At 40.8% G+C, this 122,007-nt stretch overlaps 3 protein-coding genes and 2 long non-coding RNA genes across 19 annotated transcripts; 2 read left to right on the top strand and 3 right to left on the bottom strand.

Moving 5' to 3' along the window:
* Nucleotides 1-2,102: 2,102 nt before the first annotated feature.
* On the bottom strand, nt 2,103-5,931 carry LOC309629494. 2 transcript variants are annotated; one of them, XR_014245103.1, is made up of 4 exons: nt 5,470-5,931; nt 4,412-4,518; nt 3,742-3,803; nt 2,103-2,366 (listed from the first exon to the last, which is right to left on the bottom strand). It is a non-coding gene; the product is annotated as an uncharacterized lncRNA (long non-coding RNA). The 2 variants fall into 2 exon arrangements; XR_014245104.1 differs by having other exon boundaries at nt 5,515-5,931.
* A 138-nt stretch (nt 5,932-6,069) lies between these two features.
* Nucleotides 6,070-12,424, top strand: EIF4A2 (eukaryotic translation initiation factor 4A2). 8 transcript variants are annotated; one of them, XR_014245099.1, is made up of 12 exons: nt 6,070-6,200; nt 7,015-7,060; nt 7,153-7,285; nt 7,577-7,716; nt 8,466-8,634; nt 8,733-8,842; nt 9,090-9,233; nt 9,550-9,687; nt 9,935-10,024; nt 10,247-10,326; nt 10,778-10,884; nt 11,638-12,424. XR_014245099.1 is itself a non-coding variant. In XM_082393582.1 (11 exons), exons 1-11 carry the CDS (start codon nt 6,172-6,174, stop codon nt 11,780-11,782), a joined length of 1,224 nt encoding a protein of 407 aa, XP_082249708.1. In that variant the 5' UTR covers nt 6,070-6,171; the 3' UTR covers nt 11,783-12,424. The 8 variants fall into 8 exon arrangements, 4 of the variants coding, with proteins under 4 accessions (XP_082249708.1, XP_082249707.1, XP_082249709.1 ...); XR_014245100.1 differs by having other exon boundaries at nt 10,778-10,888; XR_014245101.1 differs by having other exon boundaries at nt 6,103-6,200; nt 7,012-7,060; nt 11,638-11,728.
* Nucleotide 12,425: 1 nt separating this feature from the next.
* RFC4 (replication factor C subunit 4) lies at nt 12,426-36,340 on the bottom strand. 7 transcript variants are annotated; one of them, XM_082393585.1, is made up of 12 exons: nt 24,887-25,175; nt 24,347-24,560; nt 23,390-23,532; nt 21,800-21,878; nt 18,468-18,547; nt 16,444-16,563; nt 14,882-15,025; nt 14,568-14,688; nt 13,861-14,010; nt 12,850-12,930; nt 12,654-12,770; nt 12,426-12,575 (listed from the first exon to the last, which is right to left on the bottom strand). In XM_082393585.1, the coding sequence occupies exons 2-12, from the start codon at nt 24,368-24,370 to the stop codon at nt 12,480-12,482; spliced, it is 1,155 nt and encodes a 384-aa protein (XP_082249711.1). In that variant the 5' UTR covers nt 24,371-24,560; nt 24,887-25,175; the 3' UTR covers nt 12,426-12,479. The 7 variants fall into 7 exon arrangements, with proteins under 7 accessions (XP_082249711.1, XP_082249712.1, XP_082249713.1 ...); XM_082393586.1 differs by having other exon boundaries at nt 24,347-24,548; XM_082393587.1 differs by having other exon boundaries at nt 24,347-24,479.
* Nucleotides 36,341-44,683: 8,343 nt separating this feature from the next.
* Nucleotides 44,684-46,428, bottom strand: LOC309629479. The gene is made up of 2 exons (XR_014245091.1): nt 46,124-46,428; nt 44,684-46,085 (listed from the first exon to the last, which is right to left on the bottom strand). It is a non-coding gene; the product is annotated as an uncharacterized lncRNA (long non-coding RNA).
* A 7,152-nt stretch (nt 46,429-53,580) lies between these two features.
* Nucleotides 53,581-65,254, top strand: ADIPOQ (adiponectin, C1Q and collagen domain containing). Its single transcript, XM_082393551.1, has 4 exons — nt 53,581-53,639; nt 61,337-61,390; nt 61,520-61,738; nt 62,643-65,254. Exons 3-4 carry the CDS (start codon nt 61,528-61,530, stop codon nt 63,161-63,163), a joined length of 732 nt encoding a protein of 243 aa, XP_082249677.1. The 5' UTR covers nt 53,581-53,639; nt 61,337-61,390; nt 61,520-61,527; the 3' UTR covers nt 63,164-65,254.
* Nucleotides 65,255-122,007: the final 56,753 nt, after the last annotated feature.

The following is a 122,007-nucleotide window of genomic DNA, read 5'->3' as shown; positions in this document are numbered from 1 at the left end:
ACCTGGGTTCGGCAACACAGGCACTTACTCTGGCATGCTGGAATTCAGCAGAGCCTGGACGTGCCCGAGTATAGAAATGTGTTTGCTCCTCTCTGCTCTGGCAGTTTCTAACTGCTTTTTCAACAGACTTTCAACCGGTGTTCATGTTTTAATCTCACATCCCTACATCCAAAAAAACATGGTCCTACCAATTTCTGACTCTTTTGGTTGTTCTGCAATACAAATGAGGTTGCTTATCAGCTTTCCCCACTCTGAATTTAGGACTAAGCTTTCTCCCATCTGCTAATTTTCTCATCATTTTCTCATTTGCTTTCCAATTTAAGTTTTGTGAGCTGTTGTCTCTTTTCCAATTTTCTTGAGTGTTTAAGTCTTTTCAGCAAGACTTTTTACCATTATTTTAGTGGGCTTTCAAGAGATGGCAGAGGTTTAATATCAACCTTCTAACTTTAACCAAAATCAAGACTTTAATACATAGGGACAAAGGTCCCTATTTGAAGGAGGAGGGTGGGATGGAGCAAAGGCGGGGCCACTGATACCCTTAGGAACCTAACAATCCACCTAGATCCACAAACTATTCAGAGTTGCCTGGGAAGCTTTGAAACCTCAGTTCACACTAGTTAGCCCAGGGGGAATTCTCATCACAATTCTCTCAAGGAATGCATTCAAATGCAAGCATTTTGAAGTAAATCATTTAATCTCTATACAATCTCTGTACAATCTGTACAAATCTCTGTATAACCCCTCCACAGTTTTTTACCTCTAGGAACCAGGGTCACTGCAAAGAAGGAAGGCAACCCAAATTGGAAAATAGGTGCCCCAAAGGAAGATGTAGTACCTATTCCTCAATCTGTATTCTGTTGAGAGTCTAGCCCCTCAGTGATTCCCACCATCCACAAGTATCCATCTATCTTATCAGACAGCCTTTGGGCTGATTAATCTAAACTCATATAGAAATGCACTCCCTGACTCTACTTTTTAGCCTCAGAACTTCATTTAGTTCGTTTGATAGATTTTCCTTTCTTTGTCTGCTTCAGTGAGTCTAACAGATTGAACAGCTAATTCCAAATTCGAGAGAGCAGGAAAAACAGGAAGCTTCCCATTCAAGGCCCCAAAGGATCTTCTGCCTTTCCCCTCCTTGGGCAAGACAGGGAGTTCAGTCCCAAGCGTCTCCTTGCCTTCTGGAAGGAGTTTGCCAGCTGGCTTTACCATAGCACCACCTTGTCCAGGAACCAAGTTTTGAGGTGTGTTTAGAGTTAAATCTATTAGAATCATCTTTTGTGTTTTTGTTTTTTTTTACTTGCAGAGCCAGCAGAAAGACAGCTAAACACAGGGTCTGGGGTTTTTTCATCAACTAACAGACATCACCTTATAGAGAAAGATAGGTCATATAAAATCAAGGCTGTTAAAGTCAACTACAATTTAAGTGAACAAATTACATTTTCTACTGCAAACTCATTCTGCAGATTAAAGAAATACTGCAAAGTTATATTTGTTTTGCAATAGAAGGGAGTTTAAACATGAATGATCAGCTCAGGAAAAACAGCTAGTAGCAGTGGACATCTCAGGAAAATTTTCGGTGTTTCTATTGAACATCACAAGAGACAGAGCCTTACAAATTATAATTAAATTTATTTATTTATTTATTTATTTTTGGCTGTGTTGGGTCTTTGTTTCTGTGCGAGGGCTTTCTCTAGATGCGGCGAGCGGGGGCCACTCTTCATCGCGGTGCGCAGGCCTCTCACTATCGCGGCCTCTCTTGTTGCGGAGCACAGGCTCCAGACGCGCAGGCTCAGTAGTTGTGGCTCACGGGCCCAGTTGCTCCGCGGCATGTGGGATCTTCCCAGACCAGGGCTCGAACCCGTGTCCCCTGCATTGGCAGGCAGATTCTCAACCACTGCGCCACCAGGGAAGCCCTACAAATTATAATTAAATAAGACTTTTCCTCCACTGGTCTGGGTTGCTTATTCCTGATATCACCAGAGTGTACATATTCCTGGTTCTTGACTTCTGAGCTTACTGTGGAGGATAATACTTTGAAAATTTCAAGTATTTAACGTAATAGGTTTCTTGACCACCGCCCCCCGCCAAAAAATGACATTACAGCCCATATAATTTCTTTTATTTGGGTCAATTGTGAGTATAAAATTTTAAAGTTACTTTTCAAAGGAATTTTAAAGGAAAATAAAAATAGAAGCCTCTAGCAAGCAAAGGGGCACTATGCCTTGACCATCTTCTCTCTTCAGACACGAAGGCTTTCCCAAACAGAGGCAGTCTCAGGGAACACCAGCTAGTTATGCATCACCTCAGCCTTTCTACGGGAGTCAGGAAGATGGCAGAGTGCCCACCCCCTTTATTTTTTCGAAGTCCTATTAATATAATAAAAAAAAAGTTTTCATCAGAAACAACTGACAATATTTAGTTGGTTATTCACAGACTTTAGTTGGCCTATCATTCAGAATTCAGAACTGGAAACCAAGATCTAATTTGCCTCTGCCCTGGTCTGGCTAATGACTACAGATTTAGTAGGCCTACAATCCATCTGAAACAGTGTATCCCAAACAGAAAAGTTCAGATGAGCTATATTGACACACAGTATTTATTTTCATTTTTTTCGGTAATTACTTTAATCAGTATTAGAAAATACAAGAAATTAAACCTACGATTTCACTCAAGCGAAGTAAATGCAAATTGACTAAAAAATTAGGTAAATAATTCAGGTGGTACGATTTAGGTATGGCAAAAATCATGAAGCCTGAATAGTTGAAGAATGGCTGGATTTATTCCAAGGAAATGAGGTCCATAAACTGCCACTTCACTTCTACGTCTACTGCACCCCAGTTTCAGATGCAAGGAGTGGACCTAAGGACCACCACCACCCAGCCTATGCTCCAGGCCCACTTTCAAATGTGGGCAAATTCACCAAACAAAATTCACAAACAGCAACAGCAGAAGTAACAATACCAAAGCAACTGATGGAGCAGTGAAGAGGAGGAAAATGCTGAGCTTTTTTCCTTAATGTAGTAGGGTTAGGAGAAATTTTATTTTTAAAATGCTCTTTATTGTTTTTAAAGTATTGTTTGTGCAACAAAAAAGATAAAATCTTGCAAGTAGAACTCATTTTGTTTTACAGTCCAGACAGTCTAAAACAGCTTCTTCTTAAAAGTAGTACCTTTATGTAAATCGTCACCGTTTCAGTAAGTAAATGCAGGCCTACAAGTCCAGGGGATAAAAATGGTCACATAGGGCTTCCCTGGTGGCGCAGTGGTTGAGAATCTGCCTGCCAATGCAGGGGACACGGGTTCGAGCCCTGGTCTGGGAAGATCCCACATGCCGCGGAGCAACTAGGCCCGTGAGCCACAACTACTGAGCCTGCGCGTCTGGAGCCTGTGCCCCGCAGCAAGAGAGGCCGCGATGGTGAGAGGCCCGCGCACCGCGATGAAGAGTGGCCCCCACTTGCCGCAACTGGAGAAAGCCCTCGCACAGAAACGAAGACCCAACACAGCCGTAATTAATTAATTAATTTAAAAAAAAAAAATGGTCACATAAGCTGAAGGGGACATCGGGATGTGTCCTTTTTTGAATATGAATAGCAGGAGTAGTTTTACTCTTTAAAAGAAATTAAAACAGCATATCAACAGTACAACTCACTGTAGGAAATAGATAATATCCCTTCATCTTCGTAGTTTTACTATTTATTCTTCTAGTTATTCACTCATTCATTCAAAACATTTAAGGGCTTACTATATGTCTAAGGAATTACTGCCAGCAGTGAAAAAATTCTTTTCCTCATCAGTCTGTTTGACCTAAGAATAAAAGAAGCAAAAACATCATTTTGCCATTTTTGGATTAAAATTCACAACTTCCTAGAAGCTATTCTGGATCAACTCTACTCTATGCTAACAATGCCTTTACTGTCTCTTCTTGGTTCTTATTTTATACACTATTCAACAAAGTTGATTGGTTGCTGTGGCAGGCAGAATAATGTTCCCCCCAAATAGGTTGGCTTACAATCGCTAGATGGCTTTACAATTGTCAGCGGAGGCTACTGGAGAGTAAAACTAAACTAGGTGGTCACACAGGGAAAGAAGCAGAGTTTTAGCATCATTTGCAGTATAAATGGCCTCACATGTTCCAGGTTAGCAAAGAAGCATTGTAGTTGACTTAGAGATGGCCATCTAATTTTAGATCTCAGGTAAGTGGAAAAGTTTCACAGTATGCTCTGTGTTGATATGCAAAACTTTGTTAATGTGTATGTTTTGTTTGGATCTTTATCTCATTTTTTACTTACTAATGCTATTTAGTAAGCACTTGAGAATGTGGTAAGCACAGCATTTATTAGAAATACATGGTAGAGTTGCTGGCAATGTGGGTCTGGATTTTTGCTGAATTTTGGATTAGGAAACTTTCTTACCTTGAAACCCCTTGAGCAATTGTGACTTCAACCAGAGTTTAGCCCTTGATTATTTCCTGTTAAGGGACTCTGGAAATCCTCCACAGCATGTAACAGTAGTGCTAAACCTAAAGAAAACACTCAACAATTAGGTGATGTTGATTGATTTCACCCTATGGTTCATTGATTTCACCCTGTAGACTCAAGTGAGACTAAATTGTTGGCCATTTTTCTCATTTAGTATTTTCTTCAGTTTCCTGGATCCCGGGAGATTTTTAGTAGGTTTTGGACGAGCCAACAAGGATCTCTGACCTCCATTCTCAGAAAATGTCTGGCATTACCGCAAATCTGGATTTGAACATTATAAAGGGTAAATAGGGAGCATCATCACTAGACTGAGGGCCAAGTACACTGTCATCTTGGTATTAGTTTTTGTCACAGTTCCTAGCGTGATCATTTTCAAATAAATAAATGATTTTTGGAAAAAAATGTAGTATTTAGAACCAGATATCATGTTGAATACACAAATATAGAAAATTAAGTCATTTTTTCCCCGTTATCAGACTTTAGGTTGGCCTTCTGAATTAAGGAGAAAATGTTTTCTTGAGTATTCGTGTTATCTTGCAGGGTGGGTAGGACTGTATTTTAAAGTTAAATGACTAAAAATACTATTTTTGATTTTTATTAACGAGCCTGGGTTAGGGCTACAGTTGAAAACCTCTGGAGCTTTACGAATCATGCAGTTTATTTAAGCAGCAAGGGTTGTATTGCTCTCAATTTCAATAAATCAACATTCATTATGTATAAACAATTAAAGCGCAAAAAGCCTTTAAAAAAAAAAAAAAGACCATAACCCAAACCTGTGTAGTCCCAAAGCAGCATGGAGCTGTACAGGCCGGAAGCATCCATTTAAATTCCTGAGTTACAAGGCACATTAGCAAAAGTTTACAATGATTTTATCAGGCATTTCTCACACCTGTTAAAATTATAAGCATTAATTTAAAAAGAGAGCGAGAGAAGACCAGAAGCAACATGAGAATGGAGTTGGCTACTCCAGAGACATCTGCAGAGGACATTACATATTTCTTCTCGCCCTGCACGTTGGACGGTAAACCGGATCTTACGGGACTTGCTGGGTAGCCGACATTTTCCGTAGCAGGAGTTTCACTGTCAAGGTCTGAAGGATGTTAAACGCTCGTGCCAAAGGCCAGGCGGCTCTCTACCGTCAAGATAAGTAGCGGTGGGAACGAGCGGAACAGACCGATTCCCCTCCAGTGCAGAGTGTGGACGTGCCTACCCCTCCGGCACCGAGCACTGCGGGACCGGCGAGCCTGGTCCCACTCGCCGGCGGGAAAGCCAGAGCTGCCAACCGTCCGGCGCGCCCCAACCTTCCGCCTCCCGGTCCAGCCCGGCGGCCCGGCCGCCTCTGCTTCGGGGACGCGGAAACCCCGTAGGAGCAGGGCGGGCGGGGAACGCGGGTCTGCCCACCGCTTGCTGCAATATTCTTCCGCCGCAGAGCAAAGAGTCCCAACATCCCCCCCCCAGGGTCTTGGGATGTTCAGCAACGCTGTAAGATCGACAGATAACTAAATTTGGGTTTTCCCACCGATTTGCTTAGGATATTTTCTGAGATAAGCACCCCACGATCACAATTTTGTGGCTGGTCGTAGAACGACGGGAAAATTCCTCCGCAGAAAACGGGTCCCGGCCGCGAGGCTATAAAAAACGGGTGGTGCGGCTCCTCTGTCTTTCCAGTCGGGCACTGAGTGGTTTTTCGGATCATGTCTGGTAGCTCCGCGGATTATAACAGGTATGCCGCTTTTTCGGTGGTGGTGGTGCTCTGTGGCACAGGTTCTAAGGCGCCGGAGGAGGTTGTAATAGATGGAGAGGAGGCAGGGAACCCCGGGTTCATAGGCGTGGCTTTGGGGTACAGTACTCCTGTGTTTTTCGAGAATCTTCCATGATAGGTAGGGCCCGGATTGTGGGGAGACGGGTAAGAAAACGGGCTGGTGAAAGAGTGTGTTTTCCCGAAGACGCCTTGAAATCGCGGCCGCTTCTCCTGCCCGTACGGAGCCCGGCATTTAGTGGCAGCCGTGGCGCAGTCCGCAGTCGGTACGGTGTAACTGGGTTGTCTAAAGCTTTATTCGCGGCCAGCGGCGCGGTTTGGGAGCGCTAGGCAGTAGGTTGGGTGGGGGCAGGACGGCAGCGGCGGCCGGAGGCCGGATGGGGCCGGGCCGGCAACGGGGTCCCGGTGAACCGTTGGCAAGGCCTCGCCGGGCCTAGGCCCGCGTCAATCACTACGGCTTGCGCATTGTTAGGGGCGGAGCTCGGCGCGTGGAGTTCTCGCGAGACGGTGCACTGCCGAGAGGGGAGCGCCTGGCGCTCAGGCTTGGGGGGAAGGGCCGGCATCCGTGAGGTCTTTCCGGGCGTCCCCGGTTCCTAACCTTTGAGCGGCGGCGCAGTACATCGTGTGCCCTGCGGCACCAGCTGCCTTTGCTCGTTTGGGAAGTGTACACGTGCGGGGGAGAGCGACCGGATGAGAAAGGGCTTCTCTCCCCCTCAATGTGCAGTTGCAGGGGTTTGGGGAAGGGACGTTCTCCTAACAGCAGTATTTTTGTCAGCAGAGAACATGGCGGCCCAGAGGGAATGGAGCCCGATGGTGTCATCGAGGTAAGAAATGGGAGTGGAATTTGGAACTTTGGAAAGGTGAGTTTGTTCATCCGTTTATTCCTTTTTTTTTTTTTTTTTTTTTAAACTTTCAGAGCAACTGGAATGAAATTGTTGATAACTTTGATGATATGAATTTAAAGGAGTCTCTTCTTCGAGGCATCTATGCTTATGGTTTTGAGAAGCCATCAGCTATTCAGCAGAGAGCTATTATCCCGTGTATTAAAGGTAAAAGAACTCGTTGGCGCCTCTTAAAAGTGAATTCCCTGTTCTGCATAGACCTGCCCCCTTTTCTCTTTAATATGGGAAAATTACCTTCTGGGGGACTAGTACCTATTTGTATTCCTTAAAGTGAAATGATGGCAATCATCTTTCGGGACTGACCTGAAATGAAGAGAATACTCATTGCTGATCACTTGATTATTTGGGCGTAATTCATGTTCCAAATGGAATACGTGGTGTAAACTAGAAGTGGCGGTTTGATGTGGGATCGGTAAATGTGTATCCTACTTTTTTTAGGGTATGATGTGATTGCTCAAGCTCAGTCAGGTACTGGCAAGACAGCCACATTTGCTATTTCCATCCTGCAACAGTTGGAGATTGAGTTCAAGGAGACCCAAGCACTAGTATTGGCCCCCACCAGAGAACTGGCTCAACAGGTATTGATAGTGTAGTTCACAAAAACTGCTTGCGTGTTGTACAGGTTTCAGGTTTCACAATTGTGAAGAATTTAAAGCTTAGTATAAATTTGTCCTACAGAGCCTTCTTTTTAACTGTCCGTGCATGCAGGGAGTTTCTGTTGAAAGCTAAACAGTCAAACGGGAACTGGGTGTGCAGGTATGGTTTGCAGGGTTGTGTAACAGATTGAGAAACTGAAGTTTTTGTTCAGGGTGGACTAGACCTGTTCTCATTTTCAAGTTTGAATGCAGTTGTGCAACATGAAAACTGCAGTGACATCTTATTTGACTGTCTTAGTAGTTTGTGCTGTATCTGTTGCATGCTGTGTTTTCAGAGCTCACTGCCATATTGGTTTGAAGGAAAACCTTGCTAATACATCTGTAGGGTTTATTAAAGCCAAGATTATATACGTCGCAGCACTGCGGGAAAAATTACTGTTTTACCACTGTTTACACTTTTCTACACAATGAAGAATAACAGTAGGAAATGTTTTTAGTTACGTAGCTGGTACCTGGGGCAATAGGATCTCAAGTTTGATAAGGCACAAGATGTTTTCAGGGAAGTTTATCTTGAGGCATTTAGATTGGTCTGCATTTTAAGCTCGGAAGTAGTTAAGTGCTCTGCATGCATTGAAGCTGTTTGTAGACCAGATATTTGCCATTATGCTTTGGAAGTTAAGTCACAGAACCAGTAATTCTGCTGGATAATAATTAAGGCTTTTGGCTTTCAGATCCAAAAGGTAATTCTGGCGCTTGGAGACTATATGGGGGCAACTTGTCATGCCTGCATTGGTGGAACCAATGTTCGAAATGAAATGCAAAAACTTCAGGCTGAAGCACCACATATTGTTGTTGGTACACCAGGGAGAGTGTTTGATATGTTAAACAGAAGATACCTGTGTAAGTATTGCTGTTGAGTATAGTTTGGTTTTACTATTATAAATAAAGTAGCATGCCTGCGAACCTAGAGATGATAGTATGACTTTATTTTTAAACAGCTCCAAAATGGATCAAAATGTTTGTTTTGGATGAAGCAGATGAAATGCTGAGCCGAGGGTTTAAGGATCAAATCTATGAGATTTTCCAAAAATTAAATACAAGTATTCAGGTGAGCTTTGTTTCACTCCCACTCTTAAAATAGCTGGAGGTTAGGTTTAATGCAGGTAATATTACAACACAACTGAAGTGTTCTATTGCCGTTCCCCCTGCTTAAATCAAAAGCAACTGATGCATAACTCTCTGTCACAATTCCATGCTCAGACAGAGACGCTTGGTCTCAAAGGTTTTTTGTCCTCGAGTATTGTGCAGGTTGTGCTGTGTGATGTGTGACACCATAATCAATTTTTTTTTTTAAGGTGGTGTTGCTTTCTGCCACAATGCCAACGGATGTGTTGGAAGTGACCAAAAAATTCATGAGAGATCCCATTCGAATTCTGGTGAAAAAGGAAGAATTGACCCTTGAAGGAATTAAACAGTTTTATATTAATGTTGAAAGAGAGGTAATTTGTCTAATTGTCAAACCTAAAAATGTAGCCAGGTTTTTTTACCTTCTTGTATAAGCACTGTGCTAAAATTACAGAAACTAGGATCACATCTTGGTTTTTGTAATAATGCTAGCAGAGTACACACAAGAAGAAGAGTAACTGCACTAGGTTGTAAAGGACTGGGGTGGACCTCTTTCTTAATGTCCAATGTCCTTTGTCTTAAGACTTGGTGCAATATGTCTTTAGACCAATCTTATAATAAGTTTCTAATGAATGTAAGTTGGAAACAATCATGTTAATTACTGTTACCTTTCTCTTTGAAATACTGTAGGAATGGAAGTTGGATACACTTTGTGACTTGTATGAGACACTGACGATTACACAGGCTGTTATTTTTCTCAATACAAGGCGTAAGGTGGACTGGCTCACTGAGAAAATGCATGCCAGGGATTTCACAGTTTCTGCTCTGGTAAGAGGTATTCTAACCTAGTAATGGTAACTGAAGTTTGTACCTTAATTAAAGCAGGATTTAGACTACAATATAGCTGCTAAGTGCTGTGTTGTCGTTCCCCCTGCTCAAAATAAAGTTGTTTCTTAACTATACCTGTCTGCTGTACTCCTGTAGCAGCCAGGGACGCTTGGTCTCATACATGCTGATAAAATTAAATGTTGATTTGATTGGTGATTCTTGAATTAATAGGTTTGTTCCTTCGCAGCATGGTGACATGGACCAGAAGGAAAGAGATGTTATCATGAGGGAATTCCGATCAGGGTCAAGCCGTGTTCTGATCACTACTGACTTGTTGGTGAGTCTCTCACTGCTCTTCTTAATTCACCAAAAGTTTGTTTGGGGGGAAGGTTTTTTAATAACCTTTACCAATTTTGGGCTATTTGGGAGAATAAAGAAAAGACCACACTCCACAGTGAGCTATACCACTTAGTATAGTTCATTACTATTTTGTGGCCTACATTACATAGGTGTCTAGTTTTTCAATTAGAATTTGAACATCGTTGTCATTGTATTTCAGGCTCGTGGGATTGATGTGCAACAAGTGTCATTGGTTATAAACTATGATCTACCTACCAATCGTGAAAACTATATTCACAGGTAAGTAGATGGCATCTTGACTTTACTGGACTGGTAAAATTCATATTTTGCTTTTCTACTGACTGATTTGTCTGAAAGGTAACCTCAAATCAGGGAATTGAGTAATATGACATAGTAACTTGGTAGGGTGTAATTAAAATTGTACTTGGGAAGATTGGTCATACACAGTGGGAAAACAGTTGTGAATGTTGCCCAAATTGTGGACTCTATACATACAGATATGGTTGTTTTAGATCGGTTGGTCTTAGCTTATTGTTGAGCTGTATTTTTTAGTGATGCTCGTGTCCGTGTCCATGCGCTTTCTTGGTGATTCCTCTATAGTTGGGATTTTCTTGGTGTCATCTGGTAGCAATTTGAGCAGTCCCTGGTTTAGTTATAGTGGCTTTATCCCTAAATAAATTGAATTGTACTTTGTTATATGATGTAAAAAAAGACTTTTTAAAAAATACAGGGGTCGATAGCAGCAGTTGATGACGAGATGGCGCTCAGAAACGGCGTTGACGTTATTTAGGACGTGGAATCATAAGCGAAACAGCACACTGTTTGAATAAAGAGCGAGTCGGTATTTATATTTGTTTTTCTTTTGTCATGATTATTTGATATTTTAAGATGCTCCAGCCAAGGCATTTTGTATACTAGCCTATTAGGTGGTTTGTATTGTCTGGTTTCTATCAGGAAGGTTAGAAAGCTGTTTTTGGAGGTAAACACGTTTGAGTAATTTGAGTTATATAACGTGTGAAACTGAGCAAAAAAGCAGTGATGAGTTTGGGTCACCATACCAAATATTTGTTTTCCCACTGGAAAAAGTTGTAAGTTTTAGACAATAGTTAACCTTGCAGCATTTGTATTTGCAGTTTACAGTTCCAGAAGTGCGTCGAAATGGATTACATAACTGTTCTTTTTGTTTTATCCCTGGTGTTTTACATCTGTCCCAGGCTGACATCTGCTCTTGGCTGGCCCACTTTGGTATGGGCTTTAAATTCACTACCCCAAACACAATACTGTCATCTGCTTTAAGAAAACAAAACAAAAAAAAACACAATACTGTCATCTGCTTTAAAAAAAAGAAAATAAATAATGCTCAAGATACTTGATAAAATCTCATTTTGCAGCCAGACAAGCCTTGAATCCTTTTGGCACTAACTGCAAAGGAAGATTTTTTTCTCTAGATATTGATTAGCAGCTAGTGCTCCAATTAGAAGCACGAACTATAACCTTGATAAGTAAACAGCAGCTGATGGTTAACAAGTGGATCATCATGCAGCATGTGAAGTAGTATATTCTAATTGCTGATTTCTTTTTCTTACACAGAATTGGCAGAGGGGGTCGATTTGGGAGGAAAGGTGTGGCTATAAACTTTGTTACTGAAGAAGACAAGAGGATTCTTCGTGACATTGAGACTTTCTACAATACTACAGTGGAGGAAATGCCAATGAATGTGGCTGACCTTATTTAATTCCTGGGATGAGATAGTTTTGAATGCAGTGCTCGCTGTTGCTGAATAGGCGATCACAACGTGCATTGTGCTTCTTTCTTTGGGAATATTTGAATCTTGTCTCAATGCTCATAACGGATCAGAAATACAGATTTTGATAGCAGAGCGACATTAGTCGTGAGCTCTTGTGAGGAAAGTCGTTGGCTTTATCCTCTTTAGAGTTAGACTGTTGGGGTGGGTATAAAAGATGGGGTCTGTAAAATCTTTCTTTCTTAGAAATTTATTTCCTAGTTCTGTAGAAATGGTTGTATTAGATGTTCTCTATCATTTAATAATATACTTGTGGACTAAAAGATATAAGTGCTGTATAAAATCAGCCAATTATGTTAAACTAGCATATCTGCCTTTATTGTGTTTGTCATTAGCCTGAATAGAAAGGCCTTTAAAATTGATTTTTTTAGAAAGCATTTGAATGCATTTTGTTTGGTATTATATTTATTCAATAAAGTATTTAATTAGTGCTAAGTGTGAACTGGACCCTGTTGCTAAGCCCCAGCAAGCAATCATCCTAGATAGGGTTAAACGTTTACCCCAGTAAAATTGCCATATTGCACATGTCTTAATGAAGTTTGAATGTTAAATAAATTGTATATTCACTTTAAAGGTGCTTTAGTCATTTTATTTTAAATTGTTCACAAAAATACATACTGAATATATTTTAACAGTTCTGAGTTAACTGCTGCATGACAGTTGCACAGAGGCCGATCAGCTGTAGATGTTCATCAGCACCATCTGCTAAGCATTTATCAACTTCCTACGAGAAAATGAAAGATTAGTAAGTAATTTCCCTTTCAGCTGTGTATGCTGTGCTGAAATGTAGATGTCTACTTACAGCAAGTTTTTCTGTAATAACAGACTTCTGTTTATCAGAAAGGTTATCATTTTCTACAACCCCATCATGAAGTTGATTTACAAGCTGAGTTGCTGCATGACCCTCATCTATTAAGTCCTGTAGCAGAAAAAAAAAAAAAGATTTTGGTATGATTTCCATCCCTCCCCGCCACCCCAGGTTAGTAAAGTGTCTTTACCTTTACCACAGCTTCTAGTTTGTCAAAAGAGCCACTCTGACATGCAGCAAATACTCCATCAATTGTTTCAGCTGGTATTACCTAAAATAAAGAATTAAAGAATTAATAAAGAATAAAAATAAAGTTTCTGGGTGAAGACGGTTGACTTGTTTCTCTGCCAAGCCTGTGCAAACTCCCTGGTGGTCTGTGCTACAGGACATGTGCCACTTCAAGTGTGGAACTGTTACCTGATGCTGAATCCACACATACAGAGTTGGGAGGGCAAAGAACTGAAAAAGGGTCAGCTTTAAGCCTTATGCTCATCTGGTCTCCAGATACGTGATGCAGAAAGCTACTGGACCTGAAACAAACTCTGGAAACATCCTATTTCTAAGATGCCACTAACAAAATGCAGAGATTGGTTGGTTTATGTTTCATTACAATACAAAATGAAATCTGAAGACAAGGGTGTGGCACAAGAGAATTCCTTTAATGATTTAATTATAAGTTGGATATGACCCTTTTTCCTTTATAAGAAAAGGGATATCTTACCTATTTTAACTGCCACATCCCTGCCTGCCTGAAGCATTCTGATACTCCCAGAATGGTGTAAATGTTTATATTCCCTCAAAATTCATGTTAAAAATCCCTAATGTATTTGGAGGTGGCACCTTTGGCAGGTGATAGGAGAGTGGAGCCCTCATGAATGGGATTAGTGCCCTTATAAAAGGCTCAGAAAGCTTTTTGCCACAGGACGGTGCAGGGAGGTAAAGGCCATCCGTGAACTAGGAGTCTACTCAACTAGGAAGTGTGTCCTCAGGCACTGAATCTGGGGGCACCTTGATCTTGGATTCCCAGCCTCTACAACTGTGATATTTTTGTTTATAAGCCACGCAGCCTATGGCATTTGTTAACAGCAGCCTGAATGGGACTAAGCACATAATAAGCATTTCATATATATATCTGAATTAAAAATTTTCTAGAAGCCACAAAAGAGCCAACTAAAAATTTAAGAATATCCAGTGCTCTTACCCCAGCAATGTCTGTGATCACCTTTCCTGTGACCTCCTTTCCACCTGTTAATCGAGTAGCACTTTGAAGAAATGTAATGGCTTTCCTTAAGTCTCCTTCTGACACTTTAACAAGATGAGCTAGTCCCTGAAGAGAGAAAAGTTCTTTAACCTGTTATGGCCAATTAAGGCTGACTTTAATAAAAATGAAAAGCACTGTGTTAGCCTAGAGTTATGGGGAAAAACAAAATCTATTTCCATTTTTGAGGGAATGTCAGTTCTATAGTGGCAGAATTCATGGAGACAGCCTTGATTACATACAGCAAGGAGAATTCAAATTAGTTAAGTTCTGTTATAATGAATAAGGGCCTATACATTCTATCACTGTGCCAGAATTTCATCATACCAAGTTAGTCCTTGCAGTGGAGTATGGGTAATGACAAGTGGAGTACACTGTCGTGCAGAGATTGGCTGTTGCAGAATTTGCATCCTAACATGAAATCTGCCTCAGCTTTGGGTCTCTGAAGTATTGACAGATAATAAACTTCTAATAGCAACAGAAAGGCTGAACCAGTAATTCCTAGACATTCTGTTTATTTAGCTTAACTTTGCCTGAAGAATCGGCATCAGAAATTGAAGCAACACAAATTTGACTTTCAGGAAGGGCCTCTTCATAGGCATTCATCAAAGGAATTAGTAATTTACAATAATTGTAATAATAGTGATTACCTCATTGCTGATTTTGATATGTTCTTTATCAGCGATGTCTAGTAATCGCTGCTGTTGAACTTTATCTGACAGAGGTTTGAAGCGGAATTTAGAACATCTAGAGGTCAGAGGTTCAATTATTCTGTAAAATATTGGAAAAAACAAGTCAGTGGCTAAAGAAGAAACTCCCCCGAAGAACTCATTTTTGTCAAGGACAAATCAAGATTTTGATGGAGAAACTAATGTAGCCTTGAAACATTAAAATTTTTTCTCTCCCTATTTGGGGCTATCAAAATAAGGGTGCCTAGCATCCACCTTCAGGGCGTTACACATACCGACTGACGTAGTTACAGATGAGACAGAATCGGGTGGCTTTAGACTCTTTCTCCATGGTACGTCTTAAAGCTGCCTGAGCAGCTGAGGTCATAGAATCTGCTTCATCCAGGATCACAATTTTAAAAGGAGGACATGGCTTCCCGCTGATTCAGAGAAACACAAAGGAGTTATAATTCACACATCATTATCACAATCTAATTTTTAGAACATTCTCATCACCCCAAAAGGAAGCCCTGTGACCCTTAGGAGTCATTTCTTTTTTCTCTCCCAACTGTCCCAGCCGTAGGCAATCAGGAATCTACTTTCTGTTTCCACAGATTTGTCTATTCTGGACACTTCATATAAATGGAACCACATGTTGTCAACTTAATACATTGTCTTTTGTGATTGGCTTCTTTCGCTTAATGTAATGTTTTTAAGGTTCATCCATGTTGTAGTATATCATTACTTCATTTCTTTTTATTGTCAAATACTATGGCAAATGGATGGATATAATACGTTTCATCCATTCTTTAGTTGATGGATGTTGGGTTGTTTCCATGTTTTGACTACTATGAATAATGCTGCTATGAACATTTGTGTACATGTATATATGTTTTCATTTCTTGTCAGTATACTAGGACTGGAATTGCTGGGTCATATGGTAACTCATAGGGGAACTGCCAAACTGTTTTCAAGATGGCTGCACCATTTTACATTCCAACCAGCGATGTATAAGGGTTCCAATTTCTCCACATCCGTGCTAATACTTATTTTCTGTCTTTTTGCATCCTAGTGGGTATAAAGTGGTATTTTCATCATGGGTTTGATTTGCGTTTCTCTAATGGCTCATGATGTTGATGAGCATGTTTTGATATGCTTATTGACCACTTGTGTATTTTCCTTAGAGTAATGTCTATTCAGATCCTTTGCCCATTTTTAAATTGGGTTGTCTTATTATTATTGAGTTGTAAGGGTTCTTTATTCTTGATCTAAGTCCCTTATCATGTATGTGATTTATATACATTGTCAATCCAAGGTGGATATCAAAAATTGAATTATTCACTTTCTACAAATCCCTAAGTGTGCTCTGATATAAATTTAAATATATGCCAGGTACCAAAAATTTAACCTTGGAACTTTGCCACCTAAGGAGTATACACAGTTGCGTAAACATCCTTATTGAATTATTATTAGTAACAACTCCTTTTTCACTCTAAAAGTGTCCCAGTTTGGATAAGGTTTTACATTGTCACCAACTATGAAATATACTGAAGCTTAAGATATATGATAGGACTTCTAAAAAATAATATAATAGCAAAAATCAGGATTTTTATTATGAGTGTACGACCAAACCGTCACATTTGATTAATAAATACTCCTTAGACAAATATCGATTAAAAACCCTTGACAGCTAAACAACTTAAAATTAGTTACTATAATGGAAAGGTCATTTCTAGGTTTAAATAATTTAGATAAAAATACAATCTAACATGAAAAAGAAGTTGAAAATCTGGCAGAAACATGTTTTTTAAACAAATACAATGACATGGTATAGAGAAGGGAAGGTGAGCTTACTTACTCTGAACGGCTTCCTGTCACAGTTAACTGGGCAAAATTCTTCACTTTCTCTCTAACTACTTGTATTCCACGTTCATCAGATGCATTTAACTCAAGAACTCTTAATCGAAAAAGTTCAGGCCTATGTCAAAATGGAAAAAAATTATGAAACATCATAGAGCATAAAGTCACCCAGGTTTAAACCATATTTTAACATTTGTACATTTTTCAGTAGTTTAAAATACACCTAGTAAACAATATGAATAGAAGGTATACAATTCATTCTGTATTTTCTCTTTTGCAAAGGCATACAGTTAACATTCTGGCTTTTTTCCATGCATTTAAAAAAAAAGGTAGATGATACCACATAATGTACTAAATTTTAAATCAATTTTCCACTTTGGACTGTATCATAAGCATCTTGCCATGTCATGATAAACACTGTAAAAAACCATTTTAATAGCTATATGACTTTCTAACCTAAGATTGTACCATCATTTACTTAGCATCCTTCTGTTGTTAGACATTTAGATAGTTTTAGAGATGTTACAATTTTAAATAATGCTGCAATGTAGCATATTTTGAATTATTTCCATAAAGTAGTTTGCTATAAGGAAAATTACTGGATCAAAAATGAACAGTTAATTTTTAAGTGAGTTTTTTAAAAAAATTATTAAAAGTAACTCTCTGTAGGAAAATCTGAGAACTCAAAAGAAAATAAAAATACCTGGCACACACTGCCAAACCCTGTTTTGAAGACTTCCTTCTAGTTATTTTTTTATATATGTGTGTATATTTTTTTTAATAGAAAAAAAACAAGAGTTGGGATTTCGTCTTTATTTTTCCTAAATAGCATGATATCCTACACATTTTTCTATGGGCATAAACATCTAGAAAGCTCTGTGCATGTATTTTCTATTTTAAAACCACATATACTATTAAAGGTGGAATTTATAGTTAAGTCCTTTTAGGTCTATCAAGACAAACATTATTTAAAAAAAATATTTTACAAGTTATATAATTTGGACTAACCTACTGTAGAACAACTAATAATAAACTATACTTAACAGTTTCATGATGACTACATCGCTAAGGATGATTCAGACTGGATCTGATTGAGTTGTAAAATAATCAAAAAAGCTCTCTTAAAATTTCCTTGGGAAAATGAAAGTTGCTGTCAAATAAAATCCTCGGTTCAGAGCAGCTTCCTCTTTTGTCCTCCACATTTCAACAGAACTGATTATCCTCATATATTTGGTGGTTTCAGAGGCATCTAATTATCTTCATGTGTAGGATTTCAGATGTACCCTTAGGCCATATGCCTGATATTAAAATTCTGGATTAATTAAAGATAGCCTTTGTTATGTTGGTGCATGTTGCATAGATATCAGACATGGCTGATACGTATTTTTTAACCTTAGGTAAAGGGTTCCTCTACTACAACAGTTGGCTAAGCAGAGACAGTCAGTCTAGGACTGACTAAGAAGGTGGCTCACAGAGATTTTCTGCTGTACCTGGAATCATACTGCCTCAACTACTACACACTCTGTTTATACTCAGGATACTTGAGGGCAAGGAGCTGGCCCAGCCACTCCAGAGGCAGGCCCTGGCAAGTCCAGAGCAAGAAGGAACTCAAGAAGGGGTGGTGTGCGTCAGTAGCATCAAACAGCAAATTCTATGACAGATGTGAACACGACCATTAAAAGTCATGAAACTATCAGCATGACCGGAGATAGGGTCTTCTGGTTTCCAAAATCATAATGAAAGAGTTAAAAGTGATGAAAAAAAATCACAAGGCTCCTTGTAGTACATTCAAACATTTGAACAAGGTTCAGAATAAAGGTTACAAAAGATAACAGGCAAGCTAATTTATTAGAGGGGAGGAACTGGAAATGGGCCAGCTGGATTATTAAAAAATTCAGAACAAAAATAAACCCAACAACCTCACAGAAAAACCAAATGCAAAGTTTTAGAGAATGAAAAGCAGTACCAGAGATTCTTAGTGTCAAGTCTTTAAAAAAGAGAGAGAGAGAGGTTTCAACTTACCCAAAGAGTTCCCTAGCTGCTGCCAAAATAGTGGATGTTTTTCCAGTTCCAGGTGGCCCGTAAAACAAGAGATTAGGGAGCTGTAGAAGTTAAATTTTATTTTTTTAAAAATTGTATTCTGGCACAAATAGGTGAAAGTGACTGAAAATGTCTATGGAATAGTGCAATGACTTCCCTAATAGGGCATATATATCTGAATACAAGGATTTCTTAATATAACTGGTATCATAGTAATAACAGTAGTAAATCCTGCTTTTTCACAAACACTATCATTTTTCCCTAAGAGGTCTTTCTAATATCTTAAGCTGAATCAATATTTATGATTGTTCTACACCTAATCTAATACTTAGGTGGGATTTTCAAAGCTGGAATTAAAACCCTCTTATTTCTGAAGGGAATACTAGGCTTCTGTCAGTTCCCTATCCCACACCTAGGCTCAGGACTGGGCAAGATTTTATATTTTATAAAGATGTCAGTTGCTTCAAAAGGGACACAGACCAAATTGGATTTGGCCAATACTGAGGAAAAAGGAGTGAAAATGGCATACTGGGGCTTTGCATGAGCTAAAGTTCTAAGAACAGAAATATTAAAAAAACCAAGCATCTTTTAAGTGCCAGGCCGTGGTCCACATCATGATTACGTACCCTGCCTGTAGGGATACCCGCATGTATCAGGGAGATTTCATCAGTGGAAGACAGGATAAGATTAAATACCTAGTTATCTTCTTTTATACCTTAAGTCTAGCTGGCTTGGTGCCTACCAAATAGGCAACTGATCTGTGGTACAGATTAACAAATGTACTAAACTCTAATGAGCACTGTTATGAAACTGTACATTCTTTTTTCTTTTAATTTTATTTCATATTGGAGTACAGCTGATTTACAATGTTGTGTTAATTTCAGGTGTACAGCAGAGTGATTCAGTTATACATATATCTATTCTTTTTCAAATTCTTTTCCCATTTAGGTTATTACAGAGTATTGAGCAGAGTTCCTTATGCTATACAGCACGTCCTTGTTGGTTATCTATTTTAAACATAGCAATGTGTACATGTCAACCCTAAACTCCCAATCTATCCCCCCACCAACGCTTCCCCCCTGGTAACCATTAAGTTTGTTCACTAATTCTGTGAGTCTGTTTCTGTTTTGTAAATAAGTTCATTTGTATCATTTTCTTTCAGATAACGAATATAAGCGATATATATTTGTCTTTCTCCGTGAAACTATACATTTCTTTCATGTACGGAAATCACTGCACATAGGAAACTAAGCAGTATGATTTATTTGCTTCCACTCTTGCCTAACCTTCCCCCTTCCCATCCATTCATTCTTCACCCAAATCAGATGCCACTCTGCTTGCTACTTAAAGCTATTCACTGTATTCATACTCCACTTAGAAAAACAAAACAGACAAAAAAAATCACCCTGCTTACCATAACCTACAAGGATGTCCATGATCTGCTCACCACCTCTCTCACTTTCTAGGTTCCAACTTAGAATGGCCTCCAACAGCTAAGAACTTTCTGGCCTGCACATATGCTGTCCCCCATGAGCTGGGGTCTGACTCCATTCTTCTGTTTGGCAACTCCTACTGCATTACAAGTCAGAAGCCTTCCCTGACCACCCAATCTAAAGAGGGTCTCCTCTGTTATCCTCTCACTGGTCTTTGTTGCACTTGATATAATTTCCAATTATTTATTGTTATTTATGTAACTGTTGGGTTTAATTGTAAAATACCCATTCACCTCACTATATGAGAAGCTTGAGAAGATCAAGAACCTTATTTGTTCTATTCACATCTATATTCTCAGCATCTCCCACAGTACTCAGTATGCACCAAGTAAATAAACCAACATATAAATGTATTAGTTAAAAGACTACTACTGTTACACTGGTAACATACAGCTTAAGATACAAACTATGAGATACACTATTTAAAAACAAAAGCAAAAGCAAAACCTCCTAGGCTTCTTCATTTTTAAGGTTGTAACTGTTATTTTGATCCAACTACCTCAGTAGTTGTAATGATTCATCCAGTCAACTATTACAATAATTTAAATTCTTTAAAACATGGTTAAATTACTCAACCCTACATTATGTAACAGTCTGATATATATATATATATATATATATGCATTCAAGAACTGTACATGGACCAGCAGTTCTAAAAATTGATTTCTGAAAAATCTCTTATAATTCTACTGTAAAACCCTTTAATATAAATGAAGGAATGAACTTTTTCCTTTACTCTTTAGAGTTAAAAAAATTACTTCAACTTTAAGTTTCAAAAAGCTTAAGTCTGAAAAGAAACAAGTCATTAAACAAGTGGATAAATAAGAAAGTTCTTAGTTCAGCCTCATAAATTAGATGGTATAAAGTAAAGAACTGGATCATTATCCCACTACATTTGCCTAAAGAGTTGAGAATCCCAGCAATTAAAATACATCATGTCCTGCAATCTGTGTAAATATTACCATGCAATTTAAATTGTATAGTATTATAAAATTAAAAGCTAAAGATATTTGGATCAAATCAAAACAAATACTGGTAAAGAAAAAGATTTTCAACACTTTTATAAATATAACTTCTTTCAAACTATATACTGTTTCAGTGTAATTCCAGGAAGAGACCAATGGCAGCAAAAACCAAAGAACCTCTAATTCAAAGCAGCCAGGTTGAGAGGAGGGAAGAAAATCTTGGGAATAAAGTAAAAACCACATCCCACTTTCACCTGCAACTGTTTCCTTTCCTCCACTAAGCTCTTAAAACACTTTATCATATACAATTTTAAATTGCTAATTCTTCATATGGTTTGTCTCTGAATTAATCTAAAATGCAAGTCACTCAAGGACATTTTATCCCACATATCACAGCAGGCGACATGATGCCAAAAGCAGAACTAAAGGCTCAATTTTTTTTTTGTATTGTAGTTCAAACCACATCCTAAAATTAGGTGAGCAATCATACGGTCAAAGAATCTTTGACTCTCCCTTATAGTGCCTATCATTATCTATAATTCTCATATTTATTTTGCTTACATGTTTATTCTTCTGTGTCTCTCCCCACCAAAATAAAAGCTCACGAGCAAAGGGACCTAGCCTGTCTTGCTCAATGATCTCCACTTGAGTACCATATAACAATCCCATAGGACAGAAAAGGAGATGCACAACAAATATTTGTTGAACTAATCATCCATTGTACAAATAGTAATCAAGAGCCTACTGTATATACAGGATAGTATTTAAAGGGGGCCGGAGGCTATAAAGGAAGGAAGAGGGTGAATAAATTAAGTCTTAAATCTCCCAATGACTTTAGACAGCATCTGCTACTCACATCAGCTCCTTCTAAAGACTTTTTTAGCACTGCAACCACTTCTTCCTGGAAAGCAACTTCATCCACATATTTTGGGCGACTGGAGAAAAAGAAAAGAGAGAAGTTATTCAGTGTATTATAGTAGCCACAGAAGTCTCTCCCTTTGCTAAAATACCAATGATAACTCTCTCATATCAGTAATGAAATGAGAAACTTTCATAATTGGATGTGGAAACCCCATCTATATTTACTTTAGGCAAATATATACTGAGGAATGAATAATTTTTCACTTTTCCAGATGTACTGCTTGTATCTGTTGTGCTTACAAAAACTATGCAAAAGGATTTTCTAACATCACAGATGCCAACTGGTTCAAAATGTAAAATGAACATTTGCCTAGAAAGTAATATTATGTTTTGACAACATGCCCCTAAACTGAAAAGGGAGACCTATTTAGCAACCTCAAGATAGGTAACAAAGTTACATATATGTTACATGTTGTTAATTGGTTAATATCAATTTCTCCTATCACCTAACTGCACAAAAAAATGCATACCTATTCACTTCATTGAGGGTTAACAAAATAACAAGCTTAACCAATATGGAGTATAATTTTTGTCTTACACTGTTAACTAATGATGTTAAACGAAGTTATACTCCCAACCCTAAGTTAGGCTCTGTGCTTAGCTAACTAAACAGAAGTTTTTCTTTGATTTATACTTTTCTAACTAATCAGGCCAACACCAGGCAGATATTTTATGTCAGATAATGTTATCTTGGAAAACCAGTGTATATTATAAACCAGGGTTTCATATTCAAATACCTGCAGAGTCCAGGCAGATAACAAGAGTGAAGAATTCGAGTGTAAGACAAGAGACACTAGTAGGGACTATGGTGAAGTGAGGAACATATGACCTTTCCAAAATGAGTAGTACACACATCCATCTAAGTGTTTTCAGGTGAGAACTTGAATCTAGTGCTGCCTAGTCTCCTGAGTCTGAAAATCTAGATTTTCCCCCTTGTCTAATTTATTTAATGAAAAGTTTCTAGACTTTTATGTGAAATTTCCCATTTTTAAAAGCATTGTTGGTGCCAAACAAAACTTATGAGGGCCTTACTTGGCTTATAAGTAATCTGCAATCCTTTGGTAATAACTGAGGGTACACCAGGGGTACCGACTACTTGTTATAATATCACTTAGCTGACTGAAATTCAAGAGCCACTTCAGGTGCTGTTTTTGCCAAAAATGTATAAACAAAAACTCAACAATTTTCAGCTATCAGTAATGAAAAGAGGAACAGATTATTTGGACTTAAGTCGAACTCCTAAGAGCTTATAGAAACTCTGTTTTCTTCACTGCTGTATTCCAGCCCCCAAAACCGTAGACCTGAGTTACAGAGAAGGCTGTAGTTCATTCAGAAAATACGTGAATTCAACTAGATTATTCTAGGTACATTTCAGTTCCAAGGTTCTATGACTTATATAATTGGGTGATTTTTAAGGCAACATTTAAACAGGCAAATCATCCCCCTCTTAAAAAAAAAAAGGTGATCAAAACTGGTCAGAGAGATAATTTATTAACTATTTCAACAAAAACAAAAGCATTCTTACTATTTTTCCACCCACGGAACAGGTTTGGCTTTCTTGTTCTCTCCACTACTTCTGGCAGTGGCGGCTACTCCTCGATCCTTAGTCAATGGTGGTTTACTGCTGATAGATGTGCCTTTTAGAAATGCCTGCATGGTTACTTCACCCTGACCAGGTGCAAGACAGAAACGGAAAAGCTCTTTTGAAACCATCATGAGGAAGTACAGCCTGAAAGCACACTTAACCTTATGCAAAGACGTTCAAAAAATATTAAATGAAGGACATCACCCCATGGCCTAGCATCCTCTGAATGCATTCTACTGAGGCCTACAGGGACATAAAAGAGGCCAAAGTGCTGAAGGAGCTTAAAATGTACTTATAGGGACTTCCCTGGTGGCACAGTGGGTAAGACTCCGAGCTCCCAATGCAGGGGGCCCGGGTTCGAACCCTGGTCGGGGAATTCGATCCCGCATGCATGCCACGAGCCAAAGATCCTGTGCGCTGCAACGAAGATCCTGCGTGCTGCAAATAAGACCCGGCACAGCCAAAATCTATAAATAAATATTTTTTAAAAATCTACTTATAGTGAGGGACTTACAGAACAAAGTTCTATAACTTTAACAAGCTTTTTGATAAATATGATGGCATTAATGCCCAAACTGTACATGGGTCTCAACAGTCTCTTCTGTCATGGGCCTAACTCTAGCTCAGACCCTGGAATGGACTCAGCAATTAGGAGGAGTACTAGGACCACAAATGAGAACCTCCACTTCTCTTGGGCCTAGAGCTCCACTGGAGAGCCTATTTTATGGGCAGAGCCCGTGCCTGCCTTCAGACAGAAGCTTCTGTGGGGAGGGGAAGGCGGGGGGAGGCGAGACACTTGTTAAAATGGAAACAACTGTTTTTCTCATAGCATGCTCATTTGAAGAAACCAAAACAATTCGGAAAAGCATGAGTAGTTTTAAAAATTCAAAATCTCACCCAGAAGATAAGCACTATTAACATTCACGTAAACATTCTCCCAGGCAAGAAAAGGCTGTTTTTAGGGATAGTTTGTCTGAAAATCCCCAGCATTAATGGCAATTCTATTTTTTCACTGCTGTGTCTCCAGTGCCTGGTACAGGATAGATGCTCCATAAGATTTGGTGACTGAATTACCACTTATCAGACTCAGTTTCGCCTTCTGTAAAAGAAGCTAAGGCCCATTTCATAAGGCAACTGGGTCAAATAAAAGAATCGTGCAAACACACAGCTCTGTGCTTGGCATATGGGTATAATCAATAAATAAAATAAACTGTTAACGTCTGTAAACAACTAAGGTTTTTAACGTTATTGGATTACTCAATCCCTGCCACAGGCTGCCAAACAATAATACCGCCCAAAGCAGGACTCTGAAGGATGCTGGATTGAGCCACCCGTACACCAAGGGGTGCGCAAGAGGTGAAAGACATCACAGGGGCATCGAGGGCACAGGAGGAGAGGAAAGCGAAGGCAGCCCTCGCAATTTCTCCGGCTGGTCACCTGTTCTCCCCGGCTCCCCGCGTGTGTCCCCGGGCACTGCCTGGGCCTTTTAGCCGCTCGTCTTGAGAGCTAGGACGCCACCGGCTCGTTCCTGAGGTTTCCGCGGCAGGGAAAGGGCGAGGTGGTCGCAAAGTCTTAGCCCCGTTCCCCAAGCGGAGACTCTCAGGCCCACGAAGCCCCGAGCCGCCAAAAGGGGAGGGAACCGTTAAGGTAGCCGCGGTCAACAAGCAACCCGAGTTCCCGCCACCGAACAGCGGCGAAGGGCAGGGCGGGAACACGCCGCACGTCAAACGTCACTTCCGCTCCGCTGCGCGCGCCCCGCCTTAAGGGAGCCGTATCCTCCTATTCTGTGGTGTTTAAGCTGATGAGACACGCGGACTTTCGGGGATGCTGGGGCTGGATGGGAATGAGTCCGGAGGTGTAAATAAAGCTCCATCCTGTCCCGACGTAGCCCTCCGACTAGAGGCTGCGGAGCAAGGGAACTTGAGAGCGGCCGTCTGTAGGAGAGGCTGGGGCCGAGGACACGCGTGCTCAGCGGACAGGGGCGGGGAGGGCTCCGCGAGCGCTGACCCGCTAGGGAGGTTGAGGAGGGGCTTGTGGGCCTCGAATCGCGGAGGTCCACTCTCTTTTGTAGGTACGAGCCTGCAGAACCTGTAATTCATTGGCAGTCATGGGCATGTCACTGGCATTTCTGCGGCGACACAATTCGGCTTGTAACCTGCTTCACCCCAAAGAAGGCCGGGGATTGGGGAGGGTGGAGTCTATCCTTCGCCAGAAGAGGGCGCCGTGAAGATCCCTGTCCTTTCCCTGCGGCTTGGTCGTCGCGGAGCAAACCGTGTGTGCTTTAAGGGCGGAGACGTCGGAAGAAGATGACTTTCCTTGCCCTTTTGGGTGCATGTGGCTTATATCTCTATTAGTGTCTGCCCGTTGGTGAGAGGGAGGGCCTTGCCGCGCAGCTATGGTCAGCTAATCTCAGGGCCCTGTCCAGAAATCTGGTGGTGCAGACGCTCAATAAAAGTTACAAGATTGATAATGTTAACGCCACCAGGGTACATGCAATGTGTGCTCTAGGCAAGTGTTTGAGGCCACCCTTTTAATCTTTACCCACTGCTTGTCTTAGCTCTGGATTTTTCCTAAATGTTATTGAAATCTGAGCCTTTTGAAATGCTGCCTTCGCTGCAGACCTTTACTAATTACCCTAACCCACAGGGTTGATCTGGGTCTTCTCCAGATGAATGACTTTGATTTGGCACATACTCATCATGATACTCATTGTTAACTTTACATGTTCATTTGTCTTTCAACGAATGCTTATGGAGTGCCCATACCTACACTGCGAGGTGCTGGGGATACGGCAGAGAACAAGCTGGAAGGTCTTGCCCTCAGGAGAGTGACAGTGTGATTTGTTATGCAGAGGAAGTAGGGGCTCTGAATATATACATCCCAGGCCTAAACTAATCCAGGGGTTAATCAGATTAAGGGTGCTTTGTGCTACTTTGTAACTCCCACAGGCAGGGCCTGGTACAATCTCTGGACAGTATAAAAAGCACACAGTTTACCTATCTGGTCACTGGTTTACATTGTCAAAACTCATCACAGTGTACATTTAATGTTTGTACATTTTATGTAAATTATACCTAAATAAAGTTGATAAAACAAAGATCTGTGAAGGTAGGTGGCATTCATTTGCTACCTGAACACCACAACCACACAGAGGGAGATATAATCCCATTTTACAAAGGAGACTCAACCTTAGATGGATAAGGTTAACAGCAAATAAGCAGCAAAGCCAGAATCCACATCTAGGACTGTCTGACTCTGGAGTTAAAGCTTGTAATTAGTCACGAGGCAGGTCCAAGGCTGGCATAGAGGTGCCTTTATCCTAAGTAGAAAAAAAGAGACCTGAATGGTAGCCTGTTAGGGCAATTGGTTTAGAAAAAGTCCCACGTTCCTTCAGTATAGTCAGCCTTATGATGGGGTGAAAGTCTTGGTGATTAGAGGTTGGGCTGGATTTCGGCCTCCACTTGCTGTTCCATTCAGCTGGCCGTTCCATTCTTTTTTTTTTTTTTTCTTTTTTTTTTTTTTCTAATTTAGGGAAGGCTCTTTTATTTATTTATTTATTTTTATATTTATTTTTGGCTGTGTTGGGTCCTCGTTTCTGTGCGAGGGCTTCCTCTAGTTGCGGCAAGCGGGGGCCACTCTTCATCGCGGTGCGCGGGCCTCTTCACTATCGCGGCCTCTCTTGTTGCGGAGCACAGGCTCCAGACGCGCAGGCTCAGTAGTTGTGGCTCACGGGCCCAGTTGCTCCGCGGCATGTGGGATCCTCCCAGACCAGGGCTCGAACCCGTGTCCCCTGCATTAGCAGGCAGATTCTCAACCACTGCGCCACCAGGGAAGCCCCCGTTCCATTCTTGAACACAACTATAGGTAGCATCCTAATCCAGGTATTTCGTGAGTTTATGTGTGCACCAAGTACTGTCTCTGTCACCAGAACAAGAAATGTCATTATATAAATACATAACATTTTTTTGTATTATACATGGGTGCTCATGTGATCAAACCAGTTACTAAATTTATAATAGCTTTTATTATTTTTAAATGGATATTCATTTAGTTACTATTATGGTACTATAATGTGGAAATTTGTGAAGTTTTTCAATGTTAAAAGAGGGCTTTCAAAATTTGAGTACAACTCTACTTAGTATGTTGCCAAGACAGTACTGTACCTGGATTATGATTTATGGGTCCATTAGAAAAGGAAAAGACTTGGATGGAAATTAAGATTGCTGTCAGGTGTGGGAAGAACTAGACAGTGGATGGCCGTGTCAATTTTAAAATCAGGAAATGCAGGTGTAGTGGATGTTCTGGTGTGCCACCTTTCAGGACTGAGACACTCACTCCTGTAGTTGCTTTGAGTGTCAACAGCTGACAGCTCTCAGCTGAGTCCTCTCCAGCAATTGTCCTCAGCCAAACACAGCCACTTTGCCCAGAGTCACTTTCCTTCCTTGGGGCAGCCCACCTCCAAGGACAAATCTAGGAGAGTTATAAAGGCTAAGCCATTTTGCCTTATGTGGCACAACTCATGGATTGTCCCAGCCCCAGATCTCTGTGCACTTGCATCACAGTACAGCCTCTGCCCAGTCCTGCTTCCCTGACCCCTCTCAGGTGTTGGTCTCTAGAGTACCACTTAATTAAAAACCTACATGCAAGTCTCAGAATCTGTCTTCCTAAGGAATTCAACCCATATGGTTGCTACAAAAAGTAGTCCTAGAAAAAGATCCTAAGGTGAAATTTTGAAGTTGGATCACCTTCCAGCCTTCTGGTAATGAGAACCCCATCTCCAGTGATAGTGGGGACTGATAGCCCCTGGAATGGTATGGCAATTGTTAAAATTTTCACCAGTGGAAGACTGGAATGGGATGCCAGTGGAAGGGAATGTACCAACAGAGGCAAAATCCCAGATGTTTTAGGGAAAAGCAATTATAAGAACTTTGGAGTTGGATGGCCACTGGGCGATGGGGGGCTCGTTAATTTATTAAATGAAAGACTGATGGTGATTAATTGCCAATTTCAGCCCAAGTGAGAAAGCCAGAGGATCTATTTGACAGCTTATAAAATGATTCACATATCCTGCAGCCAGAGGGCAAAAAAATCTGGGGCCGGACCAAAAAACTAAATTTTAGGAGTATCAGAGTTCCAGAGAAGTTTAAATTCTCAGCCTCACCAAGTCTGCTACACTAAGGTCAAGGCCTTGACTGGGAGAAAAATGGGATGCTGATACTTGAAATGAAGTCACCTGGGTTGATGCATTTGAAAATCTTAAATTTCCCTATTTCCCTGAATGTTTTTGATCTATAGAAGTAGCTCATTCTTCCCTGTTAGAGGCTGATGCTAGTCTCTTGGGGATGTCTGTATATGCTTGATGATGTAGAGGCTTCTGCCTTGTACACGTCTGCCCTTACCCCCAACCATCTATTCCACTTTCCACTCGCAACCACCAGAATGATAGCCAGGATTAAGTCACAGTGTAGCCCACCTGGGGAAATGCTGTGACGGCTCAAGGTAGAAAAGGACCATATGGAGGAGCTGCAGGACTGCAACGTGAACTGGCAAAGCAGGAGAGCATATATGGGACCGCGCTGGATGAAGAGGAACAGAATACACAGTTGGAAAAGGGAGATAAACCTACAACACAGGATTTAATAGCTTGGCAAAGACCCCAGGTAATAGTATTTGGTTGGCCCTTGGAAGCTTGGAAAAAGAAACAGCCCACACTAAATAGGTAGAAATGCCAGAACTACAGTGGGAAACACTGGGGGAAGAGGTCAAAAGACTCACAGAAGTAGGATATACTATGTAAGGCCAAAAAACCACTAGCCAACTCAGTTCTTGGGATATAGTGTTCTTGTCCAAAGTGATAAGGATCGTGCTGATGAGGAGGCCTCCAGCGTCGTAAAGAAGCTCAGTGGTGGGCTGTCCTCTGTAGGCCAAGGCTGCTGGTAGCAGATGCTGGGACAGAGCAGGATTTTCTGATAGCCATGGAGACAATAGACTTCCAAAATAACAGAGGCCAGATGGCAATGCTTAACTCTCAAAAACAAGATAAGTGCAATTGTCATCATGAGTGGCGAGGTCAGAGGCAGTCAGGGAGTTCTGACTCACAGAGAGCTCGGGAGGTGGTTGATACAGCACCACATCCCAAGGGACATGACAGATGGGCAGCAAATGAGACTATTGCTCAGTCTATACAACCAAAGCAAGGAGGCTGAATGCAGCCACGATAATAAAAAGTCATGATCACTTTCTAAGTTTCCAGACCTGAGCCAGTTCTCTGACCCAAATTCCACTGACTGATGGAGAAACAAGGTCCTTATGAATCGCGGCATGCATGTAACTGAGCAGGACCGTTTGAGGTCTTCCCAGAATAGACCCCCACCCATGTCCTCCGCCTGCATTTTGTCTGCAGAAAAACTTTAGTTAAAGAATAAATTTAATCAAAGAAGTGAGGAAATGCAGAAAGAAAGGAAAACAGTCAAGCAAGACAAAATAATAATACTTTAGCCATTAAACAAAGTCAAGGACTTTAGTTCTTAAGGACTATAGATAATATTCTGAGCCATGTCCTTTGAGCTGTTTTGCAAATACTGAAACCCCTACCAGGTGGAAGAAGTTAACTGTATGCTGCCCACAAGCATGTAGACCCCAGACCGGTTGGAAAGAGAAGGTTGATGTTGGCTCCCAAATACTTCACCTCCAGCCAATCAGCAGAATGTCCACGAGCTGATCGTGCCCTGCTTCTTGAACACTATGAGACTGCCCACTATCCCCTCCAGGGTGGGACACACAGTCCTGAGGGCATTAGTCCATTGTGGCCCCCTTTGCCTGGCAAAGCAATAAAGCTATTTCTTTCTACTTCACCCAAAACTCTGTCTCCAAGATTTAATCCACCGCCTGTGTACGGAGGCCGAATTTCGGCAACCTGAGTAGAGGTTTCTTCAGTCCTTGCCCAAAGCCATATATTCATGAGACTATACACTGGGGGGGAAAGAAGGATACAAAAACCTTTCAAGGACAGTTGGATACAAGGTGTGAGTTGAGGAATCCAGGGACCCAACGCATCCTCATAACTCCCTTGTTGGAATGGGTGGATAAGGGGTCAGGTAGTAAATGGAGTTTGGACTCAGGTCTGGCTCATGGTAGGTCACTGGCTCCACAGACACACTCACTGATCATTTCCTTGGTTCTCAAAGGAATAACTGGACTAGCCATACTTAGGTACTGGCAATAACCACATCGGTTCCTTGTCCTGTGCAGTACGGGCTAGTAGCGAAAACCAAGTAGAAGCCTTTGAAACCCCCTTACCCTCCCCAGCCAAGATGGTAAATCCAAAACAATACCATATGAAGTATATGGCAAATATTAGCGCCACCCCACCCCCACTTAAACACCAGAGTCGGCAGGAATGGTGGTCCTCATCACACGCCTTTTCTATTCATCAGTATGGCCCCTATAAAAACTAGATATATCCTGGAGGATAGCAGTGGGTTACCATAAACTCAACCAAGTAGTAGTCTCCCAATTACAGCTGTGAGCTAGATATTGTATCTTTGCTAGATCAGGTTAAAATGGCCTTAAATATATAGTATACGGCCATCAATCTGATAAACGTATTCTTTTCCATCCTTATCAGAGGACCGAAGCAGTTCACATCCTCATAGGACAGGACACAGTATCAACTCACAGTGTTGCCTGGAAGCTAAATCTGCCCTTTGCCCTAATATAGTCTTAAGGACCTGGGCCATCTGGACACTCTGCAGAAGATCACATTGTTTACTATATTAAATGGTCAAATGAGTAAGAAGTGGCAAATGCACTGGAAGACTGGATAAGACACATGCATTCCGGAGGGCAGAATAAAGGCTAGATGAAGATTCAGGGGGTCACGACTTCAGTGAAGTTTTTAGAGATCCAGTGGTTTGGGGCAAGCTGGAACATATCCTCCCATCCCCACCGCATTAGGACAAATCGTTATCTCATATCTCACACAACTAAGAAGAAAGCACGATGCCTGGCAGGCCTTTTGGATTCTGGAGGCAGCATGTTCCATATTTAGAAATACTGCTCTCACTTATTTCCTTAGTGACAAGGAAAAGTGCCAACAGGAACGGGTTGTGTAGCAGATCTAGGCTGAGATGCAAGCATCCCTGCTCCTGGGGAATTCAACCAGTGGGCTACACAACCAGGTAGACTCTATGGGACTAGAGTTATCTGGGGTGAGAAAAGATGCCATGTGGAGGAGAGCAGAATCACAGCATAAGGCCCTGGGGTCCTGACGCAAATCTATGCCATCTGCGGCGAAGAATCATTCAGAAAAGAGATGCTTCTCTGCTAATGGGCCCTGGTAGAGATTATGCACCTAACCATGGGACATGAAGTGACCGAGTGTCCAGATTTGCCATCAGGAGCTGGGTTCTGTCACATTCACCAGGCTTTAAGGCCCAGGAGGAGTCTGCAGCATTCCATCACAAGGTGGAGGTGGAGGTGGAGGTGGAGGTCTGGGAACAGCCATGCATAGGACCAGAGAATACAAGCAAGCTGCATGAGCAGGTGGCCCAGGCTCCCGTGTCACCTACACTTTGTACCAGTGCCTGTCTCTCAGCTCATATGTATGATTGTGTATTGGTTTTCTATTGCTGCATAGCAATATTATAAACTTAGCAGCTTACATTAGTACGTACTTACTACTTCCCAGTTTTTGTGGGTCAGGACTCGGGCATGACTTAGTTGGCTCCTCTTCTTCAGGTTCTCACAAAGCTGCAATTGAGACATTGACTGGGGCTGTGATATTATCTGAGGATCACCTGGGGAGCTATTCACTCCCAGCCTCATGTGCTTATTGTCAGAATCCAGTTCCTTGCCCATGGCCACATTGAGGGGTTTAGTTTCTTGTAGTCTGTTGGAGAGATGCCCCCTTCAGCTCCTGGTTCCCGGTTCCTTTCCATATGGCAGCTCATAACACAGTCACTTGGTTCTTCAAAGCAAACAAGTCACGGGGAGTGCCCTTGTGAGATGGGCCCTACCATCTTATGTCATGTATCATGTACACATTCTCATGTTCATCCCATCACCTTTGCCATATTCCACTGATGAGAAGCAAGTCAGAGAACCTTCCCACACTGAAGAGGAGGGGATTACCTAAGAGAGTGAACACCAGGAGGCAGGGGTCCTGGGGGCCGCTCTAGAATCTGCCTGCCTCAGACCGCATGAAGACAAGCTGACAGAGGAGGAAAAGCTAAGCTTGGTTCACGGATGGGTCAGTTGGTATGTGGGTGCAAGACAAAAATGGATTGCAACTGCTCTGCACCCTCACTTGGGGTGGCTCCTTTGGCCTGCAGGAGACAGTTTCCTCCTAACGACAGCTACAGGCAGTGCCTCTGGTCATCCACTTGGTGAAGAAAGAGACGATGCCTGGGGCAAGGATGCCCAGAGACTCATGGGCGGTGGTCATGCTGGCTGGTTGGCCAGAGACTTGAAAGGAGAAAGACGGAAAGACTGGGGATGAAGGTGTCTGGGGAAGAGGTGTGTGGCAATGTGGACCAAAGCAGTGGGCTTGGAATGTGAACATCTTTGTAATATATGTTAACACCCAGCAGGGAGCATCTCCCACGGGAGAGGCACTAATCAACCAAACAGAGTGACTTCCAGGGGTCCTGAGCCAGCCTCTGCCCTTGGCCACCCTAGCGTTGGCACAATAATTTCATGAACAGAGAGGACACGGTGGCAGAGATGGAGGCTATGCATGAGTCCAGCAGCATGGGCTGTTCTAGCTTCTGCACTGCTCGAAGTCCAGCCTGACGTTTACAGAAACCAACGCGCACGCCTCTCCGCTCAAGCACCGCCTCTCAAGGATGCCTACCACCCTGTTCCTCATAAAGAAAGAAAACGTCACAGAAACAAATTTCTACTCTCTAGATTGTCCTGGAGATCCTTTCTCCCTAGAGTAATGTTTCTCAGGACCATAGCTTCAGAATTACTTGGGCTTGTCACTACTGTGGATTTCCAGACCCCACCCAACCTACTGAAACAGAATCTCTAGATTGGGTGCCTGGGAATCTGCATTTGTGGAATATGGAGGGTTTAGTCAGTGGCCTTTGACTACAATTCAGTATCCTAGCTAAATTTCTCCCAGAAAACAATCCAGTTGTTATGAGATGGGGAAAGAAAATATAAGCTTAGGAGTGTCAAATTGAAAAATCACTTCACCATATTAGTAGGACAAACCCGTTATTCAGTCGCCAATTTAGAAACACATTTATAGGGTCCCTCTGAGCCTGGAACTGTGCTCTAGGTTGTGGTGGGAACGAAGAGCATAAAGTTCAGATAAGAAGGAAAACGTCTACACACATAAAACCTCAGAATTGGAGGACAGCCCCAGAGGTGTGGTCCCAGCCCCTTCCTTTCACAGGCAGGCCAACTGAGGGTCAATTTCACACAGCTTTCCTGCAGCAGGACCAGGTCTCCTGAGCCTGGCTCACCAAGCAGGGTCTGATGAAATGTCACTGCGAGTGATGCCCACAGCAAGGGCTCTAGGAATTCAGAAGGGCCTCCGCGCCCTGTGGGTGAGTGAGCGGGAGCGGGGCCTTGGGCTGGTCCCCGAGAGATGAGACTCCAGGGCAGAACGCAGACTCAGGGGCATCAGGCGACAGGGGAGGGAGGCTTCAGAGGTTGCCAGATCAGGAGCATCAGGACCTCACCCCTGCCCAGCACTCACACAGCTCTGACACCCACGCATTATCGCCCCAGTTCATTCCTACACCGCCCGACCCCACCTTCAGCCACCGGCACTGCTGGGCACGATAACTCCGGGACCTCTGGGAAAGGCCTCCGAGCCCCCAGCGACGAGGGCCTCTAAGGCGACAGGACGGGCCCTGGGAGCCGCTGAGGGGGTGGAGACAGGGCCTCTGGAGACAGCCAGGCAGAAGGGGCCTGTGCCCAGAGGCAGTTACAGAGTCAGAGAGGCTCTGGGCTGGGAAGAGAAGAGCGTAACCCGACGCGTGGGACATGGCAGTGCAAGTCAAGGAGGGCGGCAGGCCCTGTGGCTTGGGACAGCCTCCTCCCGTGTGGCCTGACCCCGTGTGACAGGGAGGCCTAGGGACACTGGGAGATGAGGCTCACCGGGCAGGGGCTCTGGCGGCAGGCGGCTTCGCAGGGGCAGCACGGCGCGTGGTACAAGGCAAAGCCCCTTTGTGGCACAAGGCATCGTACAAGGCCGCAGGCCCATCCTAGCAACTGGGCAGCTCGTGCTGTCACATGCGTAATAAAGGTGGACCCACGAACCTTTGAAATCACCGAGCTGCCGTCAAGGGAGCATGTTCAGTGATGACTTGGAGCCTGGCTTGAGAGGTTCATGGGTAGAGTGGAAGGAAATGAGGTTGAGAGAGAAGGAGGTAAGCCTCGAGCATCAGGCTGAGGTGGACAACACCTGAACAGAGAACGTGATCACTGACCCAGGGATGTGTAAGTTTGCCCCACCAACTTACACAGTTTGGGCTCATCTATGTTCTCTTTTGGTACACATAGGGAAGAATGGAGCATGGTGGGAGCACTGCTATTACTTATTCAGTATTAACAGAGCTAACTGTCACAACTTGGAAGGACCGAGAGTCAAGGCATGCAGGGAACACAGCAGGATGGGCTGAGAAGTGGGAGAGGATGCCAGGACCAAGTGAGCCAGGACTGTAGAAATGTCTTCTGAATGTATGAGAGGAAGAAAAGATCAAATGCATGCATTCATATACATTTAAGTCTGTGGTTATAATGTTTTATGTGTGTGGTGGCCTTGTTCCTTTAATACTTGCTTACCCGTATGTGTGTGTGCATGTGTGTGTGTGTGTAAAATAAATGAAAACTGGCTTCACTGCATAGCACAGGGAGATCAGCTCAGTGCTTTGCGACCATCTAGAGGGGTGGGATAGAGGGGGTGAGAGGGAGACGCAAGAGGGAGGAGATATGGGCATATATGTATATGTATAGTTGATTCACTTTGTTATAAAGCAGAAACTAACACACCATTGTAAAGCAATTATACTCCAATAAAGATGTTAAAAAAACCCAAACACTGGCTTCAATTTGAGTGCCGATTTTTTTTTCTTTCAGCCTGAAATCAGCTTCTGTATGAAGCATGCAAAAAATTGCTGGCTTGGGTAAATACTATTTTTATATTTAAAAGAAGTATCATATTTTGAGAGTTCATGTTGATTACTGATTTTCTTAGCTTACTGCAAGGAATTTTTGATGTTTATAAGAACGATACCAATGCCCTCTCAGTGATTATTAGTAACTCTGATTCCTCTTGGTTCTAGACTGGTTTGAAAAGGAAATACACACTTCAGAGATATACTGGTCTAAATGTACAAGCTTAAACTCTGGTTTGCAGAGCAAAACTTTGCAAAAGGTCCTAACCTAGCCTAGTAACCTACACTCATCCTGAGACTCCTTCCTTCCTGAGATCTAGGTACTATTAGGGCAGATTAGGCAGAAACTAGCCCTGTGAGTTAACACCCACCGGGCAGCAGTCACTTAGGTGGCAGTATCACAGGGTTAAGTGCAAGTGCTCAAGCCAGCTCTGCTCCTTTGGTCAAGTTAACTAATCTCAACGTGCCTTAAATTCTTAATCTTTAATTTTACAAAATGGGGGGGGACACCTTGCAGTCTCCCTGTGAAGATTCAGGGAGATGGAGCTCTTAGCACAGCACCTGGCTCAGGTAGTACTTACCTTCACATTATCACAATGGTACCGTCCAATATTTCTTTCTCCAAAGGCAGGGAAGCAAGTTCCCGGGCTTCTTTAAGGCAACTCCAGCCCCCTAGTCAAAATGACTCTGTTGATATGCTAGAAACGGTACTAAATTTTGCATATACAATGCTTACCTTCCTTTTCCATTAGACAAAAGAAAAATCTGGAAGGAACCAAAACATAGTTTAACCATTTAAAATCTGTGCAGGAAGAGCTGCCTCCCAACCAGCAGGATCCAGAGTGGTTTCGTTCTGCCATCTAGAGGACAGGAAGGGAAAAGAGAAATTTCAAACAAAATAATTGCTCTTAGATTTTTGTTGTCAACATCCATAATTTACCAAAAAAGTATTTTCTTTCGTCTTTTTTTAACTATAAAACATAATAGTTAGCATTTTTTAAAGGCTTACAGTCTGCCAGAGGCATGCTGAAATCTTTATAGGTATTTCGCTTATCACTACATTAACACCATGAAATATTGATAGGTCCCATATCTCATTCCTATTTTGGAAATTAGGTAAGAGAGGAACAGAGAGGTGAAGGAACTTGCCCCAAATTATACAGGTAAGAAGTGGAAGAATAAAAAAGTGTTTTCTGAATAGTGTAACTTAAACTCTCTTCTGAGTTCACTTATCAATAAATTCATTTAACTTTTTAAAAGCAAAACAACAACCCAGTATTCTAAACATTAGGCATTAAAACTAAGTCCCCCCAAATGTTCATATTTACAAAGTGTGAGTTTCAACTATTGTCTGTGGAAGGAAGAGAATGCTCTCAAGTTCTTATCATCGTGAATTTTTCTGGCCACCGTTCCCATTTATTAGACCCATTTCTGCAAAGCACTCTGCATTTATTTTGGCACACAGACTGGGAGTAGCCCAGAGCCTCTGAGGTTTATGTCTTTCCCAAAATACTGGGTGAAATCAGTGGGGAAATAAAATAGTTCCATTCATGTAAAAAATGTACACTAACATAAAATGTTGGTGTAACCAAGACGAATATTTGTTAAGGCCCGTGTGTTTGAATTAGTTTTTTGCTGGTGTATGTATGCACAAATTTCCTGTTTTTATTTCTAAAGTCATTTCCTTAGGTGTCTGTGAGGATTTCTATCTTGTCTGGGATGAAGACGTTGGCAGCCAAACTGCCCCCAAAATTTAGTGACAGCAGCATACCTGAAGTGGCCGGTGCTGTTCCGAGACTGTTTTTCACTCCTGTTACTACTAACAATAATAGCAGGTGCTATTTACTAAGCTTCTATGATGTGTCAGGCACCATTCTTGATGGATATACATAATGCTAATCCTCCCACTAAACCTCTAAAGTAAATATTGTTGTCTTCACTTTGGATGAAAAACTGATGCTTGTGACCCGCCATGAGCAAATCCTGACTGTGCCCAGGGCCTGACTGTAGTGAATAATCACTGACTGGCTGGCTGACCCTTCGAGGTCAGTTTCTTCCCCTGGAAAATGAGAAGATTTGACTAAGAGATGTTCTCTCAGGTTTTGCCTGATTCTAAAGAATTCCTCTGTTAGGAGCTGTGGGGTTTTCAGAAGTGAAAAGATTTTGTCCCTGCCACCAAGTAGCCCAGGGTCCAATGAAGCGCTGAGGGCACACACACAGTGGGATGTTGTGTAAGAGCAGATGGCCTCAAAAGGACATCATGGCAGGCATCTGTGTGACCTCCCACCACCTCTCACACACCCCCTTCTTCATTCTGTCCTCGCCTTCTTTCTCTGTTCTTCCTTTCCTGTGTCCCTACCATTTCCCTTCTGCTCCTCTTTCTTTTCTTTCTCCCTCTGCCTTGCCCTAGAAAGGTGTTTTTCTCACTGTGGGTTTTAACTCATTAGTAGATCATAAAATCAACTCAGCGGGTCTGGACCAGCATTAATAAAAATGAATGAACACGATACAAAACTGTTAAAGAGTATCAATCACAGTGAGGGTAATAGTGTGTATAACTTGTTTTAACCTGTCTGTCTGCACGTGCGTGTACACTGTATCAAGATGTAAACTTTACATCTTATTTTACCACATTAGGAAAACCCTGCTCTAGACTAAAATGGGGGCCCCCACCCCCAGCTGTGCCCTCTCCAGTGAGGAGCCCACGTGCACTGACGGTCCCCAGCAGGGAGGTGGCATCTGGGTCTTGATATTGCTCGGAGGATTGGTCCTCTTTCCAGCTCAGGCAGATCCTTACCTGGAGGCAGGGGATGATGGCCTGGCTGACCCTGAAATAATGCAGCCAACGCGTGGCCAAGTGTGTGAGGGCCCCTCTGTGCCAGCCCTGTGCCTGGCTGAAGGCCCTCACCCTCCCCATCCTGCAGGGTCCACAGGAGAGAGGGGAAAGCAGCCCCGGCACCAGGTCATCATTTCACTTACCTCGAGGAATGGCTGGAACTCGTCCTCACGTCTTTCAGTTCCCACGTTGCCACCCGCCCCACTACCACCCCGGGCTCCTCCCAGCGGGCGGCTCTGGGGTCCCTGGCACCCGGCATTGCCTGGGGCACTGAGGCCACGGCCCCTGGAGACGCAGCTCTTCTATTCACGCAGGGGAATGGTCAAGGGCGCAACTGCTCCTGCTCTGTTCCTCCCTAAGAGCCTTCCAGCAAGACCGCCATCCCTCCGTCCTCACTGTCTGCTCCTGGTCTAAGGGGACCCACGCTGGATGACCGCCCTAAAGAGGCGTCTCTGGGGGTTACTGCGGATGCCCCGCGGTCACATCTGGAGGAGGGCGGTGGGGGGCGCCTCCCAGGGCCACTTTCTCCTCCACGCTCCCTCCGCTCACCCCACCACGTCCCAGGAGCAGGAATTAAACCAGGCTTCGCCCCTGCGTCGTCCGGCGGGGTCTCCGGAGGCCTCCAGGAAGCGGCCGCCCGGCTGCTCCCCGTCGTGCTCGCACAGCCCTCCCTGCCCTGCTCCGGGAGGACCCCGGGCCCCGAACGCAGCTTGGCGGGAGCCTCTGGGCGGCAGGTCGGAAGCTCCCTCTTGCGGGCTGCCTGCTCCCGGAGATACTATGCCCCCCCCACCGCAACTGCAGGCTCCTTCCGCTCCGCTCCGCTCCTGCGCCCGTCCTCTGCCCACAAGGCCCCTCCCCCTGCAGTCTCACCGGAACTGAAACTCTCTCCTGCGCTCAGATTCCTGCGGGATGGATTGGACTCAGCTGACGCTCAACCTGGGGCTCCCTCAGGTGGGATCTTTCTGCAGATGCTCGCCTCCCTTACCTGATTTGGGAGGCCACGCCTTTAGTGTGGGGTAGATTCCAGCTGCGGTGTTTACAGGCCAAGGGAACTTGGCCAAGTGATTAATCCTCTCTCATGTGAGTTTCTCGTCTGTAAAATGGGGCTGAGGTCCTTACACAGTTGTGTGAGGCTTAACTTTTGACAAATAACTGACATCCTAGCGGGCACAGAGCAGGGTCGGAATTTGGTGGGCGTTGCTGTTCCCCACAGTGTCTTTAACAGCCCTGGCGCGTGACAGGTGCACAATGGTGTGACTGAGTAATTAATCAATTCATTGTTGAGAGAGGCACGAGGTATTCATCCCTCTGATTTTCCCACGGGGAGAGCAGTGACTTCTGGCAGAGGCTGCCAAGGAAATGGGAAATGGGCAGTAATCAGGGGAGAGAAGGACGTAAGGAAGAAAGGAGGGCGGGAAGGAGGGAAGACAGGAAGGTCAAGCACAAAAAGACAATCACCGTTTTCTTGGAGGACGAGGAGGTAGGACTGTGAACACCACGTGGACATGTCTTCTCACAGTTACAGAATTTTGAGCTGGAAAAGGGAACCCGGAGATCACAGGCCCCCTCCTCCCGGCCCAGGTGAAGCAGTGCAGTCCTGGGGGAGGAGGGAGAGATGGCGAGAATGGGTTCCTGGGGACCGGTGCTGCCCATTCCGTCCTGCCATAGGCTGCGTGGCCTGTCCTCCCACGCCCTCTCCCCCACGGCCGGCCAAATTCTTCCTTTCTTTCCCTAAGGTTGCCCCAGTAGGGAGTTTATCTCCATGGAAACCTTTAATGATAGTGAAAGTGCAGAAGATATGGAAAAGGAGAGCAGTGCTCTGAGTGTAAATTTATTTCCTTCTTTTTTTAAAATTAATTTTTATTGGAGTATAGTTGATTTACAATGTTGTGTTAGTTTCTGCTATACAGCAAAGTGAATCAGTTATACATACACATATATCCACTCTTTCTTAGATTCTTTTCTCATGTAGGTCATTACAGAGTACTGAGTAGAGTTCCCTGTGCTATACGGTAGGTTATTATTAGTTATTTTATATATAGTAGGGTGTATATGTCAATCCCAATCTCCCAATTTATCCCTCCCCCTTTTCCCCCCTGGTAACCATAAGTTTGTTTTCTACATCTGTGATTCTATTTCTGTTTTGTAAATAAGTTCATTTCTACCATTTTTTTTTAGATTCCACATACAAGCGATATCATATATTTGTCTTTGACTTCACTCAGTGTGACAATCTCTAGATCCATCCATGTCGCTGCAAATGTCGTAATTTCATTCTTTTTTATGGCTGAGTAATAGTCCATTGCATATATGTACCACATCTTCTTTATCCATTCATCCATAGATGGTCATTTAGGTTGCTTCCATGTCCTGCCTATTGTAAGTAGTGCTGCAACGAATCCTTCTTACCTCTTTGCATATTTTCCCTCATTCCTGTTCATCAGCTTCTCCTGTCCTCTCTTCCTCTCCTCCTTCCCTCTCCCTCCTTTTCATGATTCTCAGGAAAGAATCATGAAACCATCCAGGGAGAGAAAGAGCGAAGCGAAGAGTTAGAACACGTGAGTTAGAAGCGGAAAGAAAAGTAAGCGAACTTGTTAGCCATTGCTCGTCTTTCTTCTTGGAATTTCAGGGCCACAAACAAAACTGAGGAGAGCCCTGGGATGTCCGCTGGCTTGCTCGTCCCCAGTGGGGAGACCGGTTTTCGAGCAGAGGCAGTGCGGGAGCGGGAAGGGGGCCTGAGGCCGCCCTCCGCAGAGAACTGATACTCATTGCAGACAACCCAGCCGCCCTGGCCGCCTGCATTCCCGGGAGCCGCTGCTGTGGATGCGGAGGCCGGCCCGCCCTTAAGCAGAAGCAGCAAAGGGGCCTTGGAGCCTGGGGATCCGCTGCCCTGCCCGGGGGCGACTAGGCCGTCCTAGTGGAGCCTGAGGATCGGTCCACGTCCGCCACGGAGCCCACGCCTCCCGCTACAGCTCCGCGGCGAACCTCGCTCTGTCCTACCTGCGCGAGCGCGAGCGCAGGGAGTCGGCGCAGACGTCGCGCGGAACCCGGAGGTATTGACGCGCTCCTGCGCAGGGCAGGCGACGCGGCTGCAGACCCCGCGGAGGCCGCGCCCGGGAGGAACCCGAACTGGCTCCCGACGGCAGCAGGCGATCCCGCCAGACTGTTTTTTCATTTCTATTTAGCTGTTTCGTTTTCTAGTTATTTGACTTCGTAGTTTTCACTGTATTTTCAAAGTTATTTTTTTTCAAAGTTCGTTTTCAGTTACTTATATTCAGTTATTTTCGAATTAGCTTTGAGAATTATTTACTTAATGTTATTTATTTTTAGACTGGGTGTCTGAGTTTTTCAGTTACTCTTCAGTTGTAATTTTGAGTTATTTATTTTTAGTTTTGTTTTTATCTATTTGTGTTATTTAACTTTTGACTTATTTAATTTTGTTATTTGTTTTCAGTGTGATTTGTTTAGTTACTGTAATTTTAGCTATATAGTTTTACATTTATTTAGATTTGAATGATTTAGTTTTTAGTTATTTATTTTTGAATTATTTTCAGACTTTTAAAGTTTTTTTTTATTTTCTCAAAATTTGGTCATATTTAGTTTTAAGTTATCTTCAGAGCTATTTATTGTCAATTTCTTAACTTTTTTAATTAAATTTTTTTCTGTTCTTTATTTTTACTTAATTAGTTTTAAAGTTTATTTTAAAAATTGCTTAGTTTAAGAGTTACTGTCAGGGTCCAAACACTGATAGAGACACAATACTGATAATAAAGAAAAAAATTTAAAATAAGGAATTGTTACTTGGCTATTGGAGAACGAAAAAGGCAAAAAAAAAAAAAAAAAACCCCAAAATATTGGAGTATAATGGAAATTTTAACTGCAAGAAGCAGCTACCAGTCCAAGGGCTGAGGGAACAAAGGGAAGAGGTTGGTGGCCCCATATGGCTGGGGGTAGCCCTCTGAGAGGGTGGCACTGCCCAATGGGACAGGTGCCCCAGGAACTCAAAGGCGAGCCCGGGAACTGGATACAGAACTCTGGGGGGGTGCGGCGCTGCCAGCTGGTGCTAGAGGAAGGGGCGTGATGAGGCTGGTTATGGAAGTGTTGGGAAAATGGTAAATTGCAGCTCCTGGAACCCACTGGGGCTCTCGGGGTGAAGGCCAGTTGCTAGGGCAATGCTGAAGGGAACCCAGGCACACAGGGAGGAGCAAAGCCCTCTCCCCTCTGCCAGCCTCTGCTCCTCTGCCCTATTGGCCCAGGCTGACAGGGAGCAGCTGGCAAAGGAGGCGAATGGCCCCAACCACAAAGCAGAGAGCAGAAGGGCGGGCAGGGAGCTGAGCGATCATGGCTAATAACCAGCACCCTGAGCTCTGGAGTTGTTTAGTTTTAGAGTTAGTTTTGGATTTACTTAGTTTGGGAATTGTTAAGATGATTTGATTTTAACTTTTCACTGGACAAGGGATCTGGCTGAGTCTTCCGTCCCCTGATTCGTTCCTGGAATGGAGTAGGTCAGCAGGCACCTGGGGAGTGTCTCCCATGAGACTCAGGAACATCATTGTAGAATTCAAGAAAACCAAAATAGTGTGTCCACAAAGAAGCCCTTTGTGTGGCCAAAAAAGGGCAGAGACTGAGGGACACACCGTCAGGGAGGGGCTCCTTGGCACGACTGTCCAACAGAGTGTTCTTCTTCGAAATTATTCAGAAAGTTAAGCTATGTGGTGGGTCCACGCTCTCATGCCCCCTTTCCTAACAACAAAGTATCTGTCTTGGTAGAGTGTTTCAGATTGGTAGGATACAATATTTATTATTTGCACACTAAAATAAAGTTCTCCCCAGATCTTTGGGAAATTTTATTTCCTTCTACACGCATTATTTTCCAATCCACATTGTTCCATTTTGACCATAAGAATATTTATTTATTTACATACATATTCACTCATTTAATTCAACATCTATTTCCTGGGCACCCCCATCCTAAGGAAGGTGCTGGCACCAGGAGAGACCAGAGAGGTATAAAGATGAGTGAGAAGCTCTCAGTCCAGTTGGCAGGAAACAAATGTGGAAACAGATCATCATAACGTGGTATGACAAATACTATGGGGACACAGCACTGTGCCACTGACTCTTCCTGATGTAGTCAAGGAAGGGGTGATGTCTGAGCTCGGTCTTCTGGAGCAAGCATTTTCTCCAGGTGGAGAGGAAGGAGAAGGACATCCTGTGCACAGGCACAGAGAAGTGATGCGCAGCAGGGAGGATGCATTGGCAGAGGCTGCTGGGCCACAGGGTTCAGAAAGGCACTAACATTAAGGGCTGGCCCCAGTGCTTGACAGATATGGCCTCCTTTGGTCCTCATAGCCAGTCTGCAAGAGGCTAGGTGGCAACCCCACAGCCAGTGCTCTTCCTGACCTTACTGTTCCAACCACAGTTTACAAGACCCTCTGACATGCCATGTCTGGAATTCTCCAGCTCATTCCTTGGTCCATTCACTCCTTCCCACTCACTCTCAGGGGTGAGTCCCTCCCCCTCCACCTTTGGATTGCTGCTTCTTAAACATCTGCGGGGAAGGAGGAGGGTTGAGACCAGTCAGCTGTGAAGTGCAGCTGCAGAAGAGGCAGAGCAGAGCAGAGGGACCTGCAGCGGGATCTCAGGGGAGTTCTGCAGACCAAGATGGTGGGAGCGGACTCTTGGCGAACCAATCCTAACATCCTCCACCTGCATTCAGAAACCCTTGAAAGGTTGTGTGGAGTCCTTTCCCAAAGGGGGGGACCTGTTTTAGATCCAATCCAAGCTCGTGGATCAAGAGATTGGGATTTTTCTAAGCACGCAGAGCCCTTTGCTGCATTAACAGCATTGGACATGTCTAATCTACCAAGTCAATCTACCAGGTCAAAAGAAGGTGTAGTCCTGCATAATCTATGATGGTATGTTTTCACACTTTTTATTTATTTATTTTTAAAATTTATTTTATTTTATTTTTTTTATTATTATTTTTTAAATTTTTATTTATTTATGGCTGTGTTGGGTCTTCGTTTCTGTGCGAGGGCTTTCTCTAGTGGCAAGCGGGGGCCACTCTTCATCGCGGTGCGCGGGCCTCTCACTCTCAAGGCCTCTCTTGTTGCGGAGCACAGGCTCCAGACGCGCAGGCTCAGTAGTTGTGGCTCACGGGCCCAGTTGCTCCGCAGCACGTGGGATCTTCCCAGACCAGGGCTCGAACCCGTGTCCCCTGCATTGGCAGGCAGATTCTCAACCACTGCGCCACCAGGGAAGCCCCACACTTTTTATAATACACATTCAGGTAGTCAGTCTTGAACATACAGATTTCCCAGCGGACTTCTCTGCTTTGGTCTCTCCAGTTATCTTATCAATCACGATAATACATTTCTCAATGAGAATATGTAAGAACTACACCTGGACAGAAGAATCTTCAGGATTCTGACTAGTAGCCTTAGGAAACACATCACTTGGATCCCCTCAAATACTCTTGATCACTGACTGGCCAGTTGCCTATTACAGAAATAGCCCCAAACTTTCTCAGTCTTTTGCACTTCAGTCCTTTTATGAATCTACATAAATGGCCACACTTGATGGTGCTGGCAGAATGCAAAGTGCTCAAACCTCCGAGGCCTCCCAGGAAGAACCTCTCCACAAACTCCTGGGCTGCCAGAGGAGCCATTTCAATACCAGTCATCACTGCCGATGTTCGAGGATGCTGTCCCCAGGTGTTCTGGGACAGGTCCATTCTGTCCTTCCACTGTTCCCCGTGGGCACTGTGCCTGCTTTTCCAGGGCTTAAACACAGTAGCCACGAACTGTGGTTGCAGTACCTTTTTCGAGCCCTTTGAAAGTAAGACCAAAAAAAACAAAAAAAACACAAAAAAACCCCAAACTCCTCTGTGGGTAAAACATTTGTCATCTTTCCATTTGATTAGATGAGAAAGAATACAAAACAATGAGATCAAAATCTCCTAAAACTTTTTTTCCTAAAACTTTTGGAAGAATTATTCATATTCTCTATGGTTTTATAATATTGCCTGTTGTGCCTAGAGATAACATGCTCTGACTGAAGTAGTTGGACTAAAGGCAGCCTTGATTCTGTAAAATTTGGTGGTGTTCTGAATGCATACTAACTAACACTGGCCATGCATTATGCAATATTTAGAGAAAATAGAAATCATCTAAATCAGCATTTTCCAGATGTGCTTTTCAGAAACAGTAAGAGAATACAAGAGATCAGCAATTTTCTCCCTCAAGCTGTGATACATATGAGAAAAGGAAACATTTATCCAGGTGCAGAGAAGTCCTATAGGAAGAGAACCTGCATACTTTTAGTACACCCTTTATTTCCCAGACTCTTTGCAGAACTGTTTTCTTTGTGGGATACCATATGCCAAGTAGAATAGTAAGCTGTTGCAACAAAGACCCAACAATATAATGACTTGATAGACTTATTTCTATCTCAAGTAACAGTCCAGGGCAGGTTGGAAGACTACTCTGCTCCACACAGCCATTCAGGACTCCCAGGTTTCTTTCCTCTGGTTTTTCCACCGTCCTCTGGAACATCATCTTTGTATGACCAAAACTGGGTCACAGGCCTATAGTTAATAATATGCATTGTGTACTTGGAAGTTACTGAGCGTAGATCTTAAACATTCTCACCACACACACGGAAGTTACTGAGCGTAGATCTTAAACATTCTCACCACACACACACAGACACACAAAGAGTTAACTATGTCTGGTGACGGAGGTGTTAATTATCTTGATCTTGGTAATCATTTCACAATGTATGCATATACATATATCACATCATCACGTATACTTTAAATAGATACAATTATGTTTTTCAATAATTCCTCAATAAACTTGGGAAAAAAAGTAATATGTAGTTCTTAAAAAAAAAACGCTTCCCCCAAAAAACTGGGTCACAGGCATATCTGCACTCCTGTTCACAGGGAAGAAATTGAAAGATCACATGTGTAGTATTTTAAGACTCAGCCTGGAATAGCTGAGTCTCTCATATTTTATAGGTGAAAACTTTGTCCTATGGTAACTCCTAGCTTTAAGGAGTGATAGGAATTATAGTCCCCAACATTGGAGGCCATTTCCCAGCTACCAGGCCATTAATATGTAGCATGGTCACCCACCCAGCCTGCAGTGAAGCAGAGACTGGAATCCAGGTCTTCCAACTCCTGGTGCAGAGTCCTCATTGCCACACTAGCATTTCTGGACTCAGCCAACATATATGAAGTCCTCCTGTATGCCAGGCTCCATGTCAGAGTACGAGGTTGGAAAATTTTATTAAATACAGTCTCCCAATTACATATTTACTCTTGTATCAAGCTTTATAAATGGATAAACTTTCAGATATGACTTTAATACTTATATCTTAGAGCTTTGCATCATGCTGCTTTCGTTGGCCAAGAGGATACTTACTCCTGATGAGGAATAAACACACACAATGAACAGTGTAGAGAATCCTGAAATAGACTGCCCCCCCAGGCATTTGAAAAGTATATGAAAAAGACATTTAAAATGAGAATTTAAAAGATAAATATGTATTAAAATGGGTGCTGGGTTCAGTAAGAATACAGAAAAAAAAAAAAAAAGCTGGATTTTATCTTATTTTTTAAAACATGAATTGCTAATGTAAGACTCCAAAGCCAAGGACCAGATTTTCTTTCAGGTGAAGCAGAATAACCCATATGACCCTACCCAGCCTGGAAAGCCCCCACTTATGTACAGGTAGATAGTGTACCAATTGAAGACTGCCAAATGTACTTGAAAGCCAATCAGAAAGCTTCCCACACTTTCAAAAAATCCCACCCTGCTAGAATTAGAAAATCCCATCCTAAAAGAACACTCACCAAAGACTGTCTTAGGACTTCCTCCTTTCAGTCTATAAAATTCACTCTCCTTTCAACCCCCTTCCAATCTCTACTGGAATGAAAGTGATGGTAGTGACCCCCTTAACAATAGTAAGATTTGAATAAACAGCCCTGGATTAACTCTATAGGTGGTCTTTGTCCTTTTGACAAAATAATTACAGGTTGGTCAAATAGCGAATTAAAAGGAAAAGAAATCATGAACATTCTAGAAGAAAACATATTTTAAAGAATACCTTTAAAATGGGAGGAATCTTTCAGGCAACACAGAAAAATCTAGAGGCCAAAAGGAAAATGTTAACAAATTAGGCTAACCAAAAAGGAAGCAAAAATTTTTGTATAAAACATTTTTTAAAAGGCAAGAGCTAAATAAAATTTCAAAAGGATTAATTTCCTTGATATACAAAGAACTTTAAAAAATTAATAAAAATGACTAAGTAGGAAAAATAGACAAATAGAAATAAGCACACAATTCACAGGAACATAAATACAAATAACCAATAAATATTTGAAAAGATATCCTCCTCACACGTAATCAAAGAGATAACTTTAAAAAATCTATTAGAAAGCCAAATATTTAAATATTTGACAGTATCCAATATTGGTGAGGGTATAGGGAAACAGGTACTCTCATACCATTTTTGGAGCACTATAAATTATTGTTGAATTTTTGAAAGTCAATTTACAACAACTATCAAAATTTAAGATGTGCATACCTCTTGATCCTACAATTCCACTTCTAGAAATTTACCCTTAATATTTACTCACACAAATGAGCAAAGGTATATATGTACATGAATATTCAGGTTTTTATGTATAGGCTTTTGTTTGGACATAGTTTTCATTTCTTTGGGATAAATGTTCAGGAGTGTGACTGCTGCTTAATTTTTTAAGAAACTGCCAAACTATTTTCCAGAGTAGCTGTACCATTTTCCATTTCTACTGGCAAATTATGAGTGATCCATTTTCATTGTCTCTTCCAAATTTAGTATTCTCACTATTTTTTTGATTTTTAAAAAATTTTGTGCTATTTTCCCCACCTTTAAAAAAATCATCCAAAGTCCATAGTTTATATCAGGGTTCACCCTTGGTGTTGTACATTCTATGGGTTTTGACAAATGTATAATGACGTGTATCCACCATTATATTAGTATTTCCTACTGTTTTTAATTTTAGCCATTCTAGTAGATGTGTAGTGATATCTCACTGTGGTTTTAATTTACATTTCTGTAATGGCTAATAATGTTGAACGTTTTTTCATGTGTTTATTTGCCATCAATATATCCTATTTCATGAAATATCTTTCATGTCTGTTGCCCACTTTCTTTTTTTTAATTTTTTTTTAAATTTTTTATTTTTTTAATGCTATTCTTGTCTGCTTACATTCTTTTTATGTATGTATGTATGTATGTATGTATGTATGTATGTATGTATGTATGTATGGCTGTGTTGCGTCTTCGTTTCTGTGCGAGGGCTTTCTCTAGTTGTGGCAAGCGGGGGCCACTCCTCATCGCAGTGCGGGGGCCACTCTTCATCGCGGTGCGCGGGCCTCTCACTATCGCGGCCTCTCTTGTTGCGGAGCACAGGCTCCAGACACGCAGGCTCAGTAACTGTGACTCACGGGCCGAGTTGCTCCGCGGCATGTGGGATCTTCCCAGACCAGGGCTCGAACCCGCGTCCCCTGCATTGGCAGGCAGATTCTCAACCACTGCGCCACCAGGGAAGCCCTGTTGCCCACTTTCTACTTGGGTTTGTTTGTTCTTTGTTTTACTGTTTAGTTTTGAGAGTTTGTTATATAATCTAAATACAAATCCTTTGTCAGATGTATGGTTTGCAAATATTTTCTCCCAGTCTGTAGCTCTAAACAGGGTCTTTCATAGAGCAACAGTTTTAATTTTGATGAAGTCTTATTTACCATGCTTTTTCTTTCATGGATCATGCCTTTGATGCCGTGTGTAAGAACTCTTTGCCTAGCTCTAATTCCCCACGTTAGTTTCCTAGGGCTGCCATAACAAATCACCACAAACTTGATGACTTAAAGAAGAGAAAATTATTTTCATCTCCTACTGTGGCAGAATATCCATTAATTATTTTCACATATGTTCTTTCCTGTCCTCTCTCTAAATATAATAATTATACTTATTTTAAAGTTTTGCTCCCACCCCCCCCCCTTTTTTTTTTCTGTTAGCTTTGCTTCCTTGGGTGTGAATTCTTCTATTTATTAAAGTTGTGGCCTATGTCTGATCATGTCTATTGATACTTAGCCCTATACTCACTTTTCTATAATCCCCTTTGTACTCCTGAAACTGGTGTCTGAAATGACATATCCTAGACTCCCTTACTGGATAAGTTCCAGTTAGCTTCTGCAAAAGTGAGACAATGGTGCAAGATTGAAGGGGGACGATGGGAGAAGCTATTGTGTTTCAGGCAGTGCCCCTGGCAGTGTCAGTAGCCCGGCTTCTTTTCAGGGCAGTGAGTGCAGGCTTTTAGGCTAGAGCCCAGGGGCAGTAACCACTTCCTGATCTCTGAGCAACACCATCTCCATCTCTTTGTTTCTCCAGCCTTTCCAAAATGATTGTGGGAAATTCTTTGACTAATACAGTATTTTGGTATGAGGAGTGGTCGAAGGATACGGGCTCTCAAAGATATGAATCTAGGGTTGCTTATCTGAACTGGCCTCCTTGCCAGTGAAAGTGGATTGCTGTTAGTCCAAAGAATGAGTGACAAAACAGATTCTTATATTTGTATCTGAGGTTGCCTTAGATAAAGTGCAATTGTAGTCGAGTCTTTGGAAGAGATAAAGGAATTAAAACATTTTTTTTGCCGTTTCTAGGAATTTGGGGATGGAGTGGAAGGAAGGCTGCAGGGTGTGTTTCCTCTATGTCTTGCTCTAATCTTCTAGATTATTTTTCAAAACACACGGATTATACTTAGTTATTTCAATTAAGATTTTTAAAAAAAAATCACAATAAAGCAGAAATATATGGCAATACTTGAACATATTTACAGGAAGGAAATCATGTGACCTGCTGTTTCAATATCCCAGTTCCCATGCTGACAGGGGATTGACAGTAGCCATGATACCCTGGAGGAAACGATGACGTTTATTTATTTATTTATTTTTTAAAATATTTATTTATTTATTTATTTTTGGCTGCGTTGGGTCTTCGTTGCTGTGAATGGGCTTTCTCTAGTTGCTGTGAGCTGGGGCTTCTCTTCGTTGTGGTGCACGAGCTTCTCATTGAGGTGGCTTCTCTTGTTGTGGAGCACAGGCTCTAGGCACGCAGGCTTCAGCAGTTGTGGCCCGCGGGCTCTAGAGCACAGTCTCAGTAGTGGCGCACGGGCTTACTTGCTCCGCGGCATGTGGGATCTTCCCGGACCAGGGCTCGAACCCGTGTCGCCTGCATTGGCAGGCGGATTCTTAACCACTGCGCCACCAGGGAAGTCCAATGACGTTTATTTGATTATTTTATTTTAGATAGCAACAGTTCTATCCTGGGAAGTAAATCTAGTCTCAAGGCATCTCTGGCTGAATGTTTTTCAGTTGCAGTCTCTAAACCAGTATGCCACAGAATTGCTTCTTTCCACATGATGACCTTTGTGGTGAATGGCAGATTTCCCTGAGGCCTCTAAATGACAGGCTTTCACAGTGTCACTGGCAGACAGCCAGACCAGCACAGTCTTCGTGTGATTTTGGAGCTAAAGTCATTCCACCTTGTGCAATAGTTAAAGCCTGCTGTAACCAGCTGTATTCCCATATGATCGGAAGAAACTACTTTTTATGCCAACCCCAAAGCTACCCTGAAGTACATGCATGAATCTTAGGGTATTATAGTCCATCAGGAGGGGTGAGAGACGTAAGGTACTAGAAAGCAAACAGGTTTTATAGCCAGACAGACTGGGTTCAAATCTTGGATCTGTGCCTTGGACAAATCACTCAACCTCACTGAACTGAAGACACTTGATCTGTAAACTGGGAGACAGTCAGCGCTATCTCCAAGGGGAAGATTAAATATGATCACTCCCTTATTTTTGATTCAGCAATGATCATTGCCCACCTTATACCAGATCTTATTCTAAGGGCTTGGGGATAAAACATTGAACAGGCAAGGCACCTGCTCTCATGAAGTTTACATTCTAGTAAGGAGAGACAGATAGTAACACAAACCCAAAATCAATAAAAGATGCCACAATAAAAATAAAATACCAAAGTAATTGAGGGTTGCTGTAGTTTCTCTGTGTTTTCTCCTTGGTCCAACCTATTTAGTAAACCAGAACCTCATTTTCATAAACCCCTTACCTAAGTCAGTGGGCCCTTGGGAAGAGACTCATGACTCCAATCTCAAAGGCCTAATGTAACTTCTCTAGAAATATTTGCATATTAGTAAGAGGTTAAGCCTTAGATCAGATTTGTGCTTTACTTTGCTGGTGGGCTTTTAGGCTCTTTGTGGCCAGGAGAGGTGGTATTTAGGGCCAGGTAGATACTTGACCAGGCTCTGCCTGAGAACATTCTGTTTCTGTATGTCTTGCAGAAGTTATTGCTGGGATCCTGAGCCCTTGCTGGGGTCATGATTTAATGCATCAGAATTCGTGGCTAGCAGGAACTGGCCCTGATCCTGCCCTTCAAAAACAAAAGGTGGGTTTGCCAAGAAAGAGTCCAAGGTGATGAGCATTGCCACTTTTAGCCTAAGCCTTCTAGGAACACCTCTGTGGGTTACAGCCGCTCCAGGCCACTCCTAGCCTGGAGCAGTGTTCACCAGTAGGTGCATTAGGCACACGTTTAAGGTGCTGGCAAAATGACTCACACATACATAAAAAGTTAGTTTTCAAAAACTTAAGCCAGAATTTTGAAACCACAAAATCCTTGAAAGATGGTATTCTCTCTTAGTTAATATGTTTTCTGATATACTGAATTTGAATCACATACAGGTGGGGACTTCAAAATCATTTGGGATTCAAGGCCTTTAACGGTCTTAATCTGCCCTACACCAGCCCAGAAATGTCTCCTCACCTCATTTCTCAAAATTAGCATGCAAAGTCTTTCCCCAGTCTGGGGTTCAGGCCAGAGAGCCGAGGATGTGTCATATTTCTTGTTATACTGCAGTTCCCTATCGTGCAGAGTGAGCAGGAGGTGATGGTGGTAATTGGTGCCCCGGACTTATTAGGGCAAATCTCCGGGAAGACGGAGGTCTCCTGGACCACGGGGCAATTCACTTTACATAAGGAAATATCTTGTTTTCTTGCTTCTGGTCTTGACCCTTGGCCCCGTCTTCTGTCACCGTTGTAAGAGGCAAAAATAAGAGCCAAAGCCTGGAGACAAGAGTGTGGTGACTGAAGCTCCACTTGGCTTCCCAAGCCCAAGCTGGTTGCACAACTTCCCCAGGGTGGGCCTGAGGCAGTTGCCAGGGGCACATGCCTGCCCATTGGTCTCTGGCCCTCGCCATGCTGGCCAATAGGAAAAGAGAGCTGTGAGGTGGGGACCGCCTGCCCCCATGAGTACCAGGCTGCTGAGACTGGCCCATCTCCTCCTCACTTCCATCCTGACTGAAGTCTGTGGCTCTGATTCCACACCTGAGGGTAAGGACAATCGATTCAAGTTCTAGGCTGGAGGTGAAGTGGCTGACGTGCCGTGGAGCCCCTGGCTGCGGTGTGCCCACGCTGTCCTGTTAGCAGGGTAGGGAGGGATACAGGCAAAACCCTGGCCAGGGCAGCACTGGCGGATGCAGACAGGCCTTGGGCTTCTTCCTCGATTCTCCCACGACTCCAAGAGAAAAGGGACTGTTCCTTCTGGTCCAAATGCCTGGGACCATCCTGAATTTTGCCCAATTCACTCTGCGGTAAGATGCCTAACCAAAGAGAAGTTTGGGGTCAGTGAAGTTGGAGGGATGGTCCAGTGATAAAGTCCAATTAGATAAGAGGAGAAGGGGACAAATCACTTAGCTTGACCAGGTAGGGCGGAGAAAGAAGCACATGGAGAGGCAGCTTGGGGAAAGCCTGAGCTCCGATCTCAGACTGAGTTTGGAATCCAACTCTAACACTGGCTTCTACTCAGCAATATTTATTGAGCAGATTCCACGGGCCAGACACTGGGTAGTGTTCGTGAGGTACAAAGATGGGTGAGGCATGGTCGGTATCTGTAGATTTGGGGGTATCTGTAAATATGGGAATATCTACACCACTGTGGGGATATCTCACAGGATGATTGAGAAGTGCAAATGAGGTAAAGTGAGCAAGGGGCCTGGCATATACTGGCAGCTTATGAAACATCTTATTTTTAGCAGACATCTTCTGACAGAGACAACTGGATCTACCTGGCCTTTGTCAAGCCCAATCCTGCTTGCCCCAGTGAGTACTGCACGTGAGGCCTCCTGGTTGTTTCCAGCCATAGATGCAGAGGCCGGAGTGGCAGGGATTTTAGAGGTCAGGCCAGACCTTGTCTGAGGATGTGGGTCCCTGGTCTGGGGAGGTTCTGGTTTTCAGATCAAGCCTTACGAGGGGTGCAGCTACCTCACTCCTGGTGACTCCTGCCACTGGGGGTAAGGCCACCTCCTCCTGACAAGGTTGGAAACAGGGAGGCCTTGATGCTGGCAGAATATGCCCAAAGGAGCACGAGGGTGTCAGCTTTGTTGCTGAAGCTGAGCAGTGGAAAGGGAGCCTGCAGCTTAATTGGCTGTCCTTGTTGCCTCCCTCCTTTCATTCTTGAGGAGTTGTAAAGAGGGCCACAGGACTTGCTTCTTGTCCTTTCAAAGGTGGCTGTGGGGACAGACTTCCCTCCTACTCCTTGTCAAGCTGGGGACCTGTGGCCCCAGATACTTTGCTGAGGTCAGGAGGTAGAGGCTTTGGAGCCTAGAAGCTTTCAGTCAGGCATTCCTTCAAGTGGAGAGAGACTGATGCCAAAAATGTGTGTGTGTGTGTGTGTGTGTGAGAGAGAGAGAGAGGGGTACAGTGTGTGTGTGTGTGTGTGTGTGTGTGTGTGTGTGTGAGTGTGTGTGAGTGTGTGTGAGTGTGAGTGTGTGTGAGTGTGTGTGAGTGTGAGTGTGTGTGTGTGTGTTGGGCACGAGGAAGCTGAACAAAAGCTTTCATGTCATCCTCCTGGGAGCCAGGCAGAGCCTAGCTGATTCCTGGTTCTGCCATTTATCATTAGGTTGTACCATGTGAAATTGCCAATACTCTACCATTTTCGACCTTTAAAAATGGCAATTTCATTTAATTCAACCCAAGAGTTGCATGATCTTAAGCCAGCATCTTGGTCTCTTTGAGTCTCAGATTCTTCTAGAGAGTGGAGTCGAAAGCAGGGCTACGAGGAGGATTAAACAAAATACAGTTTGAAACTGCCTGATGCAATTTATACTGCAAAGAACCCTTACCAATTTCAAAGTGTTCTCATGTTCCTCGTGATCTCATCTAGCAGATTATGAAGCTGAGCCTGAGAAGCCTTTTTCGAGGCAGTGTAATGTGATGGGAATCTCTCACGGATGTTCTCCTTAATCTCTCAGTTTCCCCATTTCTACGGTGGGGGCTATTTTGCTTGCTTCATGGAGTTCTTGTAAAGATTAAAATAAATAACAAATAGCATAAGTATTGTGTAAATGCTCCTAGTGTGAGAGCTGGTTTCTATGAGGATCCAATAAATGCACCCCTTTCCTCTCCCTTAGCTTCCCATTTGTAAAAGCAGGGAAGGGGTGAAATGATTTCTGGGGTACCTCTCAGCTCTCTGGGACTCCGTGATCTATGCTTTAATGTCCTTTCCTGCTGGAGGAATTGGCACCGGGTTTGGTGACCTCTTTCCCCCATCCCACTCTGTCTCCTGCCTGTCCCAAAGGAGACCCCATCCTTGCATTTCACAAGATTCTGCTGTTGTTACTGTAATTCCAGCAGGTCAAAGTGGAATTTCTCATACACTTAACAAATGAGAATGAGAGATTGTAATATGGCCCTTTAGGATACAGAGAGCATCATGGTCATCCCCTTGCATTATTTTGAAAGCAAGCAGAGCCATGCCTGTACACAGTGCACCATGAAAGTTAGTACAGTAGAAAGAACTCAGGTTTTGGATTTCAAATTTCACCTCTGCACTCTTTTACTTGTGATCCTTGAGCAGAAATTACTAAACCTCTTTGGTCCTCGGATTTCTCTTGTGGGAACTGAGTCCTAACCCCCAGGAACTGTGGAGGTTAAATGAGATTAAAGGGGTGGCGAGTGTACAGTGGGGTCCACAGCAAGTCGTCCATAAATATTTGCTTGCTTCTCTTCACTTATATGTGTGGAACACTTCATAAGTTTTAAAAATACTTCTTCATAATTTTAGTCTACTGGTTCTCACAACAATATTATGAAATAGGCTAAGAATAAATTCATTAATAATCACCTTTGGGGAATTCCCCAGTGGTCCAGTGGTTAGGACTCTGCGCTTCCACTGCAAGGGGGCATGGGTTCGATCCCTGGTCGGGGAACTAAGATCCCGCAAGCTGCATGTGGTGCCGCCAAAAAAAAAAAAAAAAAAATGTTAAAAAAAAGAAATAATCACCTTTGCCTGCAAAGAGCATGAGGTCTGGAAAGTGGGTGGGGACAGGTAAGTCACCCAGTAAGTTACTGGTGGAGCCCAGACTAGAAGCCAGGTCACTGCATCATAGTCTGGAGGTTTCTTCACATTATTTTCTCTTCTATCCCCCATCCTATGGAGTGGAATATTAAGAGGAAGATGTGTGACCTTGATGCTGCTTTCCTTTTTTGGGATATGCCTAAGGGTCCATTGTTGGGTTTCAGAAAACCGGAATTTGATTTCCAGCTCCTCTACATTTAGCTCTGGGATCTTGGACAAGTCACTTAACCACCCTGAAACCCACTTTTTTCATCTCTAGAATGAGTACAGTCATACAATAGATGACATTTATTGAGCGCTGACACATGCCTGGCACTGTTTTAAGTATTTTACGTGGATTGTGCATTTTAATCCTCCAACAAACATATGACTGAAACATGCTACAAGGAAGAACAAATTACTTTCACCCAACCACTGAGGTCAAAGAACCTGTGCTCTGTATTCTACCTCAACCTGTCCCTCAAAATTGTGAGAATTAGGTGGGATATTAAGTGAGGTGAGGACTCTACAAATGGCATTCTACAAAGACAAGGAATTATAGGTGGTACTTGGGATTAGCTTCATGACCCATGTAAATTGTTTCTTTATAGGCACGATTGAGTCTTAGAATATAGTTCTAGATTACAGTTTTACTTAATAATGTTTTCCCCTTTAGAAAGAGAGTTCTTTCAAAACCAAAATGTAATAATTGCTATATCTAAACAGAGAGCACAGATAATTTTGGAATAAATTATTTGAAAATTCGGCATCTCTGCACTGACCTTCAATTATTATCAATTGCTAATTTTTCCATCCAGAGCTTGGTTAGACGACAACCTTCTTCTTCAATCAGAATCGCTTCTTAGCATCAGAAACATCCTAGGATTGTGTGCCCATCTGCCCCCAATCCCTCCTTCCATTACTGTCACCTCATGTTACTGTCATGGAACCCAGACTGGTTGCCCCTATGAATGGAGAGATCTGTCCGTAACACTGTAGTGTTGAGCATAGAATGCCTTCCCTTGGGCTGGGAAAATAGAATCGCTTTTTTTCAAATTTATTTATTTTATTTTATTTATTTTTGGCTGTGTTGGGTCTTCATTGCTGCGCACGGGCTATCTCTAGTTGCGGCGAGCGGGGGCTACTCTTCGTTGTGGTGCGCAGGCTTCTCATTGCGGTGGCTTCCCTTGTTGCGGCGCACAGGCTCCAGAGCGCAGGCTCAGTAGTTGTGGTGCATGGGCTTAATTGCTCCGCGGTATGTGGTATCTTCCCGAACCAGGGCTAGAACCCATGTCCCCTGCACTGGCAGGCGGATTCTTAACCACTGCACCACCAAGGAAGCCCAGGAAAATAGAATCTTGATTTTTAAAAGAGGAGGAGGAACCAGAGAACTCTAGAGACCTGACTTTTCACTCCTTCTAATGGTTTGGAGGAAGCCCCCAGTCACCCTTCTTTGGGGCCCTCTGTAGCTGCCTTCACTGGTTCTCATATTCTGGATTCTCCCCTTCTGTTTCCCTGTGGAAAAGAGCATAGCCCTCCTCATTTCTGGAAAAAGCAAGCACAGAGCCTCTCGGTGGTCTTCTTAGGAGTTTTACTGCTAACCCCATAGAGGTGGGGTTAGCAAAGGAGGTGACAAATTGTGGGAAGGTTGAATGACATATAAAGTCTTGAAAATCTCAGAACAAGTATTCTCCTTAAACACAAAAGGGGCTTGGCTGGTCTTTTCTCCTTGACTTCTCGTCTAACTCCACTCTTTCTTCTCATCTTGGGACAAGCCAAGCTTAAACTATCTCTCATTTTCATTTTATTTCCGGCTGTTATTGAGAACACCCCTTGAGACCTCCAATTCCAGTAGAGGGGGACAAAGGTACATGTTAATGGTAAAAGAGAACCTTGACTAAGGACTCATGGCCACCAGGGGGCAGCATCTATTGCTATCGGCACCTGTCTCAGTTGTGTTGCCTGTCTCTCCTCTGTCTGCTGGTCTTATTCTCAATTCTCACTCTACTTATAAGATGATATTAGAACTTGATATTTGATAAATGATGCATCAGACCAACAGAGAGAAAAAAGGTTAATTTAATTAAATGTCTTTTAAACAATTTTCAACTAGGAAGAAATCATTTGAGTGTCTTAGATCACAGCTTACACCAACACAAAATATCAGAGATGGATTAAAGAGTAAAATTTAAAATACACCAAACAATAGAAGAAAATAAAGTACTCACTAAACTCTAGTATGGAGAAGGACCGTTTAACACTTAAAAGCAAAAAAAAAAAACAAACAAACAAACCAATAGTGTTGGCTATATAAAAACTAAAACTTCTGTCACCTAAAAATCAGGATAAGCAAGACAAAAGAATAATCTTTACACTAGAGTTAATAGTCATAGCACATATGACAAAATGTTGGCATAAAGAGCTCACACAAATTAATTCAAAAAGCACGTTGTGTCCCTAATAAATTAACTGATAAAGAACACGAACAGAGATATCAAAAATGAAGAAATTAAATTAGGAAATAGGCCTTTAATAAAATGTACAACTCACTAATGATCAAATGCTCACTAAACTAAGAACAACAAAAATGTTTGTAATCATTATATCCAAAGCTGGTGAGGGTAGCTAAGACAGGCTCTTTATATACACACTGACGCACTACCAGGGAACAGCATGACAAACTGTAATTTGGGAATATCCATCATGAGCCTTAAAAATTTTCATACCTTTTGGTCCAGAAATTTTACTTCTGGGAATATGTCATAGCAGAACAATAATTTGAGGATAAACTATGTGCCTAAGGATGTTTGTTACAGATTTAAAATGTTTTAAAATGAAAATATTTTCAAAGTTCAATAGAATGGGAATGTTGACATATATCTTGGCTATATCCACTTGATGGACTAGCGCACACACACTTTTTTTAAAAAAATTAATTAATTAATCTATTTTTGGCTGTGTTGGGTCTTCGTTTCTGTGCGAGGGCTTTCTCTAGTTGCGGCGAGTGGGGGCCGCTCTTCATCGCGGTGTGTGGGCCTCTCTCTATCACGGCCTCTCTTGTTGCGGAGCACAGGCTCCAGACGCGCAGGCTCAGTAATTGTGGCTCACGGGCCCAGTTGTTCCGCGGCATGTGGGATCTTCCCAGACCAGGGCTCGAACCCGTGTCCCCTGCATTAGCAGGCAGATTCTCAACCACTGCGCCACCAGGGAAGCCCCACACATGCTTTTAAAATGACGATTATAAAAATAAAGACACAGACCTACTAGAGAATGGACTTGAGGATATGGGGAGGGGGTGGGGTGAGATGTGACAGGGTAAGAGAGTGTCATGGACATATATACACTACCAAATGTAAAATAGATAGCTAGTGGGAAGCAGCCACATAGCACAGGGAGATCAGCTGCATGCTTTGTGACCACCTAGAGGGGTGGGATGGGGAGGGTGGGAGGGAGGGAGATGCAAGAGGGAAGAGATATGGGAACATATTGTATGTGTATAACTGATTCACTTTGTTATAAAGCAGAAGTTAACACACCATTGTAAGGCAATTATACTTCAATAAAGATGTTTAAAAAAAAAATTAGAAGATTGCGAGGCAAAAATTGGGGAATAAAATTTCTATGTAAAGTATTATTTCCACTATGTTTAAAAATAAACAGATGGATTCTTGGGAGTGGGGATTGTTTTGTTTTCTGTAGTTTTCAAAGTATTTATCTTACTATTTTTCTTTCTTGGCTGCGCCTCATGGCTTGTGGGATTCCGCGACCAGGGATTGAAGCCGTGCCCCCTGCAGTGGAAGCTCCGAGTCTGTTAACCACTGGACTGCCAGGGAATTCTCTCTCTTACTATTTTTAATGAACACACACGTGTGTGTGCATGAAAGATGAGCATATACATATATAAATACAGTAAACATATATAAGTTTATATATAACTTATATGTAAACTTACCATATATATATGATAAGTTTCACATATACATATGAAAGGTGAGTGGGTTGTGTCACATGGAGGGGGCATTATAGAGCCCCAGGCAATGGACCATAGGGGTGGGATTCCAGGCACCATGTATGTCTTTGGGGTAAGATTTCTAATCAGGGCCTTTTCTCCATCCTTCACAGAGGAAATGTCTCCTGAAGCCAAACTCAATTCTGGAGGCTTTGTGAAATCTATGAGACAAGCAAACTGATGAAAAATAGTGAGTGTTTAGGGTAAAAAAATACATATGGACCATGTTTTATTTAGAATCAAGTTATTGGGATTAGCTACCTTTCAAACTCCACAGAGGGTCTTAGTGAAGCCTGTGATCCAGGATCCTAAGCCCTGTTCCCCTCTGTGGTGCTTTCTCTCCACTCCCTGGTGAGAGAGGGGTGGGGAGACTAACACCCTGGCAATCAGAGGTAGGGGGCTAAGATCACCTAATAACAGAGGCAGGGACGGATGGGGACCAGAGTCCCTGTGCATGTAAAGGACTGTCTTCCGGGAGGGGATATGGAGGGCCAGTTCTGAGACAGGGAGTCCCTTGGCCATCTGTGCCCCTTGAGCTTTTTGCTAGGGTTCCCAGAATATATATTCTAAACGTAGTCCATCCTCTTTCCCTCGTTCCCCCTTCCTTTCTCTTTTCCTTCCTCCTTCCCTTATCTCTCTGGCTCTCTTGCTCTTTTTTTTTTCTACAGAACTATTTATTTAGTTCCTACTTTGTGCTGGTAGTGGGTTAGACTTTGCCCCATGGTGCTTGTAGATTAATGGCTGAAATGGGTGAGCAAGTCAGGAATTATAGTATGGTGTAAGATGTGCCATGCTAGAGATAAGCGAGGGCACTGGGGGAGCACAGAGGAGGAACAGCAGACCAGATTGGGGAAGGAGGACTGGGAAGACTTCCTAAAAGAGAGGACAGCCCACTGTGTCCTGAAGGCTGCGTAGGGATCAGGCATGTGACGAGGTGCAGCTAAGTGTGGCCCAGGCAGCGGTCAGTGGATATTCTCCTGGGACAGTGTGTCGCTCGTTGTCTGACTGTGTGTGTACGTGCGCGTGTGCATTGTGCATGTGTGTGTATGGGTGTACATGTGTATATTTGTGTATGTGAGCATGTGTGTGTGCACGTGCATAATATACCAAATGGTCTAACATGTGGCCCAGGGAATGGGGAGAGGAAGAAAGAGAATGGGAAAGAAAGGAGGAGGAACAGACATAGAAAATGAGGAAAAGGGAAGTAGAGAAGAAAAAGGAAGGAGCCGGAGAGAGGGAGGTTGGTTAGAGTTGAATAATGGGATGATCTGAATCATCATTCTTGGACAATTCAAGGGATAGGCTCATGACAAGTTGACTCTTGGAGCCTTCCCTGTGCCTCGTACTGTGCTTAGATATGAGGAATTGGAGTAGTGTTGTCTCACCATCACTGATGGTGGAAGAAAGGAGATCACACACACGAAGAATAATGCTAAATACTGCAAATTTCAGGGCAGAGAGAAATCAAGGTGGGCTGAAAGAGTCAGAAGAGTCTCTCTGGAAGAGGTGAGTATTGAGAGAGCAGGTCTCAGAGGCAGACTCTGCGGAGCTGGCCAGAGTCCTGCTCGGGTCCTGACTGGGTGAGCCATGTGGGGTCCACTCTTCTGTGTCTGACAGCACAGATCTGGGTTCCAGGGCTCAGGATGCTGCTTCTGGGAGCTGTTCTACTGCTACTAGCCCTGCCCAGTCATGGCCAGGAAACCATTGAAGGGCCTGAAGTCCTTCTTCCCGTGCCCAAGGGGGCCTGTGCAGGGTGGATGGCGGGCATCCCAGGGCATCCTGGCCACAACGGGACCCCAGGCCGTGATGGCAGAGATGGCACCCCTGGCGAGAAGGGTGAGAAAGGAGATCCAGGTAAGAATAAGGTCTTTAGTCTCCTCTGTCACAGACTTCTCCTGGGTAGAAGAGGGCTTCTAGAACTGTAGGAGGGCAATAGTAATTAACTAAGGTCTACACACAGGGAAGAAACAAAACTTTTTAATGTGACCCATAAGCAACATGAAGTGGATTTTGGATTGGCCTTTCAAAGGTAAACACATGTGGTACCTTTAAAACCAAGTACCCTTGACTCTGCTCTACCCACACCACCTTCCCCATCCTCTTTCCATCCCCGCCCTCATCCATCCCACTCCCAGTCTGCTCATATTCCTGTTTCCCTTTTAATTCCCATTCCATCCAGTGGCATTCAGCCATACTTCCTGGTACCTCCTGCAGGTCACAGTTCTTCTCTTGGAGAACTCTTGCTCTAGTGCACAGGACTGTTAGAGGTTACTACAAGAGAGTCTACTCCAAACATGCTGAAGTGAACGTGGACAAGTGCCTAAACAGTGGAATAGAAAGAAAATGCCCTCAATGCAGACCAGGGTTAGCAATGAAGGCTTTCAGGAGGAGGTGGGGCTTGAGCGAGGCCTTGAAAGATGTGTAGACAGAATAAAGGAGGGAGGGCAGCCTAGATGGAGGGCAGAGAAAAGCAGACGTGTAGTTGGTTGAGCTGGCACATAAAGTGTTGGCAGGGTGGAGCATCGGTGATGGAGATGTATAGGAGAGAAGGTTGGAGGTGAATTTATGGGAGCCTGCTGTGGGGCAGGGGATGTGGAGGAGGAAGTGACAGCTGTCCCCTTTGGGAGCTCTCCTTGGTTCCTTGCTCTGTAAGTCAAGCAGTTGGTAGGTAGGGGGCCACAGGGACAGTGATTTATGCTGGAACCAACCTAAACAGGAGTTCTGTTTTTGTGGTCGCTAAGGTCTTCTCGTTCTCTAGGTTTTGCTGGTCCTAAGGGTGACACAGGTGAAACTGGAGTGACTGGGGTTGAAGGTTCCCGAGGCTTTCCAGGAATCCCAGGCAGAAAAGGAGAACCTGGAGAAAGTGCCTATGTATACCGCTCAGCATTCAGTGTGGGACTGGAGACCCGGGTCACCATTCCCAACATTCCCATTCGCTTTACCAAGATCTTCTACAATCAGCAAAACCACTATGATGACACCACTGGCAAATTCTACTGCAACATTCCCGGGCTGTACTACTTCTCCTACCACATCACAGTTTACTTGAAGGATGTGAAGGTCAGCCTCTACAAGAAGGACAAGGCCATGCTCTTCACCTATGACCAGTTCCAGGACAAGAACGTGGACCAGGCCTCTGGCTCTGTGCTCCTCTATCTGGAGAAGGGTGACCAGGTCTGGCTCCAGGTGTATGGGGATGGAGAGAACAATGGGGTCTATGCAGATAATGTCCATGACTCCACCTTCACAGGCTTCCTTCTCTACCATGACATTGAATGAGCACCACTAACTCAGAGCTTCAACTGGGCCAAGCAGCCCGAAGTCAAAGAACAGTCCACAGGTCTTCAATGTAGTTAGGAGACTGATTTTATTATCTAGTTGGAGGACTCTGAACATTATTCATTCATTCATGCATCAAGTACCTTTTCAAAAAATCATATACTGTGTTCCCAGACAGTCCTGAAGAAGACACATCCCTTGACCTCAAAAATCTATTACGTAGTGGTAATACTAGAAGGATGGTAACATTTACTGGGGAGTTTCACAAACATGACAAGATAACCAACTACAAGAAAGTATTTGACAGTGCTATTCTGTACCCACTGATTTTCCTTATGTTCATGCCAATCCTGTGAAGTACACAGGAAAGATGCTATTCTCCTCTTTTTACACTTGGGGTCCTGAGGATGAGAGAGTTAAGTGAATGCCTAAAGTCACACAGGCATTTAGTGGCAGAGTTAGAAATCCAACCCAGGGCCGTGGGCCTTTTCCAGGATACAGTGCCCGTTTTAAGGAGTGTATGGCCTTTTGGAGGGTATTGGTAGGGGTCTCTCACCCAGCTTGCCTGAGGGCCTTTGGATTGGCCTTCACCATGCGTTAAGCCTTTCCCCATTAGCGCTCCCTCAGAGGAGGTGGTTCTATGACTACGTCCCTTTCCAACTGGGCTACTCAGCGGCTCCTGCACTGCTCCGTACTTCCTCTTCTCTGTGTCTTTCCTCAGGCTCTTCTCTCTGGCCCAGAAAGTCGACTCCATCTCCACATGTTGACATCTTCCCTGTTTCTCAGGTCCACCTGGTCGGGAAGCTTCTCTGACATGATGTCTCTTTCCTGCAAGTCTTCCTCACACCTGTGCCCGTCTACATGTTACCCTGGATAAGAGTCCTAGGTCTGTGAAACACCATCCCACAGGCCAGGGACAACTGCCTAGAAAGGACTGTGCTTCCTTCACCCCAAGTCCCCTTGCAGGTCCTTGATAAATGCCTCATGAAGAGCAAACACTGGAACCTCATATCTACCCAGAGTTAACTCCATTTCAGTCTCTCCGTATAACTAATACCTATCTAAAAAAACAGTTTCATTTTAGGAACTCCTTGATTTTAAACACCCAATCTTTGTTCCACTGGACAGTTTGAATCTTTTCCACCGAGGTTCGGGATGACTGTGCTTTCCAGAACACTTAAAGAATTTTCCCTCAAGGAAGTAGCTTGAGCCTTCAATGCAAAACCCATGAAGGAATTTGGAAACCATTCTTTCTTTGAGCACCAACAGGGCCTGGGAAGACCTGGGCTTCCTGAATCTACTTTTGTTCTTTAAGAATTATAAAGAAAGAAAGAAAAGGAAAAAAGAAAATGATAACTGTCTGAGGTGCTAGATATGTTAATTAGCTTGATTGTGGTGAATATTTCACAATGTATATCTGTATCAAATCATCAAAGTGTACACCTTAAATATACACATTCTTAATTGTCAAATATTCCTCAAAACAAAAGGGGGGGGGCTTCTCTGGTGGCACAGTGGTTGAGAATCTGCCTGCCAATGCAGGGGACACGGGTTCGAGCCCTGGTCTGGGAAGATCCCACATGCCGCGGAGCAACTGGGCCCGTGAGCCGCAACTACTGAGCCTGCGCGTTTGGAGCCTGTGCTCTGCAACAGGGGAGGCCGTGATAGTGAGAGGCCCGCGCACCGCGATGAAGAGTGGCCCCCGCTTGCCACAACTAGAGAAAGCGCTCGCACAGAAACGAAGACCCAACACAGCCATAAATAAATTAATTAATTAATTGAAAAAAAAAAAGGGGGGAGGGATTACAGATGGTTGATGGTGGTAAACATCCTCTCAGGAGACAATAGCTTGAGAGATGCTCTTCAAAGATTTTAGCCAAAGCAGAGCTAACACCATTCTGTATAAATGGAAAACTTAGTTTTTTGCTTCCAGTTTTAAATTCTGAATGATTTCCTTTTATATGTGTATGGCTATTCCTTAGGTGATTATTATTTCTACCTATAAAGCTTTGTTTTTTAAAATGTTTGTATATCATTATTTTCTACAAGTAAAGATACTGTTGTTCAGCATTAAAAGTAGAAGCACCTGTATCACGTGGCTTTTGTTTTCATTTTTGGAGAAATACGTGGGATTTAGAGAGGGATGAAGGGGTAAACTTTGTGTTAATCAGGACTCTATTTTGTGAATGATGAATGAGATTTCCTTGCATCTCATTGGCTCTGGCTGGATTGCATGATCATTTCTGACCAATCACTGGAGTCAGGAGGATGGAATATATTTATTGACTTAATTGATTATGGCTAAGCTAGAGAAGGGGTATTTTCCTTAAAGCAAAATCTGGACACAGTTACCAGAGTGGGAGAATGGATGATGAATGCAAAAACAACTGTCCACAACAAACTTTTAATGTTATGTTTGAATTTTCTCAGGTTTCTCAGAGAGGCATTGCTGGAAAATTGCTACCGATTTTTTCTAAAATTTCAACAAATAGCTAATGTCTGGCCATACTCACAGTCCCACATCTGACTAGGGTGGGATCCTCACAGCACTGGACACAGTGTCACACATACTCTAAGCTCTCTGGAACAGGGGTTGGCTTAAGTTCAGACTACAAGTTTTGTCTCACCTTCTCAGGGTGGTAATTCCAATGTTAACTCAGTTTTCAAGACTTTGCTATGCTATTGGGTCTATCTGTCACATGCACCACTCAGAGTTTGGTCTGGGACTTTAGTAGTTTAATTCTTGAAGCCTTTGCTATGTTTCTTTGGGTCTGTTCTGCATGTGTGCACTGGGGGTTCAGTCTGGGACTTACGCAGGGTCCCGAACAGAATTAGAAGATGTCCTTTCCCAGCTCTTTCCTCTCTGGCATGTCCCTATATTCTCCAGCCCCCAGGGACCCTCCTTTTCTTGATTCTTAATGCCAGGAAGCTAGCGTTCTCTCTGAGTTTTATTTTCTTGCACTATTGTGCTGTCCTGTGTGACTGGGGCTATCTTTGGGGATACAGCAGCAAGAGAAAAGAAAGAAAAAAAATAACAGGGATCACCCACACTATTTGAACAGCGTGGTCCATTTCACTGGTTTCTCTGGTCAGAGAGAGAGATTTTGCGGGGGGTGAATTTTAGATGCTCGTGTTGCCGCTGCTTCTGTGGCAATGCAGCCCAGTGCTTGGGGCTGATCTCAGGGCAGAGCTGGGAGAGAACAGAGAAAAGAAAGCATGTTAAAAAAAGAAGTGGGATTTCTCTTACACATCTGTCATTCAGGAATTGCTGTTCCTGGTCTTCTGGTTAGCAAGAGGTGATTTCACCCAGGCTATGAGTTGCTATTCACGTTTTGACTTTAGTCCTCAACCTGCCTGCTGTTATTTACTTTTTAGACTCTTCAGGTATTTATTTTTTGCATTTTGTCTAGAGTTTTTGGTTGTAATCAGTGGGAAAGGTAGACTGTGGTTAGTTTAGTTTGGCTAGTACCAGGCACCCCATGTCCCATGATAGTCCTGAAGAAGGATAAAGGGAAGGAATTGAGGGATAGCAGGAGGCCCAGGAAGGCACATACATTATGCTGAAGTTGATGGAAGTCAAAGAAAATAAGTCCAATCTTGAGACAGACCATTGTTGAAGAAAGAACGTGGAGGGTACCAAAAACTCCTTAACCAAGGGAGGCTGGGGCCAAGTATGGTCTTGATTATAACCCCAGCCTCTAATTCTTCCTGTGCATGGAGCGACTGATAAGAATACATCCCATGCTGTGCAGTGATGAAAGCAGTCAGCATGACTCCACCACAGGCATCAAAGCAGAAATACTTACCTTCAAATTCAGAAATTTTATTCATTTAGTGCTTTACTTAGGAATGTTTGGAAATATACAGGGTTTTAGTGAGATTTGGAAAGAACTAGATTTTTTCCTTTGGCCTTCTCAGTTTTCACTCAGGTATTTTACAGAAAGTAAACATGATTTTGAACGAAATTCTCTATGTAAAAACCACATTTTGCCAAAAGTAGGCGAAGCAATGAAAATGCAGAGACCACTTCCCTTTATTTGTTATGTGTGCTTCACAAGGTCAATGTAAGTGGAATTCTGGGACAAGGATTAAGGTTTAATGTGCAGTTCAGTTTGTGGTGAGAGTTAGGGCTATAAACAGGTCAAGCGTCAGTCTGTACTGAGTGTAGTGGACACCTGCTAGGTGTTCTTCCATTTCTCCCTTCATGATGGGGCCACCCTATGGCCACACCCTTCAGGCCGCCCTATAGTCCAATCTGATCCCTTTCTCCTAGAGGCCATTGAATGGACCAAGGCAGATGCTTGATCTAAGCTGGGCCATCCAGAGTTCCTCCAGGAATATGAATTAGGATGGATGCAAAATATGCAGATTTGAGACTCAGAGGTGGCCACCTTCTGCCCTGCAGTCTAGAGATAGAAGAAGGCCAGCTGTGCAGAAAAAAAAGCAGGCTCAGAGAGAAACAAAACTGAAAGAGAGACAGAGAGAGAGACAGAGAGAGAGAGAGAGAGAGAGAAACTCTTGTTCCCAGAGGCTTTCCACTTTTTGATTCCAGTTCTTCCTGACATTCAGTTGTATACTTGCCCATGGGTCACATGAGACATCAGTTCCTGGATTTTTGTATAATTTTCTCTTTTAACTTAAGCTAGCTTGAGTTGATTTCTGCTATCTATATCCAAAGAGTATAATGGGTCAGGAGTTAATCTATGACTGTGCCCAGGTACCAGGCTGAGGTCTAGTTAGGAAGAATACTTGGTAATGGGGTAACAGAATTAAGTCATCAGGCCCCATGAAATCAAACCTAGAACTCAAGTTCATTTATATTTATTTTACTGGTAATTAATTTCCTAGCTTGGAAATTTCTTATGGGCAGAGACTTCCTATTTCATCTTTGAATTCTTTCTAGAGATCATTCATTCATTCAGTAAATATTTATTAAGTATATACTATGTGCCAAACACATAATAATTTAAAAAATAACAATAATAATAATATGTCATCATTTGAAGTACCTGCTTGAAACACATTCTTTTATTTATTCCTTATAACGCCCTGTACATTAAATAGCCTAGACCCAAATTTCAGATAAGAAAACTGGTGAAGCTGTGATCCAAAGGCACAATTAGTAAATTGTAGAGCAAGGATTCATACTCAGAGCTGTCTGACTCTAAAGCTTATGCTTGTAGAAAGAGTGAACCCAAAGACATTTGGGCGATAGGGTATTTGTATAACCTGTAGCCCTAATGGCAGCAATCCTGTAAATAACAGCAGTGAAAAAAATTGCCTTTGAAAAGTGAGTCACTGAATTTGCTATATGACAGAAAGTCTGGTTGTTAAAAGGAAATATGATGAAATGTCTCACTCATCATTTCTGTGGGCAAGTTCTGAGGGCCGCACTGTGGTTCTTTGTAAGTGTGATGCAAGAAAAAAAAAAAAAGGTCTTGCAAAAGAGCTTGTTTATGCCAGCTGCAATAGGTTGAGTTGATGTTCAACCATTTGCTATTACAACACTTTATGGATTAGAAATAGAATGCTATTTCCTTAACATGGTAAAGAATAACACATTCAAAACAATGTCCAGCATTATAATAAAATAATGGAACACAGAATGCATTCCCATCAAAATTGTTTACAAAACAAGGATGCCTACTTTCACCCTTCTCACTTAACAGTGTCCTGGAAGTTCTGTTGCTTTACCTCTTATCTTTGAGATCTATCTTAGTTTATTCATGCTCTTATCACAATCTTCCATAGAACAGGCACTCACTGGAAGTTAAAAAAATTTTTTTTTGCCTGATGTATATTTTTTTTCTCCCAAACTGGGTTCTCGGCTTCTCTTTGGCATGTTGTGTTTCTCTTTCTGTTTTCTGTAGTGTACCTGGCTGATTCTAGCTTGCTTGTGTTGAACGTGGGCAGGTCTTTTGAGACCTTCAGTTCTCTCTGAGACACTGATGGTGAATTCTCCATGACTTCTTCCATCCCTGACGCTTGCATGTCTCACCTCCAAGCTACAGGGTGGAGCTAAAATTTGCTTTCTATCCCCTCTTCTGAGACTGAGGGCAGAAAGAGTAGGAGCAGACCTCCACTGCGGCTGTGCGCAGCCTTTGTAACCTAGGTTTTACTCTCTCTTCTGAAATGATGTTACATATCTGGTACCAGGAATTAATCCACGTTGTTGGCCATGCCTCCTGTTCTCATGGTGGGATTCCACTGGATTCCTGATAGCTTCCTGGGGCTCTTCCTGTTTCTAGCGAGATCTTGAAGTTGGGGTCTACACTGTGAGGAGTGTTTCTTTGGGCTGCTTACTTACCTCTTGAGTCTGTTTAACCACAGGTTGGGGAGTATTAGTGAGAGATCTCAGGAATTTGTCCAATCTCCTTCTTTCTGGGTTCGGTCGTGGCAGGTAGAGGGCTGCAGTGGGCTCAGAAACTGAACTTTGATCTGTCAGAATGTTTTGTCTCTTTCCTCAATAGCCACATTTTGAAGTGTATAACTTGTAGTTATACCCCTTTTCCTATTCTGTTGCTGCTGGTGAATTTTCAGAGGTGTTAGTTTTGTGTGTGTTTGTGATGGTCATCTGACAGAGCAAACAGGTGAGACCATATAAGAACACATTTTCAAAAATAATAATTTATCAGTGGGATGGGCAGCTAGCCTTACCAGGTGATAAAACATATTACAAAATTATAGCAATTAAAATAGAATATTGCTTTGTGACCACCTAGAGGGGTGGGATAGGGAGGGTGGGAGGGAGAAGCCAGAGGGGGGAGATATGGGGATATATGTATATGTATAGCTGATTCACTTTGTTATAAAGCAGAAACTAACACACCACTGTAAAGCAATTATACTCCAATAAAGATGTTAAAAAAAATAAATAAAATAAGAGTATTGCTGGCATATGAATAGAAAGATTAAAAAGTTTAATATGTGATTAAAAAAACAATCAACCCAATCCAAAAATGGGTAGAAGACCTAAATAGACATTTCTCCAAAGAAGACATACAGATGACCAAGAAGCACATGAAAAGCTGCTCAACATCACTAATTATTAGAGAAATGCAAATCAAAACTACAATGAGGTATCACCTCACACCAGTTAGAATGGGCATCATCAGAAAATCTACACACAACAAATGCTGGAGAGGGTGTAGAGAAAAGGGAACCCTCTTGCACTGTTGGTGGGAATGTAAGTTGATACAGCCACTATGGAGAAGAGTATGGAGGTTCCTTAAAAAACTAAAAATAGAATTACCATATGATCCAGCAATCCCACTACTGGGCATATACCCAGAGAAAACCATAATTCAAAAAGACACATGCACCCCAATGTTCATTGCAGCACTATTTACAATAGCCAGGTCATGGAAGCAACCTAAATGCCCATCAACAGACGAATGGATAAAGAAGAAGTGGTACATATATACAATGGAATATTACTCAGCCATAAAAAGGAATGAAATTGGGTCATTTGTAGAAATGTGGATGGATCTAGACACTGTCATACAGAGTGAAGTTAACTCAGAAAGAGAAAAACAAATATCGTATATTAATGCATATATGCGGAACCTAGAAAAATGGTACAGATGAACTGGTTTGCAGGGCAGAAATAGAGACACAGATGTAGAGAACAAATGTATGGACACCAAGGGGAGAAAGTGGTGGAGGGGGGGTGGTGTGATGAATTGGGAGATTGGGATTGACATATATACACTAATATGTATAAAATAGATAACTAATAAGAACCTGCTGTATAAAAAGATGAATAAAATTCAAAACTTAAAAAAAATAAAAAGTTTAATATGTGATAAAAGAAGCTTTATACGTTTTGGTTATTTAGAGCAAAGGAATATTCTTGGCTTTTTCCTCATACATGCTTGAAAAATATTGCAAAAAGATCAGATAGTTAAATCAACTGAAAGTAGAACACAAAACTATTAAAAACAGTCTAAATGTACATAAAGGTGGCTATCAAGTCTCTAAATGGGGAAAGAGACTTTCTGAGATGAGAGAAGAAACAATAGAGGAAAGATAAACAGATGTGATGTGTAAAGCTTTAAACTTGTGCTTTTTAAAAAAAATACAAGGCAATTTTTTTCAACAGAATTACAAGACAATCAATTTGTAATAAATGTGACATGTTAATACCTTTACTATAAGGAGGTCAAACAAATTAGTAAGAAAAACATAATGTCCCCAATAAACACATGGACAAGAACAAGAAGAGACAAGCCACAAGATGGAAAAAATAAATGAATTATAAATTTATGCTCATGCATTTTCTCTCTAATAAATACAAATTAAAACAACAAAGTTATGCCATATCATTTTCAACTATACAGTCAATAAAAGATTGTTTTAGGGAATTCCCTGGCGGTCCAGTGGTTAGGACTCCGTGCTTCCACTGCAGGGGGCCTGGGTTTGACCCCTGGTTGGGAACTAGGATCCCACAAGCCAAGTGGCCAAAAATAAATTGTTTTAAGTGGTAATATTTAATGTGGATGTGGAGACATGAATTTGGTATCTTTATATAATTTTGCTGAGGTTATTAATTTTACAGCTCTTTGGAAACAAATTTTTCACATTTTATCATGGACATTTAAAATGTTCATATATTTTGCCCAGTAATTAAATTCCTGAGATTATGTGTGATGGAAATAATCCTAAATGTAGAAAAAAAATCTCTAGGTGCAAAGATATTTATTGCAGTATTATTCATAAGGAGAAATATTGGAAACAAGCTAAATATTCAATAATGGAGGGATGGGTAAAATTATAGTATGGTTGCAGGATGAGACATTTTACATCCATAATCAATGATATTTTCAAATAATTTTTAATTACCCAAGAGATGCTTATATAATTATATTAAGCAAAAAAAGGATATAGGTTGTGGTGTATGATTATAAGTACAGTATGCATAGAAAAACAGTGGAAGAAAAACCCACAAAAATACTAAAAATACAGTTATCTTTTGGTGGTGTAATTAACAGTACTTAACAGTACTTGTTTCTCCTTCTTATACTTTTTTATTGTCAAGACTCTCAGTTACAAGTAAGAGAAACCCAATACCAAACAGCGTGAGCAAAAATAGGAATTTATTTGTCAAGTAACCAAAAATTAGGGGGATAGAGCATTCTTGAGTCTAAATCCAGGGGCTCCATTGACATGGTCATGAGTCTAACTGCCCTCTCATTTTATCTTATCTCTACTTCGTTTAGTGTATTGATAAAATTTTTCCTTGCTGCAGACCCTGGCTTCTTTTGTGAGACCAGAGAAGTTGACTGAAAAAAATTTCTAATTCTGTAATTCTGATAGCTCTCTATCCCAGAGCTAAAGAAATGTTTGCTTTTCTGATGGATATATATCTAGCTCCTGTGTAGTTTGTGATTATCTTGATTAGGCCACGTGCCCACCTAGATCTAAGGGGCACATACCCACCTCTGTTGTTCACAGTGGGGTCAGGGAAAATGTGTGCCTGGAGTTAGTCCCACCTGAATCGCTTTCAGTGCACGGTCCATAGAAAGAGTGCTTCCAATATGTGAGGAAAGACAGCATTTTTTGTATAACCAACAAGTATCACTTACATAAATTGAAAAAAAAACCCTTGATTTTTAAGAGCAAACTATCACCACCCACCCATTTCCATCTCCACTCTCTCCTCATCGAAGGAAAAAAAATCCAGCATTATTCAGATTTGACTGGTAAGAGTGTGTCATTTTTTGCATCTAAACTCAAGGAACAAAACCAATGCATTAAATTAACAAAAAAGCAATAATTCTTATAAATGAAAGGGATACACAGTTATAAGTTTGGAAGTGTCAAACCTAGCAATAAAGCAAAAAGCTATTTAGAGGTAAAGCTCATAATACTGGAGAAAAATATTAAGTCCTGAGTTCTGATAAAGAAAAACCAAGTTTCTAGCTAAAATGCTGACCCATCCTCAAAAACAAACAAACTAATCAAACTAAAGCAAAACAAAACAAAAAACAGGAGAGTGGGCTCCTGTCTGGCAGCACAGCATTAGGGGTTCTGATGGGTATTTGGGGACCATTCCACTCACTAGGCTTTCTGCATAACATTTTCTTGCCAAGGGAACTGCTATTCTCATGGGAACAGTAGCTGAAGGCTTATTAGGTAAGTAAGCAGTACTGGAGGCCAAGACTCAGGACAGTCTTACCCCATGAAATCATTCATGTTACTTATTGCATCAGTAGTTTTTCTTTTCATTGCTTAGTAACATTCCATTGCATGGATATAGCACAATTTGTTTATCCAGCCATTTGTTGATGGCCATTTAAGACTTTTCCAGTATTTGGCTATTATGAATAAATCTGTTATGCAACTGTGTACAATTTCTTTTTGTGGACATATATTGCTATTTTTCTTGAGTAAATACCTAGAAGTAGAATTTATGGGCCAAATGGTAAGGGAAAATTTAACTTTTTAAGAAGCCATCAAACTCTTCTGAAGTAATTTTACCATTTTAAATTTCCACAGGCAGCATATGAGAGTCCCAGGTGCTCCATGTCCTTGTCAACACTTATTTTCAGTCTTTTTACTTTTAGCTATATTAGTGTGTGTGAAGTGAGAGTTCACCTTTTTTAAAAAATTTTAATTAATTAATTTTTATTTTTGGCTGTGTTGCGTCTTCATTGCTACCCATGGGCTTTCTCAAGTTGCAATGAGCAGGGGCTACTCTTCGTTGTGTTGAGCAGGCTTCTCACTATGGTGGCTTCTCTTGTTGTGGACGAAGCACGGGCTCTAGGCACATGAGCTTCAGTAGTTGTGGCACGTGAGCTCAGTAGTTGTGGCTCGCAGGCTCTAGAGTGCAGGCTCAGTAATTGTGGTGCAGGGGCTTAGTTGCTTTGTGGCATGTGGGATCTTCCCGGACCAGGGCTCGAACCCGTGTCCCTGACATTGGCAGGCAGATTCTTAACCACTTCGCTACAAGGGAAGACCTGTTTTGCTCATTTTAAAATTGGGTTGTTTGTCTCATTATTGAGTTGTGTTTATATATTACAAATACAAGTCATTTATCAGATATATGCATCATAAATATTTTCTCCTAACCTCTGGCTTGCTATTTTATTTTCTAATTGTGTCTTTTGAAGAGTAAAACTTAAAACATTTGATGGAGTCCAGTTTATAATTTTTTTTATAGTTTTATAGTTTCTTTATATGTACTGAATCCTTAAGAATTTTTTGCCTATCCCAATGTTGAAAAAAACTTTCTCCTGTGTTTTTTAAAACAGTTTTATTGAGATATAATTTATATGCCATACAATTTGCTGACTGTAGAGTAGAATTCAATGATATCTTAGTATATTCACAGCGTTGTGCAACCATCACCACAATCTAATTTTAGAATATTTTCGTTCCCCTTAAAAGAAACTCTGTAACCATCAGCAGTCATTCCCTAATCTCAATCCAACCTTATCTCTCATACCTCCCAGTCTAGGCAAACAATAATCTACTTTCGGTCTCTATAGATTTGCATATTCAGAACATTTCATGTAAATGTACTCATAACCTGTGGTCTTTTGTGACTGGCTTATTTCATTTAACATAATATTTTCACGGTTCATCAATACTGTAGCATATATCAGTACTTTATTCTTTTTTTATTATGGAATAATATTCCATTGTATGGATATAAGCCTATTTTATTCACGCATTCATCAATTGATGGGTATTTGGGTTGTTCCCACTTTTGGGCTATTGTGAATGCTGCTGCTATATATGAATGTTCATGTACATGTTTTGATGTTGGTATATGTTTTCATTTCTCTTGGGTATATATCTAGAAGTAGAATTTCTGGGTCAAATGGTATTGAATTTTCAGCACATCTTATGCAGATTTTGTTATATTTATTTTTAAGTATTTCGTGTTTTAAATAGTATAATTGGCATTGTTTCTATAAATTTCAATATCCAGCTGTTCGTTGCTAGTACATGAAAGTATAATTGGTTTTTGTATATTGGTCTTGTATTCTGTGACCTTGCTAGACTCACTTATTAGTTCTAATTGCTTTTGTCGTGGACTGTCAGGGATCTTCTGTGTACAGGATCATGATTAATTTCATTTTTTCCTTTCTAATATATGCCTTTTTATTTTTCCTTTTCTTCCTATATTGATTTAGTACAATGTTGAATAGAAATGCGGAGAGTGGATACCTTTCTCTTGTTCTTGAGAAACTTTAAGCATTCATCCTGTCACCATTGAGGACGATATTAGCTGCAGTTTTTTTTTTTTTTTTTTACATAAACCCTTTATCAGATTGAGGAAGTTCCCTTCTATTTATAATTTGCTGAGAGTTATATTTTAAATCATGAATGGGTGTTGCATTTTTAAAAAATAAATTTATTTATTTTTGGCTGTGTTGGGTCTTCATTGCTGCTCGCAGGCTTTCTCTAGTTGTGGTGAGCGCAGTCTACTCTTTGTTGCGGTGCGCAGGCTTCTCATTGCGGTGGCTTCTGTTCTGGAGCACAGGCTCTAGGTGCACGGGCTTCAGTAGTTGTGGCTCGCGGGCTCAGTCGTTGTGGCACGTGAGCTCTAGAGCGCAGGCTCAAGTAGTTGTGGTGCACGGGCTTAGTTGCTCCGCGGCACGTGGGATCTTCCCGGACCAGGGCTCGAACCCGTGTCCGTTGCATTGGCAGGTGGCTTCCTAATCACTGAGCCACCAGGGAAGTCCCGAGTGTTGCATTTTTGCAGATATTTTTAGGGGCAGGGGATCTTTTAAGATGATCATATGATTTTCCTTCTTCTCTCTGTAAATACGGTAAATTGCACTGATTATTTTCCAAATTTTAAACCAACCTTTTTTTTTTTCCTTGGAATAAACCTCATTTGATCATGTTGTATTAGCCTTGGTATATTGCTGGATCTGATTTTGTTACTGAACCATACTTGGGTCCACTTGCTTGCATGCAGTAAAGCCAATCTACTGACACCAGGTTGTGGTGAAGGAAAGTGCAGCATTTATCGCAAGGCCAAGGAAGGAGTAAATATAGTGGTCTGGGTTGCTGTAACAGAATGCCATAGACTAGGTGACTAAAATAATAGAAATGTATCTCTCACAGTTTTGGAAGCTGGGAAGCCTGAGATCAGGGTGCCAGCATGGTCGTCAGGTCTGGGGAGGGTCATCTTCCTGGTTTGCCGATGGCTGTCTTCTTGCTGGGTCCTCACATGATGGAGAGAGAGAGATCATCTCTCTTGTCTCTTCTAATAAGAGCACTAATCCCATTCATGAAGACTCTACCCTCATGACCTAAATAACCTCCCAGAGGCCTCACCTCCAAATACCATCACGTTGGGAATTTAGGCTTCAACATATGAATTCTGGGGGGACACAAGCATGCAGTCCATAGCAGGGTATCACAGTGATCTATTTGCATAATACTTATACCTAGAAATGAAACATGTTGGCAGATGTGTATATAAATGGAGGAAAATGCCTGCCTCTTTTGGAGAATTTTGTCAGGGCCTGAATAACTTGGAAACTTCAACTCTGGGCTGGTTGTCTCAGTATTAATTACAGCCAGAACATGGACATGAGAAGAAAGCCTCACAGACCCATGCATGGGTTTGAATGATGTTATTAACTGAGTAAACTTTATAAAATCCAGGCTTATGAAAGCTTAACTGTTTTCTATAATTTGAGCTTGTAGAAAACTTCCTTAATATTCCAGTGCTGCACACACGCAGCTGTTGACTGGTTGAGGTCTGGCAAAGGGTGAGTCAGTATTCAGTTAGGAGTTGAAGTAGCAGCTCTTTCTCAGATTCACACATTCCTTTTGACTTATTGGCAGCAAGATATTATCTGGTTCATAGTCTTGCTTACTTGGCAGACACACTTATTTTAGTAAATAGGAATACCTTAAATCTGAATCCTAAAGACAAAGATCTTACTGTCTTCCTTATTCATGACAAAATTACAGCTACAAAAGAGAAGCATGAATTCTGGTATTCAAATGAAGAAAAAGTTCTATTGAGTTATTTTCCCACCCTGGAAAACTTTCTCTCAGAGAATAATTTCATGATGGATGATTCTACGAGGAATGCTACAATGCTGTAAATGTCTGCATGCCAAACTGCTTTCAACGAGTGAATGTTTTCTCTGGAAAATGGAAATTGTGACACAGTCCAGGCAATAGCACACTCTCTGTCTTCTGTAATAAAGGGAAGGTTTACTGACTGGAACTCAGGTGTAATAGAGATAGAAATATCCCTGATTTCCCGGATACAACAAAAGAAGCTACCATTGCCCCCCATCTTTTCCTACTATAGTGCATGGTCATAAAAAATGCATATTTATTGAGAGATGTCTTTATTTATTTATTTTCTAAATAAATTTTATTTATTTATTTATTTATTTTTGGCTGTGTTGGGTCTTCGTTGCTGCATGTGGGCTTTCTCTAGTTGCGGCGAGCGGGGGGCTACTCTTCGTTGCGGTGCGTGTGCTTCTCATTGCGGTGGCTTCTCTTGTTGCAGAGCATGGGCTCTAGGCGCACAGGCTTCAGTAGTTGGGGTGCGCGGGCTTAGTTGCTCTGCAGCACGTGGGATCTTCCTGGACCAGGGCTACGAACCTGTGTTCTCCGCATTGGCAGGCAGATTCTTAACCACTGCGCCACCAGGGAAGCCCGAGAGAGACGTCTTTAAAATGTGTAGGGAGTTACAGGCCTCACAGTGAACATGAGAACTGAGATGTGAATCTGTTTCCTTTGCTGGTCTTCAGTTATCTTTCTTGAACATGAGCTTTTCCCCTGGCTGAGTATCATCTACTATCTGAAGATGGATATTTTTCCTTCGGTATAGACACTGATGCAAGCCAACTATTTTGGATATACTCAAAATTCTTAAAAAAGGATTGTCAAGGGTAATTTTAATGAATCTGGCTATTGCCTTAAGCACTGTGACAGAGACTACTGGAACTCACTGATATCTGCATGCTCCTCTGTATCTCCCAGGCTCCTTGTGGTTACCTTGGACCTATGAGAAGGTCTGGCCAATGGAATGTAAGCAGAGATGGGTGCCCCTTCCAGGCTGAAATAATAAAGTGCCTTATGTATCTTCCCACACACTGTGTTCTCCTCCATAGTGAGAGTAGAGGCCAAAGGTTAATGATGGATGGACGATGGCAGAGTCACAAGATGGAGGATTCTGTACCCCAGAGCCACATTTTGGAGGAGAGTTTCCATAGAGAGCTCCCCAACTTATATCAGACTATGACATGAGTAAGAAATAAACCTTTACTAAGATTTATTGTGTTGTGAAATTTTGGGGGTGATTTATTACTGCTGCTAGCATTTCTTATTCCTTTCAATGCCAACTTCTCATCTAAACTGTCACTCCCGGGTAAACTCAATACTCCCTCCACGTTTCCTCAAGATGAAATACAGCAAGTTCTTGAATGCAGTCCTGGAAGTAAACATGTAATTGTCAAAGATCTGATATCAAGCTTTTTTGTTCAACTTTCTCATAACTTTGGTAAAAGGATTTATCCTGCTAAAAAGTGATCTTTAAGATACTTTATGTACTATTTTGGGAATATACTATGATAACATTTGCTGATTCTTGATTTATACAATTAAGTTAAACATATCAATTTCATTGTGTTCTGAAATTAGTACTATGACTTTCAGATGTCTCTTAGATACCTTTGAGAAACCTTGTATTCTTCCCAGGGTGGAAGGTACATAATAACTAGATGGCCTTGAAATGTAACATAGTGATATTTTTTTTGTTCATCCACTTATCCATTCAACAAAAATGTATTGACCACCAACTACTATGCAGGAACTGTGCTGTCCAACTTAGCAGCCTCTAACTATGTGTGGACTTTTTTTAAAATTTAAGTTTAAATTACTCTAAATAAAATAAATTAAATTAAAAATTCAGTTCTTTAGTAATATCTACCACATTTCAAGTGTTTAATAGCTATATGTAGCTAGCAGCTATCTTCCTGCACAACACAGAGGAACATTACCATCATCCAGAAAGTTTCACTGGACAGCATTCATCTAGAAAAAAGATGGATACAATATTCACAATTTCCCTTTAATGTAATCATTGTTTCCATCAAAATTAATAAAATATGCTTTAGGCTGCCAGAGAAGTCAGGAAATCTGTGTATTGGAGATAACATTTGAACTTATTCTTAAAAGATGAGAAGGAATTTGCTATATTCCAATAAGAGAGAAGAGCAGATACAAAGTCAAAGAAGCATAAATGGGCTAATAAGGCAAGGTGAGAAGTTCAATGTGACTGGAGAGAAATATATGTAAGAGAAAAGAGCAGAGATGAGGTTGGGTGTGGCAAGAGCAGGCAAAGTAGAGACGGGTACAGTAGAGAGTTTGGACTTCATCTTTTGGTGATGGGAAGCCAACAAAATCTTTTAAGCAGGAGAATAATAACATCAGACTGGCATTGTATGAAGGTCACTTGCTGGTATTATTGATGATGAAAGATCAGATTGGAGGCTATGGGTCCCAGCAGGTGAAGACAAAAGCAGTAGTAGTTGAATTGAAGAGGAAAGTCTCAATTTTAGAGATATTTCTATATTAGAATTATAAAGTTAGAATGTACATAATTTAGACCAACTTTTTCTGCTTAATCAAGTGGAGTGTCGGAAGGAGCCAAGTGAAAGGAGAGGTAAGAGTGTGTGTTATGTATGGGTGGATGTCTCAGTCTCTACTCACAGAGAACAAACAAGCATAGATTTTGGCACACTTATCTATCCTATTACACTCAGGCTGTGCCCTTGAGAAAGTGGTGTGTACATAAGTTCATTCAGAGAAATTCTCTGTGTCCTCCCTAACATTTGGACATTTTGAAGTTACAAGAAGGCCACTCTTTCCTAGGAAGTATGTTTCATTAAAGGGACTCTTTTGATGTTACGTCTGTGTTGAGAATTATTACCTTTTAATGCATTTATTTTGTCATCTAAACTTTCCATACTGTACTGTGAGTTATTTTAACACACAGCACATCTATCTATGTTGAGGGATGACGCTATGAGTAGTAACAGGTGAGGTGTTTGGAATTTATGTAAGCATGAGCCTTACAAAAATGTCTTCTAAGGCTGATGGGTGCTAGTTGATGAAGAGCTTTTGGGATCAGACGACCGCTGATAAGAGCCTTGTTCCCCAATTCTGATGAGATTTCTGATTCATTTTTCAGTCTATCTAAGTAAAATTTCAGGTTGCTTATGGTTTCTCAGAGAAGCGCAGGAAGAGTTAACACTGGAGTCAGTTGATCAGTTTAGCCAGAGGCACCACTTCCCTTTGTCATTTTATCGCTGAGCCTGGTTTCCTCCTCTACAGTGTAAACATCCTTTTCTTATCCCTGTTTTCCCTCCAAGTCAGCACTTTCCTAATGATTTCCTGTTTCTGAGCAAAATCTTACTGAGATCAAATACGAAATCAAGTGGGAAGAATTAGTAAGGCCTGCCATGGCAAGAGATTTTGAAGTCCCAGAATATGTCTGGGTTATGGGAAGTTCAGGAATTAGATGAAGGTGGAATGTCCTCAGCCTGCTATCCATTCCCTACCCACAGGACTGTTTGCAGTGATAGGAGACTGTTAGGGATGAAAAGTTCTCCATGAAAGTTTCTATATACAGCCCTGTGGAGAAACAGCACGTAAGCCCCTCTTCTAAAATAGAGGAGGATTAAGATCAGAAATAAACATTTCTCATTTCAGAATGTCAGGCAGCTCCTAATTAGTATAGCAATTTTCTCCACTACTGAAGGCTAAAAATGCTTCAAAGTAAATACATATCTGTTGCCTCCTTCATGCTGCTATAATTTTTCTTGAGTAACTAACAGTTTTGTTAGGGGAAGAGTCTTCTCTTAAGCGAGCAAATATTTGATAGCTTCTTTTTCTTATATGCAGAATAAATCTTCTTTTTGTTGTTCTGTTTTGTTTTGAATGCTTTTGTTACATTGTTTCTATTACAATGTCATAAAATAGTGTCTAGTAGGAAAACTGATAATGGATTCAAACTATTTGTTGATGTAAAATGTTAAGCAGTAAGTTTACTAATCCTTTCTTTTTTTAAAATTTAATTTAATTTTTTTAACATCTTTATTGGAGTATAATTGCTTTACATTGTTGTGTTAGTTGCTGTTGTATAACAAAGTGAATCAACTATATGTATACATATATCCCCATATCCCCTCCCTCTTGTGTCTCCCTCCCACCCTCCCTATCTCACCCCTCTAGGTGGTCACAAAGCACCGAGCTGATCACCCTGTGCTATGCGGCTGCTTCCCATTAGCTATCTATTTTACATTTGGTAGTGTATATATGTCAATGCCAATCTCTCACTTCATCCCAGCATCCCCTTCCCCTTCCGTGTGTCCTCAAGTGCATTCTCTACATATGGGTCTTTATTCCTGTCCTGTCCCTAGGTTCATCAGAAGTATTATTTTTTTCTATTAGATTCCATATACATGTCTTAGCATATGGTATTGTTTTCCTCTTTCTGACTTACTTCACTCTGTATGACAGACTCTAGGTCCATCCACCTCACTACAAATAACTCAATTTCATTTCTTTTTATGGCTGAGTAATATTGCATTGTATATATGTACCACATCGTCTTTATCCATTCATCTGTCAATGGACACTTAGGTTGCTTCCATGTCCTGACTATTGTAAATAGTGCTGCAGTGAACATTGTGGTGCATGTGTCTTTTTGAATTATGGTTTTCTCAGGGTATATGCCCAATAGTGGGATTACTGGGTCATATGGTAGTTCTATTTTTAGCTTTTTAACGACCCTCCATACTCTTCTCCATAGTGGCTGTATCAATTTACATTCCCACCAACAGTGCAAGAGGGTTCCCTTTTCTCCACATCCTCTCCAGCATTTATTGTTTGTTGATTTTTTGATGATGGCCATTCTAACTGGTGTGAGGTGATACCACATTGTAGTTTTGATTTGCATTTCTCTAATAATTAGTGATGTTGAGCATCCTTTCATGTGTTTGTTGGCAATCTGTTTATCTTCTTTGGAGAAATGTCTGTTTAGGTCCTCTGCCCATTTTTGGATTGGGGTGTTTGTTTTTTTGATATTGTGCTGCATGACCTGCTTGTATATTTTGGAGATTAATCCTTTGTCAGTTGCTTCGTTTGCAAACATTTTCTCCCATTCTGAGGGTTGTCTTTTCATCTTGTGTATGGTTTCCTTTGCTGTGCAAAAGCTTTTAAGTTTCATTAGGTCCCATTTGTTAATTTTTGTTTTTTATTTCCATTTCTCTAGGAGGTGGGTCAAAAAGGATTTTGCTGTGATTTATGTCGTAGAGTATTCTGCCTATGTTTTCCTCTAAGAGTTTTATAGTGTCTGGCCTTATATTTGGATCTTTGTATGGAAACACAAAAGACCCTGAATAGCACAAGCAATCTTGAGAAAGAAAAACGGAGCTGGAGGAATCAGACTCCCTGACTTCAGACTATACTACAAAGCTACAGTAATCAAGACAGTATGGTACTGGCACAGAAACAGAAATATAGATGAATGCAACAGGATACAAAGCCCAGAGATAAACCTACACACATATGGTCACCTTATCTTTGATAAAGGAGGCAAGAATATACAATGGAGAAAAGACAGCCTCTTCAATAAGTGGTGCTGGGAAAACTGGACAGCTACATGTAAAAGAATGAAATTAGAATACTTTCTAACACCATACACTAATCCTTTCTTAAAGCAGCACTGTATTAAAACCTGTAAGAGCTCAATTTAGCATGGGGTTAAGGTGAACACTTTTCTTGGTCACCTTCTTATAGGAGTAGAAATAAAAGTGATTCTGGCACTTAACCTGAATATTAAACACAATGGAAAACCTTTGCTTTGTTTAAAATGGCTTTGGTAGTCCCGGCAAATCATCCTTTCCTCTACTAATATTAAACACACAGTGACTGAACCGGTTATGCCTGCTGAGACAGGTTGTGCTACACAGGTAATGCACAAAGCCAAGCTTGCAGTAGGCCACATAAATGATGTGTTGGACCAGTCCCTCCCATTAGGAAACTTGCACAAGCCTCTTAGATAGCCTCATCCACCAGAGGACAGACAGCAGAAGCAAGAAAAACTACAATCCTGCAGGCTGTGGAACAAAAACCACATTCACAGAAATATAGACAAGATGAAAAGGCAGAGGGCTATGTACCAGATGAAGGAACAAGATAAAACCCCAGTAAAACAACTAATTAAGTGGAGATAGGCAACCTTCCAGAAAAAGAATTCAGAATAATGATAGTGTAGATGATCCAGGACCTCAGAAAAAGAATGGAGGCAAAGATCGAGAAGATGCAAGAAATGCTTAACAAAGATCTAGAAGAGTTAAAGAACAAACAAACAGAGGTGAACAACACAATAACTGAAATGAAAACTACACTAGAAGGAATCAATAGTAGAATAACTGAGGCAGAAAAACGGATAAGTGACCTGGAAGACAGAATGGTGGAATTCACTGCTGTGGAACAGAATAAACAAAAAAGAATGAAAGGAAATGAAGACAGCCTAAGAGACCTCTGGGACAACATTAAATGCAACAACATTCGCATTATAGAGGTCCCAGAAGGAGAAGAGAGAGAGAAAGGACCAGAGAAAATAGTTTAGATTATAGTCTAAAACTTCCCTAACATGGGAAAGGAAATAGCCACTCAAGTCCAGGAAGCACAGAGAATGCCATACAGGATAAATCCAAGGAGAAACACGCCGAGACACATAGTAATCAAAGTGGCAAAAATTAAAGACAAAGAAAAATTATTGAAAGCAGCAAGGGAAAAATGACAAATAACATAGAAGGGAACTCCCATAAAGATAACAGCTGATTTCTCAGCAGAAACTCTACAAGCCAGAAGAGAGTGGATTGATATACTTAAAGTGATGAAAGGGAAGAACCTACAGCCAAGATTACTCTACCCAACAAGGATCTCATTCATATTCGACAGAGAAATCAAAAGCTTTACAGACAAGCAAAAGCTAAGAGAATTCAGCACCACCAAATCAGCTCTACAACAAATGCTAAAGAAATTCTCTAAGTGGGAAACACAAGAGAAGAAAGGGACCTACAAAAACAACCTAAAACAATTAAGAAAATGGTCATAGGAACATGCATATCGATAATTACCTCAAACGTGAATGGATTAAATGCTCCAACCAAAAGACACAGGCTTGCTGAAAGGATACAAAAACAAGACCCATATATACGCTGTCTACAACAGACCCACTTCAGACCTAGGGACACATACAGACTGAAAGTGAGGGGATGGAAGAAGATGTTCCATGCAAATGGAAATCAAAAGAAAGTTGGAGTAGCAATACTAATATCAGATAAAATAGACTTTAAAATAAAGAATGTTACAAGAGACAAGGAAGGACACTACATAATGATCAAGGGATCAATCCAAGAAGAAGATATAACAATTATAAATATATATGCACCCAACATAGGAGCACCTCAATACATAAGGCAACTGCCAACAGCTCTAAAAGAGGAAATCGACAGTAACACAATAATATTGGGGGACTTTAACGCCTCACGTACACCAATGGACAGATCATCCAAACAGAAAATTAATAAGGAAACGCAAGCTTTAAATGACATAATAGACCAGTTAGATTTAATTGATATTTATAGGACATTCCATCCAAAAACTGCAGATTGCACTTTCTTCTCAAGTGCACACAGAACATTCTCCAGGATAGATCACATCTTGGGTCACAAATCAAGCCTTAGTAAATTTAAGAAAATGGAAATCATATCAAGCATCTTTTCTGACCACAACGCTATGAGATTAGAAATCAATTACAGGGAAAAAAACGTAAAAAGCACAAACACATGGAGGCTAAACAATATGTTACTAAATAACCAAGAGATCACAGAAGAAATCAAAGAGGAAATCAAAAAATACCTAGAGACAAATGACAATGAAAACACGACGATCCAAAACCTATGGGATGCAGCAAAAGAAGTTCCAAGAGGGAAGTTTATAACTATACAAGCCTACCTCAAGAAACAAGAAAAATCTCAAATAAACAATCTAACATTACACCTAAAGGAACTAGTGAAAGAAGAACAAACGAAACCCAAAGTTAGCAGAAGGAAAGAAATCATAAAGATCAGAGCAGAAAAAAATGAAATAGAAACAAAGAAAACAATAGCAAAGATCAATAATACTAAAAGCTTGTTCTTTGAGAAGATAAACAAAATTGATAAACCATTAGCCAGACTCATCAAGAAAAAGAGGGAGAGGACTCAAATCAATAAAATTAGAAATGCAAAAGGAGAAATCACAACTGACACTGCAGAAATACAAAGGATTATAAGAGATTACTATAAACAACTATATGCCAATAAAATGGACAATGTGGAAGAAATGGACAAATTCTTAGAGTGATATAACCTTCCAAGACTGCACCAGGAAGAAATAGAAAATATAAACAGACCAATCACAAGTAATGAAATTGAAACTGTGATTAAAAATCTTCCAACAAACAAAAGTCCAGGGCCAGATGGCTTCACAGGTGAATTCTATCAAACATTTAGAGAAGAGCTAACACCCGTCCTTCTCAAACTCTTCCAAAAAATTGCAGAGGAAGGAACACTCCCAAACTCATTCTATGAGGCCACCATCACCCTGAAACCAAAACCAGACAAAGATACTACAAAAAAAGACAATTACAGACCAATATCACTGATGAATATAGATGCAAAAATCCTCAACAAAATACTTGCAAACAGAATCCAACAACACATTAAAAGGATCATACACCATGATCATGTGGGATTTATCCCAGGGATGCAAGGATTCTTCAATATACGCAAATCTATCAATGTGATACACCATATTAACAAATTGAAGAAGAAAAACAATATGATCCAATAGATGCAGAAAAAGCTTTTGACAAAATTCAACACTCATTTATGTTAAAAACTCTCCAGAAAGTGGGCATAGAGGGACCCTACCTCAGCATAATAAAGGCCATATATGACAAACCCACAGCAAACATCATTCTCAATGGTGAAAAACTGAAAGCATTTCCTCTAAGATCAGGAACAAGACAAGGATGTCCACTCTCGCCATTATTGTTCAACATAGTTTTGGAAGTCCTAGCCATGGCAATCAGAGAAGAAAAAGAAATAAAAGGAATACATATTGGAAAAGAAGAAGTAAAACTGTCACTTTTTGCAGATGACATGATACTATACATAGAGAATCTTAAAGATGTCACCAGAAAGCTACCAGAGTTAATCAATGAATTTGGCAAAGTTGCAGGATACAAAGTTAATGCACAGAGATCTCTTGCATTCCTATACACTAATGATGAAAAATCTGAAAGAGAAATTAAGGAAACCCTCCCATTTACCATTGCAACAAAAAGAATAAAATACCTAGGAATAAACCTACCTAGGGAGAAAAAAGACCTGTATGCAGAAAACTATAAGACACTGTTGAAAGAAATTACAGATGATACCAACAGATGGAGAGATATTCCATGTTCTTGGATCGGAAGAATCAATATTGTGCAAATGACTATACTACCCAAAGCAACCTACAGGTTCAATGCAATCCTTATCAAATTACCAATGGCATTTTTTACGGAACTAGAACAAAAATCTTAAAATGTGTATGGAGACACAAAAGACCCCGAATAGCCAAAGCAGTCTTGAGGGGAAAAAACGGAGCTGGAGGAATCAGATTCCCTGACTTCAGAATACACTACAAAGCTACAGTAATCAAGACAATATGGTACAGGCACAAAAACAAAAATATAGATCAATGGAACAGGATAGAGAGCCCAGAGATAAACCCATGCACCTATGGTCAACTAATCTATGACAAAGGAGGCAAGGATATACAATGGAGAAAAGAGAGTCTCTTCAATAAGTGGTGCTGGGAAAACTGGACAGCTACGTGTAAAAGAATGAAATTAGAACATTCCCTAACACCATACACAGAAATAAACTCAAAATGGATTCGAGACCTAAATGTAAGACCAGACACTATAAAACTCTTAGAGGAAAACATAGGAAGAATACTGTTTGACATAAATCACATCAAGATATATTTTGATCCACCTCCTAGAGTAATGGAAATAAAAACAAAAATAAACAAATGGGACCTAATGAAACTTAAAAACTTTTGCAAAGCAAAGGAAACTACAAACAAGACAAAAAGACAACCCTCAGAATGGGAAAAAATATTTGCAAACGAATCAATGGACAAAGGATTAATCTCCAAAATATGTAAACTGCTCATGCAGCTCAATATTAAAAAAACAAACGACCCAATCCAAAAATGGGCAGAAGACCTAAATAGACATGTCTCCAAAGCAGACATACAGATGGCCAAGAAGCACATGAAAAGCTGCTCAACATCACTAATTATTAGAGAAATGCAAATCAAAACTACAATGAGGTATCACCTCACACCAGTTAGAATGGGCATCATCAGAAAATGTACAAACAACAAATGCTGGAGAGGTTGTGGAGAAAAGGGAACCCTCTTGCAGTATTGGTGGGAATGTAAATTGATACACCCAGTATGGAGAACAGTATGGAGGTTCCTTAAAAAACTAAAAATAGAACTACCATATGATCCAGTAATCCCACTACTGGGCATATACCCAGAGAAAACCATAATTCAAAAAGACACATGCACCCCAATGTTCATTGCTGTGCTATTTACAATAGCCAGGTCATGGAAGCAACTTAAATGCCCATCGACAGACGAATGGATAAAGAAGATGTGGTACATATATACAATGGAATATTACTCAGCCATAAAAAGGAATGAAATTGGGTCATTTGTAGAGACATGGATGCACCTAGAGACTGTCATGCAGAGTGAAGTAAGGCAGAAAGAGAAAAACAAATATCATATATTAATGCATATATGTGGAACCTAGAAAAATGGTACAGATGAACTGGTTTGCAGGGCAGAAATAGAGACACAGATGTAGAGAACAAACGTATGGACACCAAAGGGGGAAAGCAGTGGGGGGTGGTGGTGGTGGTGTGATGAATTGGTCGATTGGGATTTACATGTATACACTGATGTGTATAAAATGGATGAGTAATAAGAACCTGCTGTATAAAAAGATAAATAAAATAAAATCCCAAAAAAAAAAAAAAAACGAAAGTGATCCTACCACTTTGGGGGACTATTTGGCAGTATAAAAAAAAAATAAAATGATGTGTTGCAAGAAACCTCTGTGGGCATCATCTGGAAACCCTTTACCCTTGCCTTTCTTCTCTCCCTGTATCTGTTCTTTGAGCTACTATTCCCTTGTTAGGAAATGTTGGAGATGTTTTACTGTAGATAAGGCTACCTGGTAGCAATACAGTGGTGACGAGCTCCCAGAGATTCTAGGTAGATTTATCCCACTCATTAATTAATCAGCTGTTCAACAGAAAATGTTAAGTTTCTCCTCTGGGTTTGACTTTGGGTTGCTGGATGGAGATCAAAAGATGAGATTGGAAATAAGACATGGTTAATGGACAGAAGGACTCACTATTACAAAGAGGTCACTTATTCCCAAATTGATCTATAAAGTCAATGCTATTCCAGTCAAATCCCAACACAGTTTTCATGAAACTTGACAGGCTGATTCTAACATTATATGGAAGAGCAAAGTGCTGAGAAGAGCTAAGAGTCTCTGAAAGAAGAAAATGGTTGGAATTTGTCTTTCCAGATAATGAGACTTATTATAAAGCTATAGTGATTAAGACAATGTAGTTTATTCAGGAAGAGAGAAATACATACAATCAGATATGAATCTATGAATATAGGAAAATTTTATTATACAATGAAGGTTACTTCACAGACCAGTTGAACAATATGGATAATTCAATAAATAATGCTGGAATAATTTTTTATACAGACTTTAAAACCCATGAAATTGAATCCCTTCTTTGCACTGTATACATGAGTTAATTCCAAGAAAGTTGAAGACTCAAATATGAAAGAGTAAACTAAAAAATTTTAGGAGAAAATACAAACAGAAGGAATAATTTTATAAACAAGACTCAAAAGGCATAAACAATAAAGGAAGGATATTTATATCTTATTATAGTGACCTTAAAAACTTCTATTAATCACATAATACTGCCAAGGAAAGTGAAAGGAACAAGCCACAAATTGGAAGAAGTTATTAGCACTACATAACACTGATGATAAAGGATTAGTATTCAGAAACTATAAAGAACTAACAAAGATTTCTGTAAAAATTGAACAAAAGGGACTTCCCTGAACCCTACTTAAGGCACTGTAGTGACCTAATGGGAAGGAAATCCAAAAAAAAGGGGGTATATGTATATATATAGCTGATTCATTTTGCTGTACAGTAGAAACTAACACAACATTGTAAAGCAACTATACTCCAATAAAAATTAATTAAAAAAAAAAGTGGTCAAGTTAGTAAAAAAAAAAAAAAAAAGGAGGGGGGACTTCCCTGTCGGTCCAGTGGTTAAGAGTCCATGTTTCCAATGCAGGGGATGTGGCTTTGATCCCTGGCTGGAGAACTAAGATTCCACATGCTGTGTGGTGTGGCCAAAAAAAAAAAAAAAAAAAAAAAAAAAAAAAAAAAATTGAGCAAAAGTATAATTGGTCAATAATATATGAAGAGGCTGTTATTCTTATTAGTAATCTAGGAAATTAAAATTAAAACCACAATGAGATGTCATTTAAAAATACAGTGTATGATAACATCAAACCATATAAAATCTCCATGTTGAAAACTATAAAACATGTTGATAAATTAAAACAAAATCTGAGTTCATGGAGCTATATACCATATTCGTGGGCAGGAATGTTCATTATTAAGATGGTAATTCTCCCCAAATTTATCTATAGGTCAAATTCAATCCTAGTCAAAATCCCACCAGGCAGTGACTCAAATAGAAAGCAAATAGTCAGATGGCATACTTAAACCTCAATATATTAATGACTGGTTCAACTAAATGCCCCGATCAAAAGTCAAGAATTAGCACAATGGATTTTTTAAATATATGTTGCTTACATGGTAGACATTTAGAAAGATTAAAAATAAAAGGATGGGAAAGTTACAGCATGCAAACATTATGGCAAAAAGCGTTACTTAGAGATAAATATTCAATAAACCAGGAAGGTAAAACAATTCTAAATTTGTATGCACACAGAGCATCAACATATGTAAATTTAAACTTAGTATAACTATAAGGAGAAACAGAAAAATCTATATTCCAACGAAAAGATTTTAATATACATTTCATGTTATATGATAACTAACAGATAGAGATCAATAAGAATAGAGAAGATTTGAATAATATTATTAAAAATATGACTTAATCAACATATATAAAGCACTACATCCAAAATCCACTATTTTAAATGTACATAAAACATTTTTTAAAATAATCTTATGCTGGGCCATAAAACAAATCTCACTAAATTTCATAAGCTTCAAATCATACAGTAAAATTAAGTTAGAAATCAATGGGAAAAATAACTACAAAGAAAAAAAAAACCCACCAGGCCTTTTTGTAGAATTTGACAAGCTGTTTCTAAAATTTATTTGGAAATGTAAAAGACCTTGAATAGCGAAGCAATTTTGGTAAAAAAGAACAAAGTTGGAGACTTATGCTACCTGATTTCAAGACTTATCATTTGGCTATAGAAATCAAGACAGTGTGGTATTGGCAGGAGGATAGTCACATAGATCAATAGATCAGAGTAGAAAATTCAGGATTAGACCCACACATTAGTACCCTAACAACTCAAGAATGAGAAGACAAATAACCCTAATTTTTTTTAAAAAAAGAGAGAAACATGAACAGATATTTTAGAAACAAAGGTAAACGAATATTCAGTAAGCTCATGAAAATATACTCAGCATCATTAATAATCAGGGAAACATAAATGAAATTATGAAGAATACCACTTTATAAGCATGGGAATGGCTAAAGTTAAAAAGTTTCACAATACCAAGTGTTGAATGTAGAGTAACTGGAACCCTCCTACTTTGCTGTTAGAGAGGTAAAATGGTACAATCGCTATAGAAAAGCATTTCAGTAGTTTCTTATAAAGCTAAACATACATTTACCACACAACCCAGAGAAATGAAAACATCTGTCTACAAAAAGAGCTGTATATGAATATTCATAGCTATTTTATTCACAATTCATTATAGCTACAAACTGAAAACTACCCTAATCTTCATCTATAGATAAATGTGTAAACAAATTATTATATATTCATTCATGCAATAGACTACCACTCAGTAATTAAAAGGAACAAATTTCTGATACTCGCAACAGCATAGGTCAATCTAAAAAATGTTATGTTAAGTGAAAAATAGGCTAGACTCATGCTATATGATTCCATTTATATTAAGGTGTAGATCTATGTTATGATGATAAAAATAAGATCAGTGATTGCTGCATAAGGTGGTGGTGAGGGGTGACTGACTGCAAAGGGACATGAAGAAAATTTATATTTTGATGCAGTGGTGGTTACATGGGAGTGTACATTTTTCAAAACTCATTCTATCATACACTTTAAAATGTGTGCATTTTTTTTTGTATGTAAATTTTACCTTGATATAAACTAAATTAGGAATACAATGAGTTACATAATACTGTGGATGTACTTAATGACACTTAACTGTACACTTAAAAATTGTTAAAATGGTCAATTTTATGTTATGCATATTTTACCACAATAAAAACACGAAAAGAGGTACATTTAAAAAAATTAATTAGAAAATTTAAACAGGGACTTCCCTGGTGGTGCAGTGGTTAAGAATCCGCCTGCCAGCGGAGGTTCTGGGAAGTGCTCCTTGGCGTGAGCCCTCCCAGAGTCTGCCATTAACCCCACCAAAGAGCCCAGGTAGGCTCCAGTGTTGGGTTGCCTCAGGCCAAACAGCCAACAGGGAGGGAACCCAGCCCCACCCATCAACAGTCAAGTGGATTAAAGTTTTACTGAGCTCTGACCGCCACAGCAACAGTTAGCTCTACCCACCACCAGAGCCTCCCATCAAGCCTCTTAGATAGCCTCAACCACCAGAGGGCAGACAGCAGAAGCAAGAAAAACTACAATCCTGCAGCCTGTGGACCAAAACCCACAGTTATAGAAAGATAGACAAGATGAAAAGGCAGAGGGCTATGTACCAGATGAAGGAACAAGAAAAAACCCCAGAAAAACAACTAAATGAAGTGGAGATAGGCAACCTTCCAGAAAAATAATTCAGAATAATGGTAGTGAAGATGATCCAGGACCTCGGAATAAGAATGGAGGCAAAGATTGAGAAGATGCAAGAAATGATTAACAAGGACCTAGAAGAATTAAAGAACAAACAAACAGAGATGACCAATACAATAACTGAAATGAAAACTACACTAGAAGGAGTCAATAGCAGAATAACTGAGGCAGAAGAACGGATAAGTGACCTGGAAGACAGAATGGTGGAATTCACTGCTGTGGAACAGACTAAAGAAAAAAGAATGAAAAGAAATGAAGACAGCTTAAGAGACCTCTGGGACGACATTAAACACAACAACATTCGCATTATAGGGGTCCCAGACGGTGAAGAGAGAGAGAAAGGACCAGAGAAAATATTTGAAGAGATTATAGTCGAAAACTTCCCTAACATGGGAAAGGAAATAGCCACCCAAGTCCAGGAAGCGCAGAGAGTCCCATACAGGATAAACCCAAGGAGAAACACGCCGAGACACATAGTAATCAAAGTGGCAAAAATTAAACACAAAGAAAAATTATTGAAAGCAGCAAGGGAAAAACGACAAATAACATACAAGGGAACTCCCGTAAGGTTAACAGCTGATTTCTCAGCAGAAACTCTGCAAGCCAGAAGGGAGTGGCATGATATACTTAAAGTGATGAAAGGGAAGAACCTACAACCAAGATTACTCTACCCGGCAAGGACCTCGTTCAGATTTGATGGAGAAATCAAAAGCTTTACAGACAAGCAAAAGCTAAGAGAATTCAGCACCACCAAACCAGCTCTACAGCAAATGCTAAAGGAACTTCTCTAAGTGGGAAACACAAGACAAGAAAAGGACCTACAAAAACAAACCCAAAACAATTAAGAAAATGGTCATAGGAACATACATATCGATAATTACCTTAAACGTGAATGGATTAAATGCCCCAACCAAAAGACATAGACTGGCTGAATGGATACAAAAACAAGACCCATATATATGCTGTCTACAAGAGACCCACTTTAGAACTAGGGACACATACAGACTGAAAGTGAGGGGATGGAAAAAGATATTCCATGCAAATGGAAATCAAAAGAAAGCTGGAGTAGCTATACTCATATCAGATAAAATCGACTTTAAAATAAAGAATGTTACAAGAGACAAGGAAGGACACTACATAATGATCCAGGGATCAATCCAAGAAGAAGATATAACAATTATAAATATATACGCACCCAACATAGGAGCACCTCAATACATAAGGCAACTGCTAACAGCTATAAAAGAGGAAATTGACAGTAACACAATCATAGTGGGGGACTTTAACACCTCACTTACACCAATGGACCGATCATCCAAAATGAAAATAAATAAGGAAACAGAAGCTTTAAATGACATAATAGACCAGATAGATTTAATTGATATATATAGGACATTCCATCCAAAAACAGCAGATTACACGTTCTTCTCAAGTGCGCATGGAACATTCTCCAGGATAGATCACATCTTGGGTCACAAATCAAGCCTCAGTAAATTTAAGAAAATGGAAATCATATCAAGCATCTTTTCTGACCACAACGCTATGAGATTAGAAATCAATTACAGGGAAAAAAACATAAAAAAGACAAACACATGGAGGCTAAACAATACGTTACTAAATAACCAAGAGATCACTGAAGAAATCAAAGAGGAAATCAAAAAATACCTAGAGACAAATGACAATGAAAACACGACGACCCAAAACCTATGGGATGCAGCGAAAGCAGTTCTAAGAGGGAATTTTATAGCTATACAAGCCTACCTAAAGAAACAAGAAAAATCTCAAATAAACAATCTAACCTTACACCTAAAGAAACTAGAGAAAGAAGAACAAACAAATCCCAAAGTTAGCAGAAGGAAAGAAATCATAAAGATCAGAGCAGAAATAAATGAAATAGAAACAAAGAAAACAATAGCAAAGATCAATAAAACTAAAAGTTGGTTCTTTGAGAAGATAAACAAAATTGATAAGTCATTAGCCAGACTCATCAAGAAAAAGAGGGAGAGGACTCAAATCAATAAAATTAGAAATGAAAAAGGAGAAGTTACAACAGACACTGCAGAAATACAAAGCATCCTAAGAGACTACTACAAGCAACTTTATGCCAATAAAATGGACAACCTGGAAGAAATGGACAAATTTTTAGAAAGGTATAACCTTCCAAGACTGAACCAGGAAGAAACAGAAAATATGAACAGACCAATCACAAGTAATGAAATTGAAACTGTGATTAAAAATCTTCCAACAAACAAAAGTCCAGGGCCAGATGGCTTCACAGGTGAATTCTATCAAACATTTAGAGAAGAGCTAACACCTATCCTTCTCAAACTCTTCCAAAAAATTGCAGAGGAAGGAACACTCCCAAACTCATTCTATGAGGCCACCATCACCCTGATACCAAAACCAGACAAAGACACTACAAAAAAAGAAAATTACAGACCAATATCACTGATGAATATAGATGCAAAAATCCTCAACAAAATACTAGCAAACAGACTCCAACAACACATTAAAAGGATCATACACCACGATCAAGTGGGATTTATTCCAGGGATGCAAGGATTCTTCAATATATGCAAATCAATCAATGTGATACACCATATTAACAAATTGAAGAATAAAAACAATATGATCATCTCAATAGACACAGGAAAAGCTTTTGACAAAATTCAACACCCATTTATGATAAAAACTCTCCAGAAAGTGGGCATAGAGGGACCCTACCTCAACATAATAAAGGCCATATATGACAAACCCACAGCAAACATCATTCTCAATGGTGAAAAACTGAAAGCATTTCCTCTAAGATCAGGAACGAGACAAGGGTGTCCACTCTCACCACTATTACTCAACATAGTTCTGGAAGTCCTAGCCACGGCAATCAGAGAAGAAAAAGAAATAAAAGGAATACAAATTGGAAAAGAAGAAGTAAAACTGTCACTGTTTGTGGATGACATGATACTATACATAGAGAATCCTAAAACTGCCACCAGAAAACTGCTAGAGCTAATTAATGAATATGGTAAAGTTGCAGGATACAAAATTAATGCACAGAAATCTCTTGCATTCCTATACACTAATGATGAAAAATCTGAAAGAGAAATTATGGAAACACTCCCATTTACCATTGCAACAAAAAGAATAAAATACCTAGAATAAACCTACCTAGGGAGACAAAAGACCTGTATGCAGAAAACTATAAGACACTGATGAAAGAAATTAAAGATGATACCAACAGATGGAGAGATATACCATGTTCTTGGATTGGAAGAATCAACATTGTGAAAATGAGTATACTACCCAAAGCAATCTACAGATTCAATGCAATCCCTATCAAATTACCAATGGCATTTTTTACGGAGCTAGAACAAATCATCTTAAAATTTGTATGGAGACACAAAAGACCCCGAATAGCCAAAGCAGTCTTGAGGGAAAAAAATGGAGCTGGAGGAATCAGACTCCCTGACTTCAGAATATACTACTAAGCTACAGTAATCAAGACAATATAGTACTGGCACAAAAACAGAAACATAGATCAATGGAACAAGATAGAAAGCCCAGAGATTAACCCATGCACCTATGGTCAACTAATCTATGACAAAGGAGGCAAAGATATACAATGGAGAAAAGACAGTCTCTTCAATAAGTGGTGCTGGGAAAACTGGACAGCTACATGTAAAAGAATGAAATTAGAATACTCCCTAACACCATACACAAAAATAAACTCAAAATGGATTAGAGACCTAAATATAAGACTGGACACTATAAAACTCTTAGAGGAAAACATAGGAAGAACACTCTTTGACATAAATCACAGCAAGATCTTTTTTGATCCACCTCCTAGAGTAATGGAAATAAAAACAAAAATAAACAAATGGGACCTAATGAAACTTCAAAGCTTTTGCACAGCAAAGGAAACCATAAACAAGACGAAAAGACAACCCTCAGAATGGGAGAAAATATTTGCAAATGAATCAACGGACAAAGAATTAATCTCCAAAATATATAAACAGCTCATTCAGCTCAATATTAAAGAAACAAACACCCCAATCCAAAAATGGGCAGAAGACCTAAATAGACATTTCTCCAAAGAAGACATACAGGCGGCCACGAAGCACATGAAAAGATGCTCAACATCACTAATTATTAGAGAAATGCAAATCAAAACTACAATGAGGTATCACCTCACTCCTGTTAGAATGGGCATCATCAGAAAATCAACAAACAACAAATGCTGGAGAGGGTGTGGAGAAAAGGGAACGCTCTTGCACTGTTGGTGGGAATGTAAATTGATACAGCCACTATGGAGAAGAATATGGAGGTTCCTTAAAAAACTAAAAATAGAATTACCATATGACCCAGCAATCCCACTACTGGGCATATACCCAGAGAAAACCGTAATTCAAAAAGACACATGCACCCGAATGTTCATTGCAGCACTATTTACAATAGCCAGGTCATGGAAGCAACCTAAATGCCCATCAACAGACGAATGGATAAAGAAGGTGTGGTACATATATACAATGGAATATTACTCAGCCATAAAAAGGAACGAAATTGAGTCATTTGTTGAGACGTGGTTGGATCTAGAGACTGTCATACAGAGTGAAGTAAGTCAGAAAGAGAAAAACAAATATCGTATATTAACGCATGTATGTTGAACCTAGAAAAATGGTACAGAATAGCCGGTGTGCAGGGCAGAAGTTGAGACACAGATGTAGAGAATGGACATATGGACACCAAGGGGGGAAAACTGTGGTGGGGTGGGGATGGTGGTGTGCTGAATTGGGCGATTGGGATTGACATGTATACACTGATGTGTATAAAATTGATGCCTAATAAGAACCTGCAGTATAAAACAACAAACAAAACAACTAATACTAAACTTTCATTGGGTTATTTGTATGGAAATATGTTAATATAAATGTTTCAGACATTACATGAAATTTCTAAAAATCTTATATTTGTATTTGTATGGAAATATGTATGGAAATATGTTAATATAAATGTTTCAGACATTATATGAAATTTCTAAAAATCTTATATTTGTATTTGTATGGAAATATGTATGGAAATATGTTAATATAAATTTTTCAGACATTACATGAAATTTCTAAAAATCTTATATGTTCTGGTATAATGTTATAAGTAATAATCCTAGTTATTACTTTAAAATGTATATCTCAGAAATAACTAATTTTCTTGTCAACTGCATTATTATGAACTTCCATCAAATCTTTAACTGTGGTCATTTTTAAGTCTTTTGTCATTTACAGACAGTTCTGGGTGTACTCTGATGCTTTTGCAAATATGTTACTATAAAAGGCTTTCATCTTCAAGAAATTCATGGAAAAGACTCTGACAAGTACAGGTTTCTGGTAACTGACTGTACTGCTGAACTGAATGAATAAGCATTTTCAGAACTCTAATGAAAAACTGATGAACTCATAAAAGTGCTAACAAAAGATCAAGATGAAAAAAAAAATTAATTACATGGGACTGAGTGAACTGATGAGGATGAGTATAATTTTGTTAACTTTCTGTCTGAATTAAAAAAAAAAAAATCCCACAAGGACTCAGAGGCAAAGAATATACAAATCAATTTTCACTGCAAAGTAAAGGAGCTGTTACAGTGGAGGATTACTGGACTGAATGCTATTATGACATAGTATGAGTGTGTTTCATGTTTGGTAATTGCAATCATTGTTGCTTTTGTTGTGGTCATCCATGTACAATGCTTGGTGTCAGTCTATTTATCTCTTGTAAAAATAAAATACAGTGTGTGTGTGTGTGTGTGTGTGTGTGTGAAAAAAAAAAAAAAGGGAAAGGAGAGGTGGGGTGATGCATAAAACAAGAGTTTGAAACAGACACCGTTCCATAAACCTAATATGCAATAGACAAGACCTACATATTGCTCAATGAACTGGACTCAACACTCTCTATTCACTGCAGAAGAATATATCTGACTAGTAAGCATCTTAAAAAAAAAAAAAAAAAAAAAGAATGCGCCTGCCAGTGCAGGGGACACGGGTTCGATCCCTGGTCCGGGAAGATTCCACATGCCACGGAGCAACTAAGCCCGTGCACCACAACTACTGACCCTGCGCTATAGAGCCTGTGAGCCACAACTACTGAAGCCCACACGCCTAGAGCCCGTGCTCTGCAACAAGAGAAGCCACCGCAATGAGAAGCCCGCACACAGCAACAAAGACCCAACACAACCATAAATAAATTTATTAAAAAAAAAGAAAATTTAAACACACACTAAAAATGGAAAGAGTAGTACAGTTATTCCCTCTATATCCTCCATGCATTATCTAGACATAACCACTATTCAAGCAAATATGGCAAAGTTTTAGCTATGTTTATGTATATACAAGCACACTGGAATAAACTATTAAATTAAAAATTATACTTATTATTATGATTAAATTTATTAATATTTATTATACCTAAGTTAATAATAATTCATTAATATCAGTTTTTATCCAATCGATGTTCAAATTTTCCCAATCATCCCCAAGTTTCTCTTTTACATTCTTTTATTCTAATTAAGATTTAATCAAGATGTATGTCTTATTATGTCTTTTTAGTCTCATTTAATAAAAAACAGTTATCTTCCTCCCCACATGATATTGACTTGCTAAAGGCACCAAGCCAGTGTGGAGAGTTTCGTATTTTATGTTTGTCTATTTCCTCATAGCATCATTTCCCCTATTACTCAGTCCCCTGGTACTGCCATGCTGGAGAGGCCAGGAGTAGGCACTCTGGTAGACAATGCCAGCTGAGCCCAGCTTTCCTGCCATCTCAGCCAAGAGGCCAGACACATGAGTTGAGAGACCATCCTGCAAGTGAATTCTCCAGCCCAACCTGTCACAGCCATCAGCCATTTGAGTTATTCCCAGACATCTGAGTCGTCTCAACTGAGGCCCCGGCCATCATGGATCAGAGCAGAGCCATCCTGGCTGTGCCCCTTTTTGAATTCGTGACCCACAGAATCTGTGAGAATAATAAAATGTTTTATGCCACTAAGTTTTAGGGTGATAGGTTATGCAGCATTAGCTAAATGGAACAGCCATCAGGCTTATGAGGGACATGATACAACCTGCCAACAAATGACAGCCTAGGTTCCAGGGCAGGACTACGTGCAAAACCATTGGAGACTAGGTCCTGTGAGAGAGGTAGGTAGTGAAAGTGAAGAGAAGAGTCTGAGGGAACAGGGAAATCAAACCCTGGCAGAATCAACATTTTGTTCCTTGCAAATCAGAACTGATTTTTAGTTTTGTCGAAGTGATTGACACTTCAAAAAGGTGGTTGTATAGAAAATTTTGAGAATCAGAATTCTTGAGAATCAGAATTCCATACTGTTTGATAACTTATCATTTTGCTCTAAGATCTCCTTGAAACCTTCATTTCTGAGAGCACTCTATGTTTTTTAATATAAAGTATGGTAGCATCGATATAAACACCCACCATCATGCTGCCTCCCCATGATGGGACCATGCCAGTGCCTACAATCCCCCATCAGATCTTTATCTCTAGCAGTCGGTCACTACCATTGCCAGGTTCCTCTGTGAAACTGTTAATACTTCTATTCACACCTTCATTATGTGTGAATGTGAATTCTAGCCCAATCACGGTGGGGAGTCCACTGAGTAGGGGGGAGGGTAGAAATAGACTGACAATTAAATACTGACAGGGTGATCTGGGGACAGAGTACTGAAGCGAAGAGTCTAGGGAAACTGAAACCTTGCAGATGTAACTAGAGACAGGATTCAGGGTAACATTTCTTCTTTGTAAACAGGTTGAGGCCTACCTTTCCTTGCCACCGCTGACCTCTTCAATACCTACCTTCTCAGACCTTCAACTGAGCTTATTGTCATAATTACTCAAGATGTCCTTGGGAGACTCCTCTCGTTGTGGTCCTGAGCTGTTATTGAGGTTAACAAATTGTTGAACTTTTCACCAATTTATAGCTCGGATTCCAATTAAACCATGAGAAGTTTTCCCTCATGTAACATGATCATTCATTCATTTAGCTGAGTCCATTCATCATTACAGTCTTTCTTTCTTTCTTTTTTTTTGTTTTTGGCTGCGTTAGGTCTTTGTTGCTGGGTGCGGGCTTTCTCTAGTTGTGGCGAGCGGGGGCTACTCTTTGTTGCGGTGCGCAGGCTTCTCATTGCAGTGGCTTCTCTTGTGGAGCACGGGCTCTAGGTGCACGGGCTTCAGTAGTTGTGGTGCACGGGCTTAGTTGCTCTGCGGCATGAGGGATCTTCCCAGACCAGGGCTCAAACCCGTGTCTCCTGCATTGGCAGGTGGATTCTTAACCACTGCACCACCAGGGAAGTCCCCATTACAGCCTTAAGTGCAGTAGGGACTTCAGAAATCTTCTGGCCCAACTTTCTTATTGTACAAATGAGGAAATTGAGGCTCAGATTAGAAAAGTGATTTATACTAGGATCTACAGGGGTAGATCTTGGTATCCAGCAAAACGCCAATTACTGATGACATTAAATGAACTTTGACAATCTTAGTGACTAGATGACACTTTCAATGTTACCTTCTTCATTGACAAGAATCTGCAGTACAACACAGCAACCTCAATATATATATATATATATATATATATATATATATGCAGTCAGCTATGTGGAGTAGAAGATGAAAGGGGCTATAAGCCTCAAGTCTTTGGGGGCTCAGGATGAAATGTCTACATTTCTAAGAGCCCAAGGGGAACATTTCAGATCCTAATAACATCACAAGAGCTTAGAGAGGAAAGGTAAATGTATCAATTATAGTTTCAGCAATATCTCCATTTTTAACCACTGAGAGGGAGATGTTGTCCAGTCTGCCCAGGACAAACCTGGGAGATTTGGGGATGAGGATGATATAAGGAATGAATTTCTTAAATTGAAAATTGTGCCAGGATGGAGGGAGGTAAATGAGTCTAAGAGGCAATGACTAGATGTCGTTTCTCAGGAAGACCTGGTCATCCTGGGGTCAGTTCAACAACCAACTGATTAATCAAAATGTATCATTACACCAAAAATATAATAACCTTGATGGACACAAATATACAAAATTGTTCATTGTAGCAATGTTTGCATAATTTCCTAAATGCCCCTAATAGAGAATTAGACCATGATTTCCAGTAGCTCTAACAGAATAGAATACTATGTAGGCAGTAGTCAGGGTAATGTGGTTCTATTTTCATTGGCATGAAAAATTTCTATAAGTGTTTTTAGTGAAAAATATTATATAATTTACATGAAATATATAGATATTACATATATTACATAGAGTATATGCATATTCTCTCTATATATGTACATATATAGATGTAAAATTAACATTATGTATATGTGTGTGTGTTTATGGAGACCTCTGTAAAGATTTCCAACAAAATATTAGCAGTGGTTGCTTCTGGAGATTAGTATTTTGTTCTTTTACATTTTTTCATAGTGTTCTGTACTCCTTGAATTTTCTGCAAAATTTCCTACTATAATCATATAAATTAATAAAGGTATTTAAAAGTCATTTTTGTTTATTTTATCAATCTTTATGAGAGCAAATTTCTTGGAGAGAGGAAAGTCAGGAGAGGAATGGGGGTGGGTCATACCTGTGGGTGCCAGAGAGAAGCCTCAGCTTATAAACCAGAAGTAGGTGTGATTATCCCCATTTACAGACTTGGACAGGAAGATGAGACTTTCCAACCACATTCTTTCCTACTTTCCTTAAGATGTCCTACCAGACTATTTGATGTTCCAAGTATGCAATGTTTTAAATTTTGTTCCTTTTGACTGGCACATAGTAGGCACTCAGTAAATATCTTGAATGAATGACTGAACAAATGAATGACGGGTGCAGTGTGTTTTTCCTTGTGCCTGAGGAAAGTACCTCTGTGTCCCAGGCTTCACTGCCCCTTCTCTCCTGCCATCCTCCCTCTGTTGCAAAACACACGTCTCTCTTTATTAGGATGAACAACTGTAGTAACCTCACCTCAAGCGTTAGGCCTCCTGCTAGGCGGCACTTTACCTGTTATCTCATTAATCCATACAACACCTTGTGACTTAGGTGTTAAGAATATGCTCATTTTACAAATTAAGACTTATAAATGATAAACAGCTAGCTCAGGGTTATCAACAATTAAGCAAGAGCCCCAGGGCTTTTACATAAGACTTTCTGTCATAAATTGAGATCAGAAACTCCTTTCCTGGAAGTGCCTCTGCCCTTCCCTCATCCCCTCTCTGTCACTAACTGCCTGCCTATCCACCTTTCTAAAAATAAAATCTGCTTTCCCCTTTAACAGGAATTTAATGAGGGAGGGTGGGGTGGTTAACCAAATGCTGTGCTCATCTCGCATAAATTTTGTTAGATTTGCGCAGAAGTTTCATTCAACAAACATTTATGAAGCTCCTGCTAGGCACCTGGCAACATCCTGGTCTCTGGATTCTTAAGATGACCCTCAAGGAAACTTGAAAATAAGCATATAAACTATTCCTCAAACCCCATCTCTAATTTAATTCAAGTTTTCCTGGGCAAGGGCAAACCTGGTCAGGGTCAGCCCAAAATCTGGATGAGCAAGGGGATGTCCAGGGCTCAGGAAACCCCCATCCTGTTGACGGTTAGCACTCTTGATTTCAGATTATTTCAGGTAGGGGTGTGAGTCAGATACCATGAAGCACAGCAGAAAATCTCCAAAATGTCTCTTACTGGGGAAGGTGTTATGCAGTTTCTTTAGAAGCAAATTCACCTTCCGAATTATGGTTGCCTAGAGCTACACTTACTGATAAGTAGCATCCCCAAATCTAAAGTTCTTCTTTCTTCCTTCTCCAATGGCCTGCTGGCAGACCGCCTGGGCTGTCAGATTCTGCAGAGGTGAAAAGAGGCAGGCTGGAAGGAGCAGCCCTGACCACAAAGTCCTCAAGCTGAAGCGAGGTGGGTGCTGGAGGGGAGTGCGGGACTGTAGTCATGGAGATGCATCGGCTAGATCCCCCTCCAAGGAAGCCTTGCTGATTGGCTGCAGGACTGCTCAGCAGACAGGCGCCAGTGGTCAGTGCTGTCAGCTTCAGCCTCAGCTGTAGAGTGGCCTCACGGGTGGCCACGTCCTTCCCAGGGCGACCTGTGTCCAGCGACTGAGCAAAGAGGAGGTATAAAGCCCTGGACCTCTGTGCCTGACCTGAGACACCGACAGACAGGTCTGAATCCAGAGCTCCCCACCACACCTGCAATACAGTTCAGCTGGTTCCTGGGCCTGGTCCTGCTTCCTCCCTCTTCCTTTCATAGGTGTTGGTCCCTAATAAACATAGTGCACCCCCAAATTCCATTTCAGGGTCTACTTCTGGAAAACCCGATCTGTGATGATGGGTCAGGGGATGGGGAGCACCTTGAGATCTGGCTCCTTTGTCTCTCTTTTCCTCTCTTGCAGCTCTGAGCTCAGTCAACACCACCCCCACTTCCTACCAGCTACCTAACCATAGGCTGAGGGGGGGCTTTTCCTGTTGCTTTAGGCACCAGGGCCCACAACTGAAAGCAACAGGCAGTAGTACCCCCCATCTAAAGAGAGCTGACAATTTAGGTACAGCCGCCTTTCCGGGGCTTATTAAGAGGTGGCAGAACCAGCCCCGTTGCCCCAGCAACCACCACAAATACCTCCTCCCCCCACCAAGCCTGAGGAGGAGAGAGGGTGGTGGAGAGATGGGGGATTGCCAAAGGCAGACAGCAGAGTGTCCTGCTCAGGATGGTGAAGGTCAAGTGGATATGTTGAGCCAAGCTGGGTCTCCCATCTGGGGGCCCTCAGAAGAGTTCTCACATGAGCCTGCGGCCAACCAGCCCCAGATACCTGCCACACAGAGGACAGGTGGGCCAGCCAGTATCAGTCAGGGAGGCAGTGACTGCAGAGAGGATGACCCAATGGCTGGTTAGGGAGAGTGACATCCTCCCCCCTCCCCCTCCCTCCTGACCACCCCTCACTGGAAGTGTTGGTCATCATCAGAATCCCAGCTCCAGTACAGGTGAGTTTGAAAATATAAACTACCTTTTAATTAACCAGAAAGGAGGATTTGAAAGAGTATGGTTGAAGAGAGTAATTGAGAAAGAAAACAATTTGAACAATTTTTTAAGTCCCACCAAATGTTTTAGAATTGCGCCACCCTCCTTAGACTTCAACTGGACTGTCTGCCGCCCTATACGTACTCCAGAAAGGGTTGAGGACATCAGGCAGGAGCCACCTCTGCTCTGTCCCTCCAGCCTAGGGACTTTAGTGGACTGTGGATGTCAGCATTTCCCCCTCCCTGCGGTCTCAGCAGTGACGGTGCTGGGTTGAGCGGTTCCCGTTTGGCAGATGGCATTTTTTTTTTTTTTTTTTATGGTGGGAGCAAAAAATTTTATATGTTCTGATATGGTGCTCAATGTAGGTATAAGAAACAAGCACTAGTTATAAAGCAGAAACTAACGCACCATTGTAAAGCAATTATACTCCAATAAAGATGTTAAAAAAAAGAAACAAACATCTTTTTTTTTTTTTTCTTGAACAGATATCAAAGATTTTACTTAGCTCATTAATTAAACAGGGAACCAGAAGGATATTACAACAGATTCAAAAGACGTTACAAAGAACACACAAAGAACACATCAGGAGTGTTGAAATAAATTTGTTAATATATATAAAACTGGTTTCTTGAGAGCAATCAATAGTACTTCCACTCGACAAAATTAATTTGTATTTCTATGAATAAGAATCACTTCCACTACTATCATTTTTCTATAACTTGCCACATTGTACAATAGTTCAAAGAAAATGAAAGGCACAGATGACCCAGAAGGGTGCACTGGACACTAAATAATCTTTTTTGCCTATTTCAGAGTCAACAATTTTCTTGACAGTACTTATTTATTTATTTTTTAAAAATTTTAAAATTTAATTTTATTTATTTTTTACACAGCAGGTTCTTATTAGTCATCAGTTTTATACACATCAGTGTACACATGTCAATCGCAATCGCCCAATTCATCACACCACCACACCCACCCCCTGCTGCTTTCCCCCCTTGGTGTCCATATATTTGTTCTCTACATCTGTGTCTCTATTTCTACCCTGCAAACTGGTTCATCTGTACCATTTTTCTAGGTTCCACATATATGCGTTAATGTATGATATTTGTTTTTCTCTTTCTGACTTACTTCACTCTGTATGACAGTCTCTAGATCCATGCACGTCTCAACAAATGACCCAATTACGTTCCTTTTTATGGCTGAGTAATATTCCATTGTATATATGTACCACTTCTTTATCCATTCATCTGTCGATGGGTATTTAGGTTGCTTCCATGACCTGGCTATTGTAAATAGTGCTGCAATGAACATTGGGGTCCATGTGTCTTTTTGAATTTTGGTTTTCTCTGGGTATATGCCCAGTAGTGAGATTGCTGGATCATATGGTAGTTCTATTTTTAGTTTTTTAAGGAACCTCCATTCTGTTCTCCATAGTGGCTGTATCAATTTACATTCCCACCAAAAGTGCAAGAGGGTTCCCTTTTCTCCACAACCTCTCCAGCATTTGTTGTTTGTAGATTTTCTGATGATGCCCATTCTAACTGGTGTGAGGTGATACCTCATTGTAGTTTTGATTTGCATTTCTCTAATAATTAGTGATGTTGAGCAGCTTTTCATGTGCTTCTTGGCCATCTGTATGTCTGCTTTGGAGACATGTCTATTTAGGTCTTCTGCCCATTTTTGGATTGGGTTGTTTTTTTAATATTGAGCTGAATGAGCTGTTTATATATTTTGGAGATTAATCCTTTGTCCCTTGATTCGTTTGCAAATATTTTCTCCCATTCTGAGGGTTGTCTTTCCATCTTGTTTAAGGTTTCCTTTGCTGTGCAAAAGCTTTTAAGTTTCATTAGGTCCCATTTGTTTATTTTTGTTTTTATTTCCATTACTCTAGGAGGTGGATCAAAACAGATCTTGCTGTGATTTATGTCAAAGAGTGTTCTTCCTATGTTTTCCTCTAAGAGTTTTATAGTGTCCGGTCTTACATTTAGGTCTCTAAACCATTTTGAGTTTATTTTTGTGTATGGTGTTAGGGAGTGTTCTAATTTCATTCTTTTACATGTAGCTGTCCAGTTTTCCCAGCACCACTTATTGAAGAGACTGTCTTTTCTCCATTGTATATCCTTGCCTCCTTTGTCATCGATTAGTTGACCATAGGTGCATGGGTTTACCTCTGGGCTTTCTATCCTGTACCATTGATCTATATTTTTGTTTTTGTGCCAGTACCATATTGTCTTGATTACTGTAGCTTAGTAGTATATTCTGAAGTCAGGGAGTCTGATTCCTCCAGCTCCATTTTTTCCCCTCATGACTGCTTTGGCTATTCGGGGTCTTTTGTGTCTCCATACACATTTTAAGATTTTTTGTTCTAGTTCCATAAAAAATGCCATTGGTAATTTGATAGGGATTGCATTGAATCTGTGGATTGCTTTGGGTACTATAGTCATTTTCACAATATTGATTCTTCCAATCCAAGAACGTGGAATATCTCTCCATCTGTTGGTATCATCTTTAATTTCTTTCAACAGTGTCTTATAGTTTTCTGCATACAGGTCTTTTGTCTCCCAAGGTAGGTTTATTCCTAGGTATTTTATTCTTTTTGTTGCAATGGTAAATGGGAGTGTTTCCATAATTTCTCTTTCAGATTTTTCATCATTAGTGTATAGGAATGCAAGAGATTTCTGTGCATTAATTTTGTATCCTGCAACTTTGCCAAATTCACTGATTAGCTATAGTAGTTTTCTGGTGGCATCTTTAGGATTCTCTATGTATAGTATCATGTCATCTGCAAAGAGTGACAGTTTTACTTCTTCTTTTCCTATTTGTATTCCTTTTATTTCCTTTTCTTCTCTGATTTCTGTGGCTAGGACTTCCAAAACGATGTTGAATAATAGTGGCGAGAGTGGACATCCTTGTCTTGTTCGTGATCTTAGAGGAAATGCTTTCAGTTTTTCACCATTGAGAACGATGTTTGCTGTGGGTTTGTCATATATGGCCTTTATTATGTTGAGGTAGGTTCTCTCTATGTCCGCTTTCTGGAGAGTTCTTATCATAAATGGGTGTTGAATTTTGTCAAAAGCTTTTCCTGTGTCTATTGAGATGATCATATGGTTTTTCTTCTTCAATTTGTTAATATGGTGTATCACATTGATTGATTTGCGTATACTGAAGAATCCTTGCATCCCTGGGATAAATCCCACATGATCATGGCATATGATCCTTTTAATGTGCTGTTGGATTCTGTTTGCTAGTATTTTGTTGAGGATTTTTGCATCTATATTCATCAGTGATATTGGTCTGTAATTTTCTTTTTTGGTAGTCTCTATGTCTGGTTTTGGAATCAGCGTGATGGTGGCCTCATAGAATGAGTTTGGGAGTGTTCCTTCCTCCACAATTTTTTGGAAGAGTTTGAGAAAGATAGGTGTTAGCTCTTCTCTAAACGTTTGATAGAATTCACCTGTGAAGCCATCTGGTCCTGGACTTTTGTTTGTTGGAAGATTCTTAATCACAGTTTCAATTTTATTACTTGTAATTGGTCTGTTCATATTTTCTATTTCTTCCTGGTTCAGTCTTGGAAGGTTATACCTTTCTAAGAATTTGTCCATTTCTTCCAGGTTGTCCATTTTATTGGCATAGGGTTGCTTGTAGTAGTTTCTTAGGATGCTTTGTATTTCTGCAGTGTCTGTTGTAACTTCTCCTTTTTCATTTCTAATTTTATTGATTTGAGTCCTCTCCCTCTTTTTCTTGATGAGTCTGGCTAATGGTTTATCAATTTTGTTTATCTTCTCAAAGAACCAGCTTTTAGTGTTATTGATCTTTGCTACTGTTTTCTTTGTTTCTATTTCATTTTTTTCTGCTCTGATCTTTATGATTTCTTTCCTTCTGCTAACTTTGGGTTTTGTTTGTTCTTCTTTCTCTAGTTCCTTTAGGTGTAAGGTTAGATTGTTTATTTGAGATTTTTCTTGTTTCTTGAGGTAGGCTTGTATAGCTATAAACTTCCTGCTTAGAACTGCTTTTGCTGCATCCCATAGGTTTTGGATCCTCGTGTTTTCACTGTCATTTGTCTCTAGGTATTTTTTGATTTCCTCTTTGATTTCTTCAGTGATCTCTTGGTTATTTAGTAACGTATTGTTTAGCCTCCATGTGTTTGTCTTTTTTATGTTTTTTTCCCTGTAATTGATTTCTAATCTCATAGTGTTGTGGTCAGAAAAGATGCTTGATATGATTTCAATTTTCTGAAATTTACTGAGGTTTGATCTGTGACCCAAGATGTGATCTCTCCTGGAGAATGTTCCATGCACACTTGAGAAGAAAGTGTAATCTGCGGTTTTTGGATGGAATGTCCTATGAATATCAATTAAATCTATCTGGTCTGTTGTGTCATTTAAAGCTTGTGTTTCCTTATTAATTTTCTGTTTGGATGATCTGTCCATTGGTGTACGTGAGGCGTTAAAGTCCCCCACTATTATTGTGTCACTGTAGATTTCCTCTTTTAGAGCTGTTAGCAGTTGCCTTATGTATTGAGGTGCTCCTATGTTGGGTGCATATATATTTATAATTGTTATATCTTCTTCTTGGATTGATCCCTTGATCATTATATAGTGTCCTTCCTTGTCTCTTGTAACATTCTTTATTTTAAAGTCTATTTTATCTGTTATGAGTATTGCTACTCCAGCTTTCTTTTGATTTCCATTTGCATGGAATATCTTTTTCCATCCCCTCACTTTCAGTCTGTATGTGTCCCTAGGTCTGAAGTGGGTCTCTTGTAGACAGCATGTATATGGGTCTTGTTTTTGTATCCATTCAGCAAGCCTGTGTCTTTTGGTTGGAGCATTTAATCCATTCACGTTTAAGGTAATTATCGATATGTATGTTCCTATGACCATTTTCTTAATTGTTTTGGGTTTGTTTTTGCAGGTCCTTTTCTTGTCTTGTGTTTCCCACTTAGAGAAGGTCCTTTAGCATTTGCTGTAGAGCTGGTTTGGTGGTGCTGAATTCTCTTAGCTTTTGCTTGTCTGTAAAGCTTTTGATTTCTCCATCGAATCTGAATGAGATCCTTGCTGGGTAGAGTAATCTTTGTTGCAAGTTCTTCCCTTTCATCACTTTAAGTATATCATGGCACTCCCTTCTCGCTTGTAGAGTTTCTGCTGAGAAATCAACTGTTATCCTTATGGGAGTTCCTTCTATGTTATTTGTCATTTTTCCCTTGCTGCTTTCAATAATTTTTCTTTGTCTTTAATTTTTGCCAATTTGATTACTATGTGTCTCGGCATGTTTCTCCTTGGGTTTATCCTGTATGGCATTCTCTGTGCTTCCTGGACTTGGGTGGCTCTTTCCTTTCCCATGTTAGGGAAGTTTTAGACTATAATCTCTTCAACTATTTTCTCTGGTCCTTTCTCTCTCTCTTCTCCTTCTGGGACCTCTTTAATGCGAATGTTGTTGCATTTAATGTTGTCCCAGAGGTCTCTTAGGCTGTCTTCATTTCCTTTCATTCTTTTTTGTTTATTCTGTTCCACAGCAGTGAATTCCACCATTCTGTCTTCCAGGTCACTTATCCGTTTTTCTGCCTCAGTTATTCTACTATTGATTCCTTCTAGTGTAGTTTTCATTTCAGTTATTGTGTTGTTCACCTCTGTTTGTTTGTTCTTTAATTCTTCTAGATCTTTGTTAAGCATTTCTTGCATCTTCTCGATCTTTGCCTCCATTCTTTTTCTGAGGTCCTGGATCATCTACACTATCATTATTCTGAATTCTTTTTCTGGAAGGTTGCCTATCTCCACTTAATTAGTTGTTTTACTGGGGTTTTATCTTGTTCCTTCATCTGGTACATAGCCCTCTGCCTTTTCATCTTGTCTATATTTCTGTGAATGTGGTTTTTGTTCCACAGCCTGCAGGATTATAGTTCTTCTTGCTTCTGTTGTCTGCTCTCTGGTGAATGAAGCTATCTAAGAGGCTTGTGAGTTTCCTGCTGGCAGACGGCATTTTAAATTCTATATGTGAATTAGCTCATGTTGTCTTCATAAACAACTCTGTAAGGTACATGCGATTGCTCTCAATATTTTTGGAAGAAGAAGTTAGGACACAGAGTACTTCAGTAGCTTGTTAAGTCCCTTATCTAGTGCCTCAGTTAACTCCTGCTGCTATAACAAAATACCATAGATTGGGTGGCTTAAACAACAGATATTTATTTCTCATTTAGTTCTGAAGCTAGGACGTCCAAGATCGGGTGTTTGCAGATCTGGTGTCTGGTGAGGACCTGTTTCCTGGTTTGCAGACAGCTGTATTCTCCTTGTGTCTTTTCACATGAGAGAGGAAGGGAGGGAGGGAGAGGAGCAACCTCCCTGGTCTCTTCTTAAAAGGACACTAATCCCATCATAAAGGCTCTACCCTCATTCATGATCTAATTATCTCCCCAAAGCCCCACATCCAAATACCATCACATTGGGGATTAGAGGGAATTAGAGTTCCAAGATATAAATTTTGGGAGGACATGCACTTAGCAAATGGCAATAGCAAGACTGAAGCAGATAGTTTAATTCCAAACCCCTTACAGGCTTGCCTTCTATACTCACTGTCTCCTGAGCAAAATCCTACCCTCTGCGGGGGGGGTCTTGTTCTATGGTTTATACCCCACTTTTCTGGATTTTGAATTACCCCTTCTCCTCTGGCCTTCTTCCCACATAACATGACTCTTCTAACTTCTGCCTGACCTTAAGCTTGTTATTTAAAGAGCAGCCCATTCCTGCTGCCGCTATGGCTTCTCCTCTTTCTCTAGAACTGCTCCCACCCGGTCAGTAATGATCCAGTTGATATCTTTATAGATTTGCTGCTATTGACCACTCTCTTCTTGAAAATTCTGCCTTGCTTCCTTTCTCTGACATCTCTTCCTGTGAGGTTTGTCTTCCCCCTGGATACTCTATCTGACTCTGGTTGTTTTCTAGCCAGCTCTCTTGCTGTGCCTTAATATAGGTGTAACCCTGGATCCCATCCTGAGCATTCTTCTCAGGGCAATTCTCTCCATAGTCCTGTTCTTTCCTGGGCCTTCAATTACTGCAGCTATGGGGACTCTGTATTCAGACAGCTGCACTAAAACCTATAGATCTTTGCTTAATGGTCTGTTCCATCACGGCATCCCTCAGGCAACCTAAACTCAGCATTTCCAACACTGAACACATCATTTCTCCTTAAAAGCCTGTTCTTGACATAATCCCCATCAGGAGAAAACTGTTCTTTCTCTCAACCCCCATTAATCATTCCCCCAATCCTATTGTTTCTACCTCTTAAACTAGTGAAATTTTGGGGTCTCCAAATCTTTTTACACTCTTAAAAATCATTGAGGAGCTCCCAGAGTTGCTATGTATATGTGCTGTATTCAGAGGTATTTTCTGTATTAGAAATTAAAACTAAGACATTTCAAAATATTTATTTAAAATAACAGTAGACTCATCACATATTAACATGAATAAAATATTTTTATGAAAATAACTCAATTTTCCAAAACAAAAAAAAAATTAATGAGAAGAGTTACATTCTGTTAAATTTTTACAAAGCTCTTTAATGTCTGGTGTAATAGAAGACAGCTGGATTCTCATATATGCTTCTGTGTTCAGTCTCTTGCAATATATTATTTTGGTTGAAGTATATGGGAAAATATAGCTTCACACTGATAAGCAGTTGGAAAAGTGAGGGGTGTTTTAATAGCTTTTTCAGGTAATTGTAAATAATTTTCTTTGATACTACACCTAAGCACAAGTAGTTTCTTAAAGGTTAGCTGCAATGTGGATTCTGAAACCTTATAGTGAACTTTTTGCTCTGTTTTATGAAAATCTATTGGTTATTTTACACTTTGGATGGCCCTTTCACCCATCCATCATTTTGTGACATTATACACTGGGCTTTTGATAATATTGCTTCACTGAGTTATGCACATCTTTCAAATGTTGACACATTTCCTGCTACAATATCAAATAATCACATTTGATGTTATCATCGTTGTATTAGTTTCCTAGGACTGCTGTCACAAAGTACCGCAGACTGGCGGCTTAACAGACATTTCTTGGTTTTTTTGCTGCATTGCTTTAATCTCTGCCTCCGTCTTCACATGGCCTCCTTTCATGTATGTGTCTGTGTCTATTTATCCAAATCTCTTTTTACTTAAGGATACCAGTCATTAGATTTAGGGCTTATCTTTATCCACTATAACCTCCTCTTAACTTAATGACATCTGCAAAAGCTCTCTTTCCAGTTAAGGTCACATTCACATGTACCAGGAGTTAGAACTTCAGCGTGTCTTCTTGAGGGGACACAATTCAACCCAAAGCAACCACCTCATCAAAAAGATCTTTAAGAACTGGGAAGCTGTCACATTCACAGTCATGGAAACAAGCTTTCCAAAATTCTAATTTTTGCTTGAAAACTCAAATTTCACCATCAGCAACAATTACACCTAGGAACAAATACTACAACAGAAACAAGGAACAGTTGTTTTCTCTAAAGTGGCAGGTTCACATTGTTCATTTTCAAGAAAATGTCTCCCAAATATTCAAGTCTGAATAACCTGAGTTAGTCTTTTTTTTTTTTAGGTGAAAATGGTGTCCCACGAAAAAAGTGGTCAGTCTGACTCCCAACTCACTTGTGAAAGTATTTTTCTTCGAGACAACCATCATATTTCTCTCTTCAACTGAAGTGCTTTATGTATCTTTCCTTTTGCATCATACAGAGTATTAATTAAAAAGGGGTGTACTCAAAGATTAAGAGTTAATGAAATTGATAATTTTTATTGCTTCATCAAGGATATTTAAGAGAGAAATTGACTCGTTTTTCTCTGTGTGTGCATGGTGGTGAAGAATGCAGGACTCTTAGTGGAATTCAGTGCCTTCTTGATTGTGCTAAGACACCAGCAGTTTTACCCATCGTCGTGCTTTTGTATTATCAGTGCAAACGTCAACATAGTGAAAAAGCCAAATATTGCCTTAATATTACTGTGAAAACAGTTTTGACCTCACAGCCCCCCTGAAAGGGCTTTAAGGACCGCTACTGGTCTGCGGACCATACTCTGGAAGCACAGTCCTGGACAGCTCTCCCCGAATCTGCCTCTGCCTTAGAGACCATCAGTTCTTAGGAGGACTATCACAGTACCCATAACCAGTGGCTGTCTCTAGAGCTGTCCTCCACATGGCAGCCAGTAAACTCTTAGAGAGGCATATGTCATTGGGACATTCTTCTGTTTCAAACCCTTCAGTGGTTCCCATGGATTTTAAGTTCAAATTCCTTAGCATACCATGGCATAGGAGGTCATCTCTGATCTAACAATGACTTACCTTTACCACCTCTTCTCCAGCCGCATTTCCACATGCTGTTCAATCCAGCCCCACTGGTTATTTTAATCCATCATGCTGTTTCCCTGCCTGGAATGCCCTGCTCTCCTCACCTCTTACCAGGCTAAGTCTTACTCCTTAAAAGTCATCTTCTGTCACCTTTTCCAGGAAGCTTTCCTTGACTACCTTTTTGGATTAGCAGGTTTTTCTCCTCTATGTTTCCATGCCATCATATACTTATTCCATCACAGCATTTCTAATAATGTACTATAGTAGTAGTGAATAATAATAATAATCATAGTTATCATTATTATAACCATGAACATTTATTTACTACTTATTATTTGCTGGACATGGTGTCAAGCTCTTCAAATGCCTCATCATTTGTAGCATATTTATCTATCACTTGCATTAAGACTTAACTCCAGGGTGCAGGAGGTAAGATAACAAAATGGTTAAGTGCGTGGTTCTTAAAGTCTAGGAGATAAGAGTTTACATCTTAGCTTCAAGCGATGTGAAGTTAAGTTTCTCATTTTCTTTTCTTAAAAATCTTTGTTTTTACCAAAGCATGTTCTGTAGAGAAGTACAAGGAAGAAAGCAAAAAAATGACCCCAAATCCCACCATTCAGAAAAGAAAATTACTTGTGAGCATGATTGTAGATATTTCCAAGTGGATCCGTATGTTAGAATGATACACAAATAAACAAAAAAAAGAAGCCATTGGATTGTATTCCATAATCTATTGCTTGAAAGTTAAAAAAATACAACAACAACAATAATAAAAAATGAGTGTAATTCAAAGGATTGCTGACTTTCAGAGAAAAGTTGCTTCACCACGAGGGATATTGGTATATTGGCAGCTCCTTTAAATCCCTCTAAAGCAGGGCCCAGCCTGGGCCCAGCAGGCTGCATATTGACCCACAGAAGGGCTTTACCTGGCTGTGTACAGTTTATTTAAAGAAATAGAAGCTCAGTGCCTTCGTGGGAGCAGGGGTGTACACACTCTCATTCGTGGGATTTCTGCTTATCCCTTGTTATCTCACCCTGGCCACCTCCCATGGTAATGAGCTATAGGAAAGGGTGGGGTGAAGTATATGAGCTGGGGACCCAGACTGTCTGGGTTTGAATTCTGCCTCCATGACTTGCTAGCTTTGGGGCTTTGGGTAGGTAAGTTAACTTCTTCGTGTTTCATTTCCTCTTTTGTAAAATGGGGCTCAAAATAGACTCTACTTTATGGGGTTATGGACAGTATTACATAAATTAATATGTGTAAAGAGCTTAGAGCAGTAAGCATATGGTAAACAGTGAATGTTTGCTATTATTACTTGCTATCTGGCTCTGTGCTAAGTGTAAGGAGAAAAAGGATTATAAAAACCATTAAAAGTTGGAGTTAATTTGCTTTCAAACATCGTATTTTAATTTTGGATATCACCAACTCATGGCCTACTAGAAAATATGAGACCAGCACTATTACACTTCTTCCCACCTCTTTCTCCCCTCCTACTGTTTTTCACTGGTCAGTATTATTTCTTTGCAAAGGTTGTGACAGTTTCAATCCATTCTGTCCTGTAACTTCCCCTGTTACTAAACTTTGCTTTGATATTCACATGGGTTTTATGCTCACCACTAGGGTTTTTGCCCCAGCATTTCTATTTCTGAGTGTTTTATTCTGATTCAACTCTTGGTCAGGTAGAGCTTATGTTTTCAAGAAGGGCTCATGCATGCATGCTATATTCCTTGCATATTTGAGAACATCTGCCTTTTGCATTTATACTTGAATGGCATTTTGAAGGGATGTAATATTTTGGGGTCACTTTTTCTTTCCCTTGGAACTTTGTAAACATTGCTCCACTATCCTCTGCCACTGAACACTGCAATAGAAAATCTATTTTTTTCACCCTTATAGGTGATTGGACTTTTCTTCTTGAATACCTAAAGAAACCTTTTTTTTTTTAAATTCCTTAACTTAAATTAACAAGCGCATGTCTAGATGTCTCTCTCTCTTTTTTTTAAACCAATATTATTGGAAAACAGCACATCTTTTCGATTAAAAGGTTGAATTCTTACATTTTGGAGAAATTTTCCTCTATTACATTTCTACACAGTTTCTCGACTTAATTATTGTAGCTCTTTACTCCCAGGACACCAAAAATTCTTGTGTTAGATAGTCTTTGTCATCTATTCTTTGTTTTAAATTTCATGTCCTTTCTTCAATATTCATCATGATTATCTCAAGTCTTCCCTCTATGAAAATAATTTGATGTTCAGCTGCATCTATTCTGTTACCTGTTTATTTTTCTAAGTTATTTGTCAGATCCGAAGTAAGATTTTGCTACACACCTTGTCTCTTTGACACTTTAATCTCCTTTGGTTTGATACAGAATCTGGGAGACTTCTCCTTGAAACGTATCCTCTCTTATCTAAAACTCAGTTGTCTTCCCATCAGAACTATAGCTCAAGGCTGTGAGTTGCTTGCTGTAGTTTTTAGGGCATGGGGAGGGGATAGGGCTGCATCCAGCTTTTGTTATAGGACCTGGAACCTGTGCTTTTCCGAGATCCCATTAAAATCTGTAGTTCCAGTACCCACGCCACCCAGCTGGGTGTGTGTACCACTCTTGTGGGCTTGCCCCACCCAGCAGTGATCCGGAAACTGTCCAGCCTTGGGTGTCCTCCTTCACTCCACCACGGTCCCACGGTGTTCAGTGCTGCCTCTCCCAGATGCTTTCTCTTGACTTCTCTCCAACTTGCCTTTTCACCCTCTCAGTCATATTCTTTCCAAATTGGAATAGGGGGTGTTGCAATTCCTGAAAATTATCAGGATTTTTCCATTTCATCTCTTTTCCTCCAGACTACTTCTTGGGAAGGTAAGTATGAGATTATGAAGCATGTGACACCACATCAGAACTCTCTTTTCCTTTCTTGGACAACTTCTTTTCAAGATTCATGGCCTCAGGTTGAACCTCTTTCCTTGTTACTGCTGGTGGATTAAAAAAAATGCCTTTACTTGGCCTTTATTTTGGAAGGATATTTTCAATGAACATAGAATTCTGGGTGTCCCCTGTCCCCTCCCCTAGCGCTTTAAAGATGTTCCACTGTCTTCTGGTCTCTATAGTTTCTAACAAGAATTCAGCAGTTATTCAAATGGCTTTTCCACTATGTCATGCATCATTTTTTTCTCTGGTTTCTTTCAAAAACTTCTCCTTATTTTAGTTTCCAAAAGTTTGACTATGATATACCAATGTGTGTCTTTATGTATACTTATGCTGCTCTGGGTTCATTGAAATTCTTGAATCTATAAATTTGTCTTTCAATAAATTGGGAAAAAATTAAGCCATTATTCATTCAAAAACAATTTTCTGGCCTCATTTTCTCTTTTTTCCACCTTGAGAATTCAAATTACATGTATGTAGACATTTTTTATTGCTCCACCAGGTCCCTTAGACTCTGTTTATATTTTTTGATGTCTCTTTTTCTTTTTGTTCTTCAGGTAGAAAATTTCTATTGATTTGTCTTCAAGTTTTTTGACTCCTTTTTTCTTTTTTTAAAAATAAATAAATTTATTTATTTATTTATTTTTGGCTGCGTTGGGTCTTTGTTGCTGTGCGCGGGCTTTCTCTAGTTGTGGCGAGCGGGGGCTACCCTTTGTTGTGGTGCGCGGGCTTCTCCTTGCGGTGGCTTCTCTTGTTGTGGAGCATGGGCTCTAGGCGCGTGGGCTTCAGTAGTTGCAGTGCACGGGCTTCCGTAGTTGTGGCGCACGGGCTTAGCTGCTCCGCAGCGTGTGGGATCTTCCCAGACCAGGGCTCGAACCCATGTCCCCTGCATTGGCAGGCAGACTCTCAACCACTGCGCCACCAGGGAAGCCCCGGTAATTTTTTTTTTAATGTTTTGTTGTTTTTTTTCTTCTGCCATTCATTGTGTAAAATGTTGGGTGTTGGGTGAGGCAGATCCTCTAATCTAGAGGCATTTTGCCATTTTTACCCAGAAGTTCTCTTGTGAAAATGTCTTATCCTTCCTTAGCCTCAGCTTTATAATGTATAAAATGGAGGAAACAGTGTCTTCTTGGTAGAGTTATTGTAAGTGTTAAAGGGGACAGTGCAGAGAAAGTGTTTTAACACAGCGCTGGCAGTTAATAGATTATTACCACTATCTTTGGTGTCCATATCTCATCCCTACCATAGTGCCTGGGGAATGGTTAGAGGTTAACAATGATTGTTGAATAAATGAATTAGAATGTAAAAATAGAGAAGGAAGAGAATGGATATAAGAAATGGTGGAATCACAGGAAAACTGAAGAGACACTTCAAGGCTGGCATTTCCCCCTTGGCCCTGGGCACGTAGCAGACACACAGGCCTGTGGCCAGATGGCTCTTCCCTCTGGCCAGGCAGAAGTGTAACAGAAGTTACACAAGGTGTTCTCTCTAACTTGTGTGCTGATTCATCATGCAAGCTGCAGCATGAGGCCAAGCCTTCAGAACTAGGTGAAGAGTCTCCACATTCCTGCTTTTTACACTTTCCAGGAGGTACAAAGGAATTCTGGGGGGATTCTGGAGCCAGAGGGGGGACCCCCCCCCCCAGATTTTTGAGCATGGGAGGCAATACCTGAAAACCGCATTTATGCGGAACAATATCAGAGACAAAATGAAGAGGCTTGGGGATGGAAGAGGCCCCTCATTACCCAGACATGAGAAGCCTGCTAACACTCTACTTTAGGGAGAAATCATTCCCCACACTGGAGGGCCGAAGTGCCAACTCTCAGCAGGCAGTTACATACTCCAGAATCATAATGGTGTTTAGTAGGGCAGAGGGGTGGGAGCGTTTGGGTACCAGCAGTGGCCATGCTTCCACTCAGAGCGCTGCTTGGGCCACCATGGCAGGATGGCAGCATCAGCAAGGTCCTGAGTCTGGGAACCTTCTTCACCTGAGAAAAACACAAGACTTTAAATAAAAAATATTATTAATTGAACTGTATACCTAAAGATGGTCAAAATGGCAGATTTTATGTTATATATTACCACAGTTAAAAACAAACAAAATTATTAAAATAATACATGCCCATTGTAGACAATTTGAAAAATAAAGATTGAAAGAAACAAAATGATCCCTATTCTTTCCTTCTAACATTTTGGTAATTTCCTTTCCTTCTTTTTACATACAAATTGTCTATAATGTGTGTGTTTCTTGGGTAATTTATTATAATCTGAGCATATTTGTTATTAAGTATTGTTTGAAAATATCATTTTAATGGATTCAAAGTGATTCATTGTATGAATTCATGAAATTGTATTTGATTGTCTCAGTGGCTATTTAGGCTATTTCCAATATTTGCAGAAAAAGAACACTACAATAATCATCTTTCAACATATGTCTTTGTTTAATAGATCCTTTGAAAGTGTAAAAATTTTTCGTTTCTTCCTCTCTCATGCTTCTCACATTCTACACTTCCTTAAATGCCGAGATCAGGTCTGACCTCTATGAGGAAAACTTCCCTGAGCACTTCAGCCTGCAAAACTCCCTTCCTTCTCTGACTCCAATTGCATTAATTTGTTCATTCGTTCATTCATCAAATATTATTTGATGGCATACCAAGTATGTATATGTAAATGTTCATCAAATATTAATTTTTTACTCTAATAATGTGATTACTTATATAATAATTATGGCTAACGTCCATTGAGTATTTACTCTGTGCTGACTTTTTGTTTTTTGCAGTGGCTTCTCTTTTGCAGAGCACAGGCTCTAGGCGTGAGGGCTTCAGTAGTTGTGGCACGTGGGCTCAGTAGTTGTGGCGCACAGGCTTAGCTGTTCCATGGCATGTGGGATCTTCCTGGACCAGGGCTCGAACCCATGTCCCCTGCATTGGCAGGTGGATTCTTAACCACTGTGCCACCAGGGAAGCCCTGTGTTGACATATTATTTTATTTTATTTGTCTTAAGTCTTTATTGAATTTGTTACAATATTACTTCTGTTTTATGTTTTGGTTTTTTGGCAGCGAGGCATGTGGGATCCTAGCTCCCCGACCAGGGATCGAACCTGCACCCCCTGCATTGGAAGGTGAAGTCCTAACCACTGGACCACTAGGAAAGTCCTTGTGCTGACATTTAAAAAAATTACTTTATGTTGTATTATCTCATCTTTACAATACTATCTATGCTTTACCTATGGGAAAGTTAAGGCACAGACAGATCAAGTAACTTGCCCAAGGTTGCTCAGCTATTCTTTGGGTGACCTAGGATTCAATTCCAGATAGTTTGGCACCAGAGTCTATTAACTATGTTAACAGTTATATATGCTGCCTCAGCTGGACTGTTCTAGGGACAAAGCAAGTATACGTCCTGTAGTGTGGAGCTTACTTAGGGCTTGGGTGCCCCACTGAGCTCTGAGTCATGAAGCTGTTCCTTCATGGCTGTCTGAGGGTAACTCTTGCTTCTGCATACTGTGAACTCCTACAGGGCTGGGGCCCTGTCTCCCCCTGCCTTCTACCCCCAAGAAGCACACAGCTAGTACCAAGGGTTGCTCAGTAATGCCTTTAAGCCAATGGATGGGGGTAGCCGACGGAGATCTGAGCACCTAGAGTGCAGGTTTTGCTTTGGGCTCCATCATTGTGCAGGTGGTGTTTCTCTATCACCCTGGAGTCCATTTCCTCATGAGGGACATGAGATAATCTTTGACATCCTATGAGTGTAGAAAAATCTCCCAGTAATACCTTGAGTTTTTCTCACATGGTGATGAGCAACCACTAGCACAAGACCCTACTGTGGCCTCCAGCTCTCTGATTTAGTCCAAGGCCTATAATTTCAGGGTTAAACATGAGAAAATTGTCTCCATGTTGCTTCTTTTTCAATATGCCCAGATGTGAGCAGGCATCTTCAGAAGCCAAAATGAAGTGCTAATTTTCTCACGGACATTTGTCTATTTCATGAAGTAGGTATCTTAGATGTTTGGGCTCCTGTAACAAAATACTATACATTGGGTGACTTATTAAGAACCAAAATTTATTTCTCATAGTTGTGGAGGCTGAGAAGTCCACAATCAAGGCACTGGCAGATTCAGTGTCTGGTGGAGGGTCTGCTTACTCTTCATAGATGCTCATCTTTTCTCTGTGTCCTCGTGTGGTAGAAAGAGGTAAGGGGACTTTTTCAGGCAGCTTTTATAAGGGTGCTAATCCCATTCATGAGGGCTCTACCCTCATGACCTAATCACCTCCCAAAGACCCCACTTCCTAATACCATTTTTTTTTTTTTTTTTTGGCCTTGCCGTGTGGCATGCGGGATCTTAGTTCCCCGACCAGGGATCAAACCTATGCCCCCTGCATTGGAAGCACGGAGTCCTAACCACTGGACTGCCAGGGAATTCCCTAGGTTTTTTTCTCAACGTATGAATTTTGGGGGGACATAAGCATTCAGTCTATAGCAGCAGATAATCATAATTACAATGTTTAATTTTTAATAGGATTAAAGGAAGAAAGAGAAGAAAAAGAAGCAGAGAAGAAGGAGGCTTCTTATGCAAGGTCGTAAGCATTTGTATGTGTGTGTGTGTTTTAATTGGCCCTAAGGTTAAAAAAAGTTAGTTTTTCTTCTTTTTTTGATAGGGTTCACATCTAATAATTACAATAGCGTCCACCTTTTGAGTTCTTATTAGATGCCTCGCACGGCACATAATCACTGATACTTACTGTGGTCCTTCAAGGACTATAGTACCTCCGTTTCATAGGCTCAGAGGGGTTAATGGCCTTTCTCAAAGCCACCTGCCCAGCAAAAAGCAAGGCAGCAATCAAACTCTGTTTTGCTCCATCCCAAAGCCTGCTGATGTGCCACTACAACAGAGCTAGCTACCGCCTCATTAGTTATTTAGGGAACGAACTGTGTCATCAACATGATGGAGAGGCACACGGCAGAGGTATGACCTTTTTGGAATTTTATTAAAGACCTTGGAGGGGATCAGAGAGGCAAATGTCAGCTAAGAGGAGCAAGTCTGTTTCCTGGCCATGGATGGAGCCAAGAGGGACCCCTACTTCTTTACCCCTGTGATCCTGGATCAAAGTTTGGGGAATGGCTAAGTGAGGAGAAAAAATCCTGAACCAATTCAAATCACCTCTCTGAATGTGTTACGAAAAATGTATCCTGATTTGTAGATTTATTTGTTTAAGACAAAGAGTGCTTCTGTGAAATATCTAATGCATTTTATTTGAAAGAGCACTTAGTTATACATTTAATGAATGAAAA

This window comes from Balaenoptera borealis, assembly GCF_965194805.1.
Source record: "Balaenoptera borealis genome assembly, chromosome: 5".
Classification (NCBI taxonomy): domain Eukaryota; kingdom Metazoa; phylum Chordata; class Mammalia; order Artiodactyla; family Balaenopteridae; genus Balaenoptera; species Balaenoptera borealis.
This window is presented reverse-complemented; position numbering and strand designations above follow the sequence as displayed.

Bases quoted from the DNA above. Each gene is read 5' to 3' on its own strand.
- EIF4A2 (XM_082393581.1), top strand. From the start codon at position 6,172: ATGTCTGGTAGCTCCGCGGATTATAACAG. The intron at 6,201-7,011 runs GTATGCCGCTTT...TATTTTTGTCAG, and splicing joins AGCTCCGCGGATTATAACAG to CAGAGAACATGGCGGCCCAG. The intron at 7,061-7,152 runs GTAAGAAATGGG...TTAAACTTTCAG, and splicing joins AGCCCGATGGTGTCATCGAG to AGCAACTGGAATGAAATTGT.
- RFC4 (XM_082393585.1), bottom strand. From the start codon at position 24,370: ATGTTAATAGTGCTTATCTTCTGG. The intron at 21,879-23,389 runs GTAAGAATGCTT...CTTTTTCTCCAG, and splicing joins GTTCCGTGGGTGGAAAAATA to TCGCCCAAAATATGTGGATG. The intron at 16,564-18,467 runs GTAAGTTGAAAC...ATTTTGACATAG, and splicing joins GCAGCTAGGGAACTCTTTGG to GCCTGAACTTTTTCGATTAA.
- ADIPOQ (XM_082393551.1), top strand. From the start codon at position 61,528: ATGCTGCTTCTGGGAGCTGTTCTACTGCTACTAGCCCTGCCCAGTCAT. The intron at 61,739-62,642 runs GTAAGAATAAGG...CTCGTTCTCTAG, and splicing joins GGGTGAGAAAGGAGATCCAG to GTTTTGCTGGTCCTAAGGGT.